This window comes from Neofelis nebulosa, chromosome 1 (genome assembly GCF_028018385.1).
Source record: "Neofelis nebulosa isolate mNeoNeb1 chromosome 1, mNeoNeb1.pri, whole genome shotgun sequence".
Classification (NCBI taxonomy): Eukaryota; Metazoa; Chordata; class Mammalia; order Carnivora; family Felidae; genus Neofelis; species Neofelis nebulosa.
In genome coordinates, this window is record NC_080782.1 from 138,654,198 (window position 1) to 138,798,376 (window position 144,179).

The window sequence follows — 144,179 nt, forward strand, 5'->3', positions numbered from 1 at the left end:
GATTGAATACATAAACTTTAATTAAAAGAACACGAAATAGGGAGGGGGGCCTGGGTGGCTCAGTCGGTTAAGCGTCTGACTCTTGGTCTCTGCTCGGATCACGATCTCGCAGTTGGTGAGTTCAAGTCCCGCATCCGGCTTCACAATGACAGCACACAGCCTGCTTGGGATTCTCTGTCTCTCCCTGTCTCTCTGGCCCCCTCTCCCACTCACGCTGTCTCTGTCTCTCTCAAAAGTAAATAAATAAACTTTAAACAAATAAAAGAACACAGAACAGGGACACGCAACCTTTAGCAGTGACAGAGAATACCAAAAGTCCAAACAATATCTTTTTTGTCCCCTAAAACCAGAGCATCTGACCACTTCCTTATATGCCAAAAACCTTATCTCCCAGCAAGGAGAGAGAGCAAAAATCGAAGCAACTACTCTAGGCCACAGAAATGACCAGCAAGAAGGAACTGAATGATAAAGGAGAAGTGTCGAGCACCTGGAGAGAATGTGAGCATCTCATGTTAAGACGTGTGTTAAGATGTGTGATACCTCGTGAAGGGAGCTCAAGGCTGTGATTCCAGTTCTGCTATTAAAAATGGTCCTGATAAGGAAAGAAAAGGAATAAGCTCGACAAAAAAAAAAAAAAAAAAAAAAAAAAGTGTCTCTTCTGACAAGCTCAGCCTTTAGAAGAATCCATACCAGTGATGAAATAGCGTGCATAGCAAATGAATATGAGAAAAGGTAACGTCTCAATTGGGGTTTTCGAAATTAGTTGAGGATTTGTAAAGAAACAAAAAATAAAGACTAAAGCCAACAACAAAAAAGGGTTTTGGAAACTGTGTGTCGAGCTGGATGAAGAAAAAGGACCACAGGAGGATGACAAAGAGAATGTAAGCCTAGCTTATTACATTTTTTTCTACAACCCTTACTTTTGTTTTTTTTTTAAGCATCAAGAATAACCTTCAGCCAGGAAAGTTAAGGGGGCAGATATGGCAAGAAGGAAATGAAGGCCATCACAGGTACAGATGTTTAAAAAGGAGAACTAAGCCTTCAGACCTGGAGAGAGTTCATGCCGAGAGACCATGCAGGTGGTAAACGGAGCAAGACAGAATAGAGACGGGAAGTGAAATTTTTATTAAAAAAAAAAAAAAAAAAAGAGAGAAAGGCGCATTATACAGCTACAGACTGATACTGTTGATCCTAAATAAGATTCAGAGTGTATCATTTAAAAAGGCAATTTATAATATTAGAAATAGAGGGGAGCCTGGGTGGCTCAGTCGGTTAAGCATCTGACTTTGACTCAGGTCATGATCTCGCGGTTCGTGGGATGGAGCCCCACATTGGGCTCTGTGCTGACAGCTCAGAGCCTGGAGCCTGCTCCGGATTCTGGGTCTCCCTCCCTCTCTGCCCCTCTCCTGCTCACACTCTGTCTCTCTCTCTCTCTCAAAAGTAAACATTAAAAGAAATTATAACAGTAGAAACAGAAATGGTGATTGACAGTACACGTGGATTGACCAGGAAAAGTCCTAACAGAGTAAATGCAGTTCCTATTTTTTTTTTTGATGGGACAAAAGAAATAAACTAAACTCTTCCCGTGGGTTTCTGCAAAGCATGGGTAAGAAGCTGGTGGAGGAGTATCATACATTGGCATGCTTAGAGATTGTGTCATTGGTTCAGTGAACGGATACTGACCTTAAGCGATGATGACAGTCACGTGACACGGCTTTGTGTCCTGGCTCTCTGCAGCCTGACATTTTTATCAACAAAGGCATAGCATAGACGGTTTTGAATTTACCAATGCCATTAAGTGAGGCAAGAGAGCTGTGTGATGTGACAGGATGAGGTGGCAAGTCTTTTTAAAGAGATAGGAATGATGGCTTCCATCCAAGACAAAATTTGATAAACACCAGACCTTACTCCCGTCTCACAGACCAGACGCACATTCCCTGCATGAGAAATCAAGGTGTTGCTCAGTTTTAAACTGTTATAAGGGGGATGGTGAAAGGTACCTTGCGTTAAGAGCTATTATAAATATTACCGCTGAGCCTCAGAGCCGTGCTGGAAGAAGGCATTATCTCCAGTTGGAGGTGAGGACACCGAAGCAAAGAATTCAAATAACTTGCCACCGTTCTGAGAAGTTCAGTGAAGACGTGAGAATCCTATTAAATGTGTCTGATCTCAAAATTCATGCTCCTTCCTGCTTCAACATCTAACTTCATATGGGAGCCAGATATGTCACTGGCATTGTTTCCAACTCCCATATGCACTGTGGTGCCTCTTAGCATCATCGTAATTCTTGACGCTATTTCCAAATGGCCCTTCCTTTTACAAAGGGAAGATAGGTTCTCTTTTGGTAAGTAGGGACATTCAATTAGATAACAAAATAAGGGGCCAAATCTGTCCAATGTGGACGAGAACAGAGGTTGGCAAACTATGGTCTGCAAGTCAAATCCAGCCCACCTCCTACTTTGATTTGGTCCACGAGCTAACGGTGGTGTTTGGTTTTACAAGAGGTTGAAGAAAATCCAAAGAATATTTCGTGACACGTTAAGAATTATATGAAATTCAAATTTCAGTGTCCACAAATAAAGTTTTATTGGAACACAGCCATGCTCATTCATTTACATATTGTCTATGGCTGCTTTCATGTTACAAAGGCAGAGGTGAATAGTTGTGACAGAGACCATATGTGGTATTCTCATTGCTCCACACTGCTGTTCAACACACTACAAATCTCAAAGATGCAGTTATTAATTCAACAGCAGCTCAAGTGCCACACATATTGTCACGTAGACATTGTCCTATTTTTTATTACTAATGCATATTAATCATGTAAAAAAAAAAGGAGAGTGAACTTTAAGTGTAGCACTTGTAAGGCACAGTGAAATGTGGATTACCTGTTATACAATTATATGGCAAAGCATCGTGTTTATTATGCAATGACACTTTAGCTGTGCGAAAGGAATACAATTTAGTGTGACATTATCAGACTGAGCACTCATCGCAATATCCCCCGGCTCACAGGAGAGCCACGGTCAGAAAAGTTAGAAGACTTAAAACAGAATAGCTCATCACAGTAGAATTCCTTCACAGACACAAAAAATGAGGACAAGGGGTGCAACCAAGCGAAGTTACTTCCCAGGGGCTCACTGTTAGCCAAACAGAGCTGTTTATTGATGGTGGGCTAAGCTTTGTTTGCAGCAGCCGGAAAGTATGTCCAGAGAAAATAAATGTGTTCAACGCTAGCTTTCCAGCAAGAACAGGTGCTCAGAAGCCTCGAAGTCACGGACAGTCAACCAGAAACCAAGGCCAATGATTTCAAGCAGTTGTCCTTAGCTTTGATGAGTCAACAGACATTCTCAACACTGCCCAGTTTTTGTTTACTAGAGAAGTCAATGCTAAGCGTGCAGTGACTCAAGAACTAGCCTTTATGAACAGCCTCTGTGAAGCAACTTTATCAACGAATATTTTTAAGGAACTTGAGAAAACACCCATTCGGTGCAAAATGAAACGGAATCTGCTAAGATGTGTGGCCACAAACGTTTGGCGGTAAAAACGTGTGGAGTGGAAAAGGTATCCTGCACACATTTACAAAGCTTGTAAAACTGTAAAATGTTTAAGGTCCATGTATGTATTTTACATTACTCGTGAGCAGGTGGTCTGTGGAAAATATGTGCGTTTGTCGTGTTATTGAACTAGTGTAGACAAGAGTGAATTCAGCCTTGTGGTCTCAACCATCATCACTTCCATTAAGTTCTGTCCGAAATACAAACGGAGTATCCTGACTTGCCCAGCGACGCAGCACTGTGATGGCCGTGGTCAAGTTTCACGGTGATGTTTTCCGCTCAGGACCAGGACAAAATTTTCTGAGCGAGCGCCACCTTTGCCTATTAGACACGAACCCTGAATTTTGCTTGTGCTGCAGATGTGATCATGTTTCTTAAGAAACTCAACTGAAAGTGACAAGGCAGAATAGCACTTCCATGACACGGACACCGCACGCAGCCAAGTCAATGTGGGGACGGCTAACGTGTAAATGACAAGTGGTGTCAACCTGCTTGACCCAACTTGCCACACGCTGTCACAAGTTCAAAGGGAGCCAAAGGTCCATTCCCACACAAATTTGCAGTGTATCTATTTTCCAAACTCAGCTACAGTTCCAGCCGGACTTTTGGGTCTCAATGTGAGTTCAAAGGATATTCCCGTCTTCAAAAGCCATCTAATTGTAGCACTGAAGAACATTTACTTAGGCTTTAATAGGAGGTGATTATACGTGCAAAGGAATGATACACCAAAAGGCAAATGTCAAAAGTGGAATCTAATGGAATGCTATAGATACCTTCCAAATGATAAATCCGCTCAATTAAAATCATACATGTGAGGACTGATAACATTACTTGGTACTATCTACCTGCGTGAAGCCATTTTCAAAGAGGAAATAGGTAAAATCCCATTATGAATCGGTGTCACAGATGAACATTTGCCACGACTTCAAACCCCAATTAAGTGAAATATTATCCCCTCAAAATAACCCAGCTCTTATCATTAGTAAACTTGTATCACAAAGAAAAAAAGTGTTCTCAGGTATTAATATATAGTTTGGATTTCATCAATAGAAAAATTAGTGGAAATTTGTTTTCTTTCCAGTTACAGGAGTATAGGCGATCCTTTTTTGTCTCTTGGCCCACAAAGCCTGAACTTGACAAAAATGTGCCAACCCTCAGTCTAGAGCAGTGCAGGGGGTGTTTTTACATTTAAATACAATTGTGATATGGTGAACATCCCCGTGAACAACTGCTCTTTGTAGCAAAAGCAGTTTTATATCCCAGCAACGCTACTGGATAATACTTCTACACGTAAGTAAGTATATATATGGGTACGACCCATGTATTCTCACGAAGTAAATTTCCTAAGAAAGTAACAGGCGGCTCTGCCTGAGACGCAGGCAGAGAAGAAACTAGTTCTCCTGAATGTCCGCAGAACTTTATAATTCCACTTATTTGTACTCTTCGTAGAAAAATCAGCTTTTTGCTCTATGAATCCAGCTCTAGCACAAACCCTCAAACACGAGGCAAGTACAGAAACACCCCATTTAAGGTACTTACGACCTCTGTTTTTACCTGAGTCTAGAACATTTTTCAAATGCACTCACTATATGTAACTTCTAGGAACACATTCAGAGTAATAAAAATGTTTTTCTAACTTAAAATCACGAGGGGTGCCTTCCGGCTGCAGTTTCCTTTTTCTCACCAAAACGGTGACGATCTGTGGGTTTTGCCTGTGTGGCTTCCGATCACCCTAAACTTCTGGCAACAATGCCCTCAATTCCCTTCGGGTAACACCTCCTTGGACCTCACTTCTCAGTCCAAAGTGTCCTCTGACGGTGGGAAAACAGCATTCCCTTGGCCATAGGACTTGGCTCAGGGGTGGGCCTGCGAACCAATCAAGCAATAAAGGTCAGTCTTAGGATCCTGTCGCAACCGCTCAGTGATGTTGCCCTTTGTGTTGGCTGAGGTTACCAAGAAAGCGCGAGTCCGAAGCTGCTGGGGGGTCGCTTTACTATCACTCACGGAGAGTCTCCCCGGCGATGAAAACAGCAGAGCAGAGAGCAAACCAAAGAGAGACGGAGAGGGACCGATTCCTGACTCTCCGCCGGGATCAAGTACGTCTGAAGCCAGGGCTCGCACTGGTCTTTTCAGTTACGTGTGAGAACGTCCACCCCCCTGCGTAAGCCACGGGCAATTCACAGGTGCTGGCAGATTCAGCTCACGGGATCGTTCAGACTGAACCCCCATCTGAAATCGGGTTTTTCTACACAGCGCCTTCTGACCACCGGCTCTCTTCTCCAGCTCCTTCTACTGCCTCCGAATGCTGGTGCTTCGTGTGTGCTGCTCTGCCTTATCTTACCTGCAGCATCTCTCGATCAGCCCGGCACCACGAATACCGTTTGGGGAGACTCCTTAAAGCACCAGGCACAAGACAAAACTGTGAGACACTGTCACAGGTCTGTGCTTTCCCTCTGCAGTGACAAAGTCATCCACTTAAAATTGGACGGATGAGGTTTCATTTCTGTGAACACCCGAGTATGACTTCATTTTTAAAAGGGAATAAAACGATTCTGTCTCTTTTCCTTGGTTTATTAGCGGCATTAGTTTTAATTAAGTGCTCTATCAAGTGGCTCAGGGAAGTGTAGAAGGATTTTTCTTGAGCTCAGATACTCCCTGGTATGTACTTCTTAGGATGGGGCTCCAACAAGGCAAAATCCTAACAGAGACGCAAACCCCTAGAGCCTATCCCTCCCTTCGGCTCTGCATCTCACACAGGCGAAACCAAGTGGAAATCGGGAGGTTTTCAATTCCTACCTTACATTCGTACGAGTAGCATCACTATACCCACGATTAGAGGAAGGGGGGAAAAAGCAAGTTTAAAAAAACTACCTTTATTTTTTATTTCTTTTTCAGTTACATACTTTTAAACAGGGATGTGTTTCATTATTCAGACATTCAGGCAATGTTGACTTCATTAGTGTTGACAGAAAAGAAGCATAAAAATGCAAAACATTGTTGGCTTAACCTGAACATACCTGCATCACCTATTACCGACCAGTTTGTGTCGCCAGAAGACTCTCTCCTTGGCGTTAAAATGGAGCACTTAAAAATATTGCTAGAAAGCAAATGTCTGCACACTGGTCTTTGCAGCAAATAAGGGTATTTATACTTTTAAAATATTTTAAGTCCATAATTGGATTAATATACACACCTTCTTATGTATAAGGAGTTCAGATCATATAAACACTGTACAGTCCAAAAACCCTACTGAGAATAAAACTAAATAGACTTATGGTAAGAAATACAGGTATCGCATGTATTTACAAATATCATAGACACACAAATTTGGTCAAATACTGTAAAGAAAGAAGTGGTTTCACATTATAACGGCCAAAACATCCATCTAGGTTGCTCAAGGCAAAACGAAAAGAAAACCTCAGTATGGAACTCCTGTCGTTTGAGACATCATGACAGTATACAGACAGAAAGAATGGAAAACTGTTGACCAAACTATACAGCAAATGCCTTCTAGGCTGAGCGTGGGCCTTTCAAATCAAGAACTTGAAACGATCGCAGGATTCAGAGCAACGATGATAAACAATGTCCCGATTTGCGGTATCTGTGTGGGCACCTAATTCAGCAAAAACGATACACGGAACTTGTGGCTACTAAGGAAAATAAATTACGGATACAATCAAATCCCTGTAAATGCAATAAGGAAGTCAAAAAGGTAATTTATTTACTTTCATTACACATTTTAAATGTTACCTTGCGACGAGAAAAATAAATAAGCACGCCTGAAGGCAGGCTGCCTGAAGACAAAGGAAGGGCTGCGTGGGAAGAGTAAGTAACAATTTCATAAATGAAAGGTGAGTGTGCGATCTGAAAAAACGTGATTCTTTTTCTGGCCAGTCATTTTGTTTTAACTCTGCTTGAAACTTCTGGCTGGCAGAATGTGACCAAATACACCTGTATCTTTATGGCTTCAAACAAAGCACACTTAAAAGAGCAGACTGGGCTTCCTGTTTGTGCAGAACGATTAACTTTTGTTCATATGCAGGCACTTCAACAGACTGTGGAGGCAAAGCACCTGACCCATCCTTTCCAAAATAGTTCTCACTCATCAAAATTATACTAAAAGGTAGGAAAATTCCAGAGAACCAGCAAAGTTGAATACAAGAGGCTAATGTGCACAGAGGGCAAGAGAGTGACCCAGTCTTTATTGCTGGGGGTCCTTTCTTTTTCTTTCTTTTTTTTTTTAATCAAAGAGCAAATAATTAACAAACAGACACCACTGCATGGCACATCGAAGTTTTCTGCTCAAGGGAGAGTGTAATCATTCAGCAGGAGGCTTCAGTGGGATCTCCTCAGACTTCAACCTTACACATCGCGATGAGATTCACATTTATTTCTTCTCCTTAGTGTATTTTAAAAAAACAAAAACAAAAACAAAACTCCAACATATTTCATTTCTCAAAGTATTCGCTTCTTGCTGTCTAACATACATTATTATCTGGAAGCATAAAGTTACATTATACAAATATTTTGCTTTTTTTTTTCTTCTTTTAAAAAAAGCGCTTTTGCCACTTCAGCAACACTGAACTTCACAAAGTGGTGCAACAAAAGCAGAGCTCGTATTTACCACGCGACTCGTGATTCCATTTTACCACCTACCATCGGCCGCACCCCGACAGCGTTTTTCCTCAGTACCTCTGGGCAGTGACTGTACCATGATTTCACAGAGAGAATGTTAATATGACTCACGCACAGCCGTACCATCAGTAATACTGAAATCGATGCAGATGCCACACAAGAAAGGAACGTCCCGTAAAATAACTTCTTTTACATTTTGGGGCAACGGTGTCTTCTCTGTTGCACTATCCACCGGGCGGGGGGCGGGGGAGCGGGGGGGGGAGGAGGGACATTCCTGTTTGATTATGCTCTTACAGAAGTTATCAAAAACCAGATCAGGTATATAACTGGCTGACACTGAAGATACTGTACTGCTTTTTCTACAACAGGAGGAGAGCTTCTGAAAAATGTCCTTAGAACGGTATTCATCGACACCACCTCATTGGTCCATTCCGTTCATCGACGGGCAAAGCACTCATGTTTCGACAAAACTTTAAAGCTTCCATAAAAGTTAAATTAGAAAAAAATATGAATGTAAGACAACCACAAAATGAAGTATGAAAGTATGTATGACATTTTTGTTTCTACGAGCGAGTCCTCGAAAATGTATGTGGTCACTACGGAGATGATTTTTAATCACAAGACAGCAGATGAACACGTAAGTAACTCCCCATGATCTGTCTGTGTCCAGAGTCATTTGTGGCGCTGTATGGTTTTCCTTTTCCTTCGTTTGAAAAAACAGCAGCACCTGCGGGCGGAGGGAAACACTTCTTTTATTATGAAAGCACTAAAAGGTCGCCAAGGAAAGGCAGAATTTAGCCTATTAATTTCAATGGTCATAGAAAGCAACACGCCAATGCAAGATACACGGTGAACATGCCAAGGAAGCAAACAGATTAGTGAGACTACGGCAGAGTTATCACTAGTTTGTCATCAACGTGCCTTTTAGGAACATAGCAAGACACTCTATGCAACATTAAAAGGAGCCACTAAATTGAAAAGGCTTTGCACCAAGCCTAACGGAGAAGCCACGGGGCTGTGAATCCTCGCTGACCCCACTGTATTCTATTCTGAATACTCATTAACCTCTGGCAATGGCGTGCTTTTCTAAAATTCACCTTATGCATTCTCTCCCTTTCTTCCTGATATTTATATCTGATTGTTAAGACCAGGAAGAAAGAGACGGAATGCATAAGGTGAGTCAGAACTAGAGTTAGAATTAGAAAAGGAATAAAAAGGGTTGGCGGGCATTGAGGAGGGCACTTGTGGGGACGAGCACTGGGGGTCGTATGTGAGCGATGAATCACAGGAATCTACCCCCAAAACCAGGAGCACACGGTATGCACTGTAGCCAATCTGACAATAAATTATATTAAATAAATAAATAATGAATAAATAATGAATAAACAGAAGAGGAAAAAAAAAAGAAAACCAATAATGATCCTAAGAGTGAGGATTTTATTTCCAGCAAGAATTAGTTTAGATTCCAAAAGGAAGAAGAGGAATCCCAAATACACTCTTCAACAAACATTTTCCACCACACTTACAAACTGGAAGTGAGAAAATAAAATATGTCAAGACTTGCCTCCTTTAATTCTGTAAGGGTTAAGGTCAAGCTCATCGTAGGCAAATTAAGGTAAAAATTACACTGAACATTTAAAATAGCACAATTGAGGTGACTCAGTTTTGTAGACTATGAGGGAACAGCATGCTGATTTTTATTCCTAGGTAAAAAACAACTCTAGAGATGACCCCTCACAGGCCTAGTTTTTCCCACAGTAAGTTCTCCTCGTCATGAGAAGACAGCACATGTAACACGTGAAGAACAATGGCGAGGGTGGTACAAAGTCAAAGTTAAACGAGAAACACCGAGTAGCAACTAACAACAACAAAATACACGCATATGTGTACTCGAAAAGCCTGGCATTCCTTCAAATAAAGGTCTGGCTGTTTTCCTCTGCCACACGGAACACAAAGTCCACCTATCAGAATACCAAGGGGACAGGCAACGCATATAGAGGCTTCCATTTTTCCACTGAAGTCCAATGTGTGTGCGTAGACAAATATGTCAGTCCTATTTTGTAATTAAAGAAATATTTATATGCATGGTGATTCAATTAACACAATACTGCCAATTCAAAGCCGGAACACAATGTGACCTTATAAAGACGTTCCTGTAATCCTTAGCAGCCCGCCTGCATAAAAGGATAGTCCATGAATGGCTTCAAGCTAAGCATAACGGAGACCATATAACTTCAAGTGTCCTATCCAGCAAAATATGGTGGAAGATGAAATAATTCCCGGATATCTTTTCTATCTTTCTGCGAAAGAAATGTAAACAGGAACCCATACTGTCCGGCTAAATTACATAATTGCTCCCCCCACATTATCGTTGGTCAAAAATAATTTCAGACCATTTATCGAGATTTACGGCGTGACTATGAAATCACTATGGGGCATTCAAAACCAAATTACACGATTGTGTTTTTTTAACCCCACTCAAACCGCACATAATGATTAGACCGTGGAGCGTGAATAATTCAAAACTGTATATATCAGTGGGTAAAGATTCAACTAGAAATATGTGCAGCTATCAATCTTTATGAATTTTACTCTAAGGTGACCACCAGAGGAACCAGAGAGAAATTACCCCATCAAGGGTCTTGAAAAGAGCTACCTCTAGAAAAGAAGGCTCTAGGTACAATGGATTTTTCCTGGATTTATAAAAATGTCTTGTAACTATCAGCTACCTAAATACTTTCTCAAATGGGTGTTATATATATACATTTTCTCAAATAAAAAAGTGGAAAAAAAAGTTATTTAAGTCAAAGTGTTAGAGATGAAAACCATTAGTCAAAAAAAAAAGATATTTTAATAAAGGACTTAGAAAAGAGTCATAAAATGTTCATCTTGTAAAAAAAAATTTTTTTTAATTGATAGTGAGAAGAGACCAAAGACTTAGAATATTAAATTTAAGAACATGATCACATTTCAATAGATATTTATTATTTAGTATAAAGTTCTGATAATGTTCACTGTTCTTAAATACTGTCATTTGTCTTTTCAAATGCCAAACTACAATCTTTTAAAAGTTTTCTGCTGAAAAGGTGTTCTAAGAAGTGTTTAAAAATTGTTTTAAACAAGCCTTTTGGTGCAGGGAATTTAAAGCAATACATATTTTGACCAACAAGTTCTATATTTCTCACACTTCTGTTATTAGCAATTCACCATGTCTAACTTGTTTTCCTAGTGACATTAATCTTCTTTCTAATTCACCAGACAGCTAAGTTCTTCCTATTTCTTAGGTAATCTTTCCTTCAATTATGTATTATTTAACACAGAAAACCAGAACAAGCATTCACTTGAGCCTAAATAAAATTTTCAAATGAATCATAACTGTAGAGACCTTTTAAATTAAAAAGCAATCTTAAAAAGACATCTATTTTTTAAAAATAAATCCCACCAGTAAAGAGCACACCGTTGAAAACAAGACTTGCCAGGGAAGCTGGCATGCTATTTAACTCACTACCACCAGAGGGCAGCATTGCTGCATGCAATATGAATGCATCCACATAGACCAGATGCTCTAGAAGTAGAATTACAGTTGTAGAAGTTGAGAAGAAAACTGATGCTTAACCTGTGGCTGGTTTCTTAAAGCTCATTACCAAAACGGATGATTTACAGTCTTAGTGATTAAGAAAGTGGGTCTCGTGTCAATTCCCTTCAATCTAAAACAGCGCTGCTCCCACGTGGCCACTCTGTCACGTGACCATTTTACGTTGTTCCCCCCCTCCCCCACCCCCGCCCCCAGGACTCATCTGAATTTATCTTATTTATTTTCTTATTATCTTACACTGAATGTAAGCTTCTTAAGGGCGTACTCACAGATACGCCCCACAAATGGGCACAAAAATCCCCCCAAAATCTTTATCGAATAAAAAGTGGAGGACTTGCCTCAGAGATGCAACTCCTAGCCTAAGAACCGAGTCAAAATTCCAAAGCATGTTCTAAAGCGAGAGTTCTTACCTGGGGCCCACAAGCCCTAGTGAAATCTCAATGAATGCAGACTTTGGTGCCTGTGGAAGCTTTTCTGGGGAAAAGCGGTTTGCGCCAGATTCTTCAAGGAGACTAATCCCAAGTGGCACCGCTCTGTCTACATGGCACCTGCCAGGTCCCCCCTCCAGCTTCTCCACCTCCAGTGAGTCCTTGGACCAGAATCTATGAGCTGAGGGCTGGAGACACTGAGTGGCCACCAAGGCATCAATTTATATGAGTGCAGGCAAATGTGTAAAAAGAGGCCATGTGATTTTAACCCTTGGTACAGCTGAAAGAGGAAAAAAGTTATTGCTAACAGTAACTGCAAATAACAGCCAATACTGCAGGAATGTGCACATACACAAGTTCTCACAGATGCGGGGAGCGAGCTCTTTTGGTCACTAAATTCAAGTAGCTGGCCTTAGAAAATTAGCCACACCCTTACATTTTTTAAGTCCATTTTTTGTCCAGGCTGCTCAGGGGCTCTATTTTCTTATGTTATTAGTCTACACCTCATTTGCAGTCTCTTCAGATCTCCACTCTTGACAACACTGGGGAAATGGATTAAGCTTACCAGACATTTAAATCATGTTCTTGTCAATGCTTCTTTTTTTCTTGGCTCTTTCTTGGTTATGCCTATGTGGTTCCAGCAAGCTAATATACTCTCCCAGGTCAGGCTCATGCTTCTCACATGATTCCATAGCTAGCCTAAAAGCGTTGAAGCCACACCTCTACTCTTAAATTCTTTGGAAATAAATGGTAAATGCTGCTTCCGATGAACTTGAGGGTTGTTGCTGTAAATACTGTTTAGGTAGTAAATAGGAAATCATAATGGATCAAAGTCCTCAACTATGAGGAAAACACAAGGGACAAGGCATTGCTTGGGACATTATACCGCCAATTCCCCTTTATTCAATGCCTCTTTGCTTCCTCTAGGATGTGACTGTCTTCCGAGATTCACATCATATCCTTTCTTCTCACATCTACCCAGAAAATGACCCATGTTGTTCTCTCTGGATCTGAAGTTCCTACCTGTCCCTTCAGCAGTAACTCACTGTTTCCACCTTCGGTTGCGAGACTGTGTTGTACCTGCTGGACCCGTCCCACTTAGGACTCTGGAGCCTAGGCTCTCCTTATCAGGGTCGATGAGTATACACGTATCTTTAATTCCTTGACAAAGGATTTTCTCCCTTCAGATCTATAAATGAAACGTACTTTCATATATCTGGATCCCTTATGGAAAACATGCGAACTGACCAGTTAAGCAAGAAGAGTTTAGACAGAAGCCCATGTCCATCCACAAAACCACGCTAACTGGGAACCACGGATCTATCCTCAGTTTCAACTTCTTCCTCTCCATCCACGGGCAATCGGTCCCTCAAGTCTGAAATGACTTTCAAAGTTGGGCCATCCTCTCGTGCCAGCTTACTCCAGAACCTGTGGCCTCCACCACTGCTAAGAGCTTCTTAACACACGTCCAGGCTAAGTCTCCTCTTCTCCCCAGTGAATCATCCAAACGTGTCTCCTAGAGATGACCTTGCCCTTTGCCTTTACTATCTCACCCATGGTTCTCCACGGTCTAGATGTTAAGCCCACACGGCTCTTACAATGGGGTTCCAATCTATTTCCACTCCCCTCTTGGTCTCACCTTGCATCAAGCTTCCTGTCCAGGCAGCCCATACGACACAAGGGAGGGAAGGAGGGAGGGCGGATGGATTTTATAGAATGTAATGAGCCCCAGGAAATGACATAAGCCTCAAAAGTGCTGCCCAACTAAATGCCTCAAGGCTCAATCTGATGGTACCATTTCTTGGCTTAAAACCCACAGCTTGCTCTTCTGTCTTGAGAACCGATCACGTCCATTTTTTTTTTTTTTTTCACTTGCCTACAAAAGTCCTTTGCGATGAGGCACTTAGACGACTTCCCACTGTGATGCGTTCACACACTCTGTACGTGCCTGGGTTACTCCTCTCACCTGCCTCATTCTTTCCTCGCTCCCGTGCTGCTCGGCCACTTCTCCCTGTCTCCTGCATCCAACTCCTTTGCCAAACCTACTCATCTTCGAGAACCGGGACCCATGTGCCCTTACCCAGGAAGATGTCTCTGATCTCTCAGCTGGAAGTGCACACTCCAGTCTCTTCAATCCAGTAACACCATATCCTAGAGGCCAATCCTGGAATACCTTGTATTAGGCCAATGATTCTCAATCCTGGTTGCTCCTTAGAATCAGCTTCCAAGCATTTTAAAAGTACTGCCAACCGGACCCCCACCACAGACCAATGAAATCGGAAACTGATAGCACAGCCTGAGGGCTGGCCTATTCTGCAAACTCCCCAGATGCTTGTGATTCAAAGCCAGGACTGAGGACTACCACCTGACAGTTACTGGGTACTTGCTATCTTTTCTAAGGGAACAGCAGGGCCTTGACTTCTCCTCATCGTGACATTACCAGATATGCAGTAACTGTTCGGCAAATGTTGCAAAAGGGAAAGAAAGACAGCAAAGGAGATGAAAAAAGACAATGGCATAATACTTAAAAAGTCAGTAACTAAACCAGAAGAAGCCTTGTGTTCCTAAATTCCTGGAGGGAAAGATAAGGGTGCTACCATTTGTATCACCGAACTTGAAAAACAAACAAAAAACTCTCTGATACAGTGAAGAAAGTGAAATCTCATCACTAACGAAGGAGCCATTTAATGTGCTGGACAACAGTGTAATTTCCATCATTGGGAAATCACGTATCGAACCTCGAGACTCGAAAATGTCCAGAGGCACCGGGCGGCTCAGTCGGTTGAGCGTCTGACTCCTGATTTCGGCTCAGGTCATGATCTCACCGTTTGTGAGTTCGAGCCCCAAGATGGCTTCCACACTAACGGTGCAGAACCCGCTTGAGATTCTCTCTCTCTCTCCTTCTCTCTCTGCCCCTCCCCTGTTCTCTCTCTCTCTCTCTCTCTCTCTCTCTCTCTCTCAAAATAAATACTCAAAAATAAATAAAATGCCCAATGTAAAATAAATTATAATCAATAGGGTGGGGTGAGGGCAATCTCTGTCAGTCACAGAGAAGAAGAAAGAGGGGAAGCTGGAAACGCAGTGTGGAAGAGAATTCTCGACAGGTGATGCAATTTAGGAAAAAACACACTCACGTGTCTTCACTACAGACTAAGAAGGTATGAATGTAACAGTCACCCTGATTGAAGGGAAACCAATGCGAGGTGTTGAAAGAGTTTTTAGCCAGTGAAGAGGCAGGGAAGTTCAGAGGATTTCTGTAGCCCATCTGCAGGAAGGCTTTACTGAAATCATGGGTTGCTATCCATTTTTTTTTTTTTTTAAATAACTGCTTTATTAAGATACAACTCAAATCTCATACAGCTCACCCTTTTAAAGCGTACAATTCAGTGGTTTCTAATATATTCAAAGAGCCCTGCGTCCGTCACCACAATCAAACCTGAAAACATTTTCACTGCCCCCAAAAGAAACCGCATAGCCTCACCTATCAGCAGTCACTCCCGCCCCCTCTCCCCTGCCCTGGGCAATGACTGGATTCCTCTCTTGATTGACCTATCTGGACATTTCACAAAAATGGAATCCTGGGCTATTTTTTGTGCCTGGCTTCTTTCACTTAGCATCACGTGCCTGATTTCGGTGTCGTACGTGGCCAGCAAACAATGGTCAGTCCATTGTATGGATACACCACATTACGTAATTGCAATTATCTAGTAACAACTCATCATCCTGTTTTAGGCACTGGGGATCTGAAGATGAAAAAGGTCTTGCTTTCAAGAAATTCAAGAAGTTTCAAGAAGCTGGAGAGAGGTCAAGAGAACAATATACCGACAGCAGACTGAAAGAACCCACAGAATAGTGTTCAAAATGGAGAATGGGGCTGGCCAGGATGAGCAGAGGCCAGACTAGGAGGGGGATGAAGGGCCTGGGGCCAACCATGCCAAGGAACCTGGACTCAAATCTCCAGGCAACGGAGGACCCTTCCTTCAGGAAGAACCTTCCCACCACACTTGCTTTTTTTCTCATCTTCTAACACCCACAGATAGAAACGCAAACCTACAACATATACACCCACACCCATCCCAGCGAAATAAATCACCATGCCATTCTTCCAAGCCACCTCCAGAAAGCGTGCTCTGATCACCCTGGCAGTAAGTAAGCCTTTTCTTTGTAAGCCCTTACAGGTTTTTTATACCTTTTCATGGTAGTTATCATGTACAAATTACATATGCATGCGGATACACTGCAATCCTCCCTGCTGGTGTGCAATCGACTTAAGGGCAAGGGCAGTTTCAGATATTCTAAAATCCAAGCAGTGTAACTGGTGATTAAATAAACCGGGAAAAGGTCATCGATTTGGCTAAAAGCAGGTGTCTGGCACGACGTGTGCACAGAATGGCCAGTCTCAGCGAAGAGGGTGGGTATGGAAGTGAAAATATGAGACACTGATGGAAGAAGCACACAGCTGAGAACACAGAGATGGGGAAGGTCACTGGCAGCCGGAAGCGGAGGAATAAATAGGGTGGGGATAGTTACGGAGCCCCCTCCACGCACCAGACAAACAAGCGGTGCTTTATCCCCATTCGTTTCCTCAACAGCCTACGAAGGAGGTATTCAAAGGCTCGTTCTGCAGAACAAGAAGTACACTTCAAGAAGGTAACTGTGACACACGCAGGGTTCTACAGCCTGTGCTTGCCTGCACAGGACACGTGCTCCCCACCGTGACACATTGCCACCCTACTTTTGTAAGTGAGCTTACGTCTGCACAAACAAACATCAACTGCGGTTTTTATTCTTGAGGTAAAAGTGCCCAAGTATGTAGCTAATTACACCCTCAAATCCACTAAAATAAGTCAGACTGTCAATAAGGGCCATAGTCACAAGTGATAAAAATGGATACTTGATCACTACGGCTCTTGAAAAAGAAATATTCACAAAAGAAGTTTCCTGATCTTGCAGCCAGCAAATAAGCATTGTTCTGAAATTTATGTAAGGTTCCTCTCGGATATGAAAAGAATGTTCCAAAATTTACTAATCTAAGGAACTTTATTTACCCCCAGGTGGACTCAAAATTTGTCCTGAAAACTAAGAGGAACATATTTAAAAATTTCTTTTTAATGTTTAATATTTTTGTGTGAGAGAGAGACAGCGTGCACACACGTAAGCAACGGAGGGGCAGAGAGAGCGGGAGACACAGAACTTGAAGCAGGCTCCAGGCTCCGAGCTGTCAGCACAGAGCCCAAGGCGAGGTTCAAACTCACAAAACTTGAGATCATGATCTGAGCCAAAGTCGGACATTTAACCGACTGAGCCACTCAGGTGCCCCAAGATCTTTTTTTTTTTTTTTTTCAATTTATTTATCTATTTTGAGAGAGACAGACACAGCGTGAGTGGGGGGAGGGACAGAGACAGGGGGAGAGAGGGAGAATCCCAAGCAGTCTCCCCACTGCCAGCGCAGAGTCCAACGTGGGGCTTGAACCCATAAAGCCGTGATATCTTGACCTGGGCAGAAACCAAGAGTCAAAGAGTTAACCGAATAAGCCACCCAGGTGCCCTAAGAGGAGCATTGTATTTACTTTAAAAAAAAATTTTTTTTAATGCTTTTATTTATTTTTGAGAGAGGGAGAGAGGGAGAGAGAGTGAGTACAAGCAGGGGAGGGGCAGAGAATCCGAAGCAGGCTCCAGGCTCTGAGCTGTCAGCACAGAGCCCGACATGGGGCTCGAACCCATGAACCACGAGACTATGACCTGAGCCAAAACCAAGAGTCGGATGCTTAATGGACTGAGCCACACAGGTGCCCTAAGAGGAACATTTTAAACATGGCATTAGGACTAGAAAAAAGAAAAAAGCAGAGGATAGTTTAAATTCAACATTAATTCAACTAACAAAATTTTTTTTCATAATATCTGCATGTAGCAGGAAGTATTTAGATGAGGACTTCCCTAACACTCTCTCTCTAGAGTTAATCATGAAATGTATCAGTGTATTCCATGTATATTCAATGGCAACACAATTAGTAAATGACATATGGTTTTAGTGACACTACAGGGGTGAGGGTGGGGGATCTGCTACGGGAATTAAAAATTACAAACAGGAAAAGAGAGAGCTTAAAACTCAAACTTCCTTCTGTTTAAACAGCAAATAAAGCCTCTGTGTTACAAAACAAATGCACAAGCACAAGCAGAGTGGGTGTTATCAACTACTCAATTAAAAAGTGCCCCCAAGTCTATGTCACTTAAAGCAAAAAAAAAAAAAAAAAAAAAAAGTTGCAGCAGGCAAAAGAGCTCCTCAAACAATTATTTCTTGCTTTTCAGACCTCAAATAAATGACACCAAACGTTTTTGAACAACTTTTACCAATTATAATTTCTATGTTGAAAGGTATGTTTTTTAAAAAAGCAAAAATCTTTGAAATGACAGTCAAGGGAGCTATTTCTGCCTGTCTACACTTGCAAACTCACCACATGTTCAACACTTTCTGGCAGCTATACACAAAAAAAAAAAAAAAAAAAAAAAGAAAGAAAGAAAGAAAAAGAAAAAGAAAAAGAAAAAAAATACAAGGAAAAAAGAGAAAGGGAGGGAGAGGGAGTGGGGGGGGAGGGAGGGAGGGAAAGAGAGAGAGAGAGAGAGAGAGAGAGAGAAAGAGATCATCAGAAGTAGCCCACATTGAAAACATCACATTGTTTTTCATGCTTAATTTTTTTCCAAGCAGCTTTATCATTTACATTCATAGAAGAACTATTGTGAAACTAATATGAACACATGCAGCATACTATAAAATTAATATTCTTATGCTTACAGAAAAAAACGAGCATCTATCCTATGGAAATAATTTTCATGCATCAACGCTCCTAAAAATAAAATGCTAAAAACAGGCTGTTAATTCTAAGTAAGAAATTGAGCACAGTTCCTAAATCATTATTTTTGTATTGTAAAACTTATTTACTGAAATAGCACTAGTTTCAACTTAGTGGTTAAAATAACTAGAAATATCACTTGTTTTGCATGCACCTATTCCCTTAAAAAAAGTCTCCAGGAATACTTGTATATGACTGTAATTCTCAAACATGCATAGTTTAAGAACAAAGAAGGAAAACAAATCCGTACTTGGTTTCATCCATCACTTCTACTTCCGTAGGGGCTGTGATGGGTGCATTTGAACGTCCTGCGGTGGGGTCATCTGTGTTTAACTCTCCATTTGTCGAACTTACAACCTGCCGAAAAGAAAAAAAAATTACATATACACAAAGTAACAGATTATACAATGATAAAAATTAAGATTAAAGTATGCAAATTAGAAAGTTAATACGAAGAACACAAAACAATTAGTGTGTAGTTGAGTTGTTCATAACTGAATAAAGTAACAGGTCTAATACTGTATGAAAAATCAAGGCTCTCCAATATTGGCTTTTCCAACTTACTCCCTTTTCATCTTGACATTTCTGTCTTGTCTCTTTGCCTCTATTTTTAAGGCTAATTCCTGTGCTCCAGTCCCATCAGTTCCCCCAGGTGTGCCCATCTCCCTAGGCACCTGGCTACGGCATTAACTGGTCCCTTTGTGAACATCCATACAGCTCCTTCCGACAGACCTCGTGCTTCTGTCTGCACCCCCTGCTTGGGTCTCCCTCGCCTCCTGCCGACTCCTTCACCTGGCTGGTCAGGCCCCTGATCCAGGAGTCACTGGGATTCCACTCTCAGACTGAAACCCTACATTTCATCCAACAGCGAGGCCTGTTAAATCCTCCCCCAAAACACAGCCCCAGACGAATCAGTTCTGGCCACCTCTATTACCACCAGGGCTGTGGTTCAGGCCACCTCAATGATCTCTTGTGGATATGAGGGCAACAACCTATTAACTAGTCCTGCTTTCACCTGTCCCTACCCTCCATTAATGGATGGGCCACATGACAACCGGAGCACTCATTTTAAGATGGAAATCAGATCACATATAATTAATTATCTGCTTGAATCTTTTCAAGGGTCAACCTCCCGTTTCACTTAAAATAAAGATCCATATTCTTTACCCCAATTTACAAAGCGCCACGTCTGAACCCTGCCTACCCCTTGACCTCCTAGTACCTTTTCCTTTATTCACTAGCCTCCATCCAGTATGTCAAACTTATTCCTGCCTTAAGGCTTTGGTATCATCTCAATGCCTGAACTCTCTTCCTGCTGAATGGCCATTCTCCTATCTTTCAGATTCTCAGAGAACATTTCTAAAGCAGGCCTTTTCTGTCACACAATCTAAGACTTCCATTCAGACACACTATGTCACGTTATACTCTACTGCTAACTCTTTGTATAGCATTTACTCAGAGGTGATCCTCTGATTATGTGGACTGACACCCACTCCCACCTCCTCCTGCTCCATGACAGCAAGAATTTTGTACTGCTCCCTTCTATATCTACCCACTATACCTGGCACAGAACAAGAAGTCAATACATATTTGTTGAAATAAATGAATGAATGCATGCAAGGATGAGTGAAATCCTGAAACAAAATAAAAATCATGGCAAAACACCCACATTCTCCCCAATCCTCTTGGTCGTACAAAGTCATCTTACTATCCTATTTCTTGCTTTCCCCTAAACTTGTTCAAAACAACAGTCTTAACACTTTCATCTGCCATTCGCTCATTCCTTAACTTCCTACAATCTGTACTCTGTCCCTACATCAGATTTCTATTAAGATTGCTCTTAAAGGTTACCGATTCCTAGAAAATAGATTCAGTTGCTCTTTGCTCGGTCCGCATTTTCCTGTACATTTCTGTATCACTTAGCACCAGTGGGTACTTTAGAGTAAGATGGGTCTAGAAACAAAAGGTAGCTCTAACAGCTGTGCAACCCAGGAAAGATATGTCATCGTGCTGAACTTCAGTGTGCTCAACTATGAAATGGGAAACAGGAATATCTATTTAACAAGACTGATACGGGGATGGAACGGAATCGCTATGTAAACCGCAGTGACAGGCATGTAATACGAGCTCCATGAATGGCGGCCACCACTACTCTGCCAGTGTTGCCTGCATTCGTGGCTTCAGCCACAACCCCTACGTAAAGCACCTGCTGAGCCAACCACTGACCCACACACTCACTCGGACCAAGTTCGGTACCTCAAACTCAGTACTTCCAGAATCGAACCTCTCATACTCCCTCTTAAATGTGCTTCTCTTCCTGTATCTATGGTTCCAATTTCCAGTAACCCCTACCATCTTCCCAGACTGGACTCCAGGCTCAAAACCGAAGAATCAGGCTGCTGCTTCCCCCACCTGACCTCGTCGTAAGAAAAATAATGTTAACGTATCATGGGCCTGGACACCACATTGACAGCTGGCTACTGGGTCCATTTACAGAGCCCCCATTTTACTGAAACTTCACTAGGTCACATGTTCTTAATAAGAGATAAGAGGTCACGACATGCCAGGAAAAGCAACTATGCGTCAACCTACAAATCTAGATTAACACAGGAATCATGGAGGCTGAGGTTCCTACATCCTATGTGGACCTACTACCTACAAATGAACACTACATTTGTGGCCACGGCTGAAAACCGTGGCCAACCCAAGGAGAGAAACACTCCCATTTGTTTCTAAGTCTGCCCCTCTGTTGAGACACCAGCTTCCTCCTTCCTGGCATTCTACTGAGTTCCAAGGCAATTTTTTCTCTTTATTTCTCCCTCTTTCTGAAAACACGTAACAGTCGCTATTTGCTCTAATTATCAAACGTAATTAAGCTCTTTATTCTTAATTTTTACAACGTCAGAGTTCCTACACTGAATTACAAAGGAGAGCAGGATTCTTATCTTACACTCTTGTACTCGCCACTATCTGTAATTTTCAGGATGCTTTGCATACAGAAGATAAACAGTTCACTGAACAATTTCCACTGCTCTTCTCTCCACGTAATAGTCACAGGTTTCTCTTCCTTCTCTGTGTTCCAGAGCCCTAGACACTTGGACGGGTCCCGTCTCAACCTACAGGCAGCTCCTCGAACATGTCTTCCCTTACTTTAAGTGGCATAATTGAAAATTTACACCTCACGTATTCTAAACTTCCAGCAAGAGCAACTGTAAGAGCATGCTGACTATATAATCCGACTTACTTCAGTTCACACAAAGTCATACCTGACTCTAATTAGCTTTATTCTACTGAAATGTTTCCAATCTCATTCCACGTGGTCAACCAGAACCAGACCAGAAGGAAATAACATCTTCCATTATGTCCTTCTTTAATGTAATTTTTCTTTGCTTTCCCAGATTCCCTAACTGTCTAAGTAGAAGCTAACATCCCAGGCTAAGAAGAGAAGCAACATGGTAACAGAGTTCTCCTATAAAAGCAGCCTACTTAATATCGGTGACATAAGAGTATGTCAGGGCAGTAAAATTGCTTTCACTTAAGAAAACTAAGGTCTTTTTGCAAAGGGGGATTTAACAAAAAAAACAAAACACCACAAAAAAAACCCCAAAGACATAGTATTATAAATGCTTTGTCATTATATTCCTGGAGACCTAAATGGATCACATATACACAAATGATTTTTATCAACCAAATTCTAAAGAATGATTTCATTTATGTGACATTTCCAGAATTATAACTTGAACTAGAACTTACAAGTCCCGAAATATTAGCGTCCAATGGCTGATTTTTTGTAACAAAAGTGTATCTAAGATGACAGCTGCTTTCAAGTCTGACATTTGGAAAAATAACTCAGGTGTTTTACAGGGTGTTTTGTTCTTGCTGTTCTTAAAGGAATGTTCTCTGATAGTCTCACGGTGATAAGAAACTCAGTCTAGTTTTTATTTTAAGAGGTTACAGAAAAATAAAAGAAATAACAAGGCAACCAGATGAAGCAGAGTTTAAGGGGAGAGAATGTGGAAACAGCCTGCAGCTAAGTGTGGGAGATAGCTGATGGTTCACTTAAGGGCTGCCCACTATACCTGATTCCAAAAGAAGTCCTTCTCATAGACTTTTGAGCACAAAGACAACACACGCTACACATCAATGACTTTAGAAGGCCAATTTATTTACTTTCCAAATCCAGTGACTTCATACAAACGAGTTATAGTACCACCTTCCTAATTTCTATCTGAGTTATGGTAAGCATGCTGCCAGGTGCATAGTACAGGCTCTCTGTCTTCATTAACCAGATCTCCAGCCAGCCAGTAAATATACTAGAAATATTGAAATGTTATATATCTCACTTACGCCCTAAGCTTTTTCTAAAAGTCATCTGTAAGAAGGCACACTAAGAAATGAAGACATAGTTTAGAACAATTTCCAAAGAGATCACTGGACCCTGGTCAGGGTTCACACCTACCACATGAACCAACATTCTTACATATTCTAAAAAACCTAGAGCGACAGTTCTAACTGGTGTTCTTGATATTTCCAACTGACATCCCGAAGGCACAGGGACATCCTCATGGACTTTCAGCAAAGATGCACCAAAATGGATTTCAATCTCACTTCCGCTGATGCAAGTCCTAAGCAGAGCCCTCTACTCTTTGAGTACTCGAGGCTCTAAAGATGTTACTGGAAATGTTACGGTAGCAGAATCTGAAAGTAAACCTGTAATGCGGATTTACCCCAGTGGCACTGGGACAAAGAATCTCCTGAGATAAACGGCAGGAGCTGAGCTGGAAATGATTTATCTCCTGAAGACACACTACTCTCCCTGCACAACCTCCCCCTAGCAGATTTCAGTGCCCTGGAACACAGGACAGAAAGATAGGACTGTACTGGTCACTCATTCCTCCCCCTTGTCAGTACCTCCGTATTTTGAAAGATTTGATGAAGAAAGCTGACACTGGTTATATGCAGTGTTTTAGACAGATCAGTATTCACAACGGGCACAACGGAGGACTGACTGCGATGTGGTACTGACTCCTGAGACTTGTAACCATACGTGTTACCTTGTCAAAAGACACTGGTCTCTTTCCTGCTATCATCACCTGCATTTGTATTTTTCGAGTCACGCTGACTACAACATCACAGCGCCCGGTACGACAATTGTCACGCTTTCGTGGCCATCCCCGGGACCTGGCTGCACCACACAGCAGCACTGTTTGCGGTTCTGGCCTTCCCCCCTGGTCGGGGGGTGGAGGGGGACGGAGCCACGGAGTTCCTTAACTGCAACCCAAAGCTGTACAACTAGAGGAGATTTCCAAACCATCAGGAGCTGCGCCGTCTCACGTACTTTGCCAGGAGCCCCCTTACCGTTTGTCTTCCTCCCTCTGGCAGAAAGCACCTGTCCACTCTCCAGACCAGGCTCTCAGGTGGCCTGGTGTCCAGGGAGTCATGCTACAGCCACTGGCATGGCTCCCATGGGATGCGATAGGAGCACTGCCTGCTGCCAGTGGTACATTTTAAAACCTCATTTTGGAGGCGCCTGGGTGGCTCAGTGGGGTAGGCATCCGACTCTTGATTTCTGCTCAGGTCACGATCTCACGGTTCGTGAGATCGAGTTCTGCATCGGGCTCTGTGTTGACAGTGAAGATTAGGATTTTTCTCTCTCTCTCTCTCCCTCTCTCTGCCCCTCCCCTGCTTGTGCATTCTCTCTGTAAATAAAATTTTTAAAAATAAATAAAAAATAAATAAAAGCTCATTTTGGAGATCCTGGTTCGCCAGGCAGAAAGGGATCAAAAAGGGCTAAATGACATTACCTCCTCCCTCAGCCCCCACCCCAAACTAGATTCTACCTGCTAAGTATCTCTCCAGACCTCTCCCGTCTTTTCATCTCCGCTGCCCATCACTTCCGTCGGCCAGACCTGCCTTAGACTTCTCCTCCCTCCAGTTTAATCTCCAGCAAAAGTCTCCTTTAGAAAAAAACACTAATCGGGTTACCCTGCTTATCTCTTCACGGCCACCCAACATTCTCAAATAAAGTACAAATTTAATAACAGGACATGTTAGGTCCTTCATGATTTTTCTCCTGCTGACCACCTCTCAGTCTCATTTCTCAACACACACACCAGCTTGAATGGACGGTAGTCATTCGCTTAGTGTAAAGCCTCTCTCTCCTGCACAACCTTACATGTGTTGTTTTCTTGCCTGGGACCGTCTTCCCTTGACCCTTCTCCCTTCTTCAACCGGTAACCCCTACTGATTCTGCACGTTAAAAACAGGTGAAAACACAGATTGAGGTAAAAAAGAGATTGCTTTTTCCAGGAAATCTAAACCTACAAAATCCAAGTTAGGTCCTTCCCTATACGTTCTTAGAGCGCCCTGTACTTTCTCCACTTATCACACGGCCTGTTTAATTAACCCTCCCCATCAACTGAAAGGTCCATGGGAACAGGCACCTTGTATCTGTTACTCCTCCTTTTTATTCAAAGACTCCAGCAGGGTGCCTAGCACCTCCCAGTAGACATTTACATAAATTTGCAGAATGATGTCATGGCCAAGAAACTGGAAGTAATGGGTCTAAGTTTCTCAGCCATATTTATTACCAAGGATTCTAAAGGAAGCAGAAAGGGGCACAAGCTGACTGCCCTGGGAACTTTCCCAAAACACATATAAGCCAAGAACAGATGCAAAATAAAGTCCTCAGATACTTAAGTATTATTTTTAATCTCTCAAGTGGGAAAAGTTTATTAAATGTATAGCTGGAGCCTTCTGGTCAGTGAATTAATATGATTACACTAAAGATATTGAATAAAATTAGATAAATCCCACTTTGACAATGCGTTCTTTGGGCTGTACCACTAGACTTCACTTCCCAGACACTAATCAAGTTTCTTAATCTGAAAAAGCAACAGATTATTCTAGTATATAGTATTTCATAAGCCCCACCTTCTATGCTAAATACTTGGTAAGTTCTCATGACAAAACAATGAGATAGAGGCATTATTCATGTTTCCGTTTTACTGATGAATAATATAAGGCATAGAATGTGAACTTGAATTTGACTCCAGGGCTTGCGCTCTTAAACACAGTGAAATCAACTTGGCAACCTATCTGTTTGATCTGTAATGCATATAGTAATTCTGGAAAAACAAGGCGTTCACATTTGGACTCCACTATTCAGCTCCTATTCAAAGCACATGCGAAATAATGAGTAAGTGAGGATCCTTCTGTAGGTCAAAATGGCAAGAGGTTTCATCTTGCATGTCAACTGGAAGCAGCCTGGAATGCTTTGAGGTGCCGTGCTGAAGCAGTTCGGAGTTCCAGGAAAAGGGTGCAGTGATAGGTGCAGAATGAATGCCATGGGCCCCAAATCGCTCACTTGGGGTAACTCTTGATTCTGCTTCCAAATATCCTAAATGTGTACTGTATTTACTTATCACCAGAGAGCTCTTTACTTATTATGGTAACGTCTTTCCTAAGAAACTACTAGATAACATGTCCTTAATATTTGTTGAAGGCAATTTTTTACTTGCCATAAGAAGTCAACACTGGAAACTTTTGTCCAATGGGTCATGTAATGATCATCACACAAAGAATCTCAAGGCAAATTATCCTCACACTTGTGTATTAACAAAAAGGTTTTTCTCTTTATCTCTTCCCTTTATCAGACAAGATTCCTTTGTTCAGAAACAAACGTAGTATTCATTTATTATAATTATCACGTTACCTCAGATTTTAGGCACCTTTCTTTCCTCTTATTACTAGTTTTAGATTACAATGTTATTAGTCCAATTACACAAGTGTCCTGTTGTAAGTTTTTCAACTTTTTAAGTGGGGAGGACACAGAGCATAAATGAAGTCAATATTTTATTTTATTTTTTTTTTTTTTAATTTTTTTTTCAACATTTTTTATTTATTTTTGGGACAGAGAGAGACATAGCATGAACGGGGGAGGGGCAGAGAGAGAGGGAGACACAGAATCGGAAACAGGCTCCAGGCTCTGAGCCATCAGCCCAGAGCCTGACGCGGGGCTCGAACTCACGGACAGCGAGATCGTGACCTGGCTGAAGTCGGACGCTTAACCGACTGCGCCACCCAGGCGCCCCTGAAGTCAATATTTTAGGATAGAACAAGATTCAGGCACGAGCCTACTTGCTCTGCTAGTAAATTTTCACAAGAGTCAAATTGGCTTAGTGTCCCATCATGTCAGCTTAAATAGTGTTGTAAAATAAATTCAGGAAGTCAATGAAAATAGTGAAATTTTTTTGTTTTACTTATGAATACAGAATTCTAGGAAGTAAAACTGATCACTTATTACATATTAGGATAAAGCCAGATGTAGTCTCTGTAGGAAGAGAAGCTTTAAGAAGAGGGGATGAGAAAGAACCAGAGTTGAAACGTCTCTTTGGGAACATATGAAAAAAGAGAACATAAAATACCAGAGTCATGAGCCCACAATCAAACTCATTCACCCTTTGATTGTCCAGAGATCCCATGAGCTACCTCTGGGAATCCCACAGAGTAAAAAGAAACTAAGAAAATACAAGAGTGGTAATGGTACAGAAGTGGTGGGAAGGCTTTCTAATAGTGTCTTGACTGTTGTGACATCCCTGAACACTGAGCAAGACACCTGCTATTGTAACAAAGAACATTTTAGAAACGTGTAAACATATACAGACACATACACAATCCAGTTTGTGTTATGAAACTAAATGTAATTTGCTCCATTAACTTTTCCAAGGATATGAATTGGAGTCATAATAAAGTTTTACAATTCAGGCACCCTTGTCTCTGAGTCCCTCAGTCTAAATTTTTATAAACTCTTCAAATATCTCTGTTATGCAGGACTGAAAGTTCCACATACTCCCAAGTTCTATAAAAATATTGGGTTACGTACTTTAAATTGCCTCTAAGATTTAATGTGAGAAAAACATGAGAACTTAGGAGATTTAATCAAGAATGGATTTTCAGAATTCAAAGCAAGAAAGACTAAAATCCAGAGCAGAGCTCCAATAAACTAAACATATATAGATACACACTAAGAAAAATGCAAATTTGGTAAAGCATAATGGAAAATTATTCAAGTGGAAATACGTGGAGGAAAAAAGTCAAAACTTTTAAAGAAAGTTCTAAATTCAAATGGACTGAGAGAACATTTGTTATCTCAATTACTTTAAAACAGCATTTAAATTACCTTAAGCTGGCATTTTAAAAGAAATAAAAGACTTGGCAACCTTTCTCTTCCTACAATACACATAAAAGATGGAAATTTAGGGGGCATGAGAGGGCAAGATATAACTATCTCTAAGAGCACAGAAAATGGGTCCGGGAATAAACACATCAAAAATAAATAAATAAATGAAGGACTGTTTTAAATTTTTATAAAGAAAGTTGAAGGGAGCATTCAATAAGTACTTGCCCTTGAAATTATTTTCTCCATCTGCTATTTTCTACAAATACAAACAAAATAAACCTTTATAAAAATTAAGGGCATGTTTATTTGACCAGTTAATCAGAAAGTACATTCTGAGTATGAAGGATGGAAAAGTTTCATATCTATTTAGCTGACTTAAGTTTGAAGAAGGCAAAATCAACAAAAGGGAAAAAAGATACGAAAGTGTTCTATTACCTAACACATTAAAAAAGACTGAGCTTATTATTGGAAAATCAAGCTTAACACATATTTCACACAATACAGTTTGTCTTTCTAACCTGTTGTGAGTATGACTTACCTAACTATTGTCGATTACACTTGCAAAAATGAACAAAGGTAAAATCGTAGTATCTCTCGCTGGTGGTCTTTCTAGGCCATGTTAATTTCACTTTTTTGGTTAAATACAAAGGAATAGGATTATGGAGAGTTCAGCAACAAGTTTTTCATTAGGATATGAAGTCATGCCATGAGTTTCAAAAAAGGGTTAGTTGTATAAATTTGGGAAATAATCACTCATGCAAAAATCAGAAAATACCTGTACCGAGCCACCATGTCTGTCTGCTGCAAGGTGAGCTCTCAAATGGTGGGGATTTGCCTGCTGGGAGTCCCAAGCTGCCCTGTGGTCTGCCGACTGCCATTTATTTAATGCATGTGGCATGCATGGAAGAAGAAAAACCCAATATGTTAAACATCTCATCCTTATAATAGAGAAAACAAATGTATAAAAGGAAATTTAAAATACCCTCACTATTCTGAATCACAGCTGCAGTTACCTTTGCGTACTGGATGTGGAGAGGTTCTTAGTTAAATGGCTACTATTAGGTATTGATCAACCACAAGACGTAAAACAGAACCATAGAATTTAGAAGTGAAAGGACTTGAGATACCATGGGCTCCACCCTTAAATTTTATAAGTGAAGTTAACAAAGAACCAGGGAGGTAAAAAATGATGTGCCCCAGAAAGCATTCCAAATAAATCACAGAAGTACTACGATGCCATCCAGTATTATTTTCTTACAGTAGAGGTCCCCCTTGGTTTTCTGATGAGGGACTACTTCTAGCAATGCTAAAAAAGATAGTCCTTAAATAGCTGTACTTAGATCCTAAAAAATCTTTCTCTCTTGCTTAGTACCATGTTTCTGATTGTGAGGTTAATATGAGAAAACAGAAAAGCTCTCTGAAAAGGGAACAGTGTTATAGAGAACACTAAATGTATATGACGAGCAATTTTTTGTTGTTGTTCACTGACACTCCTACTTATTCAATGAATCCCTTTGCTTCCTTCACCTCTTTTTATCTGGTTCAAATTAAGGAACCCATTCCCAGGACAGGCTGATAATTCTTGATGCTTTTACATGACTCGGCAAACGTGCATGGCAATAACCACAAACTAATAATCTACCAGCAGAATCAGGAGTTGCTTAAGAGGGGTCAATGTGTACGTTTCAGGAAAATGTGGATGACACTAATAAAAAGAAGGGCAAGGGATAAAATATTTAAAATTCTTTTACAACTTGGTTCTGCATTAGCTTCTTTGTCGGTGTTATCTCATCTTGAGATACAGAGTATTATCCTCATTTTAATGATGAAGAGATTGAGACTTTAAATACTTGCCTAAGATCACAGAAATTGCAAAATACAGCAGGGATTCAAACTCAAGAGCCAACTGCTCTGCTCTGCCCATAGTACTACCTAGCTCCTTAATACAATTACACATGTTCTCAAGTCTTCAGTCCTCCTTTCTTCCTCTCTTTTTCAACCTAAGTCAAGAAAAACTTCCCACAAAAAAGAACAACGTGCCACAATCCACCGAGTATACTAGGCTGTCGGGAGCCTGAGCCTATCAGTAGCCAGAGCAACCCCGGGCAGGAAGAGATGTTAAGTGCAAGGAGCACAATGAATAAATGTTCCACCACTAAGCTTCCCAAACAAACTGTACAAGGCCAAGTTATGTACGAAGTGTGAGATGGCATGAAGTATGTCTATCAAAACAATTACAAGAGTTCTCGGCCTTTTCATTAAACCCTCCATGTTCATGACCCAAATCTGGCAGGTGTGTAGCTTAAATTGAGATAAATTAGATAAGAATGAATCTGAAGAAGAAAGAAGGAAAATGCTGCTGAAATACAGACAAATACCTCCATGCTGCCCAGAACAACAGGTGACATGAGAGGGTCATGGACTGCATTCAGAAGACAGTAAAAGCTCTAACGACAGCCTCGCCTCAGAATCCACTGTCACGTGCACCTGACACTGTGTCTAAAATTTCAGGAAACCTGCAACTTCAACCATCGACTTCAGGTTACAAATTGTGTATCTGGGGACATTACAACATTTCAGTCGTTCAATTTCATGTTCTTTTGCGACTGTCAACTTTGGGTTTCTCATAGGACTGAAATATTTGTCTACTGCTTCACAGGTATTTAGGAAACGTTTTTGAGTTTTCCATTATGATGACAGTCTGCACAGCCAGGTTTCAAGTTTAATATGTAAGCTACCCTAAAGGGTTTCCTGAAAAAACACAAAACAAAAAACAAAACTCGACTCCCTACATTTAGTGCAACAAGGACTCCACACACACAAATATGGTTCCTACCCCCAGTAAGCTCACAATCTAGCTAGGAAGACAAGTCTAAACCATATAGAACTTAAACTTGAAAATACTTACAATCTAACTGTACTCGACAATAAGAACTTCACTTACTGTGATACCTAATAGCTCAAGTAGTGATTTCCAGAGAACATGAATTACTGCTCTTCATCCCAATGAGAAATTAATTGTGATTTATAAAACACCAACCCTAAGTTTGGACTTTGGAGCCATTTCTTTCTATATGCAGCACCTTACCAGAGTATTCAAGCTATCAAAGAGTAGTAATTTATATATGAAGTAACTTCTATAGAAGACCGTTTCCTGTCCCAATTTTTCTAAGGCAAAATTCTAAAACTACTCTTTTTAAAGTGGCTGTACGTTAAAGCATAATGGTTTTAAATATCCCCTAAATGGAGCACTTTATTTTGCTATGATTTTTAATAAGTTGTGTTCTTTCCTTTGATTTTCATCTCTTGTTTAACTCAATGGAACTCCAGTGGGATAAAAGACAGAAGAGGAAGAAAGGCTAAGGATCATGTGTTAACATGATCCTTCCCCAGAAAGGGTTATAACTGAAAATTCTAAAGACCCAAATTAGCAAAATGTTTCAGGTCAAAGATGGGTTAAATAAAGCTTCGTCTTACAAAAATTGCAACAGCTTTCAATCACTCTGCCCAGGAAACACACACTCTTCGCTGCCCGTTTATCTTCTACGCTTTGCCTCAAACCTACTCTCGGCTCCAAGCAAACTGCAAAGCTCACTATTCCTCAAACTCTCCATTTTTCAACTTCTGCTTCATATCTTACCCTGTTCACTCTCCCCCAAAATGGCCTTGTGCCTCATCTGCCTTTAAAAATTCCCTTCATTCTTCAGGCTCATCTCAAAAGCCATCTTCTCCATAAAATTTCTATAGATGCCACATACTCAGTGATCCTTCATGGTACTATATTAGTATGTTTCATGTGATCGAGCTTACACTGCTTGGCCACATAGTTATTTACGAGTGTATTATAATAATCATAACAGCCTTGAGAGTGGAGGTTTACTGAATGCTTACTATTATGCTAGGAATTAACAATCACTATTTCTGTTTCACAGAAGAGAGAACTGAGGCTTTGAAAGATAGAGTAATTTCTCCAGGATCAAGTCATATCCAGATCTACCCAATTCCAGAGACTGAGTGAGCTCTTAACCGCTCATTACACAACAACTTCTTACAGGTCACACTGTTTTCCTTACTTTCCACTAAATCAGACTATAGTTAGAAATACCAACCGCTATTACAATTTATTCCAACAGTATATCCAAATACTTTCACTCTAACAGAATATCAAATATTCTCAAAGTTTATACCAACTTATACTGCTAATTAGAAATTTATGATGACACATTTTCATGTGACTTTTAAACTAGTAAACAGTGAACAGGGAAACTAGTAAACAGTAAAGAGTAGGTTTATTTGTTGCAAATCTATGTATCTTCAATCCTTAATATGGGTGTGTATATAATCTGTTTTTTGTCTATTGAAGAAAAACTAGGTATTTCAATCCTTCAGTATCTACCTACATGTGTGTATACGCTCACACACACACATATACACACACATATAAAGCTATCATCTGGGCATGGTAAACCACCAAATATGTTTAAGCTCTCAGAAGGTAGTACAGAAGGAAATCTAGACATTTCAAATCTGAAAGGGCAGCAAACCTGATTTTTGGATTGTTGCATCTTGTCTCTGTGTTGATGTGCTTCTCTGTTTGAGGACAGAGCAGGATCCTGCTGAACGGCGCCCACTGGAGTAGGCTACAATACAATAGTTAACATCAATACCCTCTATTTCAGAAGTCTCACTTAAAATCGTTTAGCTGCTTAAGGGAATCAAGGAAAAACTAAAGACACTTAAAGCCTGAAGAAAAGATACCATCCTTGAACTGTGTCATTAAAAATAACAAGCTAACACAAGGGAAACGCAGCTACTCTTTAGAGGGTTTTCCAAATATTTAGATGTTTTATCAAGCATTCACTTTTTTACATCAATACAAGACTTTCTAATGCTGTCTTTACTTTTAGGTTACTTTATCGTATCAAAAAAAAAAAATGAAAGTGTATGTGTGCATGTCTCTCAATTTCAAAGCTAATGTATAAACACAATAAATTATTTTAAGAAAATTGAGGAAATGATTTTTTTAAATAAGGTCATGAAATGGCTTACTGTCAATATTCTGGCACAGGAGAGACTTATAAAAATTTTTATTTTTCAAATATATTTCAAAACTTGACATAAATACTTTAAGCACAGTTTATTCAGGCTGACATCATAGATACCACATACAGTCAAATCACTTTGGATTAAAGAAAAATATAGATTAAACACTTAAATAAGCCATTGTTCAAAAACATGTGAATCTGAGAGTTTGGTAGTTCCAAATACGGATAAAAATTCACTAACAGTGAGCCACAAGTAAAGAAAATCTTCTATGACACTCATACTTATTAAAAAAAAAAACAAACTGGTGAGAATAAGTATTTTAAAAGATGCCTCTTCAAAGAAAACACTTAGGGGCACCTGGGTGCCTCATTCGGTTGAGCAGCCAATTCTGGATTCGGGCCCAGGTCATGATCCCAGGGTTGTGGGATCGAGCCCTGCCTCAGGCTCCACACTGAGCATGGAGCCTGCTTGAGACCCGCTCTCTCTCTCCCCCTCCATCTGCCCCTCTCCCCATTCGTGCACTCTCTCTTCAAAATAAAAAATAATAATAATAAAATAAAGACAAATAAGTAAAATAAAGAATTTAATGGCAAGTCCCTTTATAAGTGATCACCAATCCTAGTTATAACCAAGATAAATTTTAAGTTATAAAAACTTAGAACAGTTTTAAAAACACAAAACACACTCCAGTTTTTAAGTATCTATTTCAAGACATAGCCTAAAACTGCTAGTATAGCTAGAACTTACAAATTTAAATTACAAATGTTTTGAGAAATGGCTGAAATAAGCAAAATGTATAACAGATCTTTTAAAATAATGGGATATTATGCAAAAAAATATATATTTCATATTAAGAACTAAATCAGGAATGACAGGATGCCTGGGTGGCCCAGGGTTAAGCGTCCGACTTCTCTTCAGGTCATGAACTCACAGTTTGTGAGTTCAAGCCCCGTGTCAGGCTCTGTGCTGACAGCTTGGAGCCTGGAGCCTGTTTCAGATTCTGTGTCTCCCTCCCCACCCCTCTCTCTCTCTCTGCCCCTCCCCCACTCATGCTCTGTCTCTCTCTCAAAAATAAATAAACATTAAAAAAAAATTTAAAGAACTAAATCAGGAATGAAAAGTGCAAAGTAACTCATTACTTTAAAAAGCAAGGAGTCCAGGGGCTCATGGGTGGCTCAGTCGGTTATGCGTACAGCTCTTGGTTTGGCCTCAAATGGTCATTCTACAGTTTGTGGGTTCAAGCCCCTCACTGGGCTCTGCACTAACAGCCCAGATGCTGCTTGGGATTCTCTCTCTCTCCTCTCTCTGCCCCTCCCCGGCTTGTGCTCACTCTCTCTCTCTCTCTTTCTCTCTCAGAAAATAAATACATAAACTTTGAAAAAAATAAGTAAATAAAAACAAAAAGTAAGGAGTCCTAATGTGGGCTTTTTGTAAAATTCAAGGAATAATTTTAGTATGGGGCTACTTAAAATGTCCATTAAAATGAATCTTTTTAAAAAAAGGTATTTGTACTCAACTCTTTTCACTGAAGAAACTGTACTGTGGAAAGTGAAGTACTACAAATCATCTTTCACTATATAGGAATAAAGTACTCACCAACTGTTTACCAATCCAGTCATATTCATAATCAAACATATATCCTTTTCGATCAAATAAGTCAGTAAAAAGTTTTCTTAGGTAGTCATAATCTGGTTTTTCAAAAAAATCTAGCCTTCTTACATAACGAAGATACGTTGCCATTTCTTCTGGAAAGGAATAAAAATTATTCTGATCACACCTGTCTATGTACTTATTGATAATAAAATATCATGTCTAAAAGCACAGTGTTATAAAGACATGAAAACAGTAACAACATTCTAAAGCAATTTCAAATTTTACGAATTTAATCAAAATGAAGTTAAAAGAAGAGAAGGCAAGAAAAACATGCAGTCAAAAGAAAAACGAGAGGTTTCATTTAACAAATACATTTGCTTCATTTCATTAGGAAGGGCTAAATTTTTTATTTTACATTGTTAGTTTGAAGAGAAACCTTGTACTAAAGGTTGAATTAAAAATAACGTATCATTATTTTGGGGCGCCTGGGTGGCTCAGTCGGTTAAGCAGCCGACTTCGGCTCAGGTCATGATCTCACGGTCCGTGAGTTCGAGCCCCGCGTCGGGCTCTGTGCTGACAGCTCAGAGCCTGGAGCCTGTTTCAGATTCTGTGTCTCCCTCTCTCTCTGACCCTCCCCCGTTCATGCTCTGTCTCTCTCTGTCTCAAAAAAAATAAATAAACATTAAAAAAAAAATTAAAAAAATAAAATAACGTATCATTATTTAAACACAAGCACATTACTCAGCTAATTTATTTAAAATACTGGTAGGAAAAAATATTATGGAAAAATGTAAGTTCTGAGAAACTGAACATTTAACTTGTCAACTGGATGAAGGGATTCAAAGCAAAGAAAGCCTTGGGCATTTCAGTCACTCAGTTCAAACAATTATATTAAGTAAGCTGAAGAGAAGAGAAGAGAAGAGAAGAGAAGAGAAGAGAAGAGAAGAGAAGAGAAGAGAAAAAAAAAAGAAAGGCAAGGCAAGGCAAGGCAAGGAAAAGGAAAGAAAGCAAAAGAAAAGAAACAAAACGAAAAGAAAAAAGAAAATAGTGGTAGGAATTGGTTTATATATGAAAGTATCTGCACTACCTTGCTGGATTTCTTTTAGTCACATACACTAAACGACCCAGAGAGGATTCAAATTCTGAACTTGGGCTAGGTACAGAATTCTAACCAACTGACCTAGCAAAATAAAGCTCAGAGAGCTCAGAAATAGAACACAGAAACACAGTTTAATTCTTCTTTGGATTTCTGGTCATCTAACAATTATTTTGGTGATACATAAATCTCTCCATGCCGTTGTAATTCCCAAATGTTTTAGAGACATGTATTTGTAAGCCATGAAAGTGAAGAGGTAAAATGGTGAGCAATTAGTAAAACAGGGTTTCACCATCAGGATACAGAAATTCACTGTAGTAACAGATGGAAAGTTACTCCTGGGTGCTTTTCTGATCCAGTGCAGATCCGGTAAGAACAGGATGACGCCCAGCCCAATGGGAGGTGAGAGCGGAACCCAGCAAGGACCGTCCTCACAGGGTGACTCTCAGCATTACCTTCCAGCTAATTACACCAAGTTAACTTACTTTGACACCCCATTTTTTTCCTGCGGAAGCCTGTACAGAAATTCCCAATAACACACGGCCAATCTGCTTACACCTATACTGCTAGGGTCAACCCGTATTTTGTTTTTAACCTACTAGTTCTAGACGTTACAGCAAAGGAGAAAAACACGAAATTAAAGTTTCCTGTCTGAGAACGATATAAGCAAACTTGAGGAAGGGCTACCTGAGATTACGTGGCTGCTACGACTACCACCAGAAGGCCAGCCCTGTGCAGGAGAGCCTGTGAATATGGAAGTGGGCTGTGAACTCAGTCCTTTATCTTCACGTTTGGGTCACATTTTGCTTAATTCATTAGTAACACATTATTCGTATTCCTTAATTGATTCAGGAATCTCAAGTGAATTTCGGTTGGCTTAATCGGAACTGTCAAGAATCTACACGAAAATAAAACTATTTTCACAACCCCATCCCCCCAGGTAACATTAGCCTAAGAGTAGAAAGGCTGGTAAGATTTTAACGTACTTCGAAAACTAAATCACACCCCCCCCCCCCCCCCGCTTTGAGCATGGCACGGAGACTCAAGTGACTAGCCAAGTACGCCAAAACTTTACAGTTGGCATTTCTCAGCAAATATTTTAACTTAGTAAAAGTATGTCAGTGATATTTTGCCTGATACCGGTCAACACTATTAAAAGATGGGACTTTCTTCTATTATTAATACCATCTTAATAAAGCAATTTAAAAACTGACCCTGTGGTCTATGCATCAAATGGTGACGTCTTTTAAGTCCTACTGTGAACTCATCTGAGTATGAAGAAAAAGTATTTATAAACTTGGGCAATAAAATTAACCGCTCTGGTTTTCTGCATAGAAGCACATGTGTCAGTGTGGCGTCATTCATTACCTGGAAAATTTTCACACAGCACTTCTATCGGTGTGGCTCGTTTTGTATCTCCAATTTTCTGATACCTCTCTTTTAATGTGTCAGCCTGAAACACAAAGAAAAAAAAAATCTTGGCAAGGTGGTAATTTTAAAATTAACCACTTGCAGGACAGAAGCTTAACACAGCACCAATTTATTAAATTCAAAAGGAAACACAAAAACAATTACCTTTAAACCTTGCCAAGGAAGACTGCCCCTCAGAAAATACATGAACATATGACCTAAAGCTTCTAAGTCATCTCTTCTACTTTGTTCTGAAATGTAAGAGAAACATCAATTTCACTTTCTATTCCCAGTTAAGGATGCAAGAATGGAGAACTGATTCTTTTGTTACATACAAATTAATTCCCAGAGTTCAGTATATAAATATAAGATATCTAGTGCTTTTAAGCAACCAATCACGTCCGGTTAAACAATGTTTTTAACATTACAATTCCTGTGCATCTTTAAAACATGGCCCTACAATTCTTGTTTTCTAAAGACTCTACTGGGCATTCATTTCTCTCCTTAGATATCTATCCCAAGAAGTATACAGCAAGGCAGAAAGGGTTCCATGGTCAAATACAGGGTCACTGTGGATTGTAGCTCTATCCTAAAGACCCAGGATGTAACATATTAAAAGGTCTGGAAAAACCTAAAGATAAAATGTAACCCTGTACTTCCTGAACTTATAGGAGCATAAAACACCCATCCTAAACACTCTCCCATTAATATTAAATGCAATTAGGATTTTGTGTAATATACTTTTTAAAGCACCCGTGTTTGACACATATCAACAATAACCCCCCTGCCACCACCAAAAATGTGCTGCTTTGAACAAACTGCCATTTTCAAATTGCTACTGTCGTTTTAGCAACAAAATGTTGTACAGCACATAACTGAGTGACAATTACAGATGAAGATTCAGAACGGTACTTATTATTATCTGCTGAGTGAAATTTTTTGTCACTGAAGTTACATAATGAAGATTTCTTGCTATTTTTTTTTTTAATTTTTTTTTAATGTTTATTTTATTTTTGAGACAGAGCATGAACAGGGGAGGGGCAGAGAGAGAGGGAGACACAGAATCGGAAACAGGCTCCAGGCTCCGAGCCATCAGCCCAGAGCCTGACGCGGGGCTCGAACTCACGGACCGCGAGATCGTGACCTGAGCTGAAGTCAGATGCTCAACCGACTGAGCCACCCAGGCGCCCCAATTTCTTGCTATTTTAAAAAAACACAGGAGCGCCTGGGTGGCTCAGTCGGTTAAGCATCCGACTGTGGATTTGGGCTCAGGTCGTGGATGATCTCCATTTATGAGTTTGAGCCCTCAGTCTAGCTCTGTGCTCAAAGTTCGGTGCCTGCTTGAGATAATCTCTCCCCCTCTCTCTGCCCCTCCCCTGCTCGTGGTTGCTCTATCTCTCTCCTTCAAAATAAATAAGCTTTAAAAAAGTAATATAAAAACTCTAACAGTAAGAGGCAAAAACGGTAGTTTAATTCTAAAAGGATGTTCATGGGTAAGATGTTTTATCCAAATGAGTAATCATCATACTATCTAAGCAGTGGTTTTGAAAAAGAAAACTTTTCAAAGCATGACTCTGAACAGGTTATCATTTCTACTATGCAATCCCATTCTATAACTGTCTTCTGTAACACTTCCTGCAGTTTGCGTATATATGTTGTGTCATTTTTTAGTCAATATCTATCCTCCCACCAAACAGGAGGTTATAGGATGGCAAATGTCTTTTGGCTCACTGTCCTCAGGACTCTGTATAATGGCTGCCACAGAGCATACTATTTAAATATAAACAAATGAAAAGGGGCGCCTGGATGGCTCAGTCGGTTAAGCATAGGACTTCAGCTCAGGCCATGATCTCGCGGTTCGTGGATTTGAGCCCCGCGTGGGGCTCTGTGCTGACAGCTCAGAGCCTGGAGCCTGCTTCGGATTCTGTGTCTCCCTCTCTCTCTCTACCCCTCCCCCCGCCACCTCTCTCTCTCAAAAATAAACCTTAAAAAATTTTAAATATAAAAATGAATATTTGAAAAGACATAATACTAGTTATGTGTCCCTCTCCTAGAAGTAAAGGAAGATATCTAGAAGAATATGCATCAAATCGTTAGCAATCAGGGCTATAAGATTGGAGGATGACACAGGACATTTCACCTTCCATTTTATATAGTCAAAATTTTGGTATAATGGCTAGTTTTTCTTTTTTGCTGGTATTTTCTATTGTAACAATGTAAGCATAAGCTATTAAAAATAGAAAACTTTCAAAATAAGTAAAAGAGACTTAAGGTCTCTTTGTAGCCTTTAATAAAAGTGAGGATGTGAATAACATGGAAAAAAAAACAAATATATTTTTTATATACAATTTCACCTTATTAGATCCTGGGAACCTTAAGAATAAAGAGTCATGCAAAGGAAAAAGTTTACTTCAAAGTCCCAATGAGAATCAGAATCACCTCTGAAACTTTTAAAAACCTCAAGTGAGCAAGGCCTCTCGATGGAGTCTGATTCCTGGGCTAAGACAGGAGCTAGAAGAATATGTGCATTTTGAAAGGACTTAGCAGGTGATTCTGTAATACAGCCAGATTCGATAAGCACTAAAAATGAAACTTCCTTGATTGAAGCATAATCTCCATATAATAAAATGCACCCATTATAAGGATCCATTTAAAAAATGTTAACGACACACACACACACACACACACACACACACACACACACGAGCCACCACAATCAAGAAGTATTTCCAGCACTCCAAGAAGTTCCCTTATGCCCCCCTGCCTGCTACTCTCCCCTTCCCCTGTCTCCAAACCACCACTAACCTGCTTCTGGGAGCCTACACTAAACGTGATTTCTTTATAGAACTTCATATGAACAGCATCATATAGTATGGACCCTTGGGCCCGAATTCTTTCACTCAACATCATGTTTTTATGTTTTGCACGCACTGGTGGTTCATTACTTTTTACTGCTGAGTAATATATCACAATATATGTATATAGTCACCTACCGATGGACCATGAATAACTTCCAGGTGGGGGTTTTGTGAATAAAGCTTTTATGAACATTCTTGTTTCCACTTCCCTTGTGTAAATTTTTAGGAGGAGGATTATTGCTTCATATGGAAAAGTGTAATTTTCACGTTATGAGACACGAATACACTGTTTCCAAAGGGGTTGTGCCATTTTCTGTTTCCACCAACAACCTAAGAGAATTCCAGTCATGTAAGTGCCCATCCCACACTTAGCATGGCCACTCTTTTATATTTTAGCCATGCCAGTGGCTGTGAGGGGTGGGCTCACAGGGCTCTGTGATTTAATTTGAATTTCACTGGTGACTAATGTTTTTGAACACTGTTTCATGTGTTACTGCTTATTCATACATCTTTTTTTGTGAAGTGAATATTTAAATATTTTACTCACTTTTTTTAATTGTACTGTTTGTCTTGTCATAAAGTTAAGAGTTGTTTGTGTATTCTGGATACAAGTTGTTCTCATACAACAAGTTTTGCAAACATTTTCTCCCAAATTATAGCTTGCTTTCAAGTTCACACTTTGACAAAGCCCAATTTATCAGGGCTTTTGTGGTTGTGTTTGTTTATGCTTTTAAAAAAAAATTTTAGGGGCGCCTGGGTGGCTCAGTCGGTTGAGCGTCCGACTTCGGCTCAGGTCACGATCTCGCGGTCCGTGAGTTCGAGCCCCGCGTCAGGCTCTGGGCTGATGGCTCAGAGCCTGGAGCCTGCTTCCGATTCTGTGTCTCCCTCTCTCTCTGCCCCTCCCCCGTTAATGCTCTGTCTCTCTCTGTCTCAAAAATAAGTAAATGTTAAAAAAAAAATTAAAAAAAATTTTTAAATATTCCTTTATTTTTGAGAGAGACAGACAGTGGGGCTTGAATTCATGAACTGTGAGATCATGACCTGAGCCAAAGTCGGCTGCTTAACCGACTGAGCCACACAGGTGCCTCTTGTTGGAGCTTTTTGTATCCTATCTGAGAGTCTCTGACTAGTCTAAGGTCACAAAGACTTTCTCCTATTTTTTCTTAAAGAAATTTTACAGTTTTGGATCTAAATCTGTGATTCATTTGAAGTCATTTTTCTTCTTTTTGTTCACTGTGGAGTAAAAGGGGTTAAATTCATTTTTTTTTCAATACTGATATCTAGTTATTACCATGCAATTTCTTTACAATACTTTCCTTTCCCCTTGAATTACTTTTGCACCTTCTCAAATATCAACTGACCTCTATGTAGGGGTCCATTTCAGGACTCTGTATTCTGACTCATTTACCTATGTCTGGGCCAATAACACCAAAAAAAAAAAAAAAAAAAAAAAAGGAAAAAATAATGATAAATGAGGAAACCGTGATGACAAAACAGACCATCAACTGAGAAAACCATCAAAATCAAAAGCTGATTATCTGAAACGTTCAATAAAACTGATCCTATCACTAACCTAAAAGAAAATACAAATTACTAGTATCAGGAGGAACAAAGGGTCATCAGGCCAGACCCTACACACACTAAACAAATGATGAAAGAATATTATGAGCTAACATTATGCCAATAAATTCAACAACTTAGAAGAAATGGACAAGTATCTTAAAAGCTACAAGTTACACAGAAGATGTGAACAGCTCCATACAACTTAGAAGAAATGGACAAGTATTGTAAAAGCTACAAGTTACAAAGAAGATGTGAACGGCTCTATGCCAATTAAAGAAATTTAATTTATAATTTCAAATCTTCCCAAAATATAACCAAAGGTCCAGATGGCATCACTGGTGAATTATATTAAGCAGTTAAGGAATAATACCAACTCTACACAAACTCTTATTTCCTTCATGATATTACCAGTCAAAGGTAATACAAGCAAAGGAAAATACAAGAAATGTTCCTCAACACAGACACAAAATCCTTAAGAAGATAATACATCATGACTAAGTAGGGTTCATCTTATGAAGTTAAGGTTGGTTTAACATTCAAAACCCAACTGATATAATTCACCTTATTAATAAAAGATACAAATCATAAGATCACTTCAAAAGATAGAGAAAAACTACTTATTAAAACACAACATGCATTTATGATAAGAACACTTGTTAAACAAGAAATAGAAAAAAAACTTCATTCTGACAACGGACTTGCATGAAAAACCTACAACTAACATAATTCTTACATGGGGAAAGGCAACCTTATAATTAGGAACAAAACAAGGATGCTCACTCTCACATTATCTATTCGGTGTTGTACTGGAAGTTCTTGTTGGTACAGAAAAGCTAGAAAAAATATTAAAAGTTATTCAGACTGGATTGAATCTGGATTCAAATCAGATTGGAAATGAAGAAGTAAAACCAGTTTTCTCTGCAGACCATATAATTGTATATGTGGAAAATCCTAAATAATCTACCCCTAAAAAACTCTATCAGAACTAGTGCATGAGTTCTACCAAGGTTACAGGATACAAGGTCAATATATAAAAATCAAATGTATTTCTATGCATGCAATGAGCAACTGGAAAACAAATTTAAAAAGCAATACCATTTTCAGCAGCACCAACAAATGGGAAACATGTAGGGGAAAATTTATCAATACATAGGCAAGACCTGCATATTATATAGCATGCAGTTTCAAAGACCAAATGATGGTAAATACTGACCCCTACAGTAGTGTGTTCTTTGTTAAGGAGAAGAACTCAATATAAAAAGCACTTCCCTCTAAATTCCATCCAAAGTTGGAAGTTTTAGTTACCGGTGTCAACAAGCCGTGATGATTAGATCTTGCCTATATGACTGTCTCAAAGAACAGTATTAGTCTCAAAACCTACACAGTATTTAAAAACTCAAGCCATAAAAACAAGCTAGTAAAATTAACCACTACTGAAACTCAGTCTGAAATGCTCCTTCTCCTAATTCTTTCCTTGTGTTCTTTCATCCACTGACTAGTCAGGAAGTAAATTTCACCACATAGTGAGTAATAAGTCATAGGGAAGGCTTCATCTTGGAAACACAGTAACTAAAGAATACCTTTTCAGACCTTCAACAGTTCTGTTTCATGGGGGAAAAAAAAAACTCCCAAGGTAATTTGGCCCTTATTATATATACCCTGTTCACATTTTTTAAAGCAAGTAAAAAAAAAGAAACAAGTAAAAGTTTCACTTTATATTTCCTCCTAAACAGTTAAAAATTACTTTTCCCCCAGCACCCCACCAAAAAATAAATAATCTTCTTCCTCAAGATTCATGGAGCTCATTAACGTTTTTGCAAGATTACATAATTAAAATGGTTGTACTGTTAAATGAAAACACGAAGCTATTCAGGAAAAGAAAAGACACAAATATATAAGACAATTTGCAGTAACAACTCACCAGTCCAGACACCTAATCTAGCAAAAAACAAAGTTTCCCGAGCAACAGGACCCAGCACATGCATGCAATTCCTGAAGAAGTCTTCTTCAAATCCAGTTCTCTTAATTGGATAAAATCCAGTGAGTTTGGCTATCAAAAGAAGCAAATCAAAAGAAGGGAACAGCAAAGTACCACCAACAATAGGTGCACTACACATGATAAAAAATACTAGGCTAAAAGACATCTGAATACCAAAAAAAAAAACCCTATTAAAAAATACACTACCCTCAGACTAACTATAAAGCTACAGTCATCAACACAATGCAGTATTTGTGAACAAAGAGATCAATGAAGAGAAAAGACAGTCCAAAGACAGACCCACGTAAATACTGCCAACTCATCTTTGACAGCTGAGCAAAGGCAACAGAAGGGAGGAAAGGTTTGTTGTTGTTTTTTTTTTCCCAACAAACAGTACTAGAACGATTGGATATTGATATATATAAAAAAAGAATCTAGCCACAGATCTTACACCCTCCACAAAAGTAACACAACTGGATCAAAGACCTGTCAAATGAAAAGTTATAAAATTCCTAGAATATAATGTAGGAGAAAATCTAGATGACTGTGAGTTTGGAAATGACTCTTTAGATATGAAAGCACAGGCATGTTCATGAAAGAAATAACTGGTGAAGAGGACTTCATTAAAACTAAAACTTCTGCTCTGCTAAAGCCACTTTCAAGAGAATAAAAAGATAAGCTACAGACTGGGAGAAAACATTTGCAAAAGATACGTCTCATAAAGCACTGTTACCCAAAATATACAAAGAATTCTTAAAATCAAAAATAATAAAAACAAACAACCTGATTAAAAATGGGCCAAAGACCTTCAAAAACACCTCACCAAGGAAGATATATCGATGACAAATAAGCACATGAAAAGATGGTACATACACATCATATGTCATCAGGAAACACAAATTAAAACGACAATGAGATAACACTACTTGAAATAATGATTTACAAGAAATATATATTTCGTCACTCAGATAACCAAAATATATTTCTCAGGTATATGTGGTCTTCATCCATAGCTCCTGAAAACACTTCAGAACCAGAAAGGTGAAATGGGTGTCTTATTATTAATGAAGGTAAATTTTGGACCCACCCAAGGTCAGGGGCTGATTGCCAGGAAGTCCATACATGATTATTGAGGTTTGGAACTTTTAGTTGTACCCCCCAACCACCAGGGAGTGAGGAGAGGCTGGAGATTGAATCAACCAATGGCCCTGGACTTAGTGAATCCTGACTATGTAATGAAGCCCCCATAAAAACCCAGGAGGGCAGCTTTTTGGTCCTTTTGGGAGGGCTTCCACACTTGGGGAACCAGAACACTCCCATGTGCCACCAAGCCAGGCCCCAAGCCCCTTAGGGACAGAAGCTCCTTTGTTTGGGATTTCACTGTCCATAGCTCTTCATCTGACTGTTCATTTGTATCCTTTATCATATCCTATAATAAAGTGATAAATGTGAATCTATGAAACCATTCTAGCAAATAAATTGAACTTAAGGAGGAGGTAGCTAGAACCTCTAATCTGTAGCTGATCAGTCAGAAGCACCAGTAATAGCCCAGAGCTTGAAACTGGAGTCCCGAAGAGGGGGAGGGGAGCAGTCTTACAGGACAGAATCCTTAACCTTGGGATCTGATGCTTTCTCCACATAGATAGTGCCAGTATTAAGTTGAATTCTCAGACATGCTACTGGTGGCTGAGAACTGCTTGGTATCGTGGAGGGGAAAAGCCCTTTTCCACATAGGAGCTCGTCCCAGGAACCCGTTAGGATGGTGGAAATGTCTAACACTAACAATACCAAGCACTGGCAAGAATGTGGACCCACAGGAACTCCCATTCATTGGTGGTAGGAGCGCAGAACGGTATGGCCAGTTCGGAAGACAGTGTGGGGGTGCCTTACAACATATTCTCGACATATGATGCAGGACTGAGCTCCTTGGGGTTTATCCAGAGAGTTGAAAGCTTAGGTCCCACAAAAACCTGCACATGGATGTTCACAGCACCTTTACTCATAAATGCCAAACTTACAGGCAACCAAGATATCCTTCAGTATATCAGTGGATAAACTATGGAGGATCCAGACAATGGAATATTATTCAGCACTAAAAGGAAATGAGCTATCAAGCCAGGGAAAAACATGCAGAACCCTTAAAAGCATAGCATATTACTAAGTAAAAGAAGCCAGTCTGAAATGGCTACATATTGCTTAACTCCAACTATATGGTATCTGGAAAAGGTAAAACCATGGAGACAATAAATAAAAAGACCAGTGGTTGCCAGGGGTTTGGAGGGAGGGAGGTGTTGGTGGGGAAGGAAGGATGATTAGGTATAGAGGATGCCTAGGGAAGTGGAACTCTTCTGTATAATACTATAATGGTAGACACATGTCCTTATAAATTTATCCAGGGGTGCTTGGGTGGCTCAGTCAGTTGAGCGTCCGACTTCAGCTCAGGTCATGATCTCGCGGTTCACGGGTTCAAGCCCTGTGTCGGGCTCTGTGCTGACAGCTCAGAGCCTGGAGCCTGCTTCGGATTCTGTGTCTCCCTCTCTCTGCCTCTCCCCTGCTCAGGCTCTGTCTCTGTCTCAAAAATAAATACAAACATTAAAAAAAAAATTGTAATTTATCCAAACTCGTAGAACGTACAATACCAAGAGGAAATCCCAAAGTAAACTATGGACTCTTGATGATAAGGATGTGTCAATGCAGGTTCAACAATTATAACAAATGCAACACTCTAGTGGGGAATGTTGATAGTGGGGACAGCGCTGTATGTGTGTGGGCAGGAAATATAAGGAATACCTGTGTACCTTCTGCCTAATTTTGGTGTGAATCAAAAACTGCTCTTAAAAAAAAATAATAACTGTTCAAAAAAAGTAACATCTGTTTTAAAAAAAAAAAACATTACTATTTAAATGCATTTTCTCTACACTTATTTAGTTCAAGGTATACGTCCTAACATTCCTCCACTAAACTTGAGGTCATCACTATATAATAGTAATCATCCAAAAATTATGATGCTGAATCACCCAGAGAATGTAAATTATGCTCATCATGCTTCAGAAAGCAAGGGATTGTGCAATACATTTTTAAACTGTTAAAACATAATTATAAAACGTAAATACATGTTTCTAAACTGCGAAAAAGCTATTTGGGAGGCTAAAAGAGCTGTCTTCAGGAATTTGGGCAATTAACCTAGAAATTAAATGAATCACATCCTAAGATGACAACACAGAAAGAAGGCATTTTTGTAAAACCATAAATTCTGTGATCCCTTCGCTCTTATTCAGAGAGCTTACCACGTAGTGGCTTGAAATGTTAATTCTTCTACAGAGCACAGATTAACAGTTGCAAAGCAACTGAAGTTTATTCCTCAAATCCTAGTCTCTTTATTAATGAATACTCCATAATAATTTTGAAAACAAGACAATTCTAATGCTACCTACTAAAGAGAAATGCAGGGTATTTACTTAATTTCAAATGACTTCCACAAAAGCTGCCTTTTCATGAAGGGAAGAGAGAGTGACCCAAAGGAAGATTATTAAATGAGGTTCAAAGCATTTGACAAAAAAAAAAAAGTCTTTGGAAAGATATTAAAAAGGAGACCGTGAGCAGACACAATTTAAAATAACAATTCGACATGAAAATAGTAAAGAAGGCTTCCACAAGAGGCAACCAAAGAAAGTCAGGTCACACACAGCTTTAGTGAGATTGCATCCAAAACAAGGACTTAAGAAGGTATGAGAAGGTACACAAGAGAATCACTACATCTGTGCCTTCCGAATATTAATCACCCAGTTAAGATCAAAAGATCTACACCACAGGAACAAAGAGGCTAAAATTCCACAATGTGATGTTACACTCTTCTTCCGCCTTTTTCCTTTTTAAACCTGGAACAGTGCACTGATCTCCACAAAGGAAAAATACTTATAAATCTGCGCAAATGTTCGTCTGACCAAATTCTCTATTTCGAAACGCTCCTGTGTGTACAAAGTCCTTAAATACACAAGAATAAAGCAATGAATAAGAAGGCTTTAAATGTAATCACCAAAGTCCAGGCAGAGTAGCAAAGACAGCAATTATATATACACAAATTAAAAATCGCCACTAAAAGGTCACATTTTCACCACTTTTTCTTTTTTATCTACTCATGACTCCTCACAAAGCCAAGTGCTCTAAACGCCACACACGACTAAGTCCGTGTTCGCTGCCATCTCACTTATAAAATGCTTTAACTCTTCAGCACTTAAACTCACATGACTTCAGCTTACTCTTAATTTCGTAAAAAACAGGAAATCACATAACCTGGCAAACAAATCTTCTCACTATTAACATTGCCCATCTACTTCCAAGTTCTACATCGAGCCTGGAAGCAGGGCTTTTACAAATGGGATAAAGTAAGTTTAAGATTAAAGCTTTTGTTCTTTGCAGTACCTGCCCGAGAAATATTTTGTTTATGTTTTCTTCCTGAAAAAGGAGGAAAAAGAGATGACTACAATAGTTAAATGCCATTTCCCAAGCTCTGAAGGCTTCTCCTAACAAGGACAAACATATCAGATTCACTTGGCCATTTCTACAAATAGAAGGCTGTTACATTTACCATTGTTCAGATAAAAAAACATCGGGCCATAAGGAAGTTGTGACTTCATGTCTCACAATAAAATGGTGGTGAACCTTTGTTAGTTGTTATAAAATAGGCTGTTAGCAACTACCACAAAATGAAAATCTCTCACAGACACAGCTCATATACATACAGGTGTGCCTGACTGTAACATCAAACACAATCCTGAAAGTTGTGTATCTCCTCAATCTTATTTTAAATCTATCGTGAAAGTTTGCTATTGAAAGGCAACCCCTCCCCCAAATACCACCTGAATGCAACGTGTGCTTTATAATTTTAGATCCATGAAACTTTTCTTAAAGAAAGACAAATTTACATTTTTCAGGCATTTCAGACACCTGAAGACAAAAAAATACCATGGGTCTCCTATCAGGAGGCTGTCAGGGAAAATTCCAAGTGCTACTTGTTCTGAATGAGAGGAAGAAGCAGGGACATGCAGTAAACAGCAGATAAGTCTGGGAAGAATGGATAGAGAAGAAGCTACGACCACGAGTTGAAGGCTGGGTCAGATGACTCCTAAGGTCTTGTACAAAAAGTAGGTCTTTAGGGTACATGTGGGCAGTGATGCCGGGTAAGTACTGACTGGTTTACGTTTGTCTGTTCTTCCTTGTGAGATGTCAGCAATGCAATCTAAAAGCAGAGAATTGGGGCACCTGGGTGGCTCAGTCGCTTGAGCGACTGACCGGCTCAGGTCATGATCTCATGGTTTGTGAGTTCGAGCCCCTTGTCGGGCTCTGTGCTGACAGTTCGAGCCTGGAGCCTGCTTTGAATTCTGGGTCTCCCTCTCTCTCTGCCCCTCCCCCACTCATGCTCTGTCTCTCTCTCAGAAATAAATCAACATTTAAAAATAAATAAATAAGTAAAATAAAAGCAGAGAATTAAGTCTCCCTCTGATATGAAAACTGACCATGGTTTGTAAGACTTAAAAATAAACTACCAAAAACATAACCCAGAACTGATTTTTTTAGAAAGGCAAAGAAGTAACTCAATGGGAAAGAATATGACATCAGAAAAAGAACCTCAGCCTCTAACTCACATCATCCAAAAATATATTCTCAATGGTAGAAGAAAACATAAATGTCTGCATCTCACGGGGACAAAGATTTCTTAGGATTCAAACAGTAGCAATCCTAAAACAAAAAACTGGTAAATAACTGACCACACAAATATTCACAACTTGTGCACATCTATTGACACCATTAAGAAAACGAGCAGGCAAGCCACAGACCAGAAGAATCTATTCACAGTACATATATTTGGGAAAGAATGAGTATCCAGAATATTACAGAATTCCTACAAATCAACAATAAAATGGCACACATCACAAAAGAAGATAAGCAAATGGCCAACAAGCAAGCACAAGAAACAGTGCTCAGAATCATAAGTCAAGCAAAACAAAATGCCACCACATATCTACTCCAATGGCTAGAAGGAAAAAGAAGGCTAACACCAAAAAGCTGTCAATACTATGAAACAAACAGAACTCTCATTTACTGCTGGTGGAAACAGAAAATGGCATGAATGCTTTGGAGTACTGACTGGCACTTTCCTATGAAGTTAAACAATACCCACCACATGACACAGTAATTCCAACCTTAGTATTTGCCCAAAAGAACTGAAAACATATGTCCACTGAAAGATTTAAAAATTCATAATAGTAAACACCTGCTAATAATCAAAATGTGTATCAACATTAGAATAATTTATGGTATATTAATGCAATGGAATACTACTTAGCCTTAAAAAGAAACAAATTACTGATACTTGAAAAACAAACCCTAACCTTATACTGAGCAAAAGAAGCCAGATAATTCCATATATATGAAGCAACAGAATCAGCAAAATTAATGGAAGAAAGGGGCGTATAGTCAGTTGCTCAGTCAGTGACTCTTGATTTCGGCTCAGGTCATGATCTCACAGTTTTGTGAGTTCGAAACCTACATAAGGCTCTGCACTGTCAGTGGGGAGCCTAGTTGGGATTCTCTCCCTCTCCCTCTGCCCTTCCCCCACTTGTACTCTGTCTCTCTCAAAATAAATAAATAAACTAAAAAACTAAAAAAACCAAAAAACTAAAACTTAAAAAAAAAAAAAAACTATGCTAGATTAATGATAGAAATCACAGCAATGGCTGCTTTGGGAGACGGTGGGGGAAGAGCAAGAATGAAGTCTATGAGATGATGATATGTTCTAAATCTTGACAGAGTTGGGGCTTATGTAGATGTGTACGTATGTCAAAAACTACAAATCATACACTCAAATGTTATAAACTTAATTCAATGTAAATTCTATTTCAATTTAAGAAATGAACTTTTGGGGGCACTTGGGTGGCTCATAAGCGTCCCACTTCGGCTCAGGTCATGGTCTCACAGTGGGTTTGAGCCCCATGTCAGGCTCTGTGCTGACAGCTCAGCGCCTGGAGCCTGCTCCAGATTCTATGTCTCCCTCTCTCCCTCTTCTCCTCCCCAACTGGTGCTCTCTTGCTCTCTCTCTCTGTACGTCTCAAAAATAAATAAATGTTAAAAAAAATTTTTTTAACAAACTTTTCAGTAAATTAAGTACAAATACTGTTAATTTTGGTAAGCTTGCTTGACATACTGTTATCAGTTACCAATTCTGAAACTAGATTCTGAGGATCATAGTAGGCTTCTAAAAATGAGTAAAGAGAGAAGTGGTAGCCAGATTTCTCCCTGTCGGCCCAGAAGACAGAAAAATACAGACAAGAGAAGGCAATAACAAATGTGGAAAAGGGGGACACTACTTTGTGGTGTTGGAATGAAATTAAAACTATCAATATAAACTCAAGATTCTTTAATTAGATAGGCATTAATACATGCATAGATGCACATACGTGTGCAGGCATATGTGCATGTGTGTATCTGTGCGTACATGTGATTCATGTACACACGTGCATTTCTCAGTTCCGCCACCAACGGGGCCAGCAATAACACAACAGTAGCGATGAGTATACCCAGTGCCCAAATCTTGGTTTCTACCTAACATTACCCAATAAAAGGAGCTCCAGAGCTACTCGGAGAAATGTCTGTTTCTGGGCTCGAGCACAGAAACTACAAGGTAAATCTACAATAACTCATTGCACCAGAAAGTAAAGAAGTTCTCAAAGAGTCGTGAGAACAAGCCACAAAGACAGAGCAGTCAGGCAGATGGAACAACCAGTGGCCAAATGTGGGACAGTATGAGTATCAAAATAAATACTGACAGTAAGGTACTATACTGCTGTCAGTACGCTAGGAGTCCATGAGTCCACACTGACATAAGTGAATAAACGGGAAAAGAAGTAAAAGCTTTTGCTTACATTAGATTATCAACCAATGAATACACAAGGAATGATAAATTAGAAAATCATCAACGGATGCTAAATCCAGTGGGTAGAATTTAATGGGAACAACATACTTATATTTACAACATCTCAAAAATCTGCTTACAAATTATTTTTAATTACAAAGGGAAAATAGGAAACTGGTAGGTAGAAGAACTTAGCAGACAGTACCCTAAGCAAGTGACCAAAACTACTTGCAACCAAGTGACATCACATGCCTCCTGACACGATGCACTGACAACCCAGCGCTTATGTATTTGTGCAACAAATGCATATCCAAATATGGTCATGAATAAATGATCAAACTCAAATTGAGGACAGCCTATAAAATACCCTGTTTGTACTCCAAAGAAATATGAAGGCCGTGAACCGCAAAGAAAAGCAAGGGAGTGTTCTAGATAAAAACAGACTAGAGAGATGTGACAAGTAGATGAAATGTGTGGTCCTGAACTGGATTCTGGACAGGGGGAAAAAAAAAAGCCTTTAAGAACTCTGTGAGATTGATCTTAGTTTATCCTTTCTATTAATAAGGAACTCCCTTCAAAAAAGTTAAATAATTTGCCCGAAGTCATATAGTTTCTACACTGAAGAAAACCACTAAGGTATTAACTTCTAGCATTAAACGTACTGGGCAGGATGCCATGTCTCCCTGGCTAGCTGTTATCAGAGAGCTACAGTCTCAATCAAGAATCTTCACACACTAAATTCAGCCACAGTTAAGGATTCTCTCATATTCTTTAACAAAAATTATCAAATGCATCAACCTAAAATGTATCAAAGTTGAACATTTCGAGTTGTCATATAAAAAACAGACACAGTAAAATAAGAAATTTGCCGTTCATTTACTCTAGGGCACCTTACTTTAAAAGAGTTTTATTAAATATAAACTCTAGCTAGACGGGATAAATAAAAATTACAACAGAAGCAAGCGTAAGCCCCCCAAAACTGAACCATAATAACAAATAAAAACTCGCACTGTTTGCATAGGCACTGAATTCAAATTCCATACTTACAAAAGGTACACATACCTTTTCCTAAATGTGTGTTTATGCTCATATATCTAGCTGTTCCTGTAAGGCTCTTGTGTTCTCTGTATGGTATGTGTTTCTTTGTCTCTGGATCGATATATTCCTTTGCCAAACCAAAATCTATAATATGAATAACTTGCTGGGTTTTGTTTCCTGGTCGTCCTATTAAGAAGTTCTCAGGTTTTACATCTCTGTATATCAAGTTCTTTGAATGGACATATTCCATGCGAGAAATCTTGATTCACAAAAACAACAACAAAAAGAAAGAATGTTTTATTTTAGGCTTTGACTAGCATAAAAAAGCATGATAGACACAAGATGAAATTCTTATAATGAAAACAACATAAAAATCAGAAATTGTTTCAACCCATTACAAATAACATGGTATCAGTCTACAGTTTCTCAAATATATATCCAGTTATGCCTAAAAGTCTTTGCTTTCAGTATCACTATGATCACTTATAAATCAAGTATTTGAATTTCATGAATGCCTTTCATATTGGTAAGCCTGATTCAGTCGGCGCTTACAGATGATGCCACCTCAGACAATCAAAAAGCTTTACTAACTCTTGAACTGAGACGTATAAACAGACATATTCATAAAGTTGCAATTTGTTCTTATCAATTATTTCAATCACCAAGCAACTTTTACAGTTATATTAAAGAAACTTAGAGTCTAAACTGTTAAATGAAAACAACACAGTACCCTTTGGGATATCTTTCTTCTTTTTTTATAACTTACTCGTGTCTTTCCTTAGGTATTAAACATTTTAAAAGATCTTGAAACCAGAAAACTCTGGGATACCACTCTAATGATTATACAGTACACATTCACATAATATAGTATATATTATATACGATATATAGTATATAGCGAATGTATACATACTATATGTGATATTCATATAATATAGTAATATACTACAAACTGTCACAAAATAGGACATCATAAATAAGAAAATAAAATTGCTTCATTTAGTGATAATAATGGTCGACAACACAATGTAAACATATAGCCACTTAGGCCATTTTAGATTGTTAACAAATTCTGGATCACGGTATACAATATTGTATGACCTACACTTTTCATTAATGATATATTACGAGCATTTTCCAGGTTATAAGACATTCTTTTAATACACACTTTTTAATGGCTGGGTACTATTTTATGGCTATGAATAATTTACTCAACTAACCCTATTATTTCTCTCCATTTGGGTTGTTTCCCATTTTATGACAAACATCGTTGCATAAATAGCTTTAAGTACATATGTGAACAGTTCCATAGGATAAATTAATGAGTCAATGGAGGAAAACCATTTTGAGATTTCTGGAACATACTACTGGAGTTGATTTCAAAACTACCTTAAATCATCCTCTTAAGCTGTTTTCCCATAGGCTCCCTGAGATTTCAATAATTTATAAGACTTTCCATTGTTTCTTCTTTTTCTAGGCCATTAGAATTTATGACTAACATTATAAACCCTGTTTCCGAGGGCTCTCTTTTCTAAGCACTCATCAGTGACATGAAAAGAGGGCTGGAAACCATTCTCAAGCTCAGCATTCTGATCTGAAAGCAGTTAACATATTAATTCTTCCACCCAAATAAAATACACTTGGCTCAGTTATTTTAAGTTATTTGCATCCTAAAAAGACAATGGGAGGAAAAGCAGAAACTTCATGAGGTCACGCGTTCTGTAAAGAGAACAGACTTTAAACTTTCAACATAAACGTGGGATCAAACAAACCGCACGGCGGTTCGATCAGCCTCAGAGCCTCCTGCTTGCCTTACCAGCTGGATAGCGATCATGAGAACAGTCTTCAGAGAAAACGTCCTGTCACACAGGTCAAACAAATCTTCCAAACTAGGTCCGAGCAGTTCGAGCACCATGGCGTTGTATTTACCACACGGGCCAAAATAGTAAACTTGAGGTATACCATCTGGGGGGAAAGAAGAAGGACTTTAATTGTTTCCTCATCCTGAATCCCAAACTGCCCTTCCTGGAAAATCAACGAGCAGTTTTAAGCATTCTCTGTGTCTTCAAGAACGGCAGCAACGTGTTCATTTTTTCCATTCGCACACTTAACTCTTCCCGAGCCAATGTTCTCCCTCACTGCACCTTCTCCTGGACGTTCACTGTGTAGCCTGGTTACACCTCTACTGCAGCTCATTACATTACACACAGTGCTCCACTGTGGGTCTCCAACACCGCACCAGACACGGGGGTGGGGCTGCGCGTCTTAGCCTCATATTTCCAGGGCCTAGAGAAATGCCTGTCACATAGGAAAGATTCAATTTTTATTTTAACTCAGAAGAGACTGCTCTCTTTAATAACCCTGAGGCAAGCATCACGCTGGGCTCACCCGCCAGGATTCTCAACCTTGGGTGCACCCACCCCATCTGATTCCCTCCTTGCGAGTGGGGGTGAGACCCCGGATTTCACTCTCATGATCACCGGATGCATGTGTCAGATCTACCCCTCACATGTTGTAAAAGCAGAAAGCAAGTTCAGAAATAGTCAATGAGAAGCTCACTGAAGTGTATTCCAACTCGAAAATGCTACTTTTATTATGCTCTACGCTGCTTTTATTATGCTGTTAAGAGCCTGGAACCGCAATTAAGACATGAAGAGTTCCCAGCTACTAAGCTTTTAAAATTATTCCTACAATGCCTTTTTTCCCCTCTCTGCCACTGACAGTTGTTAATCTTTATACTCTTAATTTAGCAATCTCTAGTATCTCCTACGCTCTGGCTTGTTGCTTCTGATCTGTAGGAGGCAAGAGAACCAGATCATCAAGCTTGTTAGGACTATATACGGAATGTAAAAATAAACATGTTCTGAAGCTCTTCAATGAAAGGACTGTCAAAGAGCTTTTTGACTTCCTTCTGAGTCATCACCTACACTCCTACTAATTGAAGTTGTTGTGAAATGATCGCTCAATAAGGTAGCAATATATTTTGGTTTATTAAATGACTGATTTATTCAAATGTGTTCAAAGGTTTCCAAGAATAGAAAATCATGTAAGAAATCTCACTGTCTTAATTCAACAAATGCTTACTGAACATCCAATACATCCCTGTGGGACTAGGAGAAACATTAGGGATTAAGAGTGGACAAGACACCATGATCAAGGATAATTTAGCCCAGGGACGCAAGTTGAGGTGAACATTCCAAAATCCACCAACGTAACTCATCAGAGTAACAGAATAAATACGAAAAACCAGTCATCATCTTAATAGAGATGGAGAAAGCATCTGCGAATCTGGAACAGAAGGTAACTTCCTCCACCTGGTAAAGGACATCTAAGAGAAACTCTCAGCTACCATCATATTTAATGGTGAAAGACTGAACGCTTTCCATTTGTGACTGAGAGTAAGACAAAGATGTTCACTTTTACCTCTTGCATTTAACAGTGCAATGAAGTTAAAAAAAAAAAAAAGAGGAAAGAAAGAAAGAAAGAACAAAAGGAAGGAAGGAAGGAAGGAAGGAAGGAAGGAAGGAAGGAAGGAAGGAAGAAAGAAAAAGGAAAGAAAGAAAGAAAGAAAGAAAGAAAGAAAGAAAGAAAGAAAGAAAGAAAGAAAGAAAGAAAGAAAGACAGACATTCTAGGAAACAGAGTCTCCTATTTTAAGAAAAAGTGAAATAGGGGCGCCTGGGTGGCTCAGTCAGTTGAGCATGGGACTTCAGCTCAGGTCATGATCTCACAGTCCGTGGGTTTGAGCCCCGCATCGGGCTCTGTGCTGACAGCTCAGAGCCTGGAGACTGCTTCAGATTCCACGTCTCCCTCTCTCTCCCATGTCTCCCCTGCTTGTGTTCGTGCTCTGACTCTCTCTCTCAAAAATAAACATTAAAAAAAAAAATTTTTTTTAAAGAAAGAAAAAGTGAAATAACTACTCATTCCTATTTGTTACCAATAATAAAATTCAAGCTTTCACGTAAAAACCGTATTTTGGCTAAATTCATTTCTGCCAGGATGACCTTTGAAAACTTCCCAATACTAAAAAGACAGAAACACATGGGGTGTCTGGGTGACTCAGATAACTCAGTCAGTTAAGCATTGACTCTTGATTTCTGCTCAAGTCACGATCTCAAGGTTCATGCACTCACAATGCTGTGGAGCCTGCTTGAGACCCTCTCTTTCCTTCGATAGATAGATAGATAGATAGATAGATAGATAGACAGATACATATAGATAGATAAAAATTTTATATTACTTAAAAAAATAAAAAGAGAAAAACACAGTACCTTTTTTCTGATGAAACTGTAGTGACAGTAATTATTATGACCTAATTGTTAGGTAATAAATATGGCGATATTTGAAAATCTGTTTCAGTAAACCAGTATGTTCCCAGTCACCAATGCATGTATTTACAAAATCATGCACAGGCAAATGATCTTGTTATAAAGTACAAGGGATTTTCATGTAAGGAAGAGTAGGAAAAGTTGTTTTGTTTTGTTTTGATGTCTACTAACTCTACACTGCAACTTTAAGAAACTATCACTTGTCAAGTTTTAGTATAGTATCAGAAGGGTATTTATAATTTAAAAGCTAATTAACCGAGATTTACAAAGTTGTGAGTTAAAAACTTGATTGGGGAGAACATGAATTGGGATGTTTTTGGAGGAAAAGTACCCTAACGTTTTCAAAATAAGCAAATGTATGCATACAACTATGTTCAAGCTGCATGGTTGTTAACAGTGTAAAAAAAAAAAAAAAAAAAAGCAACTGGGAACCACCTACACATTCATCAACCCCCCGACGAATTAAACCAATTATGTCATACCCATACTGTGGAACATAACACAACCTTTAACTACCTTTAGAGAAAACTGTGAAGGGCAAACTTCTGCTACTGTTACGATTCTAAAGTGATCAATTAATTTTGTTGTTTACAACAGCCATACATTACTTTTAAAATAAAATGTCTTTAATGACTCATTAAACACACATATGCAAACATACTAGAAGGAAAAACCACAAAGCTAACAGCGATTACTGGAAGCACAGTTGATTTCTCCTTCCAGTTTTATATTTTTTTGAACTTTTCCAAACTGTTAAGAAGAACACATGCTATTTTTGCAACCAGGAATAAAATGCTCATGATTTGGATTCTTCTGGGACCGCGAAGAAAAACTTGAATTGTTAAAAGATTTAGGCTACATTTACTTAATCCGCGAACTAACTGTCACTGAGCAGGAAGTAGTTCCCGAAACAGTCTCCCCAACGCTGAAAGTTACATAGGTTTACCCCTACTCTTATCAACCATTAGCTTCATTCTGGACCTCCTAGAAACAAAGCAAGGGATACCCGTTGGGACTCTGTTGCCCTATAATCTAAGTTTGGCTTCCCCTGCCTTCCCACCACACCTCACTAACAAAAAGAACCGTTTCGAAGGCTCAGATTTACTCTGCCTCATTGTGAACTCTTCTAAGGCTGCATCTCAAAAATTTCTACTCTAGTTCTGCCATCCAAGCTGCCAACTTCTCTTCTGACCCAACCTTCCAATCTCCTCTTACCAAACTATCTCTATTAAGCATGACGCGAAATTTATAATTATTCACACACAATTTCTCCTAGATGAGGAAAAGCGTGCGTAAGTAAATCTGCTCTGCTCTGCTTCAGATAAGCCAACTTGGCCGTGGGGAGGAGAATTACTGCATACTAACCATGTACATTCAATCAAGCTATTTACATAAAACACCTTTGTATTTCTATAATAACACCGTGACAAAGATCAGTAAAGGGACAAAAATTGCTTCAGGTTTCTCCAAAATTTATTTCCTTTCTTTAATAGTTTCAAAGCGTTTCAAAAGAATGTATCTCTAACTTACCCAAGATGGCTAAATTCCATACACAGTATTACATTTCACTGAGTAAATTAAACACTGAGTCTTCAATTTGAATGAAAATACCTCAGCTTTATCACGTAATATAATTTTACCTTCAAATACGAGTCAGCATAGATGGCAAATAACAAAAGATAATCAACTCTAAATGACTCCTTAAGATACATAAGGTTCTATAAACCAATGAGTGTAGAAACTTCTCAGGTAAGTATTAATAACGTATTTCAACATGAATCTCATGTCACTGAAGGACAAAATCAAAAGTTGTATTTTTTTTTTTTTTTGTAAATCAACAACATAAAGCAAACACTGTAAAGGTCAAACTAGAATTTCATTTCCCAGGACAAGTCTGGGCAGTTTTCTAACACTGAGCAAACAAATTAAATTGCTAGGAGTTAGGAAACATTGCAAATAACAAACAGGGGCTGGGGAGTACCCTAAGCAAAAATAAAACACCACCACCACAGCCAATATGAGTATGGAAAGCAAGACCACAGGAAAGAGGGTTTCTGGAAGAAAGACAGGTGAAGGAAAAGAGGGCGCAAAAGGAGAGCACACAGGGCAGAAAGAAGGCTTAGCAGGAATAGTAAGAAAGGGGTTAAGTTACTAACCCCTTTATCAAAGTATCAAAGTATCTTGATCAAAGTATCTGGGGACTGAATCGCATGAATGCAATCCAACCGAAGGGCAAGAGCAAGCTTGGTCTTACAACCAGTGAATTTTCAAGTATAAACGTATATGTCACACAATTCTAAAATTATTTCTGAGACTACCATAAAAAGCCACCTATAAAGGGCCATCCACTGTGAATTTATGAATGTCAGTTCTGATAACTTCCAATATCACTGATGCTTACTGGCAGCCCTCATTTTCAAGACAAGTATACCTTTTTTTCTCCAAGAGAATTTGAAGAATGGGCAAGAATACAAAATTCACATATTATTTGAAAATACAATCTCACCCATAGTTTCCCAAAATTAATTTCATTAAACACTTCATTATTTATAGTTCAGCTATTTCCATGACAAAACACTATTAATTAATTCAAGTCACAACATTAGGAGGTCTAACAAACACTCTTAAAGACTGTGTAGTACTTTGTGCCACGCGGTCAAGTACTTCATTGGGTGATAGTGTAGCCCGTCATTAAAAGAAGGAATATCATGATGTTTCTTTCCATTTTCCATTTTCATATTGTTCATGTAAGAAGGATCAGAACAAAAGCATTCAGGCTCTGACTGGGAAATTTCAACCCCACAGAGGTGACTACGAAAACCTAAAATCTGATTAGAAATACTATAGAGAATTATCACATAGAAAACTTCCGTTTCCAAAGAAGTTTTACTTTAAGGCATTCTCAACCTTTAAGATAAAGGCTTCTATCTCAAGTCAGTAGCTCTCGACATGTGATTTGGAGATACGTAGGGGAATGGATGGGTGGTCCACGAAACCCTTTCAGGTCACTGACATCAAAATTATTTTTATAATAATACTAAATGTCATTTACCTTTTTCACTCTTATTCTCTCACAAGTGAACAGGCTAATTTTGTAGAGATTATACGACATGCGATATGGCAACAGACTGAATAACGAAGATGACAGGAGAATCTAGCTGTGTTCTCATAAGCCAGATATTAAAGAATTGTGCAAATTTGTAAAACAAGGGCACTTTTCTTTTTTTTTTTTTTTTTTTTTTTAATTTTTTTTTTTTTCAACGTTTTTTATTTATTTTTGGGACAGAGAGAGACAAAGCATGAACGGGGCAGGGGCAGAGAGAGAGGGAGACACAGAATCGGAAACAGGCTCCAGGCTCCGAGCCATCAGCCCAGAGCCTGACGCGGGGCTCGAACTCACGGACCGCGAGATCGTGACCTGGCTGAAGTCGGACGCTTAACCGACTGCGCCACCCAGGCGCCCCAACAAGGGCACTTTTCTCACAGTTTTTTGATTTGGAAAATATGGTTAGTTGGGATTTTAAAACATTAGTGCCATTTTAAAATGAATTAACATACCAGTGTTTTTATATTTCTTTTAATTTCTCATGTGGTAAATAATAGCTTTAACTCACAACAACTAAAGTTCTCTGGGATCTTCAAGAAGTTTCAATTGTAAAAAAGGATCCTGAGACCCAGAAGTTTGAGAATCGCTGACCCAACTGAACACCAAGCTCTGATCTGAACGGCAGGTGCAATGAGTTCCAGACTTGGCAAAGAGTGGCTCCATTAAATACCACAGCACCCAGCACCCACATTTAGTAATAAAATTCTAGTAATAAACCCCAAATAAAATAAGGCCACCGCACTGTAAAGAGAAAAAAAAAAATAGTCCTTCCTGTGACAATTCTATTTACAAATTCTGACATTATTCAAAATGTTAAAGAACATTAAAAAAAAATAACACCTACAAACGAGTAGTTATTTTTCATTATATTGAATATTGAATGTTATATGAATAATGAATAAAATCACATTCATTATGTTATATTTTATTATTCATTATTCACTTATTATCCTCTGGGCCTAAATAATTAAGGGAAAAATAAGATTTCTGTATCATTTTCACCTCCAACCTTCCAGTTTACAAACTTTTTTCTCACCATGTGCTACTTTATATTTAAATCAAAAATAAAAATGAAGGGGCACCTGGGTGGCTCAGTCGGTTAAGCATCCGATGTTGGCTCAGGTCACAATCTCAAGGTTCATGGGTTTGAGCCCCGTGCAGGCTCTGTGCTGACAGCTCAGAGCCTGGAGCCTGCTTCGAATTCTGTGTCTCCCTCTCTCTGCCCCTCCCCCTCTCACACTCGGTCTCTCTCTCAAACATAAGCAAACCTTTAAAAAAAGGAAATAAAAAAATCATCCTATTGTTTTTAATGGTTTTGCATTTTCAATCTTTTACTCTTACGTAGAGAAATTTAAAAATGAGGCTGTATCGTAGAAAATTAAACCCATCACCATTTAGTCCTACCCTATTCCAAGGTACAGATTTATTTAAAATTCTTATGTGCTTAATTTATCACTAAAAATGCTCTAATTACCACACACCATACAACCATCCTAATACCTGCACCAGGTAAACCAAACTGAAACCACTATCAGTTAACCCTTCTTTCTTACACTGATAATGCATAGCATTCTTTACAAATAGACCTTCTCCATCAACTATAATGACTTTAACACAAAAACTGTGTACGCTTCTATGCAAAGTAGCAATGTACATATGCAGTCATGTACAAATTGGTAAAAGTTCAGCAATGCATAACTTACAGAAATTCCCATACAGAGAAGCCTCTACAGGGAACAGAAGTATTACGTACACTTAAGATGTCTTCTGAAATCAAGCAAGCAGAGACAGAGAAGGGAACTCTCAGAAGCTGCTACGTCGACTGTCCCCTACGTGAGCTGAGATGACGTCTACTCTAACCACTGACCCACCGCTAGAGTGTTCTTCACGATTTTCATTAATACCAAAATACAACAGGCGATGTTCTCATTAGTTTATTTACTTAACTGCCATGGTTTTTTACAATGTTCTCTTTGTTTTCTCAGACACGAGATTACACAGAAAGAGGAACATTTCTTAAATTTCTTGAAAAGAGACAAACTCTAAGAATCAGGCTTTTAAAGAATTAAAGGAATTTTAGATATTAGCCAATGTATACAGCCAGGTTTCAAGGTGTGGCCCTAAAACAACCGTTCTTAAAAGTACTATGATCAAATGTCCATACATTATGGAATCACCAACAGTCTTTTAGCTAGCAGACAGACCCTATAAATAGTTTGGAAAAGGATGTGCAAATGGAGGCATCTATACACCAGAGCAAAACACAGAGGGAACATCTAAATCCTGACTTAACAAGGCACAAACAGAGAAGGCACAGGGGTCAGTATAAGGCAGGAAAACAAGCCTTTTAAAGTAACAGCTCTCAGAAGGCGGTATTATGAAGAGGTATAATTTTGAAACAGCCACCGATGCCATTATCAAATTACTGTTTAGAACTACACAGTTCAGGGCACATCAAAAGTCAAGACGCTAACTTAGAAACGATGATTTAACATAAGCATAGTCTCAAATAGTATATTTAATATCATTTCTATACTTACAGAGTTGCCAACAACAGTAATTGATAACAGAAAAAAAGATTATTCTACTTCTTTTGGGAAATAACAGTTTATGACAAAATAAGGTTATTTTACCATTATAAAGGTATCAGTTAATAGAAAAATTCTGAGGAACAAATAACTGCAACGTTTCCCCCAACATAGCCCATTAAAACCAACTGACGGGAAGGAAATAACATAAAGAAGCAATACTCAGAATCACTGTTCATCAAAGGAAATCTCTCCATCAATTTCAAAATATACTCCAGGCATTCTCATAAAGTATCAACAATTCAACTGAACTTTTTCTCAAATAAATAAAAAAATAAATTATTCAAATGATTAAAAACCTATGCTTCTCTGGAAAGTGATTATTTTTAGATGGCTGAATGGTACAGTTAATTAGATAACGATCTGCATATCTCCTTGGTTTACCATTTCCATTCATTTAAAAAATACTTATCATTGATTTTTTTCCTTCTGTTTCTAGATCCCTAAAATGAGGAGTTAAAATTACCTAATTAGAGAAAAATTCAAATGAAATAAACTTAAAAAAATTTTTTTGAAACTGTATGGCTATGTTTCTATATCAGAAATGAAACTCAAAATTTAATAACATAACAATCTATTATAATATTGGAATATCAAACTTTCAACATCAATCATACAAGTTTTAAAAAGCTACAGGAAATTTTGGACATTACATATCGTAACTTCACATCTTATGAGAAAAAACAGTCTTTCTCATTTAAGAATTTATCATTTCAACCATTTACCAAGGACCTACAATTGTCAAGCATTTTGCTCAGTTTCAATGATAAAAAAGCAAATATAGCATTTCACTGCCCTCAAAGAGTTCATAGGTCAGTGGAAGAGACAGACACAAGCAAATAATCACATCACATAGTACGATACAAAAGTAAAGATACGTTCAAAATAATTTCAGGTCAAAACATAAGCATTTCTGGAGAGAAACCAATGTCAGAACATGCATTGCAAAAGAGGTGACATTTAGCGAGGGCCTGAAGAAAGAAGGAATTCATTGAGAAAGAAAGACATTCCACAAAGGAGAATACAGGCAGATGAAAATAATAAGATCTATTCAAGGAAGAGTACGTTCAGTGCAACCAAAAAGTGGATTAGTAGAAAAGAGAAAAAAGTTCGGACTTTACACTAAATGATACGACAGAATTCTGTGATCATCCCAAAAGGCTTAAATCAAAGACAACCAACTTTCTCAATTTGAATGGGTGTGCCACTAACGGAACAAGATAATCCAGAAGAGCAAACAGTTCTCTGGAAAGAGAGAAAAATCACTGGAAAAGGAGAAAAGAAGGGAGGGACTGAAAATCTACGTAGAAAAAATATCTGATTCCACTATGGATATACGTGTAAGTAGATTTTAAGTAAGTAGATTTTAAGAATGGAAGCAGGAGGGGCACCTGGGTGGCGCAGTCGGTTAAGCGTCCGACTTCAGCCAGGTCACGATCTCGCGGTCCGTGAGTTCGAGCCCCGCGTCGGGCTCTGGGCTGATGGCTCGGAGCCTGGAGCCTGTTTCCGATTCTGTGTCTCCCTCTCTCTCTGCCCCTCCCCCGTTCATGCTCTGTCTCTCTCTGTCCCAAAAATAAAAATAAAAAACGTTGGAAAAAAAAATAAAAAAAAAAAAAAAGAATGGAAGCAGGAGATAAAGAATTAGAAGTTATCCTTATTTAGAAAGCAATTTCATCCCTTTCTCCCTCCCTCCTGTTACAAAAACTTCCAGGATCGTAAGGATGAAAGCCACATTCGAAACACAGGAGCAGGAAGCTAACGAGAGTAGATTCCTCACTTTTGGGAAGCTGTATCAACCTCAGAACCATCTACCTCCAACTCTTTGTTTATTTTCCCTCACAGAACATCGCCTGACTTGTTTAAACTACTGTCGTCATGATTTTTGTTATCGACTGTCAAATTCATTCGTGCCCAATGCAGGGGTCAGCATGGTTTCCTCCCCGTTCCTCTTCTCACGTGACACTCTACCCGAGCGGGAGACCTCATCCATTCCCTTAGCTTTAGAAACCGCCTACGTGCTGATGACTGCTAAATCTCAACCCTCATTTTACCCAATAAATGCTGAGTGTCTGTGACAAAATAAGGCTATTCGATACATTACATTTTTGCTACCGCAGAAAGTGATAATGGTATAAAACAATATTCTAATCCCAAGGAAAGCTGAGTAGTAACCTGTCAGCCGTACACACTGCAGTCAAGTGGTACAGTCCCACTGTATGTACAGAACGGATTCAGTGAACAAATAATAGAGAAAAGAGGGATGTTTTCAGGGAAACTAGAGAAAGACTTACCGGAGGCTCAAAATCCAGACAGGCAGAACTAGATACGTTATAGATGTTTTCACATCTCACTACGTGATTCTGAGTAAATCCACCTTTTGACTTCTGCTTTTACTGTGGTAAGGCATACATAATATAAAATTTGTTCTTTTTAGCCATTTTTAAGTATACGGTTCAGGGCCGTTAGGTAAATATTCACAAGCACTGTGGAACCACCATCACTGTCCATCTCCAGAACTTTCTCATCACCTCATACTGAAACTCCATACCCATTAAATACTATTTTCCCATTCCCCCATCCCTCAGCCCCTGGCAACCACCATTCTGCTTTCTGTCTCTATGAACCCGACTCTCTAGGTACTTCAAATACGCGAAATCATACGGTATTTGTCCTTTTGTGACGAGCTTACTTTGTTTAGCCTAATGTCCTCAAGGCTCATCTATCTCGTAGCATGTGTCCAAACACACCACATTTCATTCATCCATTCATCCAGTGATGGACACTTAGGCTGTTTCCGCCCTTTGGCTATCGCGAATAATGCTACGAACGTAGGGGTACAAATCTCTGTTAGCATGCAATCTTTTGCATATATAACAAGAAGGAGAATTGCTGCATCAGATGGGAATTCTATCCTTAATTTTTTTTTGAGGACCAGTCATACCATTTTGCATATCGTCTGCAGCTGTACCATTTTACATTCCCACCGGCAACACATGAAGATTTCATGTTTCCACATTCACACCAACACTTGTTTACCGGTCTTTGGTTTGTTTCTCATTTGTTTGGTAAGAGCCATTCTATGGGTGTGGAGTGGTCTATCTTTGTAGTTTTGATTTACGTTTCCCTAATGATTAGTGACACTGAGCATCTTTTCAGCTGTTTATTGGCCATCTGTGTATCTTTGGAGAAATGTCTACTCAAGCCCTTTGCCCACTTTTGAACTGGATTGTTTGTATTCTTGTGGTCAAGTTTTAGGAGTTCTTTAAACAGTCTGGATATTGAGTTAATAACCTATTTTTAAAGAGAACACTAACAAGCAAGCTACTACTCAAATAAAATACCATGAGGGAGTTAAATTACTTTGAATGGCTCATTTTTGATTAAGAGGAGTCTGAAAAGATAATCAAGTATCAATTCCAAAATCAAACTATTTTAAAATCATGGTTCTCTCCCCAAACAATTAAACTTTTGTTTTTCTACAGAGCTCACATGTGTACTCAAAGATGTTTTTAAAATTCGTGGCTCATAAAATACCACCTAGGAACCAAAACTCACATGATTCACATAAATCGCTCAAGAATATTCCTATTTGTCAGCTTCATGCAATACCACTCAGATTTCAACCTATGTAAATGCTACGCCATGGAGCACAGGGGACACCCTGATATATACAGACTGTCCGGAACATGGTAGCCCCTGCTCACTGTGGAACACTGCAGTCCTTTGGCATTCAAGTGGTAGAGACATAGGTTTCATTTTGATTACTACTCTGACATAACTTCTAAAGGTAAAAAAGGCAAAGAATATAATAATAAAAGGGTGCCTTTGGTATTCAATTCAATGACTCCTTGCACTCTAAAGCGACTTATTCATTCTTACCTAATTAAAGTGTTCAATCCTATTTTTCCAAATGATAGTTTTACTACTTAAGTAATGATAGATCTGTTGTCTTTATTGGCCCAGCATCCAATCTTCCTTCTGATTAACACCTCAGCTTCGCATTCGGCAACCACCTCACCCCATTCTCAGTCCCTGAGTTTCAGGTAGCTCCTGAAATGAGCATAAGATCTAAGTCTGGGAAATCAAATTCATAGTGATTAGAATGAGGAAAGGCACAGGACACAAAATAAGACAGATTCAGTCCTAAATCTTCTGCTAGAATTCTTAGGAAAGCAATGCTATTATAATTGCTAAGTTAGGCTAATGGTAATCACCTCTGCTATCTCATAAAAAGAGCCAAGCAGAAAATGAAGCTTCCACACACACAAAAAGGCAGAGCACAGACACAAACTCACGAATGTCCCTGATCAAAGTATTTGAAGTCCTGGACACAATAATGTCTTAATGTATTGGTCCCTTCCCTGAATTTCCAAGATATGAGCCAATAAAGCCTTTTTTCCCCCCCAATTCGCTTCTTAGGGCTTTCTATCACACTTGCTAGTCCTAACTAATATGTACAGCTTCACTTAGAATTAGTTTTATCTTCCTATTCTTTAAATCCCTCAGTCATCAGTGAAAATTTTGATAACTCCTGGAGGACTATTTGTATCAGACTTAAAAATGCATTACAAGAAGCCAATAGTGATAAAAACATTAATACAAAATGTCAACTCATCGTCCCCATAATGACTACTCATTTGAAAAGTATGCTCTTAGAAAAAAAGAATGTGCAAAATGAATAATGTGTTAAGAACTGCTCAACTCTATCAACTAAAATGTAAACACGTGCGTACAAAAAGACACATGGGGAAAAAAAACCACATTCTACTAAATCCAGGGCAACAAAATATCCCTACCTGGTAAGAAACCACACGTACAAAAATCATTATAGTTAGCAGAATAGATGTGAACAGAGAAAGTATAGCTGTGAGAAGCTTCTCCATAAAGGAAATGCAACATACTACAGGAAAATTTCTCATTACTTTTTTCCAACAGCAAAAAATAATCCATTCTCACTAATTTTAGACTTTCTATAAAAATACACCTGTATTAATTTCCTACAGCCAATATAATTACTGCATGCTTGTGGCTTAAAAGAGCAATTTATTTGGTCACAGATCTGGAGGCCAGAAATCCGAAATCAGTCTCGCCAGGTTGAATCCAGGTGTTAGCAGGGGCACATCCCCGCTGGAGGTTCAAGGGAGAATCCTAGAAGGCTGTTCCAGGTTTTCGTGGCTGCCAGAATTCCCTGCTTATGGCTCTATCACTCTAATCTCTGCCTCTGTAGCCACTTAGCCTTTTCCTCTTCTATGTATGTAAAATGTCCCTCTGCCTCTCGTTCACAAGGACATTTATGACTGTGTTCAGGGCCATGGAGATAATCCAGAATAATCTACCCATCACAAGATCCTTAACTTCATCATTCCTGCAGAGGTGAACTTACAGGTTCCAAGGATTATGATATGGATCTCTTCTCTGGGACCATTTTTCAGCCTACCACTATGTGCTAAGCCATTTTAATAAGTGTAATGTCACCAAAAAGGCTAAGGATATTAGCTATACGCAGCTTGTATTCTCAAATTTTTTTCACAATGTTCTCTATTCATATTAGCACCAACACAGTCAGCTCCAAAAATGTCGTAAGTAAAATAAAAAGAGAACATTAACTGTCTAGTAAGGAAGTGTCTCGTAAGCATAGCCTTAAGAAGTGATTCACTTTCACCAAATTTAAAATACTATTCTTTGAAACCAAAGAGTTATTAATCATGACAACTCATTTTATTACAAATTTAAAAATTAATGTAAGACTTTACCTCCAGATCCTAGCTGCTTGTAGAATCTGTATTCCAAATGTAGCTGTGGTGCTCTGGATTTCATGGGCTCCTAATTAAAAAATCAACAAAAATGACAAAGAAAATATTTAAGTTACTAAAAGATCACTAAGTCCCTATTCGAAATGATCCAAATCTTGGTACCAACTCTTACATACTTGAACATTCTACTAGGCAGCTTTTTCTAAAGTTAGAACCAAATAAAAATGAACTTTGCATTCAATTAAAATCAATTGATGCCATACATGTACATAAGGTTAAGTGGCTATTAGATGAGGCAGTAAGGAAATCTATGTTTGACTCTTTGACCCTAAAGGAAAATAGACTCTGAACATTCACGACTAGGGAAATGGTAGCCCTTACTCTTTCTCCTGTTCCCAGGAATTCACCTCTGAACTGTGTATTTCTCACGTAATGCTTCTAGGGTTAAAGGGAACTATAGACAAGTAAGAAAGAACAAAGGTGAAAATATCAAACTTTCCACAGGAGCAATAATATATTTTTTAATTCTTTTAGCTACGGTATAGCTTATAATAAAACACACCATTTGTGAGCATTAGGTCCGAGAGCTTAGTTAACTATACATACTCCTGCAACCACCACCTCACAAAACCTCTAGAACATTCCCATCATCCCTCCCTCAGACGTAATGACTTTTGGACTTCTGTCACCTTTGGATGAGTTTTGTCTGTTGTTGGATTTGATATAAATGACATTATGTTTTATATGTGTCTGGTTTTTTTCACTCAACATAATGTTTTTGAGACTTTACACACAGAGAAACAACGTAAGCAGAAGCAACAGAAATTTTAGACATAAGAAATAAATAATAAAGGTATGAAAACATCTGCAGGACACTACAAAGCAGAGGAACAGGAAATCTGTACCAGACCCAATAGAAAAGTATAACAAAGTAACAAGATTTCAACAAAATCAACAGAATCTCAAAAATATTTTTAAAGCTTCCATAACCGAAATCACAAACTCAGTCTGCCAGCAGATTAATACAACAGAAGAGAGAAGTAGGAAACTCGAAGATACATGGAAAAACATCTACAGAACTAAAACATGATGTAGAATCCATCTATGTAAATCATATGGAATGCAATATGAAAGAAGAAAAATGGAAAATACACACACACACACACACACAAACCATGAGAGATCTGGACAATACAATGAAAAGGTCTAACAGACATTCGATAAGAGTCTCAGGAGGAAAGAAGAGAGACAAGGGAGCAGAGGCAGTTAAGTGAAGAAACAATTGCTGTGAATCTGCAAGAACTGATGAAACACAACAAACCACAGATTCAGGAGGAATATGGATCCCAAACAGAATAACTAAAAACAAGGCTATCTCAAAACATAGCGTCATGAAAACTATGACCCATGACAAACACTTCAGACCAGGAATGATTAAAATCCCAGGGGAAAAATTATAGTCCTAAAGATCGTCGTAAGAGAAAACCAACAGCTTAGCTGTTGAGAGGCAGGACAGACACGAAAAAGCACAGACACTAAAACTAAAGCGTCCGGAGTCAGAATCCTGAATCCACTAGTTACTAGCTGAGTAGACTTTGGCCAATTACCAACCTTATTGTACTTTTCAGTTTCCTCCTCTATAAAAGAGGAATAAAACTTTATCTTTTTTCATTATACATATACGCATATATTTATTCCTATTATATATATATATATGTATACACATGTATATACATGACTGAAAACAGTGCCCTCCACAAAGTGAGTGCTATCATAACTATAAATTCTTCAGTTAACTGTACAGAAGTATGTAACTATAAAATGTAAAGAAAGATGCCCACGTATGCAATCACCAATGAAATTAAACACATAACTTATTCAATCACTCAAACTCCCTTGGGAAAAACAGAAACTCAGATCTAATTTAGGTGAGTCAGTTCAGCTTGATTCCAGTACTTTACCAGCAGTAAAATTTTATTATACCACCATATAACAAAAGTCACCTCATCACACGTTGACATTTTCATGATTCATTAGCAAAAGGTTATTATATAAGTGCAAATAACAACATATAAGGGTGCCAGGTGAGGTCAAATTAACAACTTACCCTGAAACTAACTATCCATCTGAACTAGCATAACGTTAAATGAACGTAAAAACTTTTCTAAGAGATAGCAGAGCTGAAGTTATCAGTGACTATGCTCTCTCAACACCACTGTTATCAAAATGCCCCTATTTCTACCAAACTAGAGAAATCAGATAGCATTGAAAGCATCCAAACTTAACATTTTCAAGTGATTACTTTTAAAGCAGCTTCTGAAGAAAACTGGGATCTGTTTTAAAGATACAATATATACAAATCAAACACAGAAGGATATTTTATACATATTTTATATACATAAATATTTAATGAAGTAAGTACCAAACTATGGTCCAGTCGTTCATGTGAAACGTTTTCTGTTCTACCAAATAGATTTTTGGATCAAGTGGAGGCGAAGACGACGCTGTGTAGCATACTTCAAAATACGAAAAAAAGAGCCCCCAAAATTGCCAGTTTTACAAAAAACCACTATTATCATATGTAGTGCTGACCACTGTGCTTTAAAAGGGGGCACATCACACCAGAGAATGACTGTCCACAAAAAAAGGAAGGAGGAAAGAAACGAGGGGAGAGTGACACAGCACGAAGATAAACTAAAGAAAGTTGTACACACGCGTGTATACATAAGAAGGCTGGAAGATGACAGACTGATTGTTTACTAAGGCCCCAATGGTGCCAACAGCGTCAACAAGCCCCAAATCTGAACAGAACAGGACCCACGGGTCACCAATTAGTGACCGAAACAGACCAGGAAAGGACAGTCTAGAGCAGTGGCTCCTGCTTTGACACAATGGTTTCGTGTCTCAGCGCGTCAGGGAGCATCGTTCACAGGCCCCAGGGAGCGGAGCGGCTCACCACAGGCTGCTGCAGCAGTTATCTGGGCGTTGCTACATTCCTATCCTTGCGGGCCACCCCCACTCTCAACACCACACATTGTCTAGATCCTAGACGGGTGGCCTAGAACATGGAAAAAGGAAGAATTCCAAAGAAATGAAAGTCAGCAATCCCCTTTCAAACACTGTCCAGTCCCTGCATCCTGGGCCTCCCTATTCTGACTCATAACAGACTAACTCCCTTTGTTCTGATTTCATGCTCAGAAGGGGAACCCTGTAATTTTAAGTTGCTTTCTCTGTAGATCAGCCTACAGAAAGCAAACATATCGTTTATACTGAGTTGGGCATTGTGGACATTAATGGCAAGATACCTCGTTTGAAATTAGAAGTTAACACTTCCAAGTATTTACATCTCTGAAAGCCTGACTGATTGTGTGAACTGAATGATTACTGGGGAATTGAATGATTACTGTGTGAACTGAATGATTACTGTGCATCTACCTTTAATTAACAGGGACAATCTGAAGAGAGACCCAACCAGATTTGCCATCATAAAGCCAAGGGCCAGACCTTAAACCAAGGTGAACTCATCTAGGTCAAGGCCAGCCCCAAACTACATGTCAGCCAGCCAGCCAGTCTCTCCTGGGGCTCTAACAACCTACTGTGCATCTTTACTTCCCAGTGAAAATACACAGCATTCATTACGGTGAAACTTGGTCTACACTCCCTGAGACACTTCACATTGAGTAGTACGGTTTTCTACCTCATCCCCAAAGTTTTTCTGTTTCTCTCTATAGCCTCTTCTTCTAATTCTCTCTCCTGATTTATTAATCTCACATTACCCCAGTAACAGTGGTTATTTTGGCAGAGGCAAGATTGACAATGGCAGGCAGACTGGAAAAACCAAGCCAGGCTTAGCCTCAGGGAAACCTGGCTGGCAAGACGGAGAGAAAAGTGGTGCCTGAACAAAGTTGTGTCTTCTAAAAGTTCCCAGATCTCCAATCTTGCAGAAAGAGCTGCCTTACAGCTGTCAGAGATGGCACACTGAGGACTTGAGAGTGGTTCCATGGGAGTTTGCTTTCCCTGCTAGCTTCCTCACACATCAGTAATTTCTGAACCCCTGAAGGTCAACTAATAGCCACTTTTACCATATTCAAAATATCAACGGAAAAAGAGATACTGGAAGCTACCTGGAAGGACATTGTCAAATTTTCTTTTATGTTTATTTTTGAGGGGGGGAAAGGCAGCAGGAGAGGGGGACAAGGGACCTGCTTCAGCAGAGAGGGACCTTTCTCTCAGCAGAGAGCCTAATGCAGGGCTCGAACTCACGACCTGAGCCCAAGTTGGATGCTTAACCAACTGAAGCACCCAGGCACCCCAGGAAAGAGGGTAATCCAGAATACTAAGGACACATTTGTCCAAATACTTGAATCATGAAGAGAAATTTTGCTTTCTAGTTTTTCTCTAATTAAAAACGCCAACGGGCCAGTTTCTTTAAATTACAAATTGTGCCAAAACTCAAATATTAAATTCTATGATATCAAAGTAAAGGGATTGAGTTTTCACGGCATGGAAAATACAGACATTTTACACATTATCATATACTTGAGAGGCATGTGGATGCTAGGAGCTTAATCACACACACACAAAAAACCAGTTATGCATATCATTTTCCCAATAAACACTCAAGTTATAAATGATATGAAACCAAAAAAGTAATTAAAATGTAAACTAATCATCAAAGAAAAACAGGAAAATAATTAAGGGGAAAAAAAAGAAACACAAACTTACCAGTTTAATTGCCACATATTCATTTGTATATAAATTTTTCCCTTGAAAAAGAAAGAAGAAAGGTCAGATTGTATCAAGAACTGATTTTTAAAGGTACATTATGTAAAACTCTACTCTGGGTGAAAAAAGAAAGCACTAATACATTTAAATGAAGCAAAGGTTTTTGCTCCAGAGATCGAAGCAATGACAAGGAAATCTTAAATTGATCCACCCAAGGACATATTTAGCATTTCACCTGGATTCAGAGTAGAAAGTGATACTTAAATAAGGTAGCCCACTTACAAAAATAAGAAGATTCTTATTTTGATGCAATATTGCACACAACTCAGAAAGTAAATCAATAGTCAAACACATGCTGAAAATACATTTAAAAACCAGAACTCCTATATGAAAACAGGAATACAAAATTCCTTTCCCAATCACTGCCTCATTTTAAATCCTTCATTATTAAAAATAAATAAATAGATAAATAAATAAATAAATCCTTCATTATTATGGTATGTAATCTCATTAGAGCTCATATGTCATCTAGTAAATATATTATACACACAGGAAACTCTGGAATATATTAAAAATGAAATAAAGTAAGAAACATATTATTTAATAATTGGCTCTGACAAACTAGCTAATGACTTTGAGGGGGAAATGGGTTTATTAGCACCCTACCTTATACCCATATTAAATGCTGAACATTTAAAAACTTAGATATAAACCATAAAACAAGAAAAAATGCTTACCACCCAATATATGAAAGTCTTTATGGGCATTTTAAAAGGTGGGAAAAGGTAAAAAGAAGATTTTATACAGACTGGAAACCATAAAATATATTAAGCATCTCTATCTGTATATTGAAAAACATTTACCATATACAAAGAATAGGTAACTGACAAACCAAAATAAAAACTCAGTATCTATAACATGTAAAGAATTCAAATGAACTACAGTAATCTTTGGCATTGCCAATGGAAAATAATCTAGAAAATTCCATTGGGTCAGTCAGCATCTGTAGCCCAAGTGAAGTAGTACAGAAAAATTTAGAAGCAATAAGTATACAAAGACAATCTAATACCTAAATTAAAGTGTTTCTTCACAAGCACAGGAAAAAGAACAAAAATAGCATGTGATTTCTGAATTTCCAGTATTTTTTCAATAGGCATTCATTATTTTTATAATGAGAAAAACAGAAAAATGATAAGTGTTTTTGTTTTGTTTTTTTAACTGTGACAGTAAATGGCCCTGGTCACACTGGCTGCTGAACAAAGAATGAGCAACTTTGACACATGGAATTTTCTACCATAATACCCCTAACTTCCTTTTCTACAGCAGCTAATGAATGGCAGTAAAACTTCTAGGCAAAATTTCAGTCTCTGATAGGTCGCCGCCATTATACAGTAGTGTCCGTTCATCCAAATACCGTACTCCTTTTTTGAGTCTCGTCCCTATTTTATAAGAATGAATGAGGAAAAAAGAGAGATTAAAAAAAAACAAGCATTCGTACTAACACTTAATAGATAGGTCTCATAACCCATGACAGTCGGCATAGAGATGGAACTCAACAGGAGTGCCAAATGTAGTGAACGTTTAGCAATACAAATATATTACAAATACAAATATATTTGTATATACTGTATATATAAAAATGTATTATAAATGATAAGTATATTTATTATACTATATATATTTGTATGTATTATTTAAATATACATAATATATATATTAAATAGCTCATGAATATAAATTGCCGATCCCGTAAATATGAAACCAATCATACCAGAAACCTATCATATTTTTAGTCAATTAGTTCAACATTTAGATGTGCCTTCATGTATACTTTCAAGAATATACTATACATGAAATTTCAGACATCCACTAGTAGGCAGAGAGTGAATAATTTAATGATATGGTGAGGAACTTTATCTTGAGGAACTGTGTCTCACAAAGGAATAATTCCATTTTGAGTTCAAAGACAGAATTTGTATTTCCTCAAGACATTATTATCTTTTCCTAACTATATGATGTTTAGTCACAGGTACACAGGGAAAATTATTCACAGGACAAGAAGTTAAGTTATATATAGATTCCACAGAACCAAAATATACCAATGCATCTAAAAGTACTGCTTTTATTGGCATTTACATTCAAATGTCTTTTAGGTCATGGTACAAAGCACTTAATCCTTAAAGCATGATCCTTTTTTTGAACATTACAGATTTTGTTGAACTTCGAGGATTATATTTTTAGACATGAACAATGGTTAAACAATACATTTTTGTTACATCCCATCACCTAACATAGGCATAGGCTCACACACTTGGCTTCTAATCAGTGTTTGTTGTTTCGGGCATGAACAAATGACCTGCTTGTAGGTATGTGTTTGTGTGTATTACATGTGTGACAGGCACGGAATGTATGTATAAGGGGAATCCAGTTACGACAAGGCGCCAAGCAAAGTGGTTCCAATTAAGTGATGTTTTAATCCAATTTCAAAGGTCATTTCCAGGAGAGCTTTCTGCTCTACTGAACTTGAAAAGATGGTTTTACCAATTTTGAGTATTTGGGTGGTAATTATCATAGAAAACCCTGTTCTACAAAAACTACGTATCTGTTTATAGCAGGAACTATTAGTTACCCACCAATATCCATGCCCTCCATTCTGTAACAATAGAACCAGTCCATTTTAAAATGGCTGTCCAGCTAGAGATTACATTTCCAGCCTCTCTTTCAGCCTGGTGTGACCATGTGATTAAGTTCTGGGTATGAGGGGACATAGGTCTGTCACTCCTCACTTCCAAAAATGAGTGTTTTTGACATTCTGATCCTTCTTCTTCCTCTTGCTAGCTGGCTGGCTGGCAGATGACAAAGACAGGAGCAATCACCTTGCACACAGAGACTGAATCCATATACTGAGGGCGCAGAGGCGCCCTGACCGCCATGATGCCGTTTCGGCTTCCAAATCTCTGATCAAGCAGACCCCACAAAGCCTGGGCCCTGGCCCGAATAAGGCTGGCAAGTTTCCTTCCTTGCTGACCCACAGTGAGAACATGGTGGCCAAAGTGGATGAGGTGAAGTCCATGATCAAATTCCAGATGAAGTTGCTTTGCCTGGCAGTGGCCGTTGGCCACGTGAACATGACAGATGATGAGCTTGTACACAACATCCACTTAACTGTCAATTTCCTGGTGTCATTGCTCAAGAAGAATTGGCAGATTGTCCAGCTTTATACGTCAAGAGCACCATGGGCAAGCCCCAATACCTGTACTAAGGTGCAGCTTAATAAACCCTAGTGCTACCATAAAAAAAAAAAAAAAAAAAAAAAAGCAAGCCCCAAGGGCTCTCCCTCTGGTGTTACATGAAACAAAAACCAAAAACCAAAAGCAAAAAAACCGATTTTGCTTAACACTCTATATTCTAGGATCTCTTAGAGTATCACCGTCTGTTACTGATTAGTACATTTTTCAATTAAGTTTTATAATACACTGCAGTTAGTAAAAAATCAGTAAGCATAAAAAAATGATGAATGCACTCAAATCTGCATATTTGATATAGAATGTAGGGCCTGCAAAATTTTCAAAACAACTCTTAAATAAAAACCAACAAGAACTGTGAACTATACATAAAAAAGAAGACAAAAATAAGAAAAGTTATTGAAACTCCTGTCATATACCTAATGATGTCAAAAACTAGAGCCGCTTATTTCACATTCACATGGTATCTCATCCAGCAATTTATAGCACCCTTTTTTGTGTTCTGTTAGGTGACAGTCAGTCAGTTGCAACCTCAAGAGGGGACATAGCAGAGGCTCAGGAAAACAAAGTTTATTATGCTCAGAGGTCCTAGAGGAGAAGGATCCTATTTTGGTCAAGTGGTGGAAGACAGAAACAAGGGAGGAGAAGCTCAGGCCAAAGCCTTTATTGGAGTTTCTACAGAAAGCCAAGGCAAGGCAGGGCAAACAGTTTAGGATTAAGTAGTCTGAGTAATTCTGGTGGTCTTTGGGCTATAGGAGGGGTCTCTTGTTGTCTTGTACCTCGTCATGGGATGATTAATGAAGTAGACGCCAGCCTGCTGGAATATACAGGCCAGGCAAAGGAGGTATGGCTCCAGATTGGTTACTCTGCAGATCAGAGGCATGCTCCCAGCTGAATCCTTTGCTGTCTCTAAGAATTGGCTAGCCCCAGCGGGAGTAGTCTCTCTCCAGTCAGAAAGATTTTTTTTTAAGAGGTCAAAATATAATACACAAAAAAACAAATAAATACAATAAAACACTATATTTTAGCTAGCTATGTTTGTTCTCATTCAGTACCTATCAAAAACATTTCCAGGGGCGCCTGGGTGGCTCAGTCAGTTGAGCATCCAACTTCGGCTCAGGTCATGGTCTCGCGGTTCGTGGGTTTGAGCCCCGCGTCGGGCTCTGCGCTGACAGCTCAGAGCCTGGAGCCTGCTTCGGATTCTGTGTCTCCCTCTCTCTCTGCCCCTCCCCTGCTCGCTCGCGCTCGCTCTCTCTCTCTCTCTCTCTCTCTCAAAAAAAAAAAACAAAAAAAAAAATGCCTTAAAATTTTTAAAAAGAAACTTTCTAGGGGTTTTTGATGATTGTCTAAGCTAGAAACGGATCAGAAACGCACAGAATGCAAGCCTTACCACCATACATATAAAGATAAAACAAAAACACATTGAACATTTCACTTACAAATAAAAATGTACTCTCAATTACTTAAATTTGATTTTAGATTATTTGCAATGTTTACCTATTTTTTTTTTTAAGTCTCAAGGCCAAAGTTTTATGCCACTTTTTTTTTTTTTTTAAATCATTACTTGTATGAGTAGTTTCAACAGTGCTTAATACTGTCTCCTCCTGGGGCATTTAAAAATGGCTGGGGAGGGGCGCCTGGGTGGCGCAGTCGGTTAAGCGTCCGACTTCAGCCAGGTCACGATCTCGCGGTCCGTGAGTTCGAGCCCCGCGTCAGGCTCTGGGCTGATAGCTCAGAGCCTGGAGCCTGTTTCCGATTCTGTGTCTCCCTCTCTGTCTGCCCCTCCCCCGTTCATGCTCTGTCTCTCTCTGTCCCAAAAATAAAAAAAATTTAAAAAAAAAAAAAAAAAAAAAATGGCTGGGGGGGGGGGGGGTGGGCCCTGGGTGGCTCAGTCAGTTAAGCGGCCGACTTCGGCTCAGGTCATGACCTCACAGTCCGTGAGTTCAAGCCCCGTGTCTGGCACTGTGCTGACAGCTCAGAGCCTGGAACCTGTTTCAGATTCTGTGTCTCCCTCTCTCTGACCCTCCCCCGTTCATGCTCTGTCTCTCTCTGTCTCAAAAATAAGTAAACGTTTAAAAAAAAAAATTTTTTTAAATGGGCGGGGGAAGGCATTTGGGGTTGTGCATGGAGTTACAACTTTTATTTAGTGCCCAAGACGTCGGAAGTTGTAAACAACATGAATATCTGGGAAAGTCCTCTCTGAAAAAAGAACTGCCTAGCCTAAAGTGCCAACAGCATCTGTGTTGAAAATTCCTTACCTATAACACGTATACCTTATATTCTTTCTCACCCAACACTAATCACAAAAATTTTAGTGCCAGGAATCAAATACACAAGATGTGTCTTTAATGTAGTTTTAAAGCAAGCACTTTAAGAATCCAAACCAGGTTTCAACATCAGCATGTTTATCCAGGTATACAAACCATGTTTCAACAACTGTTTTTATAGAAAGAAATTATTTGGGGCCTTTAAAAAAGGAGTAAAATGCCACTTTATTTAGTATCCTGTCAGTAAGAGGGAATAAAATTAATAAATTAGCTAAGTATAGGTGTTATCTATTTTATAAATATGCATAAAACACAAAAATAGAGTATAGAGAACACATTTAAATAAATCAATTTATACAAATATACAACAAATAACCCTAGACAGATACAGAGATTCAGATAGATAAGTAGATGACAAATGGATGGATGGATGGATGGATGGATGGACAGACTAATCATCTTATTCCTGTTTCCAATTATTCACACACCACAAAGGGGTATTTTACTGCTTTTTCACTATATGCAGCATATATAGTTTCAATATAAGGTACACATAGTTTCTCATATTACCCCAGTTAAAAGGGCCAGCTAGAATTGTTCTGTGTGTTTATACACACACAGACGTGCATACATACACACAGATGTGTTCGTAAACATATACGTATTTATTTTGAAATAAATTATATGTAATCACTTTTAAATAAAAATGGCCAAAGCACTATAGTAATAACAGTCAGATCCCAAAGAGAGATAGGGTACACACATACATATAAAATAATGTGCACCTGTAAAACTACTTCATATATATATATATATATATATATATATATACACACACTACAATAGGCCATATTTTTTATTTTAAAACAGAACAAGTATTTTAATATCTTTTAAGCATGCAGGTCAATGCTTTCCTAAAATATGCAGGTATACTGATGGTCCTTTTACATGATCGTCTGAATTTTACCTTCACAACCAACTAAGAAGGAGCAATAATTCCATTTTTTTAAGTTTCTTTATTTATTTTTGAGAGAGAGAGAGAGTACATGTATGTGCATGCTCGAGCAGGGGAGGGGCACAGAGAGAGGGAGAGAGAGAGAATCCCAAGCAGGCTCCTTGCTGTCAGCATAAAGTCGGATGCAAGCTCAATCTTACAAACCATGAGATCATGACGTAAGCAGAAATCAAGAGTGGCATGCTTAAGTGACGAAGCCACACAGGTGCCCCTTTTTGTTTAAGTTTATTTATTTATGTTTGGGGGGGGTGGGCAGAGAGAGGAGGAGAGAATCCCAAGCAGGAAGAATTCCATTTTCAAGTTGAGGAATTTGAGGCCTCAAGTGGTTAAATGACTTATGTTTTCCATAATAGCAAGAACAATTTTTCTATTTTTCCAGTATTATCAGTGCCTAGTCATGCTTCATACATGATGGACAGGCAACACGCTTTGAATAGATGGATAAATGGAGCTCAGAGTTAGTAAGTAAATAACCTAGATTTTCTAATTCCAAAATCAGAAACAGTCAAGAATTTTAAAATATCTAGCTCAATCTCCTAAAAAGTAAACTGTGAAACATTCACCCTTCCAAACATTTGAGTCCCTACTAACATGCAAGAGTCTGCCAAACACGTCAATCACAGCTATTTACAAAGTATGTCATTGGCTTTTACTGGCTTGCTTCATTCAAAGATTTAATGTGCCTTAACAACACAAAGTAGTATTAAAATGAAGGGTGACCTACAAATTCAGGTGTTTTACAAGATGAAGAGAACTAATCGAATAGATAAACACACAATTGGATTTATTTCTTCTAAGTGGGATTGCATCTGAGGAAAATTGTGAAGCCAAGTTTTTCCTTTTTCCTTCTCAAGTTTGCATTCTCAGTGGTCCACTGACCACAGCCTCAGGGTACCTCAATATTGACGCCCATATAACCATGCTACCCTCTTCTTATTTCTCTTCACTCAAGAAAGCCACATCTCTACTGTTGTAGGAGTTAAAAACCTAGATTTTAGTCCCAACTATGTCATTAAATTGCTGTGTAACATCTGGCAGATAACTTTCCCTCACCGAGTTTCAATTGCCTTTAATGTAGAGTTAGGAGATTTAATTAGACCAATGTTTACCAAACCTGCCTGATTAGAAAAAATAAACTGAATCAGCACCTTGTGTGCCTTATTAAGAATATAGATTTCTTCGTGCCACTCTGGATATATGTAAATTTCACTGTTTTGGGGTTTTTTTTGGCAGTTTCAGTATATTACCTTGACTTTAAGCCATACATATCCTCCTGAAGTGATCAGTTAACTAAACGTTTTCAAATCTGAAAAAGTAGCCTAAACATCATTCTTAAAAATACACAGCAAATGGCACCTTATGGGGTGTTTTTTATCAGCTTGTCGGGGCTTGAAATTTACTTTCTTTTTACTCATATTCCAGATGGGTGATCTCAAGTAAATACACATTCTTATAGTAGGGAATTCCTTACAAACAAAAATACAAGTACATAAGAAATTTCCAATATTTATGTTCTTTAAAATTACCACAGGTAAACAACTAAACAGTAACTAAACGATTTTCATTAGAAAGTACTTTTAGCTTTTAAAAAAACGCTTCAAACATAATGGAATAAACAAAATAGTCTTACCTAATCGTAATTCTCCAAAATTGCCACATCCAATTTTTTTTCCAACTCTAAAGTTAGGTCCAACCATTAAAACTCCAGAAGATGAAGACCCAGTTCCTCGAGTATTGTGTCCCGACCGACCACTAGGTCGTGCCATTCTATCATCTGATTTGTCCTTGTCTTTCTTTTTATTATCCATATCAAGTTTGCGGTACTCCACTTTGAATTCTTTAATCAAGACAAGCACACTGAAATAGGGTATTGTGAGAATAGGTACATCACTAGGTTAACTGTACCAGGTGGGTAATTGTTAACATTCAAATTGCAGTAGGTAGTCTGTTAACTGGCGCGTGTTCATCCCATTCGTAAAATTTTTCTCAGTTGTCCTTTCAGCAAAACATGTCTTCCAAATTATCCTTTCAACGATGTAAGCTGATATTGATAGAGAGCTAAAATATTAAGAAAGGAAAATTAGTCAACTTAGAGAATTAAAAGAATGTGTTCTGGGGAAATTAATAACATTAAGTTTAGGCAATGGATTATTGCAATTTATGGATTCCCACTTAAATCAAACCACAGGAGACTTAAAGTGGCCATTACTATCTGTCCTATACTTTAATACCAAAGAGATCACAAAACCAAAGAAAAAGTATTAAAAATTAAAAATGTAATAAAAATGTACTATTTCATAAGCTAATATAGTACATTCACTAACTTAAGACCTCCCAACTTAAAATCATTTCAGTTCTTACCAGCAAGGCAATATAAGATTTTCCATTTAAAAGCAGAAAAAGAGAATACATTTTGCAAATGAGTGAAAGACTTTACTTAAAATGTCCTTCCACATGTCCATACACAATAATTCTCAAGGTCTTTCTGAATATACATTCTCATTTGATCTTCATTATTTCAAATATTTATTACCCATTACCTATATACAGAAATGTACTTCAGAAGTGGTAGTACAAAGAATATTCTTGCCACCCATCACAGGAAACAATTTTATTTTAAGATTTTATTTTTAAGTAATCTATACACCCAAAGTGGTGCTCGAACTCACAACCCTGAGATCAAGAGTCACAAGTCCACTCACTGCAGGAGCAATTGCTCACCCTCAGGAAACAATTAATTCTTATGGAACATTTGAACTAGACTTTAAAATACAAATGTAATTTCACAAGATTAAGAAATACTGGCAGGAATCAACCTCATGAAGTGGAGAAGGGTGATATGTTTTCTAATTTTCTAATATATACATGAAAACAGTAAAGGTAAAAAAAAAAAAAAAAAAGTTTTTGGAGGAGGCTTCCCCATTCATCTCCCCTAGGAATTTCACCCATTTAACATGCCTCAATTCTGCAAGCGTAAGCAATCCTCCTACTTTTGTTTGACCAATTTGAGTGGATTCCTACTCTGCAACTAAAGAAGCTTTGACGTCAAAACATAAGGAAACCAGGAGGAATATCAATATCATGTCTTATTCCTATCTCTGAAACTGAGTACATAATGCAATCATAACAGAAGTTGAAACAAACAGTATTTTCTGATCAATTTCCAACAATCCCTCAAATATGCAACTAGTTCTAACACCCAATGTGTTTATACATTTTCTTATTATAGTTGCCATACTGACAGTTTGCAGATAAAACTGTAAGCCTCTGTTTGGTATATGTAAAACCAAATAAGTTCTACACATACCGTTTACTCTGTTTCCAAATATAATAGAATAACTGATACTGAAACTATGTCCTACTGTAAATAACTGTAAAAGTGGATAAAACTTAGGAAACTTCTTTTTCAGGCACTGGATAATAGGCACTGTGGTCTGTGATATCTGAGAAAAAGGAAATGCATAACGTCAGTCCCACCTTTACCCAAGCTCTCTAGCCAGAAATAATTTTGTGACTACAGCACGAACAGGTGAAACACAGATAGTACAAAGCGATCACAGATCAGAGTCACTGCTGAAGCAAGTGAAATTTGCAGGACATGGTAAACAAGGTGAGGCAGTGGTACAGTGCTGGGGGGTAGGTAGTGGTAGGGCAAAAAACTAGACTACACATACAGGTGGCGATATTCTGGAATATCTAGTAGATCATGGCTACTATGGGGTTAAATGAATAATGGACATACTAAAGGCTGCACAGTGCTGGGAGAGCTTTAAGTTCCTATGTAGTCATGATGGAGAAATCTCAGTAATGTCCCAGGAACTGAGCTGACCCACCACAAAGGCCAGGTCTTAAGAGTAAGGTCCGTACCTTAGAATCAAAACTACCCTAGACTGGCCCAACTAAAGCCTAAAACCAAGCCTAGATAGGATTAAGAATAATCCAATTAAATTAACTCCATTCCAGAAACTCAACAAACTTAAAGAGACGAAAGACCCGGACTCTTAACAAAGTTGAAATCAAATGTCTAGCACACAGTTAAAAATTACCAGAGATGCAAATAAACAGATTTCCTGCACAGTCAGGAAACCAAGCTGTCAAAGGAATGAGACTCCAAGATGATTGATACTGAAATTAGAAAAGAGGTCTTCAAAACTACTAAATAGCCATTAAAGTTCTAATACATTAAAAAAAAAAAAAAAAAAAAAGAATGGGGCAGAAAAAAAAAAAAACATTTTAATAAATAATGGTTGAAACTGTCCCAAGTTCCATGAAAAACATTAACCTACAAATTGAGGAGATGTGGAAATTTCAAAAGGTATCAAGAGCACTAGAAATCAGAAATGCATGGTATTCATTTCCTTAAAAAATACTGTTTGAAGCACAAATAATTTCTCAGGGTCATTTATAACAAAAATGGAAGTAAAATATATGGAAACACACATACGGGGATGGTATATGAAATTACATTATTTTCAGATTGTTATATTGGTGAAGAATAATGTGGTTCAATATTAAGTAGCTACATATATATATGTATAAAGAACACATATACATATAACATATATATATGTATTTTAACACTTAGACCACATATAAAAATAAATTACAATATTGGTGAGGAATAATGTGGTTCAATATTAAGTAGATATGTATTCTAACACTTAGACCACATATAAAAATAAATTACAACAGGAATAGCCAAAAAGCTAAGACAAAATATAAAAATAGTAAACAACATTTCATTAAAACAAAAGAGAAACAAGATAGAGGACAAATTAACAGCAAGACACTAGACTTATAAATATACATAAAATGAAAATGGACCATTTTCTCAAAAGTCAAAAATAGTCAGACAATATAAAAAAGCAACAGCCAACTATATGCATCTCTAAAAACAACTTCAAATACAAAGACACAAAGAAACTGAAAGTAAAAGAAGAGAGAAAGATATACTATGTAAACAGCAAGTATAAGAAAGCTTGAGAGGCCATATAATATTATCATACAAAGTAAATATCAAAACAAAAGAATATCTCCAAAGACGTAGAAGTCCATTTCATAATACAAAAATATTAAACAGAATGACATAAAAGTCATAAATATGTATGAGCAAATTAAACTAAAAACTAAAATTAACAAAACTAAAACTAAAAAAAAACTAAAGGGAAAAGACAATGATAGTTGAAAATGTTAACAATGTAGTTTCAGTAAATGATGAAGCAGAAGACAAAAATATTAGGATGTATACTGATAGAGTAGATCAAAATATTACCATCAATGACCCTGTACTATTTACAAAATACAACATCCAAAAACTGCAGAATACTATTTCCTTTAAACATTCACCAAGAAAGATCATATGCAGTACCATAATTTAAGTGTCATATAACTAAAATATTATAGAGCATATTCTCTCATCAAAACAGAATTAGGGCACCTGGGTGGCTCAAGCAGTTGAACATCCAACTCTTGGTTTTGGCTCAGGTCGTGATCTCACAGTTTGTGGGATCAAGCCCCAGGTCAGGCTCTGCACTGACAGTGCAGGCTCTGACAGAGCAGAGCCTGTTTGATATATTCATTTTCATTCTCTCTCTCTCTCTCTCTCTCTCTCTCTCTCTCTCTGTCTCCCTGCCCCTCTCCCACTTGTGTTCTCTCTCTCTCTCTCTCTCTCAAAATAAATAAATAAACATTAAAAAAAAAAACAGAAGTAAATAAGGAGTCAAAAACTATATATCTAGAAAATCCACAAATATTTGAAAACTAAATACACTTAAATAATTCATAAGGTGAAAAACAAGTCACATGAGAAATCAGAAAAAAACTAAATGTAATAATGAAACATTAAATTTTATAAGCTGCAAACATATCAATGCTTAGAACAAAATTAGAAGCTTTAAATGCCTACATTAGAAAAGAAGTTTTTAGGCAGTGATCTAGGTTTTCTTCTTAAAAAGCTAGAGAAGAGCAAAATAGAAATACTTGAAGAAGTACATTAATAGAGCTATTGTTAATATCCCATGGATGTGTACATAAATATAGTTTCAATGAATGAACACAGGAATTCTCAGCAGATAAATGACAAAATATCAAACAAAAAAATGCAAACTCAAAGACTCATATCTGAAATGAAAAACTAACTTCAATGGATGCACTTAAGAGTAAATTGCATAAAGCAGAACCAAGTGTCGATGAACCTGAAAGGAGATCCAAAGAAATTATCCAGGGAGCAAAATCAATAAAATAGAAAATAAATAATAGAGAAAGTAAATAAAGCCAAAAAATTCATTCTCTGAAAATGGTCAATAAAAGTGACCTAGAAAATTTCCTCCTAGAAAAAAGGACCAAAAATAAAAAGAGAAAATCCACAAAAAACAAGAATGAAAGAAGGAATATCACTGAAGAACTTATAGATTTTAAAAGGATAAAGGATAATTATGAGCGACTTTATGCCAATTAATTTGGTAAGTCAAATAAAATGGACAAATTTCTTGAAAAATCCAACATATGGTTACAAGATGAAACAGAAAATATCAACAGTTCTGTATATATATATATATATATATATATATATATATATACACATATATATTTTTTTAATGTTTATTTATTTTTGACAGAGAGAGAGAGAAACACAGAGCATGAGTGGGGGAGGGGCAGAGAGAGAGGGAGACACGGACTCCTAAGCAGGCTCCAAGCTCTGAGCTGTCAGCACAGAGCCAGACGCGGGGCTCAAACTCACAGACCACGAGATCATGGCCTGAGCGGAAGTCGGATGCTCAACTGCCGTAGCCACCCAGGTGCCCCAAGCTCTGTATATATTTTAAATTTTTAATTTTTTTAGAAAAATCTCTCAGATATTCGAGTGATGATTCTAGTTATATGAAGTTCTAGAATCGGCAAAAATGAGTTGTGGTGACAGAAAATCACATCAGTGTTGCCTAGGGTGTTAGGAAGTCTGGTTGAAAAGTAACATGAGGGAACTTTTTGGGGAAAGGAAATGTACACCGTAACTGAGAGGATTACAAAGGTGAATACATTTGTCTAAACTCATCAAACTATACTTAAAACCTCTGCATCATATTATATGTCAGGAACACTTCAAAGTATGACTTTTATTTATTTTTTAAATGTGACTTTGAGAAATAACCCACATCCAAAACAATTAATGCGTTAGCTGAAAGTATGTTTTCTCCCTACTATAACATTATCATAAAAGTTATCTTAAAATGTTTTTTTTAAAGCTAAGGAACATATCAGTATTTTATTTTAGAAGTTTTAAAGGGCCCTTCTATACTTCTATTACTTCTAGAAGTAATTTTCCTCTTATAATTTTTCATGTTATTTTCAATACATGTAGCTTTTTGTTTATATTTAATCAAACACCAAAACACATTCAATGTATAACAGGAATTCAAATAATAAAGTAAAAATACCCCTTGGGATACCCATACCCCTTGTCCTTAGTCTCCCTTACCTACCCAGAAGTAATAACCATTAATTACCTTCAGTTTGGTATGTATGCTTTTTTTGTAATGCCTTTTTTATAATACATGCATAGCCTCACAAAATGCACTATTTCTCAGTCTGCTGTTTGTTTTACAGAAGTCCTTGTGAAACCTCTAAAGAACCAAACCTGCCTGCATTTGAAAGTGTTTCATACATTAAAGGGCTATTATTGCCCTTTCTCCTTTCGTACCCCTCTACCTGACATGGACCAGGGAGGAGCAAACCAGCATAATGAATGGGGGGAACAAAGAGTCATGAGACAAACCCAAATCCCTTCCCCCAAAGTTCTGGAGCCAAGGGCCAAACCTGAAAGAGGGACGTGGGGAGACAGTGGTAGAAATAAGCAACCTATCAGCTTAAAATTGAACTTCAAAATTGCAACAGGTACTTTTAATACCTGAAAATAAGTCCACTGCTAAACGTGAACTTATTCTTATAAACATGTGACAAGGAAGCAATAGAAACTCACTGAGATGCCATCTATGAGTGGCAAAGGGGGAATAATCGAAGTAGATATATGATAATACTGGTTAGTGAGAAATGAAGCTGTTTCCTGTTTTACTCCATCCAGGTCACCACATTCAGGAAACTTCATAAACCTGTAATAATAGATTTCTTAGTCTTTAAAATATTTTTAACAAATTAGATTTTTTGTTAGAATATTCTCTTACTAAGGATCTCAAACAGTGCTAGTACTCTCCCCTATTATAGCAACTGTCTAACAGTGTTAGAATTGCCTACAACTGTGGCTATTCGCTAGAGCCACAAATTCCAGCCTGCGGACTAAATGTAGCCTGCTGCTTGTTTTGAACAGCCTGCAGACTCAGAATGGTCTTTACATTTTTCCATGGCTGGGGGAAAAAATTAAAAGAGTGATCATATTTTATGACACATGAAAATTATATGACATTCAAACTGTATTGTTCACAAATAAATTGTGTTACGGATGAATCCACGTTTCTTTGTTTACATATCTCCACGGCTGTTTCATGCTACAAGAGCTGAGTAGTTACGAGAGACCATATGTGGCACTCTTACCCTTTCCCACTGCTGCACAACGCAGCACAAACCACAAACTGCTGGGACTGTCACGCTTCTAAAGCACAGTGGAGTGAGGACTGTGTATTTCAAATGAGACGGCAAAGCAATGTGTTTACTTTAGCACTCTACTGGAGAATACGGACACTTGGACGTGATCAAAACTACTAGCTTTCTACTGCACTATAACAAATTACCAAAAACTCAATGGCTTACAGCAATACACACTTATTAGTTCACAGTTTCTGTGGATCACAAGTCTGGGCACAGCTCAACCGAGTCATTTGCTCAGGGTTTCACAGGCTTCATTCAAGGTATCAGCTAGGCTGCATTTGTATCTGGAGGCTGACGTAGGAAAGATTTCTCTTCCAAACCCCTACAGATTACGGGCAGAATTCACATCCTTGCCATGGATAAGTAAGGGCCCGTGCTTTTTGCTGGCTCCCAGACAGAGGATACCCTCAGGTCCTACACAGTATACCTACAGTTGCCAGAAGCTATCTACAGTTCATTGCCACATGGGTTTCTCCAACATAGCCACTTACTTCTTTGAGTCCCCAAAAAGAATCTCAAGCTCCAATTTTCTATGTAAGGTCAAATAACCTTCCCTCATACCTAAGTCCCAATCTTTGTACCCTGCTCCAATATGCCAGTTCTCCCAGGTCTTGGGAATCCTTGCTATATCCCTCTAGACCTCTTTGATGCTACCTGCCTACGGAGGATTAGAAAAAAGAAGTCTTGGAACACCGACTAGTTGTGAAGGCTTGGGCAAGGCTTCATCTATGCTTCTCTTATTAACTATAAAATTGAATTACACCAGGAGACTTCTAAGGATACTCTTACATTATGTGCAATATTTTAACTGCCTGTTGAATTTGATGACAAGTACTCTTATATGTAACTTTGTGATCTCTGAACCTAGCACACCACTGGGCATGTAGGACAGTCAAGAGATAGTGCATATTAATAAATGAATTCTTCCTGTCTCTAAACATTTCCAGGTTTCAGTTGCACGATTCCAACTTAGAGCCCTCCCAGTTACATATCAGCAGGCTCCCTAACATCAGGCTCTTCGTTCATCTGAAACACCTCAGTGAACCTCATTCTCGTATGCCAGTCAGTGTGCTACCAGAGCTCCCAAGGATCTCCTGGATGAGAGGGCACTCCCTCGCCTGAAGTACTCTGTTAATACTGTCTGCGTTTCTGCTTTCCATACTGACTCATCCTAGCACCAGAGACAAATCGGTTCTGAAAAGTGAAGATATTTTTTCAGCTATAACACCAGTAGACCATGAGTTACAAATCCAAATGTCCAAATGAGTAAGGCAGATAATATACATGGGTGAATCAAGCAGAGAATAAGAAGAAATACTGGGGACTAGAGCAAACTGGAAAGCAAATCCCCATTCCAAAGGGGCAGCTATTACTCAGCGGTAAACAACTGCTGCCATTCAGGAAGCTAGATGTTCCAATTTTTCCAGAAAATCCAGAAGCCAATATTTTTATGTAAAATTTCTATCGTTGCTATTTGCTGAGCACTTACTATGCTAAGTACTTTAAATAGATGAGCCCATCCATTCTCAAAACTGTAAGTAGGATTACAATGAACCCCTACTTTTATCAAGAAGGAAACAAACATGTAAAGAAATCGCACCACCATGACCAGCATCAACAAGTCTGTATGTGCGTGGTATAGCTAGAACATGATGAACAAAAAGTAGAATTCCTGAGTTCACGTTATTATCCACTTTACCTCCTAGTGTATAGCCGGTACCTTTCTATCTGGATCTGCAGCATGGGACTGCTCCCTTTTGCCAGCCTATATTCTCAGTATCTACAGCACCTCAATGTTGCCAGATCATAACCTGAACCAACCTGGGGTAGAGGAGGGAACTCACCATTCAACAAGCCCCGCAAAACTCACCATTCAACAAGCCACAGAAGACAACAGGTGAGGGAGCCTGGGTGGCTCAGTCTATGACCCTGATTAAACAACCCTGTACAAAAGAATTTTCTTTTCCCCTTTTATAACTTACTGACAGTAAGTTGTTGTTTTTTTTTTAATGTTTATTCATTTATTTTGAGAGAGAGCACACATGAGCAGGGGAAGGGCAGAGAGAGAGAGAGAGAGACAGAGAGACAGAGAGAGAGAGAGAGAGAGAGAGAGAGAGGAAAAGAGAATCCCCAGCAGGCTCCGCACTTGCCAGTGCAAAGCCTAACTCAGGGCTCCATCCCATGAACCGTAAGATCATGACTTCAGCCAAAATCAAGAGTCAGACGCTTAACCGACTGAGCCACCGAGGCACCTCGATTGACAGGTTTTTAATTCTTCCTCAAGAAAAAAAAGTGGTATTGAAAAATTCAAATATTAGAATATGAGGCAAGAGACTAATACATCTTTGCTTTTAGCAAATATAGTCATTAACTTAATAAAAATGTTAATTCTACCGTGAATAAATACATAACTCATCCTAAAATAACTAAAAAATATTGTCAAAACTTGATAAGAATATTTCAAGTTATTGAAAAGTAAAGTATTAAGTGCTTCTACAAATCATAGTTTTTGTTCTGTTTTGGTTTATTTTGAATGACAACAGAGTCCACCAATACTGGAAACAGTTGTAGAATTCCTAACCTGGACTCCAGGGACCTCCTGAGCATTTGAAGACAGAATCCACAGTTTGCAACAGATCGTCAGAACATTATATGATCCTAAAAAAGTTAAGAACCACTGAAAAGTGTATTGTTATTTTCTCACTAAATTACTTTATAGGTACATTTTCAGGAACAATCTATCCTAAAAACCAGATAACACCTGTACTTTATTAAAAAGCCAACCTTGTTACCGAACTGAGGGCAGTTTTCAATAAACACACCACCAAACAACTGAGAAAAATTTCAAGTGAGGAAATCAAGCGAAAAGTTAAGTCACGTTAGAAACAGAACTATGTGAGGTGCCTGGGTGGCTCAGTCAGTTGAGCGTCCAACTCTTGACTGCAGCTCAGGTCAAGATTCTGGGGTCGTGGGATAGAGCCCTGTGTCAGGTTCTGTACTGAATGTGGAAACTGCTTAAGATATTCTCTCTCTCTCTCTCTCTCTTTCTCTCTCTCTCTCTCCCCCCCCAGCCCCTCTCCCCTGCTCATGCTCTCTCTAAAATTTAAAAAAATAATAATAAAGAAATTTAAAGCAAAAGAAACAGAACTATGTAATACTAAATACAAAACGGATACCATGCAGTTCACTACCCATACTTAACAAATTTATTTTTTTGATTTCTGATGTCTAATTGTCACGCAAAAACAAATATAAGCAGATACAAGATTCAGAGCGTCCATTAAAGCTACCCCAGTTGCTAAAAGCCCACACATAACCCTGGTAGAGTATTATACCTATAGATGCAGTCGATAGCAATAAGAGAACATTTCTCTCCGCAGTTTTAAGTTCAAAAACTACAAGGAAGAGAATGGAAAAATACAGCGTGAAAACTTCAAAATGAGGCATCCAGAGATAACAAAACTACTGAGAGAAGAAAGTTTCATACAAATATGGCTGGCATACGCTTCCTTTTAACACGAATTAAATAATGATCTATATGGCTTAAGGATGTTTTAACTTTTATAAGAGATACTACCCCTTTAACTGAAACCCTAAACCTTCTACAACCAAAATGAATAGACCCGGATCTAGTTAATGTGCTTAAAACTACACGAATGTGCATAAATACTAACAAAATATTTCCAAATTATGTTTGACTCTATCATTATTCTGGGCATACTGACTTCAATATCTATATTTAAAAGACAGAATTTATTAAAGTGATGTATCTTTAAATTATCCTCAAGAGGAGATAAATAAGCTTCATCAACTGCCTTGCTTTTCATAAGCAATTACAATTTTGATGTAGTAACATCCACTAATAAAGATAAAAAAGAGCTACTAAATACAAAAAACATTAGACATAATCTGATTAGATGAACAGAAATGTAGGCCACTGGCATACTTCTCATTTGATGATCGCTGATGAATCTTCAAAACAGAAAACAGAAAATCAGATTCTCTCATCTTCATGGCCCAATAATTTAATATGTTATGGAGCCAACTGACCTTCTCTTAGATTGCAACTAGATGAAACAGGGTAGTCTGAGAACTTGTCAGTATAGTATCTTCTACCTCATAAAAAACCACCCAGAGCCAGCTAAGGCTTTCAAATATTAATGAGCAACTCTAAATCTTTTTAAATGCTGATTAATACTCCACCTACTTTCCCAAATATTGCTGCAGTACATACAGACTGTTTCGTGAATCTGTAATATCAAGCATGAACATTTCCTACGGTTATCTTTTCATGCTGAACACGTTAATCAATGTCTTTTGCAAACACAAAATTAGACGTGACAGAAATTTTAAGATTAACTTTTTGGGGTGCCTGGGTGGCTCAGTCGGTTACACATCTGACTTTGGCTCAGGTCATGATTTCAAGGTTTGTGGGTTCGAGCCCACGTCGGGCTCTGTGCTGACAGCACAGAGCCTGGAACCTGCTTCGGATTCTGTGTCTCCCTACCTCTCTCTGCTTCTCCCCTGCCTGTGCACTGTCTCCCTGTCTCTCAAAAATAAACAAACATTTTTAAAAACTGAATAAATAAATAAAAAACAAAAATAAAATTAACTTTTTTCACATGTTGCTTGTCAGAGCATCGACTTCTCACTGCTTTGTTATCTTAAATGAAAAAGTCCACGTTTAGTATATGAAATAACCCATTCAGTGTTTCAAATGCTTTATTCAGTCTCTAAAAATTACATTACAATACATGTCTCCAGGCTTCTCCGAAATTTAAATGAAGAAAGATATCTGTGATATGACGGCTCGCTGTTATATCACATGCTTCTATTAGCAGCAAATGTCCCAGTTACTGGTTTCTGGCATGAGCTCAACGGTGGTTGTCTAAGAAAAGACTAAACACTTATTTTTAAAAGCTAAATCATTAACTGTAATGTCAAAAATGGAGATTAATTTCTCTAATTACATACTACAGAAACTTATTTTGTCTCACGGATATTTAGTAACTTTCATCTACAACACTTAACATTTTTTAAACCTGATTTCAGTGATGCCCCTTGTATATGCCTATCAAGATCCAGGATATTCTAGTCTTTAAAAACAGCCATCAGTTCCATTAGAGCAGTGTTCTCCAAACTGCAGATCATGACCCTAAATTAGCAGGTTGTTAAACTAATATAAGTCTCAAGCAGCACTTGTTTAAATGAAATAGTATTAATTAGAAAAGAAAATGGAGTACACAGATGTCATAAAGAATAGTTTAGTTCAATGAGATTTTGTTTTCGTTCTTTGTATCAATGCATATGTATCACTGGGTCACAATGTAAAACATATTTTTATAGGTTGTGACAAATATATTTCTATGAGTTGTGGTCAAAAAGTATTCCTAAGTTTGAAAGATATAGCCTAGGAGTATCAAAACATATTATATTATAACCAGTTATAACTGAGTCAATTTTTTTTTAAATGTTTATTTATTTCTGAGACAGAGACAGAGCATGAATGTAGGAGGGGCAGAGAGAGAGGGAGACACAGAATCCGAAGCAGGCTCCAGGCTCTGAGCTGTCAGCACAGAGCCTGACGCACAAACCGTGAGATCATGACCCAAGCGGAAGCCGGTCGCTTAACCGACTGAGCCACCCAGGGGCCCCTAACTGAGTCAATTTTTAAAGAGAAAAATTTATTGAAGTCTCAATTTTCTTACTGTACATAAATATTACTGAATATCTAATTAAGTTATTTTTTTTTATTTTTTTTTTTAATGTTTATTCATTCTTTAGAGAGAGAGAGACACACACACAGACAGGGGTGAGTCGGAGGGACTGAGACACAGGGAGACAAAGAATCCGAAGCAGGCTCCAGGCTCTGAGCTGTCAGCACAGAGCCCCTCTTCACGAACTGTGAGATCACGACCTGAGCCGAAGTTGGACGTTTAACTGACTAAGCCACCTAGGCGCCCCTAATTAAGTTAATTTTCTAACTATCCAGGTCTGACCACTTTCTAGTAACTAGGATATGACTATTTCATAGGTCCTCAAAGTATCTTTTATTCCTCCTCTTTGCAATTTCACAGGTGAATTTACACTCTCACTGGTAAATACCCCTTATCACAGCTAGATTCTCAATAGTTGGAATAGGAGGGAATGTTTCATTTGAGAACGTCCAGCACCCCAAACATTTATTATATACACAGCCAGAGAAGCATACATCACCCTCATCTCCTGATCCTTTAAGCATGATGGGAATGAAAAATCAAGTAGAGATCTTATCAAATTTGTATTAATGGAATATTCACCATATCAATGTCGATGAGGAGGCCATCTCATTGTCTATAAACGTAAACATGGCTGAAAACCCCAAACACAGGAACGGTATTAAACTCCAAGCCATCGGGGCGCCTGGGTGGCTCAGTCGGTTAAGCATCCGACTTCAGCTCAGGTCACGATCTCGCGGTCAGTGGGTTCGACCCCTGCGTTGGGCTCTGGGCTGATGGCTCAGAGCCTGGAGCCTGCTTCCCATTCTGTGTTTCCCTCTCTCTCTGCCCCTCCCCCGTTCATGCTCTGTCTCTCACTGTCTCAAAAATAAATAAATGTTAAAAAAAAAATTTAAAAAAAAAAAAAAAAACTCCAAGCCATCAAGGAAAGTCTTGTTCTGCTTTGGAGCACTTACTCTCATTCAACAAATACTTACTGAATATTTACTCTGTACCAGGCACAGTGCAAGGGTCTCAGGATACAGCAGTGAACCTGTCCCAGAGAAAGTCTCACCATGCCTCTTCAAGACTACCGACTTCCGTGCCTCCCTTAACTATATTTTTTATTCTGATTAAAAAGGATATTCTCCTGTACCTGAGCAAAACTAAAAACAGCTGGTCCCAGGAGTTATGTCCTATACGGTTGCAGCAAACCCTGCAATGGGGAACGCTGGACCATTGCACCTAGGGAAGCTCAGTTCCTGCAAGATGGTGGTCACAACATTTTCATCCAATGATTAATATACAACCTGTTTCACAGAAGTTTCTCTTTAAAGATGCCTTATTTAATACATGTTATTAAGTCATTAACATTGAACTCAGAGCCAACAGCACTAAAACTCATACCTCCATGAAGCCCATGTAACATACTTTTCTCCATAAAGCATATGACAACCTTTTGGAGTTCAGGAACACCAGAGAGTACTTTGGTGCTACACTGGGGGCCATTTTAAGCAGCAAAATCCAAAGGCCTCAAAAATGCACCAAAAAGCAAAAGAAGGTAGAACATCACCTTGTTCGATTTTAGGTGGGAACATGCACATCAGGTACTTTGAATTTTTTGCCACTCCACACATGTGAATATCCGTGAATGCCTGGAAAAGCACCAAGAATGTGGATTTGAGGGTTAAAAATAAATGTTAGCAAGGAGAGAAAACTGCAAATATAGAATCTCTTAATCATGAGGATCAGCCCTAACTGATGAGGAGAATATTCTCTTTAAATACATTCCCATCTAATGAGTAAGAAATGACAGAATTCCAATACCATCATTATGCAACTCCTAATGAACTAATGGAAGTAGGAAAGTACCAACTGCTGCTAACTTCACAAAAAGAAAGACAACCTTTGAGCTTCCTGATGGAAGAAGAGAACTGATGAAACCTCTCCATCTTACAACCAATTTAAAGGAAAGACAAGATGCAATGTTTTTACTATTCAACTTTGAGACAACCCATTTTTTAATCTGATGTCCTCAACGGAAGGAGATTTTATGCAACTCAGTCTCCCCATTGTCTAATATAACACATAATACAGAGCAGACATTTGTTAAAGGCCTATTGCAGAAATGAGTGAATGAATGAATGAATGAATGAATGAACGAACAGAGAAACTACCTCTTGCAAGGTCAGGAATGTTAATTTCTAAGATCATGTCTTTTTCAAGGAGAGAAGGAAAGAAAAAGGTATGGACAGGCAGGCAATTTATAGCTCTGAGAGGTACTACAAGGAGAGTAACACCTCACAAATGAAAGGTCATTTATACTGTGATTTCAACTCTCCAAAACAGAGCTATGAACCAGAGGAAAAAAATTTACTTAAAGGAGGTCACAAAATGTGTACTCTGCTCATTAAACAAAAAGAGCCCCTAAACTATATTTTACCTTAATTTTAAAATAATCCTGATCAGTTTATTATTAGAAATCAAACATAAAAGGAAAAATTGAAGTGACTAGTCAAAACATGACAGAGAACCAAGAAGACAACTTTATACACCTCAATAGATTCACAGTCTATGCATAACAGCACACTAAATGATGTGCAAAATGAGAACCCTGACTCAGCAAGATCTGAGTATGTTTAGAAAACACTGAGAAGGGGCGCCTGGGTGGCGCAGTCGGTTAAGCGTCCGACTTCAGCCAGGTCACGATCTCGCGGTCAGTGAGTTCGAGCCCCACGTCAGGCTCTGGGCTGATGGCTCAGAGCCTGGAGCCTGTTTCCGATTCTGTGTCTCCCTCTCTCTCTGCCCCTCCCCCGTTCATGCTATGTCTCTCTCTGTCCCAAAAATAAATAAAAAACGTTGAAAAAAAAAAAAATTTAAAAAAAGAAAACACTGAGAAGTGTACTTGAAAAGGTTACCATTTGAAAAAATACTAAAAGAAAACATTTTAGTATAAATTCAGTCTTCTAATTGGTCTAACAGGCCAGTGACTAATAATGCCAGATAAATGAGAAAGTACTTCAGAAAAGTCAGTAGCTGTTTCATATGTAGTTCTCATAATGAAATTATATTTTTCTTCCTGACTATAGCGCCAATTTCCTAATTTAGAAAAATATAATTACAAGTAACAGCCTCATGTAGGCAAAGGTCACAAAATTAAAAGGTTTATTCAAGGGAATCAACGTTTGAGAATTTTATTTCGGAAGCTAATAGTGTCAATTTTCATCATAGCAAGAACTTGACGTTGTAACTGACAGTAAATCATGAACAACCAAGTCAACTTCTACACAATTCTAGAATGAAACATGCAACAAGTGATAGAAAATCTTAAACTACCACTTCTCCAGACTAAGGATTTGTTTCGGCCCGGACCAAACCAAGAGAATCCTTCTCAAAATTAAGGGCAAAAGCCTGAAGAGAGAGACACAGAATTTAAAGACACTTAGGCCCCAATAGGAACACCAGGGTTAAGGTCTAGTGTTTCTTACAGAGATCGGGGCTCTCTTACCTGAGCAAGAAAGAAAAGTTCCAAAACATAATGAAGACTGCATTCCCTAGAAACTGAAACCCCCCCCCCACCCCAATCACTATCTATCTGATAGGTTTACAGCAATAAAAATATCACGTTCAAAACTATGTTATTGTCATGATGTTCTGGTATGCAACCAAGTTCACAAGCTAATTACTAAAAAATAATTCAATATGGCAATTTTAAAATTTTTTTTTTTTTTAACGTTTATTTATTTTTGAGACAGAGAGAGACAGAGCATGAACAGGGGAGGAGCAGAGAGAGAGGGAGACACAGAATCTGAAACAGGCTCCAGGCTCTGAGCTGTCAGCACAGAGCCCGACGCAGGGCTCGAACTCACGGACCGTGAGATCATAACCTGAGCCGAAGTCAGACGCTAAACCGACCGAGCCACCCAGGCGCCCCAATATGGCAATTTTAAATTTTAGGAATTGCTTATTACTAGACCTCGTCTATATTCTGGTGGGAATGCAAAAGGGCATACAGCTGCTTAGGAAAATTGGGGCAGTTTCTAATACACTTACACACACACACACTTCACTTATGACCCAACAATTCCAACCCTAGAAATTTACCAAATGACATGAAAACTTAAATTCACCAAAACGAAAAAAAAAACAAAACAAAAAACTGCACACGGGTGTTTGGGCAGCTTTATTCCTAACTGCCAAAATAGGGAAACTTAACGCTTCGCACAGTGAATGGATAAACATGCTGAGGTACATCCACATGAGGGAATACTGACCAGCAGCAAAAAGAAATGACACAGGCTTCACCACGGATGAATCTCAAATACACCATACGAAGTGGAAGAAGCTAGCTTCAAAAGGCTACGTACCACAGGCCATTCTGACAAAGTCAAAATTAAAGACACCAAGAAGAGACCAGGGATTGCTAGTGGCTGGGAGTGGGGAAAGGAGTTGACTACAAGTGGGGCAGCAGGAGGTAATATTTTGGACTAATGGAATTGTTTTGTGCATCAATTATAGGGGCAGTGAATTTTAGCGTGCAAAAATTTAAGAACAGGAGAAACAGGAGTGCCTGGGTGGTTCAGTTGGTTAAATGGCCCACTCTAGATTTGGGCTCAGATAATGAGCTCAAGGTTTGTAAGGCCCACGTTAGGCTCTGCACTGACAGCGAGGAACCTGCTTGAAAGTCTGTTTCCTGGTCTTGCTACCCCTCCCCCCAACACGCACACTGGCTCTCTCTCTCGATAATAAATAAACATTTTATTTATCAATTTTTTTAATGTTTATTTATTTTTGAGAGAGAGACAGAGTGCAAGAGGGGGAGGGGCAGAGAGAGAGACAGAGACACAGAATCTGAAGCAGGCTCCCGGCTCTGAGCTGTCACCACAGAGCCCGACGCAGGGCTCGAACGCATGAACCATGAGACCATGACCTGAGCCAAAGTTGGACGCTCATTGGACTGAGCCACCCAGGGGCCCCAATAAATAAACATTTTTAAAAAGAGAAAGAAAAAACTGTATCTAATATAAAAAATACCTTGGGAAAAAATCAGAATTAAGTGAAATGCTCAAAAAATTGAGTATTTCCTTTAAGTTTTCCAGGTAGCCCATAAATGCATTTAATGTCAACTTCCACCATCTAAAAAAAAAAAAGAAAGAAAGAAAAACCTTTCTATAAAGTATTTCTCTACTTTTAAGCCTGAGTAACAAAGTCAGATGCTTGTGTTTGTTGCTTTACTTAAAGGAGAACCAACGTATTTGTTAGAGATATCTCATACGACTCTGATGATTCAGACTAAAGTGGTTTGGAGTGAGCAGGGTGCCTCTGGAGGCATTTAATCAAGGTTCTTCCATGTTAAATCTCCCTAATAAAAAAGATAAAATGATCAATCCATTCATTCAACAAAAGAGCAATCACAAGAGGCCTATCATGTGCCAAAACAGGAAGTCAAATGGCACCCAAGACAATCACAATCCCTGCCACATCACACAGCTTAAACAAATAATAATATAAAGATGATATGAACATGAGAATTATAGTGCTTTCAGAGCACACAGCAAGGGAACATAAGTTCTGTAAGTTCTGTATCTCCCATTAGGATCTACACCTTAAAACGCCTACTATCTTGGTGAACTCAGAAACGCAGCTAAAAGCGCATGCACCAGAGTGGTCACTACCCAATCACCCCTCGATGTTTAGGGAGGGAAAGCAGGCAAAGACCATGTCCACAGAATACTATCCAGCAGTGCAGCCATCACTCCCCTACAGTAAGGTCCTCTCCAGGGAACTACCAGATATGCATAGTTGTCACCTTCCCACCAGCAGGGAACTTTCCCTAATTCACAATACCATAATCATGAACTTCTCTTGTTGAGAAGTATTATTTTCAAGGGTGCAGGGAGGGTGAAATAATAAAGAAAAGGAGAGAAAAGAAAAGAAAAAAACTAGTAAAGATGCTGGGGGGCAAAAAGCCTGAGTTAAGTATATAGATTTTTGCAGTGAGGTCTTAAAAACAAATTAAGGAAGTTTAAGGAAACTAAAACAGAGGCATTACAACCACACCCCTGCTTCTTTCTGTTATGAAAAAGGAAGCCAAGATATGTAAAAAGAGGGCTGCCTGCAGGTGTTTTGGCATGAAGTTACCAGGCACAGAGGTAAAATTACATAACCCCAAGGACTAAAAAGAGTGTGTGATGAATACTCAGCTATGCCAGTTACCAGAAACATTTTCCATCCCAAGCATCCTAATTACACAATGCTTCTGGGACCACACTGGGGCCCACAGGACCAGGGTTAATAACTCAGTGCCAAAAAAACAGAAAAGCTTCCAACAACTGTTAAACAAACATGAATTAAAATAAAGTGCCTCTTGGCATGTATAGATTTATAAGAGCAGAAGAGCGAGAGAAATTTACTAGCAACTTACTGAAAGTCCATTTCAGAGGAATGAGATACTGAGTAGGTTCTATCAAGAAGCAAGAAGTGGAAACAAATTAATGCAGTTCCACAGGCCCTTTTCCAAAGTTCTTGCAGTCAAACGTGATTGGGAATTCTGAATTCTAGGGGCGTCTGAAGGGTGATACATGTGTATGCACCATATATTCTGTGCAAAGGCCGGGAAGATACAGGACAGAACATTATAATCAGACACTTAACTATTTCTGCACTGAAACCTACAAATTCATGAAAAAGAGACACAACAGCTCAAAACAAGTTTCATGGAAAAAAACACAATTTGTGCCAAACATACAAGAAAATATTTTTGGTTTTCAAAGCACTCTGGATGTTAGAATAGTTGATATGAAATTACGGTCCCCTAGAATGGTAGCCATTACTCAATTACTAATTGTATATACAAAATGTTACTGGTAACCTCACTGTCATGTGCTGGTTTTCTTGTGGAATTTTGGTGAACACAAAATAATTCTACAAGTCTTCTTCAGGTTCACACAGAACATGTCCTATATACTCTAGCCACTCCTAATTTTTTTTTTTTTTTTGAAAGAGAAAAGGTGGGGAGGAGCAGAGAGAGATGATAACAGAGGATCTGAAGTGGGCTCCATGTTGACAGCAGAAAGCCTGATGCAGGGCTCAAACTCACAAACTATGAGATTATGACCTGAGCTGAAGTCACATGCTTAAGCGACTGAGCCACCCAGGCACCCCCACTCTTAAATTTCCTTACCACAAATTCTCCTACTAGAGCAGTTTACAAAATATCTAACCCTTAAATTTACAGAGGAACTGCTAAATCCAATTTTGCCACCATGAAAGCCATGTTCTTTGAATGGAATTTAACATAATGAATTCATTATAAAACGGCTTGTTCTCATTTTGCCACAAAAGGCTATAACTGGTAAAGGGGTCTGTGACCTAGGAAGCTGCAGCAAATGAGTTACAAAAAAGGACCCTGATATGTCATAAATGACAAGATACAATAACCAGAAAACCCTATTATCATAGTGCATTTATATGTACACAGTTACGGACTATGTACAATACAGACACCATACTACATACACAATATACTGTTACTGAAGTAAACTGTTTCCACTTGGGGGAACACACATATTCCTCATCAACAAGGGTATGAAAGAGAGTAAAGCAGAAGTGCAGCTACACTAAACTATTAAGACCTCTTCCATCCTGATGCCCCAGGAAAAATACAACTCAATGATATTATAAATATATGCTAAAACTAACACATTTTTGATGAGCAACAGTTTTTGCCTTCTTATACTTTAGATAACTTTAAAAAGTAGACTGTTTTTATCACTTAGGTTTCTTAACATTTTCAGGGGCATCTGAGACGATGCCTTAAATTATTCTTGATAAATCTCCCTTTAACAAATTTTCCAAACTTTAAAAATCCTCTAATTTTGCTGCTGGACTTAGCAACAATTGCTAATAAGCAATGAATACAATGGCATCCCTAAGGATTCTGGGTATGAAACTATAAAGAGAAGTTGCTATTAACCTGGTCCTCTTGCAAATGTTGTCCGTGCATTTCTTGTCTCACTTTCACACCCCTATCCCAATTAAAAAGGGAACTTCAAATTTAAGAGCTAAGAGATATGTATAAAGACAAGGAGAAATCAGTCATTGTCAAACCCTGCAGCACATTGGAATCACCTGTAGTAACCTAAAATGTAACAATGTCCTGGCCCCACTCCCCAGATTCAGATATCAATTAGCAGGGATAAAAGCCCAGTATCTACCATTTTAAGGTCCCCAGAAAACGTTAATGTGAAGTCAGGGCTGAGAGCCACTGGTATACACTGCCTTTTCCACAAATGCTTTCTCTTATTTAAAAAAAAAAAAATTTATAAATATGTTTATTTTTGAGAGAGAGAGAGAGAGACAGCATAGGTGGGGGAGGGGCAGAGAGCGAGGGAGACACAGAATCCGAAGCAGGGTCCAGGCTCTGAGCTGTCAGCCCAGAGCCCAAAACGGGGCTCAGGAGCTGTGAGATCATGACCTGAGCAGAAATCGGACGCTTAACCAACTTGAGCCACCCAGGCTCGCCTCTCTTATTTTTAACTCAGTGGTAATACTCCCTACAGCAAAGGCTGCAAGCATTATCTTTAAAACTACCCATTTTTCTTCTCATTTCCTCGGTCACAGAAAAAAAAAAAAAAATTACTGATTTTCAATTGGAAAATTTTAAACAAGTGCATATAGTAAAATTCACTTCGACTTATCTCATATTGTCATTCCCAACAATCAGGATTTTAGTTTTCAGTCAGTCCATTAGTAGCTGGTAACTGGAATGTGTATAAATAGCATAGCATACAATATACATACATACAGTACCCATGTCAGTTACCAACCTTAACAGATTATCAGAAAATAAATCAAAATCAAAGGAATGATTTCGAAGAGCTGATTACATTTTGATATTTCATTAAGTACAAATATTTTCAGAACCCCAATGTATAATGGAATATGAGCCACAATATGCCCTGACACTCACGTGAAAGAAGAAAGAACCCAGTAAATAATCTACCATTTTTAAATGAATATTGCTATTACAAGATTCCACATCTGTAAGATGTATATTTTCGATTCATATTGTTTTCATATCTCTAGAATAAAAGCACATAAAATAATATTAAAATCGTATTAAAAAATCTTATAAAAATCTGCATCTACAAACACCAGTATTTAAAAATGTCGCCAACAACTGACATGTGCTACTTCCACCTCCAAAACAATACTAATTAACGTCTGCTCTTCACATGAGGATTTTGCTAAAAGCTCTTGTAGGCATGTATTTGCACACCATAAAACTAGTGGAATACCAGGAATTTTCTCTATTCTCAGCCTATGACATTACCTGCTATGTTTGCCTACCATTTGAAAATATTCATTGCTAGACTATAAGTATTTCACAAAAATAGAAAACAAACATGACATAGACTGGCTATATGGGGAAAAAAACATTTTCACTTCCCTTTTTACTAGAGGGAAACTGTGACTTCACCTCTGACTCTAATACAACATGCTCTAAATCAATGCCAAGTACACCACCTGAAATTTAAACAAGTTAAAAAAATAGGTAACACAATTATTACAAAATATTCATAAGTCTGCTTTTATACTATTCACTTGCATCACAAAAGGTATTACATGGCCAAATTCAACTTATAATTTTAAGGTAAATAATTTGAATAATTACAATTCTAAAAGCAAAGCAAATTCTAAAAGCAAAGTATGAGTACATTCCAGGCACACTTCACTCAAGATAATATACAATAAAAGCAAAATCATATGTTAAAATCTAAGTTGGTGGAAAACATCCTACCCCAGGATTCTATTTTTTTCCTCCTCAAAAAAAAAAAAAAAAAAATTACTATTTTTCCTGATGGCAAAAATAATGCATGTTATAGCAGAAAATCCAAACGATACAGAGACACATAAAGAGTATAAAAATTAAAATCATTCTAAATGTCACTATTCATAAATAACTGCCATTAACATAAATATCCTTGCAGAGAATGGATGGATTTACTCTGTATATTCACAACTGCAACAATTACAATGACCAGAATTACAATGGTCAAAATCCTTCATATATACATACACATATCTCAATATACATGTACAATACACACACACACACACACTCTATATATATTACAGAAACAGAAACCTTTAAGATAACAACTTTCTTGAACTTAAAAATATATAAGTTATTCTACTTCTGCATTTTTATTTAAGCAAGCCAGTTTGGAGGTTACGTGTGTGTGTGTGTGTGTGTCTGTGTGTGTGTCTGTGTGTCTGTGTGTGTGTGTGTGTGTGTGTGTGTGTTGCTGTGCTTCAGGGAAGATTTAAAAATCTCTGTTTGCTTTATTTAAAAAAAAATCCTCTAGCTAAAATTTTCCAAAGCCTGGAAACATATATCTGTACTAACAGCAGCTGGCTGACGGCTTTCCAGAACTAGCCCATGGTCCCAAGCAAAACTGCAAAGCAGACAAATGTTTTCATGGCATCCCACCTCTTGGGTCAGAAAGAACACCTCACCAGCAAGTAGCTTAGAAGAGTCCACCCACCAGGCATGTGACTTGAGCATTTCACTCAAACCGTCCCAGGATTCATTTCATTACATTTCAATTCCAAAATTCTCTGTGATTTGCCCCTGCCTCCCCATGCCCCCACCAATTTTTTTTTTTTTTTTTTTTTTTTTTTTTTTTTTTTTTTTTTTTTGCTTTTCTCAAGATGGGTAAAAACTATCCTTTCCTCCTATCTTACTATGATTCCATGATTCAAGTCGAACCCTTCCTCTGACTGATAAACTCCCATTTCCCCAAGGTACCTGCTGTCCTCTAGGTGTGACTAAAGAAATGCGATGAGATCAAAAGCCTGGGCAATGTGCAATTTTTGGAGAGGAGAGAGGGCAGCGACTCAGAAAAAAAATTTCTAAATAAGTTCACAGGTACAAATTTTAATTTAAGGTAAAATTTTTACGAGTTTCAGGTAAAAAAGGTACAATGTTACAACTTAGATAACTGATTTTATTGACTCAAAGTTAGTCAATATGAAAACTAACAGTGTTTTAGGTCCTAAAATATTCATACCTGAGCATATTTAAGATAGCAACATAGAAGCAGCTCTCTAATCTTTCATCCCATCCGTTACATTTGTACAACCCTTTAAAGTTCAAAGTGCATTTATATGCATTATTTATTTTCATTCTCAAAACAAGTAGATGCAGTGGTCACTATTGATTGCCTCTTTAACAGATCCATTTGCTTCCATGTTCTTCTTTCCCACAACTTTTAAAAATATCCACCCTTTGGAGCACCTGGGTGGCTTAGGTGGTTAAGCGTCCAACTTCGGCTCAGATCATGATCTCACAGTTTGTTAGTTTGAGCCCCACGTCGAGCTCTGTGCTAACAGCTCAGAGCCTGGAGCCTGCTTCAGATTCTGCGTCTCTTTCTCTCTGCCCCTCCCCGGCCCGCTCGTGCTCTCTCTCTCTCTCTCAAAAATAAACATTAAAAGAAAATTAAAAAAATATATAAACATCCGCCCCTCACCATGTAACTCAGGAAAATGTGACCCCATTCCCTATGGCAGGGGATATATCCTGATTAACAGAAGCCAGCCATGATAACCCCATACCCTTTGTCATGACTGGCGAGGAAGTACACATGACCTAATTCTGGTCAATAAAACATGAAAGGAAAAGTATGCTGGTGAGCTTGTGCAAAACATTTCCTGGCCAATGCATGTCTAGATGTGATCTTGCTACCACCCTGAGGATGAATCCAACACAAAGAGAAGAGCAGAGCCAAAAACATCACTGAGAGGCAGACCAAAGCTCTGAAAAACTAACCTAGCCTACCTCAGTATTTCAGTGTTCCATATCAGAAACTACCTACTGCCTTTCAGGCAGTATAATGAGGCAACACCAAGATAAACAGTCTACCCCATTTGTCTTTTCCTCCCCAACCTGGACCTCCTTTCTTATACCTAAAAGTTTTCCTTTTTGCTTGAGCTGAGCTAGACAAGACAGGAGGACAGCTATTCTAAGCTGCTAGGCCAGCCAGCATGCTTTGTACCAAGCTCAAGGGCTCCTGCTACACCTCAAGGGTATGGCATTTCCTCTTCCCAGGGACAACTTCCTCTACCAATTCACTCCAGCAGTCCCTACACAGGCTGAGCAGATGTTGGGATTCTAAGAAGGCTCCTCTCTACATAAAAACTGAAAGGAAGAATACGAAATCAGATCAGGGACCATATAGGGAAATATGGGAGAACTGCAGCTTGATCACCTGACTACATAATTAAACAATTTACCCTGAGGTCTGAATGAATACAGCCAGGAATACAAGAATTTCTTTCTTTTTTATAAGAGGATGCTATTAAATCAATCTCTAAGAGAGAGCATAAGCTAGATGATATAATAGAAGCAGATACCCTCTTTAATATATTAACCAAGAGCTCCTAAGCTAAAAAGGGGATCATTAAAAAATCTACATCTTAAACATTTTATGGCAAATAAAATATAAAAATGTACATTCCCAAGACAATCTTTGAATGTAAGGCCAAGGCCTTTCCTTCAAGTATGGATGGATGTACAGACTGCAGTTTTATTTTGTCTTTCTTGAGAAAACCACACCTACTATAAATCACCTGTGATTTCCAGTTTCTGTTTCATAAACATAGAAAGACATCTCACAGAGCTTAAAAGCAATCTTATTATAGAGTTTTTTTGAGATTTTTAGGGTGTTTTCCCCTAACTGTTTAAAAAGTTCTGGGGCGCCTGGGTGGCTTGGTCGGTTGGGCGTCCGACTTCGGCTCAGGTCATGATCTCACGGTCCGGTCCGTGAGTTCGAGCCCCGCGTCGGGCTCTGTGCTGACAGCTCAGAGCCTGGGGCCTGTTTCAGATTCTGTATCTCCCTCTCTCTCTGCCCCTCCCCTGTTCATGCTCTGTCTCTGTCTCAAAAATAAATAAACGTTAAAAAAAATTTTTTAAAGTTCTTACCCACACCTACATTCCCCTATAACTTTTGCCTCCAAAGTTCACTGAATAATGTTTCATTCAACTACATAATTAAGACATCAAGTACAACTGCCATCAACAACTTGTTGGGTGCAAACACAAATAATTCTTGGTAAGTATCAAATAACTAGTGGGATTAAAAGTGCAAAAACAGGGGTGCCTGGGTGGCTTAGTCAGTTAAGCATCCAACTTTGGCTCAGGTCATGATCTCATGGTTCGTGGGTTCAAGCCCTGTGTCGGACTCTGTGCTGACAGCAAGGAGCCTGGAGCCTCCTTTGAATTATGTGTCTCCTTCATTCTCTGCCCCTCCAATGCATGCACTCTGTCTGTCTCTCTCAAAAAATAAATAAACATTAAAAATTTTTTTTAAAAAAAGGAAAGAAAGTAAAGTTCATAAACAAACTAAAGAGGGGTGCCTCGGTGGCTCAGTTGGTAGAGCATTCAGCTCTTGGTCTGGCTCAGGTCATGATCTCATGGTTCATGGGATCAAGCCCTGCATCAGGCCTCTGCAATGACAGCATGGAGCCTGCTTGGGATTCATTTTCTCCCTCTCTCTCCCTCTCTCTCTCTCTCCCTCTCTCTCTCTCTCTCTCTCTCTCTCTCTCTATCTCTCTCTCTCTCTGATCCTCCCCTTCTCACACTCACACCCTCTCTCTGTCAAAATAATAAAACACTAAAAACATATTTAAAAAGGGGCACCTGGGTGGCTCAGTTGGTTAAGCGGCCGACTTCAGCTCAGGTCAGGATCTCACAGTTCATGAGTTCAAGTCCCGCATCCAGCTCTGTGCTGACAGCTCAGAGCCTGGAACCTGTTTCAAATTCTCTGTCTCCCTCTCTCCACCCCTCCCCCACTCACACCCTGCCCTTCTCTCTCTCTTTCAAAAATAAACATTAAGAAAAATGTTTTTAATATTAACAAAAAACACTAGAGCCTAGTCTACTGCCATTCGATGTAGCATGGGCATCAAGCAGTAAATGAATGCATTCTTCTAAGTGGGTTTGAACAGGTAGGGTTAAGAGAGTCTCCTGCAACAGCAGGCTGTTCCCAAGAGTCTCTGCCTATTCTAGCCACCAATCAACCTTCTAACAACTCATCTGTATCTTAAGAAAAAGGCTATTCTGAGATTTTACTTAATTCCAGTGAAAGCTGTAAAAACAAATGTGGATGTGATTTAGGCATATGTGGACATGACTTAGCTATGGATTTCCACGAAAGTAAGTTATAACTGTATGATACATCTATCATTAGTAAAGGAAATGACCAAAGTGTGTGTCTTTGCTACCAAATACATACCCACTTCAAGATCATTGTCAAGAATTTTTTTCTCATTAAAAAAAAATGATGGGCAGGGACTGGCAGGGGAGAATATAACCAGTCACTTACTATAGTTTAAGGACAAATCACCACACACCTTCCTGAGCTCCCCTTACAGGAGGAAACCCAAACATTTATGGTTTCTAAATCCCAGCTTTGAGCGAGGAGCTAGAAAAAACATGCCTAATAGCAGGCTCCAAAGTGTCTGCAAAACTTATCTGTCCTCACATCTCTCTCTCATTCCTTATTTTCTGAGTAATACAGAGCCTTTCCAAACTCACTTCACATTAACAGATAATACACACTTGATTCTACACATTAATAATCCCAAATACAGTTCTGTCCTAGAGACTGTCACTAAAGTATACTCTGAAGTAGCTTTTGTCGACAGAACCATTCTGTCTGTTCCTATAGAATCTCTATAATTAGAGAACTACAGACACCTCAAAAACTGCCATTTCCAAAAAAGAAGTTACATTTTGAAGAACTGACACCCAGAAATACACTAACAACACCAATCAATACCACTAAGCACCAACCACTCGAGAAAACACAAAGAGGATGGAAAATTATAAAAACAACAGATCGGTGAGTTTAAGACTCTGAAGTCAGAAAAAGAAAATGATTTAAATACGCACTCTGCTAGATCTTAAAAAGGTTGCCTAAACTCTGGATGACCATTTCCTAATGTCAAAAACAAGGGTTATATGCCATCTAACAAATAGAGTTGTCTTAACAGTATGATCTATATACTCCCTCTACAAAGTAGGCACTTAATAAATTTTAACAGGTATTAGTGTTGTCACTGGAACGTTTAAGACAATACAGATTCAGTTATAATGTTAATCCTTTTTGGAAACCTAGAGGGCAATAGTTAGTAAAACCCATCAAACAATTTTCCTCGTGAGTATACACAGACTTAAATACTGTTACCGTGAGGGTAGTATTTTTTGAAGCACTTCTCTGATAGGGATAAATTTAGGGGTTAAATTATTTTAGGGCCATTTAATACTTAAGATAACTAAAAACCTTATACATATTACCCAGAACTGTGGACATTTCCCATTTTATCATTCCACTGTTATGGTCAATTCTCTTTGTACACAGATTCCTTACATTTCAGTTTACTCATAATGAATCTCACTACGAATCTATTAACAATAATCTAACTCTCCAATGACCTGTGTTTTGCTTTGTTGTTTGATATTTCAGCATTCCCAAGGGGTACCTGGGTGGCTCAATCAGTCAGGCGCCCGACTTCAGCTCAGGTCATGATCTCATGGTTCACGGGTTCGAGTCCAGCATTGGGCTTTGGGCTGACAGCTCAGAGCCTGGAGCCTGCTTTGGATTCTGTCTCTCCCTCTCTCTCTCTGCCCTCCCACACTCACTCTTGCGCTCTCTCTCTCTTTCTCTCTCTCTCAAAAATAAACACTTAAAAAATTTAATACTTCAGCATTCCCTTTATAGTTTGATACATCCTTTTGGGAAACCCTCTGAAATTTAAACAACCACTTGTTCCATTCTGAAAATCTCTGAATCTATAAACTACACTAGAATAATAGTCTATTGCCAGTATGCAGGGGATTACAGAGGGGATAGAGAAATAAACAGAGAGCTGCCCATTTCTTCCAAAGGCACATTTTTCACAGCCTGGATTCATTTCATATAAAACCAATTACCAGATTACCAGACACACCCATATTCAAGTTCAAGTAAAGAAACAGGACAAAGCCAGGTATGAAGTGTTTCAGATTACATACTTTTTTGCTTCCCTCCCATCAGCAGGAACGGTAACAACTTGATTATTCTGTTATAGTTTGTTTCCTTCCACTTACCATCCTTATTTGCCGACCTACTTCCTTTAAGCATAAAATCTGTACATTTGGACCTTTATATCTCAAACTGACTCATTTTTAAATACAAGGCATTCTGGACTTCCATGGCCTGATATCCACCTATTTTCACAGCTTCCTCTCCCACACAGACCTCGTGGCACAGGAGCCTCATGTCCAGACCAACAGGCCCTATAATACCCAACCACACACACATACACGAAGCCCCCGTTTTGTCCCTTAACGTATTTTAATGCCCAAATGGAGTGTTAGCAGCTCTAAAGTCATTCATAATTCCTCACTCAAAAATTAGTATCTCTTTGTCTCTCATACACACACACACACACACACACACACACACACACACACACACCATGCTTCCATGCACCTCTAATAAATCCCACAGGTGTCCTGTGTTGCAATTATCTCTGCATGTCCGAGTCTCCCTTTAAGACAGCTACAGGGTCTGACTCATCTTCATAGTCGACCCACTCTTCCATTCTAACCACAGAGTAAAGGTCCTTTGTACATGGTTAAGGTCCAGGTTGAACTACACTATTCCTTGATTTTAATCCCAGGCATTTTAGTTGAAGGAATAAATGAACAGCCTGTGTTGAAGATTTTGTTAATGGTTACCGCTTGGAAATCTAACAATGAAAATGTCAATAATTACATAATACATTAATTTTTGCATTGATGAATAGCAGAGGAGGGCAAAGAGCACAATAAATCATCCCTGAAGATGATCATTTTCTAAGATCCCCTACCGTCAAATGTCTCATATATATCAACATTAAAATTAACCTTTCTGTCCCCATTCTAATAAAAACTACCTGATGCATTTCCAGAAATGCAAGCTCCCTGTAAGCAAATGAGTCTGTACACTTCATAGAATCTATGCCAATGCAGTTTATTTGGTATCTTTCTTTCAATGCCCATAAATACAATTTTCACTTTATGTCCAACTATAAAAGCTAATATATACAAAATACAGAACACGGTTGGAACAAAGTTTGGGAATAGTTATGAAATACACTAAGCACATCTCTCCACCCCACCCCCCCCAAAAAGTTATTAAGAATGTCACAAACTGTAACTGATTTTTGGTGGAAAACGTTTTCTTAAACGGGCCTCATAATCTTTCTAATCCTGCCTTATTCTTACAATGTGTGTTTTCTTCCACTCTCTATTTACAGGGAAAGCAAATATTCCTCACAAATACATACAAGGCTTTAAAAAGTAGATATTTTCCATTTTAAAAAGTATTCTAAGTATTCCTTAGATGGAGCTCAACATCTTCTCCTCTCTGGGGGCAAATGTCATTCACAAGAAGCAACTGCACAGGAAATAAATACTGACTTATTTTCTTCACTTACTAAAAATCAGTAGGTTTCTAGTTTTCCAAGTAAAGTCGACGTTCTAAAACAAAAGGTTAAAAAGGGGTCACTTACTGGCCAGCCTGGGTCCTCATTACAAGTTACAACTAATTCGCACAGTGTAGCAACAGTAGCCATCTCCCACACAGACTCTCCCTGGCTCTCTCCCACCCATTAACTTTTCCTCCTTCTCTGGGGGAACTGGAAGGATCCTAACACAGGCCTAACTGCCCTCACCCCACGAGCACACACACATCTCCATCACCACCACCACCACCACCACCACCACCCCCCCCCCCGCCCAGAAAAGAAATGTGGGAGCTGTGGACGCTTCCGTGTGTCACTTCCCCTGCATGTGGGATAAACAAACAAACCAGCACAGTAACAGCAGCCAGCAGAGAAATTTTGTTACCCCCCACATATGCCTCGGTTAAGTTTTCAGCTAAGTCGAAAGCTCTATGAAATAGGTAAACCCCGGACCCCCCCCCCCCAGCCCCCAACAAACACGCCAGCGGGAAGTTTACCCCTGGAATGAATGCTGGCCCTTGACACCTCCTTCCAGCAGCCCGATGCCTCCCGCCCGGCCGCCCTCCCGAACCCCCCACTCCGAAGGTAATTGTCTTGGACACAATCGGGAGCGCTGGGGCTGCGCTCGCGACCTCAAAACCCCTCCCCGAGGAAGCCCCCGCCTCCTCCCGGCTCGCCCACCTCCCCCGCGTCCCCACTCGCGCCGCACCGCTCGGCAACTTCTGCACCCGCCCGGCCCGCCGCCCGCGGCCCCCTCCCCGCGCGCCCAGCCCTCCGCGCCCTCACCCCCGGCCGCGGCCCCTCCCGCCCACCCTCCGCCCGCCGGGATCCTCGCCCACCCCCTCCTCCGCGGCCCCCGCCCGCGGCGCCGCCCCCGCCGCACCCCCAGCCCTCCCGGCCCGGGACCCCAGCCCACCCAGCCCCACCCGGGAAGGAGGGAGCCGCGGCCGCGCAGAGGCTGCCGCCGGGCCGGGGCCGGCCGGCCGCGCGCCACCGCGGAGGGGGCTTTACCTCAGAGGCGCGGCCGCGAGCTCGCGGGGTCGGTCCCGGGCGCGGGCGGCGCCCCCTGCTCCGTCAGTCAGCGGCGGCGGGGGCAGCGGCGGCGGCACATCACACCCGCCGGCGACCGGAGGAGGAAAGCGAGCCACGCAGGGAGGGAGCGAGCGAGGTAGGGGGGGAAGGAACGAGCGAGGGAGGGAACGCAGCTCGGCTCGGACTCGGTCCCCGCACTACTGCCGGTGCCTCCTACCGCCGCCTCTGGCCGGAGAGTCGCCGCCCGGGTCGCTGCTGTCGCCACCGATGCAGCCGGGAATGAATGCACAGCGGCGCCTCGCTTATCCGGAGGTCAAACATCCTTCTGCCTCGAGCATCCGGATCGGCGCCGGACCCGGAAGTGAACACATGGAAAAAAAATAAAAAAAGGAAAGCGTCTCTCTAGCGGCGGTGGCCCCCAAGCTCCCGCATCAGCGAAAAGAGCCGAGTAGAGCCGAAGATTACACCGGCCTGTTCGGATTGGCCGGCTCGCCGACCGGAAGAACGGCGGCACGTTCATTGGCTGGCAAGGCGTATAAAAGCCAAGCCGCTCCTCCATTCCCCCACCTCCGCACGAGCGGTGCGTGAGGGGGAATGTGGAGTAATAGTGGATACGGGTACGTTTCCCTGGGCGAGGCCAGGGGAGGAGAGGCTTGACGAGGTCTCTGGGGAGAACTGGGAGGAAAAGGCTCCCGTGATTAAGGAGAGCTGCTAAAAATTCCGCGGCTTGGGTGAGCCAAGAGCCTAAGGGCGCCATTGTGCCAAGTCGGGTTGGCGAGGCTTTGCGGGGCACAGCCCTCCAGGTGCAGAATTTGGGGGCCCTGGCCTAAAGGAGTGACCTCACTGGGTTGACATCCCCCCCCTACATACACTTTGTTATAACCCCAGTGCTGTAGCAGGGATGCGGCTTATTAGAGATGGGAATTGCTCACGTTTGCATCCCAGCTGCTGCCTGTAGAGAACTCCGTTGGTGGGCTCAGGTCGTGTATAACGTGATCGTTACCATCTCAGTGTCTCAAGGGAACCTCCTGAAGTTTCGGGAGGCCAAACATCCGTCAGGTCGTCGAGTTGTCGAACACAGACTGGAACCGGTGTTTTCTAACTCCACTTCCCAGTCCAATCTGCCCACACGGAAAACGCAGAAGATGCCATTCTCTCTCTCTCTCTCTCTCTCTCTCTCTCTCTCTCTCTCTCGCTGTCTCTTAACAGCTGGTTAAGTGGGATGAAGATAATGCCACTTTGAAAGACCGCTATGGAAATGGATTCGCCGTGAAGGCATTTGCAGAGGACTCTGAAAATACAGCTTTTTAATTGTTAGCGATTACCTAACACGACTTACGTTTCGAGTTCTTTCAAAAGACACGCATTAGGTGTGCATGAAGAAAACTCATAGCCTGGCGCTGTTTAAAAATTCATGTATCGAACAGTTTTATGTTTTGATGCGCTCTGTGTCATGACGCTTGAGTTTCTGTCTCACACTCAGGAAAAACTTCAAAGTCTCCAGTGAAACCAATGCGCTTTAAAATAATGAAAATATTCTCCCTCCCTACCTTACCTGATGATACCCTCCCTACCTGATGATAAGGTTAATGTGTAAACTTCACAGGCGTAATTATACGGAAAGAGGCTGTTTTTGTTTTCTGTTACAATCGATTTTTATTGATTGATTACCACTCTCCTCACACTCCTAAACTGGAGGTGAAGAACTGGCTATCACTTGGTACTGATAAGAGCCCTGCTTCTCTGTTTACCAGACCACCATCATTTTATTATATTAGAGACTCAGAAGCAACTAAGATTTTTACATGATCAGACTTGAGAATAATTTGCCTAATCAGATTGAATATCCCAAGGTTTCTGATCTTTGCCAGGGTCCAATACCAGACAGGAAACAAAGTTAACTCTATCTCAAATAAAGGGGGAAAAAAAAATGTCTGCAATACAGGGAACTCCAAACATTGTCATCGGCAACTAACAAACCGTTTTCTACTCTGCCTCAAAAAGCTCAGTTTAGATCAAGAATACCTCCTACCCACCCCTCAAAGTTCTAAGAAATGCTTAAGAAACACATGTATATGGGGGCGCCTGGGTGGCTCAGTTGGTTGGGTGTGGACTTCGGCTAGGGTCATGATCTCACAGTCTGTGGGTTTGAGCCCCGTGTTGGGCTCTGTGCTGACAGCTCAGAGCCTGGAGCCTGCTTCAGATTCTGTGTCTCCTCCTATCTGTGCCCCTCCCACGCTCATGCTCTGTCTCTCAATAATAAACGCTTAAAAGAAAGAAAGAAAGAAAGAAAGAAAGAAAGAAAGAAAGAAAGAAAGGAAGGAAGGAAGGAAGGAAGGAAGGAAGGAAGGAAGGAAGGAAGGAAGGAAGGAAGGAAGGAAGGAAAGAAAGAAAGAAAGAAAGAAAGAAAGAAAGAAAGAAAGAAAGAAAAGAAAGAAAAGAAACACATGTATATGGGGGCACCTGGGTGGATCAGTGGGTTGAGCATCTAACTTCAGCTCCAATTTCAGCTCAGTGTCATGATCTCGTGGTTTGTGAGTCCAAACCCCACATCTGGCTTGCTGGCCTCGGCTCAGAGCTGGCTTTGGATCCTCTGTCCCCCTCTCCCTACCCCTCCCCCACTTGCACTCTCCCAAAAATAAATATTTTTTTAAAAAAGGAAATACAGGTATATAAATATATGATCAAATCACATGTCTAGATGTGAATAGGAATAAAGATTTACATTTTTTAACCCTTCAGTAAAGACTTTTTTGTTGAAGTTAGGCTTAGAAGTTGCTATAGATTAAAATTGGCAAGTAACCTAGGAAGGAAGCCGATGAGATGGCCATATCATTCTATTGTAAGAAGATTTTGCTAGTGTGAAGATAGCTTATGTTAATGACAGAAAAAACCACAGGTATCTCTACCAAAACTTTGTTTTGCAGCATAATGTCTCAACGTAAACAGACATCACAGTTTTTCATCTGCTGTATGATACATCAACGACAATTAATTTTTATGTTCCCTAGCATTGCCACTCTTCAGATACTTATGTTCTATTAATATTTTACATGTTTCCAAAGCAGTGTCACATTTTTTCCCCAGAACTTTATTCTTTTGAATGTGTACCTCTGTTGACACAAGTAAATATTTGTTCCACTGTTTAGACATGTAACAACCATAAAGATTACTGTGAAAAACAGGATAAAAGAGCCAACAGAAGTTTTACCCATATATTTCTTAGGGGGGGGAAAAGGGGATTTATCAAGTGGATGTTTGAGGAAAGGAGAAAAAGAAAGTGAAATGTTCTGGGGGCCTTTAATTTCACGTCTGAGACAGTGTGAATATTCCAGTGTCTCCCTTCCATGTTCTGATTCTTCTCTTTCTCCCCTTCTCACACCTGTGCATGCCTAGTAGCCCCGCTGACACACACACACCGTGGAGAGTGTCGAAATAAGGTCTTCAATGAGAGTTTTAAGCAGGAAAACATTTCCATTTCCTTCTTGCTTCCACTTGAAGTCTTACTGCTTACAAACAGTGGAAGTGGCCAGCTTTACTCTCCGCAAAATATACCTACATTCTCTCAGGCAACGCGTTTGTAGGACCTGGAAAGAAAGCATTTTGTCAAAAGAGAAACTTGATAATTCCAAGTTCCTAGCACACCATTGAGGATTATGAGAGCATTTGCATAGAGATTTGTACTATAATTATTTCCATCCTACACACCTTGTTCATGCCATTAAACTGCCCTCCTCGGCCAAACTTGTTTTGCAGAAATTCATCAAGAAATAACCCCCAAATACAAAAGAGCACCAAAGATGAACCTAGCCCTCTAGTCTGGTGCAGTGTATCAACTGTGTGGCCAATGTGGCTGAGTTAAATACAGTCAGATATTTCCCAGCTAACAATGTAACAGGAGACATTTGTACAAACTCCTTGTAATCATTCTGTCTGATTCTGACAACAACCCTGTCAAGTAATATAGCAGCTGTTATTATTTTTTCCTGTTAGGCGTGAGGAATGATGGTCTCAGAGAGGTTAATTAGCTTGCCCAAGATGATGTAATAAGTAAATATGTTTAAATATAAAATCATGAGATTAAGATATTTACGAAAACTTTTCAAAATGAAAACGAGAAGCCTTCATTCTCTTCTTGCAAATATTTTATTTAACTGTAATGGTAAACCTAGAATGGTGATTTGCTGACTGACAGAGGCTAGGACTTGAGAAATTGCCAAACTATGTCTTTCCTTTTCATTTTTATCGTTGAGGTAAACTACCTGGAAGAAAGAGGTAATCAAGAAAAAGTAAATGCTCAAGTAGAAACAAGAGGGATGCAAAATGAGACGTTGTCATAACAGTCAGAGCCCGGGAGCACAGCAACGTATTCTACTAAGACCAGGAAAATAACCTTTTCCCAGTCAAGCCTGCAGTCAAGGGGAAGGCAAGGAAAGATGCTGGGAAAAAGCCAGTCACAGACAACAACCAGGTACAGAATCACAAAACTTCTCTGAAAGGTTTTGTTGTGTTTTATAATAATAATCTTAAGTAATGTGCAATAAAAATCACATTGTTAAGACTCCTTGTTTTAGCTCAGGCTCACAAAACAAAATATCATAGATTGGGGGGCTTCAACAACGGAAATTTATTTGCTCACAGTTCTGGGGGCCAGAAGACTGATATCAGGGTGCTAACATGGTCAGATTCTGCTGAAAGCTCTCTTCCTGGCTGTCAGATGGCTGGCCGCCTTCTCACTGTATGTTCTTACAGACTTTCTTCAATGCACGGGATCTCTCTCACGCTCTCTCTAGCTCTTCTTAAAAGGACACTAATCCCATCATGAGGCCCCCACCTTCATGACCTCAATTAAACCTAGGTATTTCCAAAAAACCTCTTCTCTAAATGTCATCATATTAGAGGGTAGGGCAGCAACATCAATTTCGGGGAGGAGGACACAATTCAGGGCATACCAATCCTCAAAGGAATACTTTCTACGTAGAGTATGCCATCTATAAATAAAAGAGAAATTGAAGGTTAGGACATTTGTTAAGGAAGACAACTGGTAGACAAACAGTTTTAAACCTTCAAAGAGGGAAAGAATACATTCTTGAGAAAAAGAGCTTCAATAAAGAAAACTGCGTGTAGAGAAACGCTCTAAACACCATGAAAAGTGTAAAAGAGTCTTGCCAAAAAGAATGGCTAAATCTCTAGCTAGGCAATTTAATTTTTGTGTTTTTCCATTAGTAGGCCTGAATTTTGGCAGCTTGTGAGCAACTGTGGCTATCTGAAGAATGTTTTGTGATAAATGGAAGAGTTAGCTAAAGCTGTGATTTTTTTTTTTTTTTTGTATTGGTTTTAAGAACAACTTGAACTCTGGGTAATATGTGAATCTAAGGTTTAGAGATGGTTGTAATGATTGGCCCCTGCTCCACTTTCCATCCCTTGGTATTCTTTTTCTCCCCACAACTATATTTTCCAAGATCTCACTGCATGAGCCAAATCTGACCAAGACTGAGTGTCTCATCAGCTCTCACCCATGAGAATCATGCAGTCCTCTGGCTGAAGAAGCAGAGTGCTACTCTGGGTAACTATGCCCCTTCCCTATCTGTTTTCCCCTGTAATATTTTCCCAGTCCATAGCACTGATCGCCTCCTTTAGTGTCCCTTTCTAATTGAAACTATAGACTTTCCCAGAACTCCATCCAACATGGAAAATTGTTCTCTAATCCCAGCTCTGACTACACCCTACGTCTCTGGCCAGGGTCCTGCTAGGATGGATTACTCTCAGACCAATGAACTTCTCCAAATACCACACACTGACTAGGCTTACTGGTTTACTATAATCTTCTTCTGGACAAGACCACATTGGTACTAAAGCTTGTCTAAGTCATGTCTGACCTTCATGTGCCCTTTGGACAGGAAACAGAGGACTACCTCGTTTGGGTCAGCATCTGTGTCTAATTGTTTCTTTAGTCTATGTCATGCTTGGTCTTAAATTCAGCCCCCTCTTCACCAACCAGTATTGCTAAATTCCTGACATGTCTTCATCCTCCCACTGTTCCTATTATGCTATTGTTGCCATGTCTGACTGAACATGGTCGCAGGGTCAACAGAAGTTAAAATCGATGTGGGAGGATACCCTACTTAGAGCCTCACTTGCGTTTGGTTCTCATTCTCCTTCTCCTATAAGTAGGACTATACCGCTTTGCAGTTGCCTCCCATTTCCCTTCCTTGAACCACTTAAGGCTTCTGAACCTCAGTTGGCTCAACTGTAAAGTGAGTCGGTATTTCCTACATCACACTGATACCGGAAGATTAAATGCGACGACGTATCTGTAATGCGCTTACCACAGTGTCTGGCGTAGAGTAAGTAGTAAGTATATATGTATTGTTAGCTGTCACGTGACCCTTAGGAAACTGTATTTTCTAATCCAACATGAACGGTAATAAAAAATAGAATATGTCGGGTCTCCAAGCAGTTCCATAGCTTCAAAAGTCTAAGACATACAGAATGGGTTTTGTGTCTACAGGCAAAACATTATTTAAATTTGCCTCGGGCCCCGTTTCTCTTGATCTTACCATGTATCTTTGGACATTTATGGTATAGTGGCTGTCCAGCAACTGTTTACCCTCTCTTAAATAGCCCCCAAATTTACTTCTGGTGAATATTCTCCCTGTCATTGTAGTCTCTGGCCAGGGGCTCTGTGGTATTAGGTGAGGGAGACTTAATGGGGAACACGTTGTCTAAAGAATGCCAAATGGATGCTCTCTCCCTAGATTTGAATCTTGAGCGGAGGTACATGGAATCCAAAAATATTTGGAATGACACTTCATTCCAAGAGCAGCACCTTGACCACGTAGCTCCTACATTCTGCATCCTAGCCTTCGGAGTATTTTGGATTCTGCCCAAAATAGGACTTCCAGCTTCCTGACAATTCTGTAAGACCCACCCCCCACCCCGGCCCCAACCAGAGATACAACTTTCATACAACTCTGTTTTGTTTGCATTCCCCAGAGTCCATTTCTACTGTTTTCAACTGAAGAATCTTGATCACTAGGCTTTTGGTTCCGCTCAGTGCTGTCTCCTACTTGTATCCTTTCTCGTGAGGCCTGGTTCTGTGTCCACATGAACACTTGAATTCCGAGCTGTGGTTCAGTCCTGCTTCGCTCCCTTGGCTTCACCCTAATATAATCTCTGCCTTGCTGTTGTCGTGAGGATCCGTGGCTTTAGGCTCACATTCTCCTAATTGACAAAGCCGGCCACACCCTGCTAAAGCTTTGTATTTCAGTGCAGCTGTCTGCTTCAGTCACCCGGAGCCCTACCTCAGCTTCTGGCTGGAACCCTGCCAAGTGCAGACCTAACCCTTTGGACTGTGACTTAATGCTTTGTGTTCTGCCAGCTTGGGTGACCTGATGTAACTGAGAAGAAACTTCAACCAAATGCCAATACTTGCTGCTTTCTAGAACTGTTACTCTCACTCCTACGAGTGTATTTTTGTCAATCACTGTCATGACCATCAAAGCCAGTCTCACCCTCTGTCTCGTTTCCTTTCCATATATTACCTGTGTTCTTTAACTCTTGTTGACTCATATCAGCAAAGACAAATCAGCTGGGTCTCTTTACGATGGAGCAAATAACACATTGCACATTCTAAAGTTACTACAGTTATGTCAGTACTTAGTGATGGGGTAGTCTTTGTTTTTGCAAGCTGCCTTATCAGCTTCGTTCTGGTCTTAAAATATTAAAGAGAGGGGCGCCTGGGTGGCTCAGTCGGTTGAGCATCCGACTTCGGCTCAGGTCGTGATATTGCGGTCTGTGAGTTCGAGCCCCACATCGGGCTCTGTGCTGACAGCGCAGAGCCTGGAGCCTGTTTCAGATTCTGTGTCTCCCTCTCTCTCTATCTGACCCTCCCCCCATTCATGCTCTGTCTCTCTCTGTCTCAAAAATAAATAAACATTAAAAAAAAATTTTTTTAAATAAATATTAAAGAGAATCTATGTGTGCAGTGTTTGGGCTGTGGTCCTCATTTTCATCCTCTGCGCCTCTAAACAAGGCATTAATATCTTACTGGAAGTCTATCAGTAGTGTTGAACAGGCTACCGAGTCACGATTAAGGTTGCAAAAGAGAAAATAGAAGCTGGCTTCAGCATTCATTCATATCCAGGTAAAGAAAACCCAATTGTACGTGATTGCTACAGTAAACGTTCATCATCATCGTCATCGTTGTTGTTAGTATTAAACTCAGTAGACTACAACATTGTCCACAGCAATAGAAATAATTATCTGGCAGATACGGACATGATGATTGGTAAGTAGAGGGAAAAGAGGATGATTCTCTCCTGCACATGTTAAATGATGTTTTAAAAGATTGTATTTCCAAGTGATTTTAAAATATAGTAATTTGACTATATATCCCTCATGAGATATATCCTAAGGACAAAAAATTACAAAAAAAAAAAAAAAAAAAAAAGATGTGGTTTTTGTTTCGTTTTGTTTTGATTTGGCTTTTCAGTAATGATATTGTTGGTAGTAGTATTGATGTAGTTCTTCTGAGACTGTGATATAGGACGAAGCAAAATGAGTAATTATGGCGTGTTTTAATTCTGCCATCCCTGATATTGATACAGATGGGAAAGAAAAAAAAAAAAAAGACCAACTACAGAGCACTTGTACAGGGCAATTCAGTCATTTGGGCATCTGACGTTGGCTCAGGTCATTATCTAATAGTGAGTTCAAGCCCCACGTTAGGCTCTGTGCTGACAGCATGGAGCCTGCTTGGGATTCTCTCTCTCTCCCTCTCTCTCTGTCCCTCCCCCACTCTATTTCTCTCTCTCTCTCTCTCTCTCTCTCTCTCAAAATAAATAAATAACCTTTTTTTTTTTTAAAAAAGAAGACCAACTAAACGGCCTTGTATCCTGAATTTGAATTGGAAATTCAAATAAACACACACAAAGAAATCATCATGACCTGACAGGTATTTTCTTTTTTTTTTTTTTTTTTTAATTTTTCTTAACGTTGTATTCATTTTTGAGAGAGACGGAGACACAGACAGAGCACAAGCAGGGGAGGGGCAGAGAGAGAGAGAGAGAAAGAGACAGACAGAATCCAAAGCAGGCTCCAGCTCCGAGCTGTCAGCACAGAGCCCAACGCAGGGCTCTAACTCCCAAACCACGAGAACGTGGCCTGAGCAGAAGTCACACACCCACGCAACTGAGCAACCCAGGCGCCCCAAGGCCCCTTTTCATTTTTCAGACCAGCATCACCTCACTGAATTCTGCTTCTCTCACCACACCTCCTCTGCCGCTCACTCTCCTGTCTTCCTCTTTCCTTCGTAAGAGCTCCTGTCATTGCATTGAGTCCACCGGGGATAATCCAGGATCATCTCCCTGTCTCACAATTCTTAACTTAATCTCAACGCAAAGCCTCATTTGCTATGTCAGATAATATAGTCACAGGTTCTGGGGATTAAGGTGTGAGTATCTTCGGGGGCCATTATTCTGGGAGGCACCACGTCAAATAGAAGGGTTAGAGGACTTTATTTATTTTTCAAAAATGTTTGAGTATAGGTGGCACACAATGGCACATTCGTTCACTGTGTGGTAATTCAGCTTCTCTATACAGTAGCTGTGCTAGTCACAAGTGCAGCTACCATCTGGCACCAGATAATACTGTTACAATGCTATTGACTATGTTCCCTATGCTGTGCCTTTTATTCCTGTGACCTGCTCATTCCCTTACTGGACACCTGTTCCTCCCACTCCCCCCTCACCCGTTTGCCCATCCCTCCACCCCCCCTTTCCTCTGACAACCATCAGTTTGTTCTCTCTATATTTACAGGTCTGATTCTGCTTTTTGTTTGGTGATTCATTTGTTCTGTTGAGTTTGAGTATTTTTTTTTAAAAAAAGGTAAATCCTAACCCCAGTTGTTAAGAACCCCATACTTACAAACATCACTCTTAGAATCATTTTATCACTACTGCCTGTAAGCCTTATGTAATAGGAGCTGGGATAGAGTGAAACTAACAACTACTGAGTGCCTAAATAAAGTGTTAGGCACTTTCTAGGAAACATCTCTTAATCGTCAGAGAAGTATCGTTTTCTTCTTTTCTTTTATTTTAAATTTTATTTTAAAGAGAGAGAGAGAGAGCAGGGGAGAGGGGCAGAGGGAGAGAAAGAGACAGGGAGACAGAATCTTAAGCAGGCTCCACTGTCAGCACAGAGTCCGACTCGGGGTTCAATCCTAAAACCCCGGGATCATGACCTGAGCTGAAATCAAGAGTCAGGGGCTCAACCAACTGAGCCGCCCAGACACCCCATTTTCTTCTTTTCATAGATGAGAAAGGTAAGACTCGAAGAGAATTACAGCCAAGTGTTCGTATCACTCAGCTAGTAAATGGCAGAGCTAGGATTTGAATACAGGTGTGTCTGACTCCAAAGTCCGTGTATTTATACTGCTGTTCAGGATGTAGCAGGAGAGGTAAATAAGGAGACCCTGGCACGTACTATCATACTGAGGAATTTCTTAGTAAAACGACTCCCGTGCATCGCAGCTGGCAAAGGAGTGACGGAGGGAAGGAGGAACACAGGGAAGAGGGATCCTAAATTAGTAATTTATACCAAGCCGAATCAGAGCAACTGTAAGGACGTGTATGGGAGAGAGATGGAGAAGGGCAGGCCGAGGGAAAACTGAGACCTTTTTCTATGCACAGCTTCGAGCATTAGAACACTCACCGGAAACAGCACCAGTCAGAGAATTACCTCGGTTTGTAGTCATGCTTCTTGATCAACTCTGCCTTTAAATGTCAAGTCCCAAAGAGCGAGAGGTTCTTTAAATCAAAGCATCAATATTTGCTTGTGTACATTTGGCTTCATTGTACGGTATATTGCTCTTTTCAGCCACATATGTACACAATCGTCATTAATAATTAATCTTAGTAAACATTCTCCAACTTTGAACTCCTTAAAATTCCATATACCAGATACTCTTTTCAGCTAGTTTATCCTTGAGGACTCGGTAGGAGGTTACATTGTTCGAAGTGAGTGTTTGTCCAAACACGCCCTGGTTACACTTGGCTTTGATAAGAGGATGTCACTGTAATTAAAGGGTCTGCCATTAACTAGCAAGAGAGGTGTTTGTTTGAGAGGGTAACTTTAAACCGCCTTATCATGCAATACTTCTTGAAAATGAATCTGAAAAAATATTTTGGGGGGGTTTTCTAAAATATATACAGTCTAGTTTCCGGAGATGCTCCTAAATTTATCATTGTATTTAGTCAGATAGACCTGGCCCACGTTATTTTGTGTCTCTTCCGCTGCCCCCAATGCACACCTTTATAGATTTGCTTTTACCAAACCGTTCCCTTCTGTTATGACCTTGCTGACATCAAGGGACATTATAAGGAACAGGCCTGTGAAACTCATTATGGTAATTACTAGGAATATTTTTAGGGATGATATTGGCTATATCACATCATGTCTTCTCCATGAGGACCCAAGGAACAAATTTCTCAGTTATAATACCAGGTGGAGCTGTGCTTTTTTTAAACAGCTAGTTTGCTCTCATCTTACCAGATGTGATAAATCATTTAACTCTTATATTTACTTCAGGGGCTGATTCCTAGGAAGTGTAGAGCTGGCTTCGTAGCCTATTTCTAAATAGTCCATGTACCTTATGACATGCATGTTGGTCAACCGACTCTGGAATAATCTTGTTTTACATATTCTTACTTCCCCCATTATTTTTATCTTGTTATACTATTATCTGTTGTGGTTCTTTTGATAATGACACAGAAGTATAGAAAATAGGTGACAAAAATTTTTCTGTTTGTTTATTTGGCACATTCCATGAAAATGACTAGTTTTGTTCTTTCAAATTTGGAGAGTGTATTTGGGCCGGTGTGACCTAAATATGATACTCCGAAATTTCGCACCAGGGGTTCCAAGAGGTGCCTCAGAGAGAAAGGCCTTTCACTTCTGATGCAGCCAAAACTTAGGTACAAGGAAACCCGTATGACTGCCAATTAAGACAAATGTGCTATTAAATCAATACATTTTTCTCAGAGAAAACAAACAGCATTTTCAAATATAGTCCCAAACAGAGAAGCGAGGGCAGGCAATCATTTGCGCAAGAAGATGCTTTTCACGTGGCATTCTTTATGTATTGCCTCAAAATGTATAATCGTGGGGCCTTGTTTATTTGGCAGTGGTTAATGACGCTCCCAAGCTACTATCAACTAAACCACCATGAGTGATGGAAAAAAACATTTTAACATTTATTTATTTTTGAGAGAAAGAGAACGTGAGCAGGAAAGAGGCAGAAAGAGAGGGAGACACAGATTCCGAAACAGGCTCCAGGCTCTGAGCTGTCAGTAGAGAGCCTGATGTTGGGTTCGAACTCACGAGCCCTGAGATCGTGACCTGAGCTGAAGTCAGACGCTTAACCGACTGAGCCACCCAGGCACCTCTCCCCCCAAAAATCTTAAGTACAAAATAACTCTCAAATCATTACAGATCAAATCAATATAATACCAACACTAATAATAACAAAGATACCACTGAACACTTATGGAGTGCCTACCATATACCAAGTACTCCTTTAATTTCAGAACCCCCGTGACTGCGGACTTTTATTAGGTCCAGTTTGCAAATGAGGTATGTAAAGGGAAGTGGCTGGTGAATTCTAGAAAAGGCCTGCCATAATTGGATTTCCATGGGAAGACCTCTCTCGTGGCTCTGAAGAGGTGAGACTGTGCAGGCAGTTATGTGTGGAGGTGTGGAGAGGTGTTCGATTCAGAATATAACTAGTGTGTGTGTGTGTGTGTGTGTGCGTGTTAGGGCACACCACTTTTCTTTCTCCAAGCCAAGAGGCTTTCATTAGGCTAAATGAAGGTTATCAAATGTCAAGTGTTTGGAATTTAAAGTGCCCCTGTCATTGCAGTCCATGCTGAGGGTGAAGCCAGGGCCTTCTTTGCTTCATGATTTGATGCTACCCATATGGGCTGCCTTCCAGTGAAGGGTTGTGATTTTGTTGTGGGGAGAATAAGAGAACACCGCCTCCTTCCTTACTCTGTTCCCGTTTGGTGAATGCCACGTCAGTTCTCCTTTGAACAGATCATTATAATCCACCGTGTTGAGGAACACAGGGGAGCAGAAGTTATGGAGACAAAAACTTTGAAATAACTTTAGATCCCCAAACCTCTTACTTATTTCTTGACTTTTCCCTTCTACATGCCTTCCCCACCCGCCTCACCTTAACACAGAGTTTTCCCATGTAACGTAAACAATGCAGCAGGGACTCTAACAGCCTGGAAAGTCTGAAGTGAAAATGTGAGAATCAGCCCACATCTTTGTCAGGTCTCACCCTAAGGAACATGACTAAAATAAGTTTATCATGGGTTATCAAATCTATGCTTCTGAAAAACAAAACGTGTCACAAAATGATCTAGCATGATGTGTAGACACTCCAGCCCATCAAAGCTCTAATTTTTTTTTTTGTCAGTTTATTTATTTTGAGAGAGAGAGAGAGAGAGAGAGAGAGAGCATGAGCAGGGGAGGAGCAGAGAAAGAATCTCAAGCAGGTGCCATGCTGTCAGTGCAGAGCCTGATACGGTGCTCGAACTCAAGGACCCATGAGGTCATGACCTGAGCTGAAACCAAGAGTTGGACGCTTAACCAGCTGAGCCACCCAGGTGCCCCCAAAGGTCTAATTCTTATCCCCTTCTTGCCTCAAATGTATTTTCTCCCTTTACGATCTCTCTCTTGTGGTCTCAGTAATAAAAGTTTCCCATGTATCTCTCTACTGTCTGCAAGTCGATTATATGTTTCAGGGATTCTTTAATGTGGCAGGAGACTGCCACCATACCATTGGGCAGGCCTGAACAAGATTCAGGATGGGGTGGGCAGACCCAAGGGGTGTCACCGTAAATTTGTAGCTGCCCAGATTCTAAATGTATGTGTGTATAATATGTTGCCTTTCTATAATACATACATAATATATGTTACAGAATGTATATATGTGTGTATAATATATAAGCATGTTTATGTATATAACATATAACAGAAAGACAGATAGGTGTTCTGTTGTGAGGTGTAGTTGTTTTTTATGTCACCCATCCCCCCCCCCCCCACACCACCACCCAAGCACACACATACTTTTAAGGACCTTGACTCCATATGGCCTCATGTGAGCAAACAAATTGAACCACATGAACCTCCAAAAAACCTCCTGGACCCATGCCCCTTCCAGAGTAAAGTTTTGTTGATCTCTGGTATAAATGGGTTCCCCCCGCCCATTTTTAATTCCATCTCTTTCTACAAACTGTAGACTCCCAGATCTCAGATTGGATTATGACGACTGGCTTCGTAAAATTACTGGAAATAAAGCCCAGGAAGTAAAGGGTACCTCTGTTTTTGGAAGCTAAGTCAGATCCAAGTGTTATGAAATGAATTCCACTTTAATCCCACTTCTAGAACCTGAGCTAATCGCAACATCATTCTTTGGTTCGAATGGTCTACATCCTAGGCCTCTGTACATTAGAACAAAGTCCCTATGATCATTTCTCCCTGGCCTCTTTAGTTACCTTTTCTGTTCTCCACACCAACCCACTTCTATACCCACACAAACCACCCCATTAACTAGAATGATGTAAATTGCTAAAGTGACCCTTAACCAAACTTACGTCTCTAAATATCTTCAAGGTTAGGAGTGGAGCCACTTCCTAAAACTGCTCATTTCCAGACATTAACTTCCCGATTTTAATCTCCAGATCTTATAATACTTTAGATTTTTTTTGATGACTTCAGTTAATCACCTGTGTTTGAAGGCAGCCTTACCTTTGGCACAATCCCTAGCCTTCTTCTGATATTATAGTTTCTCCCGAGCTATTCCCTGCTTAATTATCGAGTACTATTTTATTGTTCCCTGCTGCTTGGGAATACTCTACCCATTATTGGAGCCCCAGTTCATCGTCCACACCCTTCTCCAACCCAGATTTCCCAGTCCAAACAAATTAGCATGTGTGCCCAACTTAGCATACTTTTCCTTCTAAGACCTGACATAGAAGTTTTCTGAAGTTAGCAATGGAAAGCCTAAGTCGATCCATTCCATCATTGGTGTGTAACCTTGGACAAGATACTAAATCCATTTGAGCTTCAATTACCACACCTGTAAAATGAGAATAACACTGAAACCTGCCTTCCAGGACTGTTTGTAAAGATCGAATGGCACCAACCATGTTGAGAGCTCTGTAAACTAGACAAGAGTATACACAGCAATTTGCTCTAATTTTCTAAGTTATCGCTCACCATTAGACCGACTTTCTGGGTACATTACTCTATCAAACGGTGGCCTCATGATTATTGTAGCAAACTAGTTACGAAGTGATTTCAAAATAGGTAGGACCTTCCTCAGATCCTCCTCTCAAAATTACAAACGTAAGAGACCACTTACACCACCAACGTAAGTTACATCCAGTGGTATGGCGGTCAGTGTTTAACTAATGGCTCTCTGAAGAGAAGGGAGATATGATTTGCAGAATTTGCTAATTTCTCCGATGTAAATATTCCCACCATGGCCAATTTTAAGCTGCCAACGTGGTACCAATCATCTTACAAAATTCCTCATTATTTAGCAACTGGCTGTCCAGCACCTGACCATTTCAATCTGCCTTATTACCATACTAGGAATACTTCTTGGTATCAGTATAGGTCCTAGAAAAATATTCTGGATGTTGATGCTTGCCAAGCTTTTGTCCTTTATTCTCTCCCAGTAAGAGATCACAAAACAGCCTTTTCTATTATAATATCCTTTTTAACAGCAGAACTCCTGAAAATAGGGACCTTCTTTTATTTTCCTCATTAGTGGGATTGTTCTTTGATGCTCAGGATAGCATTTCATTTTAACTTAATTAACTCTCAGGGGTTGAAACACCATGGAGTACATTTTGAAAGATTAACAGATAACCCAATGACTGTTAAGAGTTGAAATTATAATCAAATTTGCAGTGCCTATAAAACTAGTACCAGCTACACAAATATCTAATATTAATATGTGTTTTTAAAATATTAACTAAGGTTAAAATATTGCCTTTGCTTTGTCTTTCACGGGCTGATGGTTCTCTGATGGTTGATGTTATAACAAGACGATCACCATGGAGAGACTGCACTGGCAACATGCCCACTGCTCCAAACGCACACATGCTTCTGAGAACTGATGTGGTTTCCACTGACTCTTGGAGGTGTAAGTGCCAGGGGAATTCTGGCTGACTCAGACCATTTCCACACTGAAGGGCTTTTAGGCATGTAATTTCTGGTCTGCTTATAGCTTTGACTTAACTTCACTGCCTTCTCATACATTAATTTATTACTGTCGTTGTTTTGGGATCCTCACCGCCATCATAGGCTGACCCCTTGATTAAAGTTAAACCTTTCAATAGTTTTCTGTAGGCCAAGGGATGAACCGGGGAAGATCACAACCTCAGAACGAAGCTCAAATGGAAATCGTATTACCACATTGCGATGAAAACCGTATTGACATATCAAGCCTTTTGGCATACTGTCATGCATAGGTTTATCCATTTGCATGGATAAGTCGTTCTCTATATTCAACTTTTTAAAAAAAATTTTAATGTTTACTTATTTTTGAGAGCGAGAGAGTGCAAGTGAAGGAGGGGCAGAGAGACAGGAGGTCAGAGGATCCAAAGCAGGCTTGTGCACTGACTGCAGAGAGCCCTATGCAGGGCTCGAACTCAAGAACCATGAGATCATGACCTGAGCTGAAATTGGATGCGTAACTGACTGAGCCACCCAGGTACCCCTATATATTCATCTTATACAGAAAAAAAAAAGAAGGTTAGCACCAACTGATGTTTTCACCAATTTCCTTTTTGCTCTCTTCCAATCTGTGCTAAGGGGGACAACAGATGATAAGGAACCATACCAAAATTTCTTGTTTGAAGGTTGCTTACACTAAAACTTTTGAAACGATGCTGAAAGGAGCATTGGACGAGTGATATGTTACATATCTTGGAATGATTTATATTTTAGCCTCCTTACAATGACCTTAATTATTATAAAAACGATAAAGTTGGTCATGTAGAAAACTTAACGTCCCAGTGGATGACCTCATGAATTGGTTCAGCACAAAAGTAGAAAATGGTCACAGTAGATGGCTAAGCTCTTCTTATAAGTTATACTTTTATTAAAAATTACCCTTTCTTGGGGCACCAGGGTGGCTCAGTCAGTTGAGCGTCGGATGCTTGAATTCGGCTCAGGTCATGGTCTCATGATTTGTGAGTTTGACCTGCATTGGACTCTGCCCTAACAGCTTGGAGCCTGCTTGGGATTCTCTACCGCCCACCCCCTCTGTCCCTCCCTTGCTCATGCCCTGTCTCTAAATAAATAAATAAATAAATAAATAAACACTTTTTTAAAAATTACATTTTCTTGAGAACACGAAATTTGAGTATAAGGCAAGATTGTTCCTTGTACATTAAAAACATTTGGAGGAATTTGGGGAGCCTGGGTGACTCAGCTCAGTGTCCAATTTTGGCTCAGGTCATGACCTCATGGTCGGTGGGCTTGAGCCCTGCATCGGGCTCTGTGTTGACGGCTCAGAGCCTGGAGCCTGCTTCAGATTCTGTGTCTCCCTTGCTCTCTGCCCTTCCCCCCCCACCTCTCTGTCTCAAAAAATAAATAAACATTACAAGATTTTTTAAATACTTGGAGGAATTTGAACTTATACAGGAATATTTCCTCAAAAACATGTCAAAATATTTCTAGTCACTGATGCTAGAATTGCTACCAGCCAATTTCCAAATACTGTGTTATTTCTGTCAGAAGCACCAAAGATCGTTTTTTAAACATTTTGTTATTTATTTTTGAAAGAGAGAGAGAGAGAGAGTGTGTGTGTGTGTGTGTGTGTGTGTGGAAGAAGGGCAGAGAGAGAAAGAGGGAAACAGAGGATCTGAAGCAGGCTTTGTGCGGTCAGCAGGGCTTGAACTCACAAACTGTGAGATCATGACCTGAGCAGAAGTTGGACACTTAGCCCACTGAGCCAACCAGGTGCCCCTACCAAAGAGCATTTTGGAAAGGGCATGAATTCTCCTAAAGCTTAAATATAATGACAAAGATCCTAATTACCTAGGAGAATCCTTTATGGATACATCATTTGTATAAAGTTATCTCAGATTATTTCGTTCTGTCCTTGTTTTCCAGCTTCTGAAATGAGACCATGAAATTAGACCATTAGACCATGTATACATTTGCAACCGATTTCCTTTTAATTGTCCTAACTTTGCAAACTTTATGTTTCGATGTATATAGCTGACTTTCTTCACCTCTAACTGAAATTTTTATTGAAATCATTATAGATTCATATGCATTTATAAGAAATAATACAGGGGCGCCTGGGTGGCTCAGTCGGTTAAGCATCCGACTTCGGCTCAGGTCATGATCTCGCGGTGTGTGAGTTCGAGCCCCGCGTCGGGCTCTGTGCTGACTGCTCAGAGCCTGGAGCCTGTTTCAGATTCTGTGTCTCCCTCTCTCTCTGACCCTCCCTCGTTCGTGCTCTGTCTCTGTCTCAAAAATAAATAAACGTTAAAAAAAATTAAAAAAAATAATAATAATAGAGATCCCTTGTACACTATTTCCAGTTTACCCCAAATGATAACATTTTGCTAAACTACAGTACAATATCATAACCAGGATATTGACATTAATAAAATCCATCAACTTTATTCTGATTTCCCCAGTTTTACTTATACCTAGTTGTGTGTACGTGAACTTGTATACAATATTATCCCTTGCGTAGGTTCATATATCCACCACAGTTGGGATACTAAACACTTCAAGGATCCCTCTGCATTCACTTTGTAAAATAAAAGTTGTTCCTTTATAATAAGCACACTCACCTTCCTCCCACCTCCTCGGAAAGGACCGTCCTCACTGCAACTCCCAGCAGCCTGTCTTCCCCTGAAAGTTTGTTATTTCAAAAGTGGGATGCAAATGGACCCATACAGTATGTAACCTTTTGGAACTGGCTTCCTTAGCTCAGCAAAGTTTCCTGGTGCTTCACCCAAATTGTTGTACGTATCAGTAGCCCATCCTTTTTTGTTGCTGAGTAGTTTTCCATGCTGCATATTTACCTCACTTTGTTGAACCGTTCACCTACAGAAAGACATCTTGGCTGACTCCAATTTTTAGTTGCTATGGATAAAGCTGCTATCAACACTTGAGTACAGTTTTTTGTGTGAACGTGAGTATTCATTTTTCTGGGATAAATGCCCAGAAACGCAATCGCCGAGTCGGGTAGTAGTTAGATGTTTAATTTTTGTTTTAACCGCCAAACTCTTTTCCAGAGTGGCCCAACCATTTTAAACTTCCATCAGCAATGCATGAGTGCCCCAGTTCTCCACAGCCTCACCAGCACTGGCTGCTGTCACTATTTTTTATTTTAGCCATTCTGGTGGGTGTGTAGTGATATCTCATTGTTATTTAATTTGCATTTCCCTAAACGCTAATGATTTTGAACATCTTTTCATGTGATTCCTTGCCATCTATATGGGTTTGAGGTTAAGTTTGAGGTTTTGTGTGTGTGGTCTTTTTTTTCATTTTGCTTATTTAATTGCTTTTTCAACTGCTCCAGCTCTGTTTCTAAAGAAAAAATCTACCATTCTCCTTTGAATTGGTTTTGCCCCTTTGTCAAGAAACAGTCAAGTATATTTGTGGGGGTCTATTTCTAAGTTTTCTATTCTGTTGTATTGACTTCTATGGGTATCCCTCTGCTAATACCATATTCTGGATTACTGTAGCTATATAATTATAAAGCCATACTATCAGGAGGAGGAATGCTTTTCACTTTATTCTTTTTTCATGATTGTTAAAGCTATTCTAGGGCCTGTAACTCTCCATATAAATTTTCAAATAAGCTTGTTTATGTCCTCAAAAACTCTTGCTGGAATTTTGATAGGAATTGCACTAAATCTATAGAAGAATTTGAGAATTGACATGTTTACTCAGTTGAGATTTCCACTCTGTGAATTTGATATGTCTCTCCATTTACTTATGTCTCCTTTGATTTCCTTTGTCAGCATTTAAAATTTTTTAGCCTTTTAGAATTTTCTGCATACAGATTCTGTACATAGTTTCTTATAGGCATATCTAAGTATTACATTTTCTTTGGAGCAATGATAAATGGTAATTGCATTATTTAAAAAGTTTTTACAATGTTTTATTTATTTTTGAGAGAGAGACAGACAGACAGACAGACACAGAGTGCAAGTGGGAGAGGGGCAGAAAGAAAGGGAGACACAGAATCATCGGAAGCAGGCTCCAGGCTCTGAGCTGTCAACACAGAGCTAGACGCGGGCTCGAACCCACGAACTGTGAGATTATGACCTGAGCCAAAGTCGAACACTTAACCGGCTGAGCCACCCAGGCACCGCAGTAACTGCATTATTAATTGTAGTTTCTGAATATCCATTCTTAGTATATAGAAATGTGTTTGGTTTTTGGGTATTGATCTTGTACTCTGTGATCTTGCTGAACTTCCTTACTAGTCCATGGGGCTTTATTTTGTAGATTTCTTGAGATTTTGTGGGTAGATAATCTTGTCAATTGCCAAGAGAGATTGTTTTATTTCTTCCTTTCTAAAATGTATGCCTTTTCTTTCCTTTTCTTGCCTTATCACAGTGGTTAGCACTCCCGTTGCTATGGTGATTAAGATGCTGAGAGTGGGTGTGCTTACGTTGACCTTAGTCTTTTACCATCAAGTATGATGGTAGTTGCAGGTTTTCTGTAGAGGGTTGTGCTAATGACCTGATGTTCCGAATTTTCTGGAAGTGTTGATCATGAACAGGTGTTTGCAGCCAAATGCTTTTTAGGCATCAGCTGGCATGATGTTATGATTTTTCTTCTTTAGCCTATTGCATGGTAGATTACACTGACTGATTTTTGAATATTTAACCAGCCTTGTAAAACTAGGAATAAATCCCTCCTCGTGATGACGTACGTTTTTTTTTAACACAGTTACGATTGGTTTACTAATGTTTTGGTTAAAGATTTTTGCATCTATGTTCATGAGAAATATCAGTCTGTACTTTTGCTGTTCGTTGGTTTTGGGTGCGGACTTTGTCTGGTTTTGGTATGAGGATAATACTAGTTGGGAAGCATTATCTCCTCTTCTTTTATCTGGAAGAGATTGTGTAAAATGGGTATCAATTCATCTTTAAAAGAGGTTCTGGTACTTGTGCTTCCTCACCCCACCTCCCCATGCTGCTCTGGCTGTTTATGAGTGAAGGAGGACAGTTTCAGACCTGTGGGGACAAAGAGATCTCCCAGATCAGGCTATGGACTCTCATCTGCTAGCCCTGCCTATCTCCCTCACTATCTCTCAGTGGGAAAGGATTGAAAAGGAGAGTCTCAGATCCAGCAGAGAAAAACAGTACCTCCTCTGGTCTCTTATTTCTGGCAATGTTCCCAATCCATCCCCCTTCTTGGCAATGTCAGGCTCACTTGATGTTGTTAGAGGGACTTCAGTGTAATCTGGGGGAAGGAGTGAGCCCACCTGAGCTGCCTTCTATTGCTAAGTTGAAAGTCAAGAAACTCTGGATCTGGGTGACCTTCTTTTGTTGGGTAGGAGTACAGGAGACACCCTAACTACTGTTCTTGTAAACACATTTTACATTTCTCCTTTGGTTGTCTCTTGCACCATTTCTAAGGCTTATAGTTATGCTTAGCAGGAAGGCACAGGGGAAAAAGAGGTCTATACCACCTTGTCTCATTTGAAAGTGACCTTCACTTTTCATCATAGATGCACAAGGACTGACTCAGTTCCAAAAGGTCTTGAATTACTTGAATTCTGCATAAGCAGACAAGGATTTACCACGACGATGAAGAAGACGAGGAGACAGAGCCATTCATCACTGGAATTGACCTCAAGCTGATACAGCACAAATGAACAAAGAAGAAAAAACAAACCAACAACATGAAACAGGGAACAAAGTTCTCTTCTTTGTAATCGCTGCTGGCCAGTCCATCTTTTCTGGGTATTTACCTCTCTGCTTCATGTTTTCAATGTAAAGCAAAGTTTTTTATATCTAACATTGTATTACTTGCACTGGGAAAGATTTCTGAAACGTGGAGGGCAGCTGTAGCTATCGATCAAACAGGAGATTCAAAAGTTTAGTTCAAAATCTTGGGCGAGCACAGAACGTCTTATCATCCAGCAGCCCTGAATTAAAACTTTTTTTTAATGTTTATTTATTTTTGAGACAGAGAGAGACAGAGCATGAACAGGGGGAGGGTCAGAGAGAGAGAGAGACACAGAATCTGAACCAGGCTCCAGGATCTGAGCTGTCAGAACAGAGCCCGACATGGAGCTCGAACTCACGGACCGTGAGATCATGACCTGAGCCAAAGTCGGACGCTTAACCGACTGAGCCACCCAGGTGCCCCCGAGCAGCCCTGAATTAAATGAGACATCAGGATGGTGATTAGAAGTAACATGTATTTATTCCTTATGTTAGTACCTTATCTTCCTTCTTTTCTTGTTCAATCCTCGTTTTTCGAGAAACCATATTGCTTCCTGAAGAAGCACTACATGGATATTATGTCCTACCTGGGAGAGAAGCTGCTTTAACTCCATACACTTGATTATCGATTAACTTTTGCCTGTGAAAGTGAAACTGGATATTATTTATTGAAACTCCTTACTGAAATTTCATTTAAATAGGCCAACATTTGAGATTCTAAAAAAAGAGTAGCACATCCTTTGGCTAAAGTGGATTGCATTGAAATAACAGAGGAAATTATCTTAGACACAGCTTGGGTCCTATGCTTGCTTTTTTGAAACCAGCCTAATTACCACATAAGTGACATTTTCTAAATTCTTTATTGATGTACTCTGACTTTTTTTAAAAGTATGTTTATTGGGGGGTGGGGGGTTGGGCAGAGAGAGAGAGGGAGACACAGAATCTGAAGCAGGCTCCAGGCTCTGAGCTGTCAGCACAGAGGCCGACGTGGGACTCGAACCAACGGACTGCGAGATCGTGCCGTGAGCCGAAGTCAGACGCTTAACCAACTGAGCCACCCAGGCGCCCCAATTCTGACTTCAGGATGATCCACCCATTTTGGGGTTGGTGCTCCCATTTGCAAAGAACGACATAGCAGAAGGAAGTTACTTTGCACAGTTATAATATGCAAATAATTGTTATGAAACCCAATTCCATGTGACACTAGTGTAAGAAGTACATTAGGTAGAGTCATAACAATATACTGGGTAGTGTTCCCCAAACTCTCAAGGAATAGATCTAACTCACTACAAAAGCCAACTGGCTTTAAGTAATATTTACCAGTGAGTATTACTCCTCTTAAGAAAATGCTGATAATAGCAACTGTATTTGAGCTCTAAAAATACTACTCTCCCACTGCACACACACTACTAGCAACAGAGGTTCAACTGGAAGTCTTGAAAGGAATGCTTCTGTGTTACGAAATATCTACAGATTCTTTAGAACTGTGTTAAATTTACTTAAATAGAACATGTTCACAATCGTGCTGTACTTAGACTTCAGGATTCTTCTGAATCACAGAAGAATGTTTGTATTTTTAAACGATACCAAGAGGGGCCCCCGCAGTCACTGGAATTTGTGGAGACGTAGAAAGCACAACTAAAACCTACCTAACGTTGATTCTGTGCCATTTGTAAGTTTCTCAAGAAAGTATTAGACTGCCTTATTTATTACAGCCCATGTTAATATAGTCAGGTGACTTAGCGTTATAGTCTATTATTTCTGCATTCATGAATTAACTTTTTAAGTTCTGGGTACCCTAAGTTTCTATTCCACATGCAAGAACCCAGTCTCTGCTTGCTTATACTTTCTCAGTGATCGTCAAGGACTTTATGGAAAGACTACTACACACCAGTTAGTAGTTTGTGAACTCCTTGAGAGCAGGGATCCAGTTTTATTTATCTGCATTAGACCTAGAACTTGGTGCCACGTCTTATATAGAATGGCCTGATGGGTGTTCTCCCATGTATTTGTTCAATTAATTTTTGTAAAGGAACTACAATTGCTTGAATTACTATTTATATACGAAGTATTGTGCTAGGCCATAATCTTCACAAAACTTGCAAGACACACACGTATGGGTTAAGCAATCTTTTGATGGCAAATAACAGGACATACACCAAAACACAGCTTTGGTAACAGAAGGAATATATCAGCTAAAAAGTCCAGCAGTAGGTGGGGTTTCAGGTACAGTGTCAAGACTGCTGGGACTGAATTTCTCTGCAGTTTCCTTAGCCCTGCCCTCTTTCATGTGTCAAATTCACTGTCAGCTGACTTCCTTCTGGTAGAATAATGGCTGCAACTGCTCTGAGACTCCCATCAACACTCGGCACCATATATAGGGATAGAGTGTTCCTTACAGTAGGAGAGTTAGTACATATCCCGAAAGTCCTCCTAAAATGTCTCTCCATACAGCTCTAGCCTAAATTGGGTGAAATGATTGGCTTACACCCATGAAAGTCAACTCTTAGAGGTAAGATTGGGTTTCATCTTTGCCAAACTTCCACTGGCTGCGACATACGGGATTTTCCCAAGACAGCCAATGAGAGAACTGAATCCTGGATAGGTAACTGACATAAGTCCACTAACCATATCGTTAACCCCGCTTAAGTCTCAGAGACTTCACGCGTTGCCTGAGGTGGAGAGTGGTTTCAAACTGGGTTCTGATTCTGAAGCGTGGCTTCTTTTCACTTCACATTGTATCACGTGATTGGAGAAGCTACCAGAAAGTATAAAACATCATCCTTATCCTAACTTTAGAAAACTAAAACTGGGGGTGCCTGGGTGGCTCAATCGTTTAAGCGTCCAACCTCTGCTCAGATCATAATCTCCCAGTTGGTGAGTTTGCCCCAGATGAGGGGCTCTGTGCTGACTGCTCAAAGCCTGGAGCCTGCTTTGGATTCTGTGTCTCCTCCTCTCTCTGCCCCTCCCACACTTGTGTGTGCACGCAAGCTCTCTCTCTCTCTCTCTCTCTCAAAAATAAATCAACATAAAGAAAAAGGAAGAAAACTAAAACTGAAGTAGTCCTAAAGTCCTAAGAAGAAATATAACTTAAATAGAATGCCTTCCCCACCCCATCCCCCAGCGTGCCTCCTCCTTCCACATTTCCTAATGCACTAGAATCTTTCCCATCTTTCCAGTCCTAACCAAGTGCTCTCATACTTCCATGGCAGTGGTCCATGCTCCAAAATGATCTCCCTCTCTTAATTTTCATTGAACATCCAAGTCTTTAGATGTTAGATGAAACAATTCCCCATTAATAATAATAATGCAGAACAACCACTTCTGGGGACATTTGCAACACCCATCATGGTACTTGGTGGACACAACCCCTCACACTCCTTGCCCCCAAGAATCTCTCCAGGAGGAATTTCAAGGGAGAGAGATACCAAAAAGTAGGTGAGAATTTTGTTGCAGACAAACCCTCCCAGAATCCCTGGGCTCCAACTCTGAAAGTGATTGTTTTCCTTACCTCCGCGCATGAGCCTCCTGGAGTGCCCAACTGTCTTCCCTCGAAAAGCATAGACTTCTTCCCAAGAGTCTTGTCTTCTTCCTAGAGTGCTCCCATTGGAGCCTCTTCTTGTCCCACTCCCATACATTTTCAAGCATGTTTTTACATTTAAGAGTTGTCATTTGACTGGTGTTTTTGTGTGTTTGCGTGTGATGGCTGTTTCATTTTCTGCTGGTTCTTTTCTCTAGTGTGCTTAACCTAATAATAATTATCTTCACTTAAAAAAGACTTCCGGGAGCATCTGGGTGGCTCAGTCAGTTAAGCGTCCATCTCTTGATTTTGGTTCAGATCATGATCTCACAGTTTGTGGGTTCAAGCCCCACATTGGGCTTTGTGCTGACAGCGTGGAGTCTGCTTGGTCCTTTGTCTCCATCTCTCTGCCCCTTCCCCCCCCCTCTCAAAAAAATAAATAAATAAAATTTTTAAAAAGGATTCGAGATTCAAATTGCCTTTGAATATGATTTTATCCTCCCCACCCCTCCAAAACAAACAGGTTTCACTTCCCTAACGTGGTTAAACACAACAAGAACTGACAAGAGAAGAAAGACTGAAAGCCCAGTATGCCTAAAAAGCCTAGAAATTCATCTTTTTAAGAATGATACGCCTTGGAATTTACTCATTAAAATGTCACTCAGCTCTTTCTCAGTCATGCAAAGCCAACCACAACTGAATTCTAAATTCAGGAACCTGGAATGGGGTTCAGTGGTACATTTTTGTTGAAGCCCTAATGGCTTCAGGGGGAAAAAAGGGAAGTTACAATATCTCAAATTGGCAGCGTGCGTCTGGCCAGATCTAGTTTGGGCTGGTGAGAGCCAGACCGAGGATTCTTCAGGACTCTTTTAAGAGAGCCAGAATTAGACTATGGGTTTTAGGTTACTGACCCTGGCTTTGATGCATGCCGGCGACTAGAAGTCTGTGTTTAATTGTTTTACCCTCCTAAGCCTCGCCAGTGTTTCCCCTTGCGTTGCAATCGCAAACATGTTTGCCATTTAGCTGCCTGCATCTAGGACATCCCTTCCCGCCCACTACCCACACATAGAAATACTGCTCTTTCAATATTCTGAGCTGTTCAGCCACTGCAGAATCAACCCACACGCAGTAACTGTTAAAGTACTGATTATGTCCTCCTTAGACTCTGATACGTTAAATTCTGTTGTTTTTCCTAACTGAATGCAACATTTTACATATTTACAGCCTTTTCTCTGAGATGGATTTTAAAAGACTCTTAAGGACCTCTGCAAGGCAACTTCGCAATTGTGAGAATTTTGCATAATTCTTATTCCTAGCAGAATGGGGTTTCTTTTAAGAAAAGAAAAACTGGAATTATATAAACCAGGGAATTTCACATACGGGTGGCAATTCCCTTGGACCTAACCATTTAAACTGAAATTAACTAACCGATGGGTGTGGTTCTGTCTGCCAACTTTGTAGAGCATTCCCTAAATTCATAATGTGACACTACACTGGGGGTGGGGAACCCAGGGTGTATGTGGTAGCTGTGGGGCAGATTGAGTGCTCCTATTAAGAGCTCCTGCACACTGTCACTGGCTGAATATAGAGTATTCTCCCTGCCCACTCAAGAAAAGGCAAGGCCAGCCTGAAACAGAGAATCAGAACTGGGTAGCAGTTAACGACGGAATCACAAGATAGAAGTTTGGAACACAGGCTACAAGTTTTAAAATTTATACAAAAGGGCAATTTGACACCATTGTACGTTTCTAAGAATCATGTGTGAAATTTGATTATTGGTTCCTCTTAAGTATCAAAGCAGCAATCTTAGAGCATTTTTTTTTTTTGCATACGTAAAACTTAATTGCTATTGTTAGATCAAAGTTATGTGAAGAAAGTCTGGGTGGGCTGAATCCTGCCTCTCCAACTTTCATGAAACATTTATTATTAAGAGTCAGTCAGTGCTGAGTACAGGGAGATAACAGGAAAAGCAAGAAAGATGTCTAAGTTTGAGGAGCTCTGTCTAGTATGAAAGAAAATCTTTAAACAAATAGTAAACATCTAGCATAATAAGTTCTACAATGGAGACACTCCAGCAAAGACTGACCCACAATGAAGATGATTTAGTGTTAAGATAGAAGGGGTGTTTAAAGGGGATCAGTGTTTAAGCAATCAGGTTAAAGATGGATCATTTTCTGTTATGAAACCTTCAGTTCCCTATGTAACCTTGTAACTTCAGGGTATGGATAACGAATCCTCAAATAACGTGGCCTTCTGTGTATCCTTCTTTACTTTCTTAAAATGGTTATTTGTTTTTGAGAGGGAAAGAGATAGAACATGAAGGGGGAGGGGCGGAGAGAGAGAGAGAGAGGAAGACACAGAATGTGAAACAGGCTCCAGGCTCCAAGATGTCAGCACAGAGACCCACGGGGTGCTTGAACCTATGAACCACAAGATCATGACCTGAGCCATAGTCGGACACCTAACTGACTGAGCCACCCAGGCGTCCCTCTCTGTGTATCCTTGTTTCCCATATCAGGACCCCTAGGTCCCCACTGGTCTGCTCTAAGGCCAATCCTGTAGTATTCAATCAAAATGAATTTAAGATCTCTGATTTGACTCCCAGTGAACATCCTACATCAGAGCAAAATGGGCTTGAAAAGGTTGAGAGGAGGGGCAGGGTGCTAGACCTTCACTGAGAGCCCTCAGATTAAAAAAAAGTACATTTCTATCTACGGAGCGCTAAACATGTTGTCATCTAATTCAAACCTATGAGGTGAGGGGCACCTAGGTGGCTCAGTTACGCGCTGACTTCGTTTCAGGTCATGATCTTGCGGCTCCTGAGTTTGAGTCCCTCGTCGGGCTCTGTGCTGACAGCTCGGAGTCTGGAGCCTGCTTCAGATTCTGTGTCTCCCTCTCTCTCTGCCCCTCCTTTGCTCATGCTCATGCTCATGCTCATGCTCTGTCTCTCTCTTTCTCAAAAATAGAATAAACATTGGGGCCCTTGGTGGCTCGGTTCGGTTAAGCATCTGACTTCAGCTTAGGTCATGATCTCGCAGTTTGTGAGTTTGAGCCCTGCATCGGGCTCTGTGCTGACAGCTCAGAGCCTGGAACCTGCTTCGGATTCTGTGTGTGTGTGTGTGTGTGTGTGTGTGTGTGTCTCTCTCTCTCTGCCCCTCCCCCTCTCGCACTCTGTCTCTGTCTCTCAAAAATAAATAAACATTAAAAAAATAAAATGAAATAACGTTTAAAATTTTTTTAAAAATAACAAAACTGTGAGGTTATGTTAAGTTTCAGAGAGGTGCAGTAGCCTAAAATCACTCAGGCAGTATTAGAGCTGAGGCTCTAACACGCTTTCTCTGACCTCGAAGGTGGATGGGCCCATTCTAACCAGTCGGGCAGAATTACTTTCAGAGAGAATGCCATTTTTGTTGATTGTTTCCTTTGCTGTGCAGAAGCTTTTTATGATGTAGTCCCAATCATTTGTTTTTTGCTTTTTTTTCCCTTGCCTGAGGAGACATATCTAGAAAGAAGCTGCTGTGGTCAATATCTAAGAGGTTACTGCCTGTGTTCTCTTCCAGGACTTTTATGGTTTCAGGTCTCACATTGAAGTCTTCATTCCATTTTGAATTTATTTTTGATTTTTGTGTATGGTGTAAGAAAGCAGTCTACTTTCATTCTTTGCCATGTAGCTGACCACTTATCCCAAACCATTTGTTGAAGAGACTGTCTTTTTCCCATTGGATATTCTTTCTGGCTTTGATGAAGGGATAACGAAGAGGTGGTGTCTGTGTGTGTGTGTGTGTGTGTGTATACATATATTATGTATATATACATATATTGTATATATACAATATGTAATATACATATATATATGTATGTATACATATACATATGTAATATATGTATATATACAAATATATATGTATATAGGGACGCCTGGGTGGCTCAGTCGGTTAAGCGTCCGACTTCGCCTCAGGTCATGATCTCCCAGTTTGTGAGTTCGAGCCCCGCGTCGGGCTCTGTGCTGACAGCTCGGAGCCTGGAGCCTGCTTCAGATTCTATGTCTCCTTCTCTCTCTGCCCCTCCCCCGCTTGTGCTCTGCGTCTCTCTGTCCATCAAAAATAAATAAAATATTAAAGTATATATATATATATATATATATCTTTGTATATATACATTACATGTATGTAATATATATAATGGAATATTAACCAGTCATAAAAAGAATGAAATCTTGCCATTTGCAATGATATGGATGGAGCTAGAGAGTATTATGTTAAGTAAAATCAGTCAAAGAAAGACAAATACCATATGATTTCACTCCTATGTGGAATTTAAGAGACAAAACAAACAAGCAAAGTGGGGGGGAAGAGAGAGAGAGAGAAGCAAACTAAGAAATCGTCTCCACTAGAGAGAACAAACTGATGGTTACCAGGAGGGGGGTGGGGGTGGGGATGGGTGAAACAGGTGATGGGGATGAAGGAGGGCACTTGTCATGATGAAACCGGGTGATGTACGGAAGTGTTGAATCACTATAGCGTATACCTGAAACTAATATAACACTGTGCTAACTAACTGGAACTTAAATAAAAACTTCAAAAAATAAAAATAATAAATAAAATATTAATATCTAATAAGAAAAAAGAGAGAGAGAATGACATTGCATCCTGTTTCTTTCTTTCTTTTTTTTTTTGAGAGAGAGAGATAGAGAGCAAGAGACCCAAGTGGGGGAAGGACAGAGGGAGAGGGAGAGAGAGAATCTCTCAGGCCTGGAGCCTGAGGCAGAGCTCAATCTCATGAAAGTGAGACCATGACCTTTGCCAAAATCACAAGTTGGAGGCTTAACCAACTGAATCATCCATGCACCCCTGCATCATGTTTCTTAAACTGGGTGGTCAGTACATTGGAGATCATTATTTGGTATTTCTTTAAACTTTACATGTATTATCATTAGGATTTTATGTCTATTCAATATTTAACTAAAGCAAATTTAAAAGGTAGAGTTAAATGGGAATATTGGATGAGCCAAGACTGTATAAAGAGGTGTTCCTGCATTAAAAAAAAGAGAGAGAAAATTTGGCAAATAGTCATTTGGCCTCAGTAGGATCCCACCAGGAATATCAAAAGTGTTCTGATGAGAGAAACACTATGCTGGGAAATCTAGAAGCAATCAGAGAGCTCCAGAGGAGTTTTCTGGAAGAGAACAGGGCACCGGGTACCCACTGGAAGTGAAGGAAATCACCCAGGCCTAGCAAGAAGCAAATCAGGGCTCAAGTCCAACTCAGATCCAGGAAATAAGATAAGGTCATGGTCAACAGAAACTGGAACCTCAGAAACAAGAAGGTAGGACCTCAAGAGCAAGGCAGAGCCTATGCTAGAACTAAACCATAAGGCATAGCCTAACTAAAGCAAGAACTCCTCAATGCCTAGTCCTCTCAAAGCTAACTAGAGTTTTAAAATCCTTTTTGGGTGGTGAAAAAAGTGGGGAAAGGGTAGGGAAGAGCTGAGGACAGTGTCGAGTATATAGGGCTATGAAGGTATGGGCACAATGATTATAACAAGTCCTAAAATGTTAGAGGGAGAAAAATACTGCCTGTAGGGGATATCTCTTGGTTTGTCCCTGCCCTTCTGGTAATAGTTTCCTGCTTCCTTTTGAGACCCCCTCCCCATCCCCCAAGAATAAAGGCATAATAATATATCCATCAAAGAGCCTTGCCCGCCCTAGGTCCAGAGCCCTACCTAGGTAAATCGTACTCTCTCTCTCTCTCTCTCTCTCTCTCTCTCTTTCTCTCAGCATTTGAATCTGAAAGGAAAGACAGGAGGGATGAAAAATAATCGATGCTGTTTCACTCCTGAATCTGGACTTCAGTGGGACACCTAGATCACCAACACTGCTTTGATTTCAGTCCTTACTGAAGTCTGTATCGTCAGTATTTCCTGGATTTTGGAAATAGCCATCTCCCTCCAGTGAATGACTTCTCCTTTAGATGAGCTGAGGTCGTATCTGTTGCCTGCAACCAAA

General features: G+C 39.4%; 1 protein-coding gene across 9 annotated transcripts; it reads right to left on the reverse strand.

The window, feature by feature from the left end:
• Positions 1-6,414: 6,414 nt before the first annotated feature.
• On the reverse strand, positions 6,415-113,099 carry CSNK1G3 (casein kinase 1 gamma 3). Of its 9 annotated transcripts, none has more exons than XM_058737722.1 (14): positions 112,863-113,099; positions 81,397-81,824; positions 73,240-73,280; positions 68,515-68,584; positions 54,558-54,706; positions 52,766-53,000; positions 37,558-37,643; positions 37,351-37,435; positions 34,890-35,038; positions 32,792-32,887; positions 29,023-29,118; positions 19,317-19,423; positions 18,671-18,694; positions 6,415-8,919 (listed from the first exon to the last, which is right to left on the reverse strand). In XM_058737722.1, the coding sequence occupies exons 2-14, from the start codon at positions 81,572-81,574 to the stop codon at positions 8,865-8,867; spliced, it is 1,371 nt and encodes a 456-aa protein (XP_058593705.1). In that variant the 5' UTR covers positions 81,575-81,824; positions 112,863-113,099; the 3' UTR covers positions 6,415-8,864. The 9 variants fall into 9 exon arrangements, with proteins under 9 accessions (XP_058593705.1, XP_058593726.1, XP_058593696.1 ...); XM_058737743.1 differs by having other exon boundaries at positions 29,029-29,118; positions 112,625-113,099; XM_058737713.1 differs by having other exon boundaries at positions 112,625-113,099.
• Positions 113,100-144,179: the final 31,080 nt, after the last annotated feature.

What these genes read in the sequence shown, in the direction of transcription:
- CSNK1G3 (XM_058737722.1), bottom strand. Translation starts at nt 81,574, where the DNA reads ATGGATAATAAAAAGAAAGACAAGGACAAATCAGATGATAGAATGGCA. An exon ending in AAACACACATTTAGGAAAAG is followed by an intron (nt 37,644 to 52,765) that starts GTATGTGTACCT and finishes CTTACATTTCAG; the next exon opens with AACAAAGTAGAAGAGATGAC. An exon ending in GAAGTGATGGATGAAACCAA is followed by an intron (nt 18,695 to 19,316) that starts GTACGGATTTGT and finishes TTTTGTGTATAG; the next exon opens with CTGCCAGAAAGTGTTGAACA.